This window comes from Anomaloglossus baeobatrachus, chromosome 12, assembly GCF_048569485.1.
Source record: "Anomaloglossus baeobatrachus isolate aAnoBae1 chromosome 12, aAnoBae1.hap1, whole genome shotgun sequence".
Taxonomy (NCBI): domain Eukaryota; kingdom Metazoa; phylum Chordata; class Amphibia; order Anura; family Aromobatidae; genus Anomaloglossus; species Anomaloglossus baeobatrachus.
The window spans coordinates 137155709-137299887 of record NC_134364.1 but is presented as its reverse complement, the minus strand read 5'-3'; the positions used below and the strand labels follow the sequence as shown (position 1 = coordinate 137299887).

At 53.9% G+C, this 144179-nt stretch overlaps 1 protein-coding gene across 1 annotated transcript; it reads right to left on the bottom strand.

Annotated features, from left to right (window-relative positions):
* Window positions 1-38683: 38683 nt before the first annotated feature.
* On the bottom strand, window positions 38684-130509 carry THBS3 (thrombospondin 3). The gene is made up of 23 exons (XM_075330637.1): window positions 130390-130509; window positions 124805-125011; window positions 120559-120815; window positions 120138-120240; window positions 120035-120061; window positions 118534-118616; window positions 117228-117279; window positions 115949-116097; window positions 115734-115874; window positions 115571-115648; window positions 115347-115499; window positions 115128-115238; window positions 113125-113232; window positions 112879-113038; window positions 86676-86794; window positions 49767-49819; window positions 49502-49695; window positions 44358-44536; window positions 44217-44265; window positions 43950-44146; window positions 41831-42003; window positions 40157-40296; window positions 38684-38950 (listed from the first exon to the last, which is right to left on the bottom strand). Exons 1-23 carry the CDS (start codon window positions 130475-130477, stop codon window positions 38892-38894), a joined length of 2880 nt encoding a protein of 959 aa, XP_075186752.1. The 5' UTR covers window positions 130478-130509; the 3' UTR covers window positions 38684-38891.
* Between the last annotated feature and the right edge of the window lie 13670 nt (window positions 130510-144179).

The window sequence follows — 144179 nt, the reverse complement described above, 5'->3', positions numbered from 1 at the left end:
GTCTTCTCCTTCCAGATGATGCGCCCTCTGTGGCTGGGGAGGATTTCCTCCTCCAGATGATGGGCCCTCTGTGGCTGGGGAGGGTCTTCTCCTTCCAGATGATGCGCCCTCTGTGGCTGGGGAGGATCTCCTCCTCCAGATAATGAGCCTTCTGTGGCTGGGGAGGAACTCCTCCTCCAGATGATGGGCCCTCTGTGGCTGGGGAGGATCTCCTCCTCCAGATGATGAGCCCTCTTTGGCTAGGGAAGGTCTTCTCCTTCCAGATGATGTGTCCTCTGTGGCTGGGGTGGGTCGCCTCCTTACAGTTGATGGGCCCTCTGTGGCTGGGGAGGGTCGCCTGCTTCCAGATGATGCGCCCTCTGTGGCTAGGGAGGGTCGCCTCCTTCCAGATGATGGGCCCTCGGTGGCTGGGGAGGGTCTCTTCCTCCAGATGATGGGCCTTCTGTGACTGGGGAGGGTCTCCTCCTTCCAGATGATGGGCCCTCTGTGGCTGGGGAGGATCTCCTCTTTCAGATGATGCACCCTTTGTGGCTGGGGAGGATCTCCTCCTCCAGATGATGGGCCCAATGTGGCTGGGGAGGGTCTCCTCCTTCCAAATGATGGGCCCTCTGTGGCTGGGGAGGATCTCCTCCTCCAGATGATGGGCCCTCTGTGGCTGGGGAGGATCTCCTCCTCCAGATGATGAGCCCTCTGTGGCTGGGGAAGGTCTCCTCCTCCAGATGATGGGCCCTCTGTGGCTGGGGAGGGTGTTCTCCTTCCAGATGATGGGCCCTCTGTGGCTGGGGAGGATCTCCTCCTCCAGATGATGAACCCTCTGTGGCTGGGGAGGATCTCCTCCTCCAGATCATGGGTCCGCTGTGGCTGGGTATGGTCGCCTCCTTCCAGATGATGGGCCCTCTGTGACTGGGGAGGGTCTTCTCCTTCCAGATGATGCGCCCTCTGTGGCTGGGGAGGATCTCCTCCTCCAGATGATGAGCCTTCTGTGGCTGGGGAGGAACTCCTCCTCCAGATGATGGGCCCTCTGTGGCTGGGGAGGATCTCCTCCTCCAGATGATGCGCCCTCTGTGGCTGGGGTGGGTCGCCTCCTTACAGTTGATGGGCCCTCTGTGGCTGGGGAGGGTCGCCTGCTTCCAGATGATGCGCCCTCTGTGGCTGGGGAGGGTCGCCTCTTTCCAGATGATGGGCCCTCGGTGGCTGGGGAGGGTCTCTTCCTCCAGATGATGGGCCTTCTGTGACTGGGGAGGGTCTCCTCCTTCCAGATGATGGGCCCTCTGTGGCTGGGGAGGATCGCCTCCTTCCATATAATGTGCCCTCTGTGCCTGGAGACGGTTGTCTCCTCCAGATGATGCACACTCTGTGGCTGCGGAGGATCTCCTCCTTCACATGATGAGCCGACTGTGGCTGGGGAAAATATCCTCCTCCAAATGATGAGCCCTCTGTGGCTGGGGAGGGTCTTCTCCTTCCAGATGATGCACCCTCTGTGGCTGGGGAGGATCTCCTCCTCCAGATGATGGGCCCAATGTGGCTGGGGAGGGTCTTCTCCTTCCAGATGATGGGCCCTCTGTGGCTGGGGAGGATCTCCTCCTCCAGATGATGAGCCCTCTGTGGCTGGGGAGGATCTCCTCCTTCAGATGATGCACCCTCTGTGGCTGGGGAGGATCTCTTCCTCCAGATCATGGGTCCTCTGTGGCTGGGGAGGGTCTTCTCCTTCCAGATGATGCGCCCTCTGTGGCTGGGGAGGATTTCCTCCTCCAGATGATGGGCCCTCTGTGGCTGGGGAGGGTCTTCTCCTTCCAGATGATGCGCCCTCTGTGGCTGGGGAGGATCTCCTCCTCCAGATAATGAGCCTTCTGTGGCTGGGGTGGAACTCCTCCTCCAGATGATGGGCCCTCTGTGGCTAGGGAAGGTCTTCTCCTTCCAGATGATGTGCCCTCTGTGGCTGGGGTGGGTCGCCTCCTTACAGTTGATGGGCCCTCTGTGGCTGGGGAGGGTCGCCTGCTTCCAGATGATGCGCCCTCTGTGGCTAGGGAGGGTCGCCTCCTTCCAGATGATGGGCCCTCGGTGGCTGGGGAGGGTCTCTTCCTCCAGATGATGGGCCTTCTGTGACTGGGGAGGGTCTCCTCCTTCCAGATGATGGGCCCTCTGTGGCTGGGGAGGATCTCCTCTTTCAGATGATGCACCCTCTGTGGCTGGGGAGGATCTCCTCCTCCAGATGATGCACCCTCTGTGGCTGGGGAGGATCTCCTCCTCCAGATGATGCACCCTCTGTGGCTGGGGAGGATCTCCTCCTCCAGATGATGAGCCCTCTGTGGCTGGGGAGGATCGCCTCCTTCCATATAATGTGCCCTCTGTGCCTGGAGATGGTCGTCTCCTCCAGATGATGCACACTCTGTGGCTGGGTATGGTCGCCTCCTTCCAAATGATGGGCCCTCTGTGGCTGGGGAGGGGCTTCTCCTTCCAGATGATGCGCCCTCTGTGGCTGGGGAGGATCTCCTCCTCCAGATGATGGGCCCTCTGTGGCTGGGGAGGATCTCCTCCTCCAGATGATGCACCCTCTGTGGCTGGGGAGGATCTCTTCCTCCAGATGATGCACCCTCTGTGGCTGGGGAGGATCTCTTCCTCCAGATGATGTGCCCTCTGTGGCTGGGGAGGATCGCCTCCTTCCATATAATGTGCTCTCTGTGGCTGGGGAGGAATTCCTCCTCCAGATGATGAGCCCTCTTTAGCTAGGGAAGGTCTTCTCCTTCCAGATGATGCGCCCTCCTTGGCTGGGTAGGGTCGCCTCCTTCGAGATGATGCGCCCTCTGTGGCTGGGGAGGGTCGCCTCCTTCCAGATGATGGGCCCTCTGTGGCTGGGGAGGGTCGCCTCCTTCCAGATGATGCGCCCTCTGTGGCTGGGGTGGGTCGCCTCCTTCCAGATGATGGGCCCTCTGTGGCTGGGGAGGATCTCCTCTTTCAGATGATGCACCCTCAGTGGCTGGGGAGGATCTCCTCCTCCAGATGATGGGCCCAATGTGGCTGGGGAGGGTCTCCTCCTTCCAGATGATGGGCCCTCTGTGGCTGGGGAGGATCTTTTCCTCCAGATGATGAGCCCTCTGTGGCTGGGGAGGATCTCCTCCTCCAGATGATGGGCCCAATGTGGCTGGGGAGGGTCTCCTCCTTCCAGACGATGGGCCCTCTGTGGCTGGGCAGGATCTCTTCCTCCAGATGATGTGCCCTCTGTGGCTGGGGAGGAACTCCTCCTCCAGATGATGGGCCCTCTTTGGCTGGGGAGGATCTCCTCCTCCAGATGATGAGCCCTCTTTGGCTAGGGAAGTTCTTCTCCTTCCAGATGATGCGCCCTCTGTGGCTGGGGAGGTTCGCCTCCTTCCAGATGATGCGCCCTCTGTGGCTGGGGTGGGTCTCCTCCTTCCAGTTGATGGGCCCTCTGTGGCTGGGGAGGGTCTCTTCCTCCAGATGATGGGCCTTCTGTGACTGGGGAGGGTCTCCTTCCAGATGATGGGCCCTCTGTGGCTGGGGAGGATCTCCTCCTCCAGATGATGAGCCCTCTGTGGCTGGGGAGGATCTCCTCCTCCAGATCATGGGTCCGCTGTGGCTGGGTATGGTCGCCTCCTTCCAGATGATGGGCCCTCTGTCGCTGGGGAGGATTTCCTCCTCCAGATGATGAGCCTTCTGTGGCTGGGGAGGGTCTTCTCCTTCCAGATAATGCGCCCTCTGTGGCTGGGGAGGATCTCCTCCTCCAGATGATGAGCCTTCTGTGTCTGGGGAGGATCTCCTTCTCCAGATGATGCACCCTCTGTGGCTGGCGAGGATCTCCTCCTCCAGAGGATGAGCCTTCTGTGGCTGGGGAGGGTCTTCTCCTTCCAGATAATGCGCCCTTTGTGGCTGGGGAGGATCTCCTCCTCCAGATGATGAGCCTTCTGTGGCTGGGGAGGAACTCCTCCTCCAGATGATGAGCCCTCTTTGGCTAGGGAAGGTCTTCTCCTTCCAGATGATGCGCCCTCCTTGGCTGGGTAGGGTCGCCTCCTTCCAGATGATGCGCCCTCTGTGGCTGGGGAGGGTCGCCTCCTTCCAGATGATGGGCCCTCTGTGGCTGGGGAGGGTCGCCTCCTTCCAGATGATGCGCCCTCTGTGGCTGGGGAGGGTCGCCTCCTTCCAGATGATGCACCCTCTGTGGCTGGGAAGGGTCTCCTCCTTCCAGATGATGCACCCTCTGTGGCTGGGGAGGATCTCCTCCTCCAGATGATGGGCCCAATGTGGCTGGGGAGGGTCTCCTCCTTCCAGATGATGGGCTCTCTGTGGCTGGGCAGGATCTCTTCCTCCAGATGATGAGCCCTCTGTGGCTGGGGAGGATCTCCTCCTCCAGATGATGCACTCTCTGTGGCTGGGGAGGATCTCCTTCTCCAGATGATGGGCCCTCTGTGGCTGAGGAGGGTCTTCTTCCAGATGATGCGCCCTCTGTGGCTGGGGAGGATCTCCTCCTCCAGATGATGAGCCCTCTGTGTCTGGGGAGGATCTCCTTCTCCAGATGATGCACCCTCTGTGGCTGGCAAGGATCTCCTCCTCCAGAGGATGAGTCTTCTGTGGCTGGGGAGGGTCTTCTCCTTCCAGATAATGCGCCCTCTGTGGCTGGGGAGGATCTTTTCCTCCAGATGATGAGCCTTCTGTGGCTGGGGAGGAACTCCTCCTCCAGATGATGAGCCCTCTTTGGCTAGGGAAGGTCTTCTCCTTCCAGATGATGCGCCCTCCTTGGCTGGGTAGGGTCGCCTCCTTCCAGATGATGCGCCCTCTGTAGCTGGGGAGGGTCGTCTCCTTCCAGATGATGGGCCCTCTGTGGCTGGGAAGGGTCGCCTCCTTCCAGATGATGCGCCCTCTGTGGCTGGGAAGGGTCTCCTCCTTCCAGATGATGTGCCCTCTGTGGCTGGGAAGGGTCGCCTCCTTCCAGATGATGAGCCCTCTGTGGCTAGGGAGGATCTCCTCCTCCAGATGATGGGTCCTCGGTGGCTGGGGAGGGTCTCCTCCTTCCAGATGATGCAGCTTCTGTGGCTGGGGAGGGTCTCCTCCTTCCAGATGGTGCACCTTCTGTGGCTGAGGAGGGTGTCCTCCTCCAGACGATGGGTCCTTTGTCGCTGGGGAGGGTCTCCTCCTTCCACATGATGGGTCCTCTGTGGCTGGGGAAGGTCTCCTCCTTCCAGATGATGCGCCCCCTGTGGCTGGGGAGGGTCTCCTCTTTCCAGATCATGGGCCCTCTGTGGCTGCGGAGAGTCTCCTCCTTCCAGATGTTGTGCCCTCTCTGGCTGGGAGCGTCTCCTCCTTCCAGATAATGTGCCCTCTCTGGCTGGGAGGATCTCCTCCTTCTAGATAATGCGCCCACTTTGGCTGGGGAGGGTTTCCTCGCTTGAATGGATCTGGGGGATTTGACCCCTCCATCATGGGCAGAGGAGGCGGATCCACCTCACATGGAGCCTCATTGTGCTGCAGCCAAAGAAATCCTCTCGTCTCACAAGTCCCCGAGCAGAGGACGCAGCGGAGACCATGAGGTAAGACCCTTCATTTATAGTCCAGCAGGGAGAGGGGCCCGGCCAGTGTGGGCACAGGCTCCGAGGGTAGACAAGAGATGGTGGTATGTGACTATGGGCTAAGGGGGCACTTATCACTTCATGTAGTAGTCAGAGGGCTGGAGGAAAGTACCACTCACCCAATGCACAGATCTGAGCCCACAAGTCCTCGCTATAAGCCCATCAACCTGAGTCTGAGGCCAAAAGTCCTCACTATAAACCCATCATCATTCGTCTGAGCCCAAAAGTCCTCATTATAAGCCCAGCATTCCTGGTCTGAACCGACTTGTCTTCACTATAAACCCATCATTCAAGGACTGAGTCCAAAAGTCCTCATTATAAACCCATCATCAGAGGTCTGAGCCCAAAAGTCCTCACCATAAGCTCATCATCTGGGCTGTGAGCCCATGAGTCCTCACTAAACACCCCTCATTCTGATTCTAAACCTACGTGTCCTCTCTATAAACCTAATCATCCAGGCTCTGAGACCACGTTTCCTCACTATAAGCCCATCATCCTGGTTGTGAGTCCATGTGTCATCACTATAAGCCCATCATCCTGGGGTTGAAGCCCCGTGTCCTCACTATAAGGCCATAATTCGGGGTCTGAGCCCACAAGTCCCCTCTATAAGCCCATCATCCCGAGTCTGAGCCCAGGTGTCCTCATAATAAGCCTATCATCCCGGCTCTGAGCCCACGTGTCCTCACTATAAGCCCATCATCCCGGCTCTGAGTTCACGTGTCCTGTTTATAAGCTCATCATCTCAGGTCTGAGCCCACGTGTCCTCACTATAAGCCCACCATGCCTGGTCTAAAGTCCCTGTCACACACAAAGATAAATCTGCGGCAGATCTGTGGTTGCAGTGAAATTGTGGACAATCAGTGCCAGGTTTGTGGCTGTGTACAAATGGAACAATATGTCCATGATTTCACTGCAACCACAGATCTGCCAAAGATTTATCTCTGTGTGTGACGGGGCCTTAAGCCCACGTATCCTCATGATAAGCCCATCATCTCGGGTCTGAGCCCACAAGTCCTCACTATAAGCCCATCAACCCAGGGTTGAGCCCACATGTCCTCACTATAGGCCTATCATCCTGGCTCTGAGCCCATGTGCCATCACTATAAGCCCATCATTCCGGGTCTGAGCCCACGTGTCCTCACTCTAAGCCCATAATCACATGTCTGAGACTACAAGTCTTCTCTATAAGCCCATCATGAGTCCTCAGAATAAACCCATCATCCCAGGTCTGAACCCACGTGTCCTCCCTATAAGCTGATCATCTCGGGTTTCAGCCAAGTTCTCACTATAAGCCCATTATCTGATGTCTGAGCCCACGTGTCCTCACTATAAGCCCATCATCCCGAGGCTGAGCCCATGTGTACTCACTATAAGACCATCATCAGAGGTCTGAGTCCAAATGTCCTCATTATAAGCCCATCATCTAGGCTCTGAGCCCATGTGTCCTCACTAAAGGCCCATAATCCCGGGTCTGAGCCCATGAGTCCTCTCTATAAGCCCTTCATGCCTGGTCTGAGCCCATGTGTCGTCTCTATAAGCCCATCATCCAGGTTCTGAGCCCAAGAGTCCTCTCTACAAGCCCATCATCCCGAGACAGAGCCCATGAGTCCTCAATATAAGTCCATCATCAGGGGGTCACATATCCTCCCTATAAGCCGATCATCTCCGGTCTGAGCCAAAAAGTACTCACTATGAGCACATCATCTGGGGTCTGAGCTCACAACTCATCACTATAAGAACATCACCCCAGGTCTGAGCCCAAAAGTTCTCACTATAAGCCCATTATCTGGGGTCTGAGCCCACTAGCCTTTCCTATAAACCCATCATCCTGGTTCTGAGGATGTGTCCTCACTATAAGCCCATCATCTGGGGTGTGAGCCCACGAGTCCTCACTATAAGCCCATCATCTGGGGTCTGAGGCCATGAGTCCTTACTATAAGCCCATCATCCAGGCTCTGAGCTCACAAGTCCTCACTATAAACCCATCATCTGGGGTGTGAGCCCACGAGTCCTCACTATAAGCCCATCATTTGGGGTCTGAGGCCACGTGTCCTCACTATAAGCCCATCATCTGGGGTCTGAGTCCAAGAGTCCTCACTATAAGCCCATCATCCAGGCTCGGAGCTCACAAGTCCTCACTATAAGCCCATCATCCAGGCTCTGAGCTCACAAGTCCTCACTTTAAACCCATCATCTGGGGTGTGAGCCCAAGAGTCCTCTCTATAAGCCCATCATCCTGGGTGTGAGCCCACGAGTCCTCACTATAAGCCCATCATCCTGGGTGTGAGCCCACGAGTCCTCACTATAAGCCCATCAGCCTGGGTGTGAGCCCACATGTCCTCACTATAAGCCCATCATCCTGGGTGTGAGCCCACGAGTCCTCACTATAAGCCCATCATCCTGGGTGTGAGCCCACGAGTCCTCACTATAAGCCCATCATCCTGGGTGTGAGCCCATGAGTCCTCACTATAAGCCCATCATCCTGGGTGTGAGCCCACATGTCCTCACTATAAGCCCATCATCCTGGGTGTGAGCCCACATGTCCTCACTATAAGCCCATCATCCTGGGTGTGAGCCCACATGTCTTCACTGCTCCCTAGCTTCTCTGTTCAGCAGAGGTGCTGTTGCAGTGTATCAGTGCAGGACTCGTGTATACCAGGGGCTTCTCTCCTGTCCTTGGGGGCATTTTCTCCCAGCATACAGTGACGGCTCGGTGACTGGGACTTTGTTGGCCACATTCCGGGTCCGTTGCCGGGCTCTGGTTGCCATGGCGGTCACTAGCGCCTCTTACAGACTCAATATTCAAAGAGGAACTAAAGTCTAAACATAAGAAGCCGTGAGAAGGCGAGAACCAGCCCACCAGGGCAGACGAGGGGCCGCGGCATCCTCAGGGAGTCCACCATGTGGTAATCCGGGGAAGATGTAGCAAAGCTGAGTATATTACCTATGTTCTGGGTGTGATGTAGCAGAGCTGTACTTGTATTACATATAATCCGGGTGCGATGTAGCAGAGATGTATGTTATATACAATCCGGGTGCGATGTAGCAGAGCTGTGCCTGTATTACCAATAACCCGGGGGAAATGTAGCAGAGCTGTGCCTGTATTACCAATAACCCGGGGGAAATGTAGCAGAGCTGTGCCTGTATTACCAATAACCCGGGGGAAATGTAGCAGAGCTGTGCCTGTATTACCAATAACCCGGGGGAAATGTAGCAGAGCTGTGCCTGTATTACCAATAACCCGGGGGAAATGTAGCAGAGCTGTGCCTGTATTACCAATAACCCGGGGGAAATGTAGCAGAGCTGTGCCTGTATTACCAATAACCCGGGGGAAATGTAGCAGAGCTGTGCCTGTATTACCAATAACCCGGGGGAAATGTAGCAGAGCTGTGCCTGTATTACCAATAACCCGGGGGAAATGTAGCAGAGCTGTGCCTGTATTACCAATAACCCGGGGGAAATGTAGCAGAGCTGTGCCTGTATTACCAATAACCCGGGGGAAATGTAGCAGAGCTGTGCCTGTATTACCAATAACCCGGGGGAAATGTAGCAGAGCTGTGCCTGTATTACCAATAACCCGGGGGAAATGTAGCAGAGCTGTGCCTGTATTACCAATAACCCGGGGGAAATGTAGCAGAGCTGTTCCTGTATTACCAATAACCCGGGGGAAATGTAGCAGAGCTGTGCCTGTATTACCAATAACCCGGGGGAAATGTAGCAGAGCTGTGCCTGTATTACCAATAACCCGGGGGAAATGTAGCAGAGCTGTGCCTGTATTACCAATAACCCGGGGGAAATGTAGCAGAGCTGTGCGTCTTATATATAATCCGGGTGTGATGTATTAGAGCTGAGTATATTACCTATAACCTAGGGGAGATGCAAAACAGGTGTGCGTGTTACATATAAACCGGGGGTGATATAGCAGAGCTGTGCGTGTTACATATAACCCGGGGGTGATATAGCAGAGCTGTGCGTGTTACATATAACCCGGGGGTGATATAGCAGAGCTGTGCGTGTTACATATAACCCGGGGGTGATATAGCAGAGCTGTGCGTGTTACATATAACCCGGGGGTGATATAGCAGAGCTGTGCGTGTTACATATAACCCGGGGGTGATATAGCAGAGCTGTGCGTGTTACATATAACCCGGGGGTGATATAGCAGAGCTGTGCGTGTTACATATAACCCGGGGGTGATATAGCAGAGCTGTGCGTGTTACATATAACCCGGGGGTGATATAGCAGAGCTGTGCGTGTTACATATAACCCGGGGGTGATATAGCAGAGCTGTGCGTGTTACATATAACCCGGGGGTGATATAGCAGAGCTGTGCGTGTTACATATAAACCGGGGGTGATATAGCAGAGCTGTGCGTGTTACATATAACCCGGGGGTGATTGAGCAGAGCTGTGCGTGTTACATATAACCCGGGGGTGATTGAGCAGAGCTGTGCGTGTTACATATAAACCGGGGGTGATTGAGCAGAGCTGTGCGTGTTACATATAATCCGGGGGTGATATAGCAGAGCTGTGCGTGTTACATATAATCCGGGGGTGATATAGCAGAGCTGTGCGTGTTACATATAATCCGGGGGTGATATAGCAGAGCTGTGCGTGTTACATATAATCCGGGGGTGATATAGCAGAGCTGTGCGTGTTACATATAACCCGGGGGTGATATAGCAGAGCTGTGCGTGTTACATATAACCCGGGGGTGATATAGCAGAGCTGTGCGTGTTACATATAACCCGGGGGTGATATAGCAGAGCTGTGCGTGTTACATATAACCCGGGGGTGATATAGCAGAGCTGTGCGTGTTACATATAACCCGGGGGTGATATAGCAGAGCTGTGCGTGTTACTTATAACCCGGGGGTGATATAGCAGAGCTGTGCGTGTTACATATAACCCGGGGGTGATATAGCAGAGCTGTGCGTGTTACATATAACCCGGGGGTGATATAGCAGAGCTGTGCGTGTTACATATAACCCGGGGGTGATATAGCAGAGCTGTGCGTGTTACATATAACCCGGGGGTGATATAGCAGAGCTGTGCGTGTTACATATAACCCGGGGGTGATATAGCAGAGCTGTGCGTGTTACATATAACCCGGGGGTGATATAGCAGAGCTGTGCGTGTTACATATAACCCGGGGGTGATATAGCAGAGCTGTGCGTGTTACATATAACCCGGGGGTGATATAGCAGAGCTGTGCGTGTTACATATAAACCGGGGGTGATATAGCAGAGCTGTGCGTGTTACATATAAACCGGGGGTGATATAGCAGAGCTGTGCGTGTTACATATAACCCGGGGGTGATATAGCAGAGCTGTGCGTGTTACATATAACCCGGGGGTGATATAGCAGAGCTGTGCGTGTTACATATAACCCGGGGGTGATTGAGCAGAGCTGTGCGTGTTACATATAACCCGGGGGTGATTGAGCAGAGCTGTGCGTGTTACATATAACCCGGGGGTGATTGAGCAGAGCTGTGCGTGTTACATATAAACCGGGGGTGATTGAGCAGAGCTGTGCGTGTTTCATATAATCCGGGGGTGATATAGCAGAGCTGTGCGTGTTACATATAATCCGGGGGTGATATAGCAGAGCTGTGCGTGTTACATATAATCCGGGGGTGATATAGCAGAGCTGTGCGTGTTACATATAACCCGGGGGTGATATAGCAGAGCTGTGCGTGTTACATATAACCCGGGGGTGATATAGCAGAGCTGTGCGTGTTACATATAATCCGGGGGTGATATAGCAGAGCTGTGCGTGTTACATATAACCCGGGGGTGATATAGCAGAGCTGTGCGTGTTACATATAACCCGGGGGTGATATAGCAGAGCTGTGCGTGTTACATATAACCCGGGGGTGATATAGCAGAGCTGTGCGTGTTACATATAACCCGGGGGTGATATAGCAGAGCTGTGCGTGTTACATATAACCCGGGGGTGATATAGCAGAGCTGTGCGTGTTACATATAACCCGGGGGTGATATAGCAGAGCTGTGCGTGTTACATATAACCCGGGGGTGATATAGCAGAGCTGTGCGTGTTACATATAACCCGGGGGTGATATAGCAGAGCTGTGCGTGTTACATATAACCCGGGGGTGATATAGCAGAGCTGTGCGTGTTACATATAACCCGGGGGTGATATAGCAGAGCTGTGCGTGTTACATATAACCCGGGGGTGATATAGCAGAGCTGTGCGCGTTACATATAACCCGGGGGTGATTGAGCAGAGCTGTGCGCGTTACATATAACCCGGGGGTGATATAGCAGAGCTGTGCGTGTTACATATAACCCGGGGGAGATATAGCAGAGCTGTGCGTGTTACATATAACCCGGGGGAGATATAGCAGAGCTGTGCGTGTTACATATAACCCGGGGGTGATATAGCAGAGCTGTGCGTGTTACATATAACCCGGGGGTGATATAGCAGAGCTGTGCGTGTTACATATAACCCGGGGGTGATTGAGCAGAGCTGTGCGCGTTACATATAACCCGGGGGTGATATAGCAGAGCTGTGCGTGTTACATATAACCCGGGGGAGATATAGCAGAGCTGTGCGTGTTACATATAACCCGGGGGAGATATAGCAGAGCTGTGCGTGTTACATATAACCCGGGGGTGATATAGCAGAGCTGTGCGTGTTACATATAAACCGGGGGAGATATAGCAGAGCTGTGCGTGTTACATATAATCCAGGGGAGATATAGCAGAGCTGTGCGTGTTACATATAAACCGGGGGTGATATAGCAGAGCTGTGCGTGTTACATATAAACCGGGGGTGATATAGCAGAGCTGTGCGTGTTACATATAAACCGGGGGTGATATAGCAGAGCTGTGCGTGTTACATATAAACCGGGGGTGATATAGCAGAGCTGTGCGTGTTACATATAAACCGGGGGTGATATAGCAGAGCTGTGCGTGTTACATATAAACCGGGGGTGATATAGCAGAGCTGTGCGTGTTACATATAACCCGGGGGTGATATAGCAGAGCTGTGCGTGTTACATATAACCCGGGGGTGATTGAGCAGAGCTGTGCGTGTTACATATAAACCGGGGGTGATTGAGCAGAGCTGTGCATGTTACATATAATCCAGGGGTGATTGAGCAGAGCTGTGCGTGTTACATATAATCCAGGGGTGATTGAGCAGAGCTGTGCGTGTTACATATAACCCGGGGGTGATATAGCAGAGCTGTGCGTGTTACATATAACCCTGGGGGTGATATAGCAGAGCTGTGCGTGTTACATATAACCCGGGGGTGATATAGCAGAGCTGTGCATGTTACATATAACCCGGGGGTGATATAGCAGAGCTGTGCGTGTTACATATAATCCAGGTATGATTGAGCAGAGCTGTGCGTGTTACATATAATCCGGGTGTGATATAGCAGAGCCGAGTAATCCGGGTGTGAAGTAGCAGAGCTGTGCCTCTATTACCTATAATCCGTGCGATTTAGCAAAGCTGTGCCTGTATTACTTATAATCCGGGTGCGATGTAGCAGAGCTGAGTGTATTACCTATAATTCGGGGAAGATGTAGCAGAGCTGTGCCTGTATTACCTACGATCTGTGTGCATTCTAGCAGAGCTAAGTGTATTACCTTTGATCCAGGTGCGATGTAGCAGAGCTAAGTGTATTACCTTTGATCCAGGTGCGATGTAGCAGAGCTAAGTGTATTACCTTTGATCCAGGTGCGATGTAGCAGAGCTGTAATTGTATTACCTATAATCCGGGTGCGATGTAGAAAAGCTGTGACTGTCTTACATATGATTCGGGTGCGATGTAGCAAAGCTGTGACTGTATTACATATGATTCGGGTGAGATGTAGCAGAGCTGAGTATATTACCGATAATTCAGGTGCATGTAGCAGAGCTGTGACTGTATCACCTATAATCTGGGTGTGATGTGGCAGAGCTGAGTGTATTACCTATGCTCCGGGTGCTATGTAGCAGAGCTGAGTATATTACCTAAGATTCGGGTGCTATGTAGCAGAGCTGAGTATAATACCTATAACCTGGGTGGGACGTAGCAGAGCTGAGTGTTACATAAAACTCGGGTGCGGTGTAGCAGAGCTGAGTATATTACCTATAATTTGGGGGAGATGTAGCAGTGCTGTGACTGTATTACCTATGATCCGTGTGCATTCTAGCAAAGCTGTAACTGTATTGCATATGATCAGGGTGTGATGTAGCAGAGCTGTGACTGTATTGCATATGATCCGGGTGTGATGTATCAGAGCTGTGACTGTATTACCTATGATCCGGGTGCGATGTAGCAGAGCTGTGCGTGTTACATATAATCCGGGTGCGGTGATGTAGCAGAGCTGTACGTGTTACATATAATTCGGGTGTGGTGATGTAGCAGAGCTGTGCGTGTTACATATAATCCGGGTGCGGTGATGTAGCAGAGCTGTGCGTGTTACATATAATCCGGGTGCGTTGATGTAGCAGAGCTGTGCGTGTTACATATGATCTGGGTGAGGTGATGTAGCAGAGCTGTGTGTGTTACATATAATCTGGGTGCGGTGATGTAGCAGAGCAGTGACAATCCGGGTGCGGTGATGTAGCAGAGCTGTGCGTGTTACATGTAATCCGGGTGCGGTGATGTAGCAGAGCTGTGCGTGTTACATATAATCCGGTTGTGGTGATGTAGCAGAGCTGTGCGTGTTACATATAATCCGGGTGCAGTGATGTAGCAGAGCTGTGCGTGTTACATATAATCCGGGTGCGGTGATTTAGCAGAGCTGTGCGTGTTACATGTAATCCGGGTGCGGTGATGTAGCAGAGCTGTGCGTGTTACATGTAATCCGGGTGCGGTGATGTAGCAGAGCTCCTGAGGTCTCTAGGGATGCAGAAGGATTGGGAAGGTGTGCAGTGTTGTGCTCTTCCTTCCAATATTGCACTCGTCCCGGCCTCCTGCGTTGCTGGGCGGCTCGTCTGTGGATGTGACACTGTAACAGAGCTCCTGCTGTGCGCGGCAGCAGAAAGGATTCTCCCATCATCCCCAGGAACATGGGCAACTAAGCCCGGATTCAGACCACTCAGCGCACCTCTCCCACACCGGACCCCAGCCCACACTCCTCTGCAGGAGTCCTGCAGAGAACCCCCCCGTCACACTGCAGAGCATCCCCCTGCCCCCCCGTCACACTGCAGAGCATCCCCCCTCCTCCCCCGTCACACTGCAGAGCATCCCCCCTTCCCCCCCGTCACACTGCAGAGCATCCCCCCTCCTCCCCCGTCACACTGCAGAGCATCCCCCCTCCTCCCCCGTCACACTGCAGAGCATCCCCCCTCCCCCCCCGTCACACTGCAGAGCATCCCCCCTCCTCCCCCGTCACACTGCAGAGCATCCCCCCTCCCCCCCCCGTCACACTGCAGAGCATCCCCCCTCCTCCCCCGTCACACTGCAGAGCATCCCCCCTCCTCCCCCGTCACACTGCAGAGCATCCCCCCTCCTCCTCCGTCACACTGCAGAGCATCCCCCCTCCATCACACTGCCCCCCACCCAGTCACACTGCAGAGCATCCCCCCTGCCCCCCACCCCGTCACACTGCAGAGCATCCCCCCTGCCCCCCACCCCGTCACACTGCAGAGCATCACCCCTGCCCCCACGTCACACTGCAGAGCATCCCCCCTGCCCCCACCCCGTCACACTGCAGAGCATCCCCCCTGCCCCCCAACCCGTCACACTGCAGAGCATCCCCCCTGCCCCCCAACCCGTCACACTGCAGAGCATCCCCCCTGCCCCCCAACCCGTCACACTGCAGAGCATCCCCCCTGCCCCCCAACCCGTCACACTGCAGAGCATCCCCCCTGCCCCCCAACCCGTCACACTGCAGAGCATCCCCCCTGCCCCCCACGTCACACTGCAGAGCATCCCCCCTGCCCCCCACGTCACACTGCAGAGCATCCCCCCTGCCCCCACGTCACACTGCAGAGCATCCCCCTGCCCCCCACCCCGTCACACTGCAGAGCATCCCCCTGCCCCCCACCCCGTCACACTGCAGAGCATCCCCCTGCCCCCCACCCCGTCACACTGCAGAGCATCCCCCTGCCCCCCCCCCCGTCACACTGCAGAGCATCCCCCTGCCCCCCCACCCTGTCACACTGCAGAGCATCCCCCCTGCCCCCCCACCCTGTCACACTGCAGAGCATCCCCCCTGCCCCCACGTCACACTGCAGAGCATTCCCCCTGCCCCACCACCCTGTCACACTGCAGAGCATCCCCCCTGCCCCCCCGTCACACTGCAGAGCATCCCCCCTGCCCCCACGTCACACTGCAGTGCATCCCCCTGCCCCCCACCCCGTCACACTGCAGAGCATCCCCCTGCCCCCCCACCCTGTCACACTGCAGAGCATCCCCCTGCCACCGTCACACTGCAGAGCATCCCCCTGCCCCCCGTCACACTGCAGAGCATCCCCCTGCCCCCCCCGTCACACTGCAGAGCATCCCCCCTGCACCCACCGTCACACTGCAGAGGATTGCACTAGCCCTGCTGACTTGCACAGGGTGACACTGCCCACCATCTGAATCCAGAGCAGTCGTGGACGGGTCAGCAGCTCCTCAACCTCATATAAAGCTGCGATGCTCTGCGTGTCCTGACTCCTTTCTATCGTAGCTGCGATGCTCTGCGTGTCCTGACTCCTTTCTATCGTAGCTGCGATGCTCTGCGTGTCCCGACTCCTTTCTATCGTAGCTGCGATGCTCTGCGTGTCCCGACTCCTTTCTATCGTAGCTGCGATGCTCTGCGTGTCCCGACTCCTTTCTATCGTAGCTGCGATGCTCTGAGTGTCCTGACTCCTTTCTATCGTAGCTGCGATGCTCTGCGGGTCCTGACTCCTTTCTATCGTAGCTGCGATGCTCTGCGTGTCCTGACTCCTTTCTATCGTAGCTGCGATGCTCTGCGTGTCCTGACTCCTTTCTATCGTAGCTGCGATGCTCTGCGGGTCCTGACGCCTTTCTATCGTAGCTGCGATGCTCTGCGGGTCCTGACGCCTTTCTATCGTAGCTGCGATGCTCTGCATTTCCTGACTCCTTTCTATCGTAGCTGCGATGCTCTGCATTTCCTGACTCCTATCGTAGCTGCGATGCTCTGCATTTCCTGACTCCTTTCTATCGTAGCTGCGATGCTCTGCATTTCCTGACTCCTTTCTATCGTAGCTGCGATGCTCTGCATTTCCTGACTCCTTTCTATCGTAGCTGCGATGCTCTGCATTTCCTGACTCCTTTCTATCGTAGCTGCGATGCTCTGCATTTCCTGACTCCTTTCTATCGTAGCTGCGATGCTCTGCATTTCCTGACTCCTTTCTATCGTAGCTGCGATGCTCTGCATTTCCTAACTCCTTTCTATCGTAGCTGCGATGCTCTGCGGGTCCTGACTCCTTTCTATCATAGCTGCGATGCTCTGCGGGTCCTGATGAAGCCGCTGTGCTCAGTGACAGGTGTAGGCTCTTCTCTGCCTCCACCCCTGGTGTAATTGGCTCCTCCTGCAGTCGCTTGTGCCTCTGAGTTTCCTTCCCTGGCGCTCGCAGCCTCTCATCATTTGGCGTGAGCGCTGTTGCGGGCGCAGCATTATCTGGCGCTGGGCGCAGCATTATCAGGCGCTGGGCGCAGCACTATCTGGCGCTGGGCGCAGCACTATCTGGCGCTGGGCGCAGCACTATCAGGCGCTGGGCGCAGCACTATCAGGCGCTGGGCGCAGCACTATCTGGCGCTGGGCGCAGCATTATCTGGCGCTGGGCGCAGCATTATCAGGCGCTGGGCGCAGCATTATCAGGCGCTGGGCGCAGCATTATCTGGCGCTGGGCGCAGCATTATCAGGCGCTGGGCGCAGCATTATCAGGCGCTGGGCGCAGCATTATCAGGCGCTGGGCGCAGCATTATCTGGCGCTGGGCGCAGCATTATCTGGCGCTGGGCGCAGCATTATCAGGCGCTGGGCGCAGCATTATCAGGCGCTGGGCGCAGCATTATCTGGCGCTGGGCGCAGCATTATCTGGCGCTGGGCGCAGCAGGTACTATTTGTATTATTCCTCTCTACCGCACCATAGAGCAGGAGCCCCCAAACCTTTTACACAGGGGCCACTTCACTGTCCCTCAGGCCGCTGGAGGGCCGGACTATAAAAAACCGCACACCTCCTCCGTTACTTGCAGCAAGCTGGGCTGCAGTGTGTACACCGCCCGTACTCCAGCAGGATACAGCCAAACCCCCATAATGTGAAGCGTCACAGGTGCAGGAGGAGCAGAGCACACACACCTGCATGGAATGGAGGGGGCGAATGCTGGATGACAGGGCCTGTTGGGCCTTGCATTGTAGAGTGTCTGTCCGTGCATGATACACAGTGGGGTACGGCTTGGCTCCCCGCCTGATCTAATAGTATGGGCATTACCTAATAGGCTGCGGGTTTGTGACTGTGTTATCTGCATGTGAACAGCGCTCTATGCAAGCCACTAGTGTGCAGTTTTATCATCTAGCAATCGCCTCCTCCAGTCGATGCAGGTGTGTGTGTGCTCTGCTCCTCCTGCAGCTGTGACGCTTCCACATCAGTGGGGGTTTGGCTGTATCCTGCTGGAGTACGGGCGATGTACACACTGCAGCCCAACTTGCTGTAATACTTAATTTTTGGAGGATATTTTCCTCTTTTTGTTGCTATGTTTACACGTCTTACGTTACAGTAAAAAAACAGGAAGAAATAGAATACAGCGTGTCCCCCCATCTCCTGTATACACCGCACCTATATACAGCGTGTCCCCCCATCTCCTGTATACACCGCACCTATATACAGCGTGTCCCCCATCTCCTGTATACACCGCACCTATATACAGCGTGTCCCCCCATCTCCTGTATACACCGCACCTATATACAGCGTGTCCCCCCATCTCCTGTATACACCGCACCTATATACAGCGTGTCCCCCCATCTCCTGTATACACCGCACCTATATACAGCGTGTCCCCCCATCTCCTGTATACACCGCACCTATATACAGCGTGTCCCCCCATCTCCTGTATACACCGCACCTATATACAGCGTGTCCCCCCATCTCCTGTATACACCGCACCTATATACAGCGTGTCCCCCCATCTCCTGTATACACCGCACCTATATACAGCGTGTCCCCCCAATCTCCTGTATACACCGCACCTATATACAGCGTGTCCACCAATCTCCTGTATACACCGCACCTATATACAGCGTGTCCACCAATCTCTTGTATACACCGCACCAATATACAGCGTGTCCCCCCATCTCCTGTATACACCGCACCTATATACAGCGTGTCCCCCCATCTCCTGTATACACCGCACCTATAAACAGCGTGTCCCCCCATCTCCTGTATACACCGCACCAATATACAGCGTGTCCCCCCATCTCCTGTATACACCGCACCTATATACAGCGTGTCCCCCCATCTCCTGTATACACCGCACCTATATACAGCGTGTCCCCCCATCTCCTGTATACACCGCACCTATAAACAGCGTGTCCCCCCATCTCCTGTATACACCGCACCTATAAACAGCGTGTCCCCCCATCTCCTGTATACACCGCACCTATATACAGTGTGTACCCCCATCTCCTGTATACACCGCACCTATAAACAGCGTGTCCCCCATCTCCTGTATACACCGCACCTATAAACAGCGTGTCCCCCCATCTCCTGTATACACCGCACCTATATACAGCGTGTCCCCCCATCTCCTGTATACACCGCACCTATATACAGCGTGCCCTCCCATCTCCTGTATACACCGCACCTATATACAGCGTGTCCCCCCATCTCCTGTATACACCACACCTATATAGAGCGTGTCCCCACATCTCCTGTATACACCGCACCTATATACAGTGTCCCCCCATATCCTGTATACACCGCACCTATATAGTGTGTCCAACCATATCCTGTATACACCGCACCTATATACAGTGTGTCCACCCATATCCTGTATACACCGCACCTATATACAGTGTGTCCACCCATATCCTGTATACACCGCACCTATATACAGTGTGTCCACCCATATCCTGTATACACCGCACCTATATACAGAGAGTCCACCCATATCCTGTATACACCGCACCTATATACAGTGTGTCCAACCATATCCTGTATACACCACACCTATATACAGCGTGTCCCCCATCTCCTGTATACACCGCACCTATATACAGCGTGTCCCCCCATCTCCTGTATACACCGCACCTATAAACAGCGTGTCCCCCCATCTCCTGTATACACCGCACCTATATACAGTATGTCCCCCCATCTCCTGTATACACCGCACCTATATACAGCGTGTCTCCCCATCTCCTGTATACACCGCCAGTAAGTTGAGAACGGCGGCAGCTATAGGCATAGAAGTGCTGTCTAGGTATAGTAAAGTATCCATGCGCTATGCAATGAAACCACCTATAGCGCCACCTGCTGGAAAACAACGGAGTTAACATTTTTATCTTGAAAATGGAACGAGAGAGAGAAAAAAAGTGAGTTATAAAGTTTTGGGCATCATCAATTCAATACGAGTCCACACCTTGCACAGAAATGCTGAGATTAGAAGGTGTAACACTCACAAGGCTGTGGACGTGAAGCGACACCTCATGGAGACCTCCTACAAGTCATTGGGTATGGAGCTGTGTGGCCTCCGCTCTCCTGACCTGACCCCATTGCACTTCTTTCTGTGAGGTCACATCACACAGCAGCGACCCCTCCCCCAACATTGCAGGACCTACCACCACGTATCACAGATGCTTGTGCAAACATGTCACCTGCCATATTGCACAACGTGCAGCAAGATACAGTATGCTGTGCAGAGGCCAGATGTGCATTGCAGCCAGATACAGTATGCTGTGCAGAGGCCAGATGTGCATTGCAGCCAGATACAGTATGCTGTGCAGAGGCCAGATGTGCATTGCAGCAAGATACAGTATGCTGTGCAGAGGCCAGATGTGCATTGCAGCCAGATACAGTATGCTGTGCAGAGGCCAGATGTGCATTGCAGCCAGATACCGTATGCTGTGCAGAGGCCAGATGTGCATTGCAGCAAGATACAGTATGCTGTGCAGAGGCCAGATGTGCATTGCAGCCAGATACAGTATGCTGTGCAGAGGCCAGATGTGCATTGCAGCCAGATACAGTATGCTGTGCAGAGGCCAGATGTGCATTGCAGCAAGATACAGTATGCTGTGCAGAGGCCAGATGTGCATTGCAGCCAGATACAGTATGCTGTGCAGAGGCCAGATGTGCATTGCAGCAAGATACAGTATGCTGTGCAGAGGCCTGATGTGCATTGCAGCCAGATACAGTATGCTGTGCAGAGGCCAGATGTGCATTGCAGCAAGATACAGTATGCTGTGCAGAGGCCAGATGTGCATTGCAGCCAGATACAGTATGCTGTGCAGAGTGCAGATGTGCATTGCAGCCAGATACAGTATGCTGTGCAGAGGCCAGATGTGCATTGCAGCAAGATACAGTATGCTGTGCAGAGGCCTGATGTGCATTGCAGCCAGATACAGTATGCTGTGCAGAGGCCAGATGTGCATTGCAGCCAGATACAGTATGCTGTGCAGAGGCCAGATGTGCATTGCAGCCAGATACAGTATGCTGTGCAGAGGCCAGATGTGCATTGCAGCAAGATACAGTATGCTGTGCAGAGGCCTGATGTGCATTGCAGCCAGATACAGTATGCTGTGCAGAGGCCAGATGTGCATTGCAGCAAGATACAGTATGCTGTGCAGAGGCCAGATGTGCATTACAGCAAGATACAGTATGCTGTGCAGAGGCCAGATGTGCATTGCAGCCAGATACCGTATGCTGTGCAGAGGCCAGATGTGCATTGCAGCAAGATACAGTATGCTGTGCAGAGGCCAGATGTGCATTGCAGCCAGATACAGTATGCTGTGCAGAGGCCAGATGTGCATTGCAGCAAGATACAGTATGCTGTGCAGAGTCCAGATGTGCATTGCAGCAAGATACAGTATGCTGTGCAGAGCCCAGATGTGCATTGCAGCAAGATACAGTATGCTGTGCAGAGTCCAGATGTGCATTGCAGCCAGATACAGTATGCTGTGCAGAGCCCAGATGTGCATTGCAGCCAGATACAGTATGCTGTGCAGAGCCCAGATGTGCATTGCAGCTGACGGGGGCCACTAATGAGCGCCATAGGCGTGACCAGCATTCAATGTTTTGCGGGGGTCATGGGTTTCATATCATAGCATTTCTGTGTAAGGTGTGGATTCGTATTGAATTGATGATGCCCAAAACTTTGTAATTCACCTTTTTTCTCTATCTTGTTCCGTTTTTGAGATAAAAATGCTAACTCCGTTGTTTTCCACCAGGTGGAGCTATAGGTGGTTTCCTTGCGTAGCGCATGGCTTCTTTACTATACCTAGACACCACTTCTATGCCTATAGCTGCTGCCGCTCTCAAGTTAATGGCGGTGGACAGGATATGGGTGGACACACTGTATATAGGTGCGGTGTATACAGGATATGGGTGGACACACTGTATATAGGTGCGGTGTATACAGGATATGGAATAAAGAACAAGAGAATATAAATCAACAAACTGACCAGTATTTCAATGGGAACTATGGGCCTGCCCCCTATGCTCCCCTTATCCATACTGATCCCCCTATGCTCCCCTTATCCATACTGATCCTCCTATGCTCCCCTTATCCATACTGATCCTCCTATGCTCCCCTTATCCATACTGATCCCCCTATGCTCCCCTTATCCATACTGATCCCCCTATGCTCCCCTTATCCATACTGATCCTCCTATGCTCCCCTTATCCATACTGATCCCCCTATGCTCCCCTTATCTATACTGATCCCCCTATGCTCCCCTTATCCATACTGATCCTCCTATGCTCCCACTTATCCATACTGATCCCCCTATGCTCCCACTTATCCATACTGATCCTCCTATGCTCCCCTTATCCATACTGATCCCCCTATGCTCCCCTTATCCATACTGATCCCCCTATGCTCCCCTTATCCATACTGATCCTCCTATGCTCCCCTTATCCATACTGACCCCCCTATGCTCCCCTTATCCATACTGATCCCCCTATGCTCCCCTTATCCATACTGATCCCCCTATGCTCCCCTTATCCATACTGATCCTCCTATGCTCCCACTTATCCATACTGATCCTCCTATGCTCCCCTTATCCATACTGATCCCTCTATGCTCCTCTTATCCATACTGATCCCCCTATGCTCCCCTTATCCATACTGATCCCCCTATGCTCCCCTTATCCATACTGATCCCCCTATACTCCCCTTATCCATACTGATCCCCCTATGCTCCCACCTATCCATAATGATCCCTCTATGCTTCCCTTATCCATACTGATCCCCCTATGCTCCCACTTATCCATACTGATCCCCCTATGCTCCCACTTATCCATAATGATCCCTCTATGCTTCCCTTATCCATACTGATCCCCCTATGCTCCCACTTATCCATACTGATCCCCCTATGCTCCCACCTATCCATAATGATCCCTCTATGCTTCCCTTATCCATACTGATCCCCCTATGCTCCCACTTATCCATAATGATCCTCCTATGTTCCCACTTATCCATACTGATCCCCCTATGCTCCCCTTATCTATACTGATCCCCTATGCTCCCCTTATCCATACTGATCCCCCTATGCTCCCCTTATCCATATTGATCCCCCTATGTTCCCACTTATCCATACTGATCCCCCTATGCTCCCCTTATCCATACTGATCCCCCTATGCTCCCACTTACCCATAATGATCCCTCTATGCTCCCCTTATCCATACTGATCCTCCTATGCTCCCACTTATCCATACTGATTCTCCTATGCTCCCCTTATCCATACTGATCCCCCTATGCTCCCCTTATCCATACTGATCCCCCTATGCTCCCCTTATCCATACTGATCCCCCTATGCTCCCCTTATCTATAATGATCCCCCTATGCTCCCCTTATCCATACCGATTCCCCTATGCTCCCCTTATCCATACTGATCCCTTATGCTCCCCTTATCCATACTGATCCCCCTATGCTCCCACTTATCCATACTGATCCCCCTATGCTCCCCTTATCCATACTGATCCCCCTATGCTCCCACTTATCCATACTGATCCCCCTATGCTCCCACTTATCCATACTGATCCCCCTATGCTCCCCTTATCCATACTGATCCCCTATGCTCCCCTTATCCATACTGATCCCTTATGCTCCCCTTATCTATACTGATCCCCTATGCTCCCCTTATCCATACTGATCCCCCTATGCTCCCCTTATCTATACCGATCCCACTATGCTCCCCTTATCCATACTGATCCCTTATGCTCCCATTATCTATACTGATCCCCTATGCTCCCCTTATCCATACTGATCCTCCTATGCTCCCACTTATCCATAATGATCCATCTATGCTTCCCTTATCCATACTGATCCCCCTATGCTCCCCTTATCCATACTGATCCCCCTATGCTCCCACTTATCCATAATGATCCCTCTATGCTCCCCTTATCCATACTAATCCCCCTATGCTCCCCTTATCCATACTGATCCCCCTATGCTCCCACTTATCCATACTGATCCCCCTATGCTCCCACTTATCCATAATGATCCCTCTATGCTTCCCTTATCCATACTGATCCCTCTATGCTTCCCTTATCCATACTGATCCCCCTATGCTCCCACCTATCCATAATGATCCTCCTATGTTCCCACTTATCCATACTGATCCCCCTATGCTCCCCTTATCCATACTGATCCCCCTATGCTTCCCTTATCCATATTGATCCCCCTATGTTCCCACTTATCCATACTGATCCCCCTATGCTCCCCTTATCTATACTGATCCCCCTATGCTCCCCTTATCCATACTGATCCCCCTATGCTCCCCTTATCCATACTGATCCTCCCATGCTCCCACTTATCCATACTGATTCTCCTATGCTCCCACTTATCCATACTGATCCCCCTATGCTCCCCTTATCTATACCGATCCCCCTATGCTCCCCTTATCTATACTGATCCCCCTATGCTCCCCTTATCCATACTGATTCCCCTATGCTCCCCTTATCTATACTGATCCCCTATGCTCCCCTTATCCATACTGATCCCCCTATGCTCCCACTTATCCATACTGATCCCCCTATGCTCCCCCTTATCCATACTGATCCCTTATGCTCCCCTTATCTATACTGATCCCCTATGCTCCCCTTATCCATACTGATCCCCCTATGCTCCCCTTATCTATACCGATCCCACTATGCTCCCCTTATCCATACCGATCCCCCTATGCTCCCCTTATCCATACTGATCCCCCTATGCTCCCCTTATCCATACTGATCCTCCTATGCTCCCCTTATCCATACTGATCCCCCTATGCTCCCACTTATCCATACTGATCCTCCTATGCTCCCCTTATCTATACTGATCCCCTATGCTCCCCTTATCTATACTGATCCCCTATGCTCTCCTTATCTATACTGATCCTCCTATGCTCCCCTTATCTAGCCTGCCCCCCTATGCTCCCCTTATCCATACTGATCCCCCTATGCTCCCCTTATCTATACTGATCCTCCTATGCTCCCACTTATCTATACTGATCCTCCTATGCTCCCCTTATCCATACGGATCCTCCTATGCTCCCCTTATCTAGCCTGCCCCCCTATGCTCCCCTTATCCATACTGATCCCCCTATGCTCCCCTTATCTATACTGATCCCCCTATGCTCCCACTTATCCATACTGATCCCCCTATGCTCCCCTTATCCATACTGATCCTCCTATGCTCCCCTTATCCATACTGATCCTCCTATGCTCCCACTTATCCATACTGATCCTCCTATGCTCCCCTTATCCATACTGATCCTCCTATGCTCCCCTTATCTATACTGATCCCCCTATGCTCCCCTTATCCATACTGATCCTCCTATGCTCCCCTTATCCGTACTGATCCTCCTATGCTCCACTTATCCGTACTGATCCTCCTATGCTCCACTTATCCGTACTGATCCTCCTATGCTCCACTTATCCATACTGATCCTCCTATGCTCCCACGTATCCATACTGATTCCCCTATGCTCCCCTTATCCATACTGATCCTCCTATGCTCCCCTTATCCATACTGATCCCCCTATGCTCCCCTTATCCATACTGATCCTCCTATGCTCCCCTTATCCATACTGATCCTCCTATGCTCCCACTTATCTATACTGATCCTCCTATGCTCCCCTTATCCATACTGATCCTCCTATGCTCCCCTTATCCATACTGATCCTCCTATGCTCCCCTTATCCATACTGATCCCCCTATGCTCCCCTTATCCATACTGATCCTCCTATGCTCCCCTTATCCATACTGATCCTCCTATGCTCCCCTTATCCATACTGATCCTCCTATGCTCCCCTTATCCATACTGATCCTCCTATGCTCCCACTTATCTATACTGATCCCCTATGCTCCCACTTATCTATACTGATCCTCCTATGCTCCCCTTATCCATACTGATCCCCCTATGCTCCCCTTATCCATACTGATCCCCCTATGCTCCCCTTACCCATACTGATCCCCCTATGCTCCCCTTATCCATACTGATCCCCTATGCTCCCCTTATCCATACTGATCCTCCTATGCTCCCCTTATCCATACTGATCCTCCTATGCTCCCCTTATCCATACTGATCCCCCTATGCTCCCCTTATCCATACTGATCCCCCTATGCTCCCCTTATCCATACTGATCCCTCTATGCTCCCCTTATCCATACTGATCCCTCTATGCTCCCCTTATCCATACTGATCCTCCTATGCTCCCCTTATCCATACTGATCCCCCTATGCTCCCACTTATCCATACTGATCCTCCTATACTCCCCTTATCTATACTGATCCTCCTATGCTCCCCTTATCCATACTGATCCTCCTATGCTCCCCTTATCTATACTGATCCTCCTATGCTCCCCTTATCCATACTGATCCCTCTATGCTCCCCTTATCTATACTGATCCTCCTATGCTCCCCTTATCCATACTGATCCCTCTATGCTCCCCTTATCCATACTGATCCTCCTATGCTCCCCTTATCCATACTGATCCCCCTATGCTCCCACTTATCCATACTGATCCTCCTATGCTCCCCTTATCTATACTGATCCCCTATGCTCCCACATATCCATACTGATCCTCCTATGCTCCACTTATCCATACTGATCCTCCTGTGCTCCACTTATCCATACTGATCCTCCTATGCTCCCCTTATCCATACTGATCCTCCTGTGCTCCACTTATCCATACTGATCCTCCTGTGCTCCACTTATCCATACTGATCCTCCTGTGCTCCACTTATCCATACTGATCCTCCTGTGCTCCACTTATCCATACTGATCCCCCTATGCTCCCACTTATCCATACTGATCCTCCTATGCTCCCCTTATCTATACTGATCCCCTATGCTCCCACATATCCATACTGATCCTCCTATGCTCCACTTATCCATACTGATCCTCCTGTGCTCCACTTATCCATACTGATCCCCCTATGCTCCCACTTATCCATACTGATCCTCCTATGCTCCCCTTATCTATACTGATCCCCTATGCTCCCACATATCCATACTGATCCTCCTATGCTCCACTTATCCATACTGATCCCCCTATGCTCCCCTTATCCATACTGATCCCTCTATGCTCCCCTTATCTATACTGATCCTCCTATGCTCCCCTTATCCATACTGATCCTCCTATGCTCCCACATATCCATACTGATCCCCCTATGCTCCCCTTATCCATACTGATCCCCCTATGCTCCCCTTATCCATACTGATCCCCCTATGCTCCCCTTATCCATACTGATCCCCCTATGCTCCCACTTATCCATACTGATCCTCCTATGCTCCCCTTATCCATACTGATCCTCCTATGCTCCCCTTATCCATACTGATCCTCCTATGCTCCACTTATCCATACTGATCCCCCTATGCTCCACTTATCCATACTGATCCCCCTATGCTCCCCTTATCCATACTGATCCTCCTATGCTTCCCTTATCCATACTGATCCCCCTATGCTCCCCTTATCCATACTGATCCCCCTATGCTCCACTTATCCATACTGATCCTCCTATGCTCCCCTTATCTATACTGATCCCCCTATGCTCCCCTTATCCATACTGATCCTCCTATGCTCCCCTTATCCATACTGATCCTCCTATGCTCCACTTATCCGTACTGATCCTCCTATGCTCCACTTATCCGTACTGATCCTCCTATGCTCCCCTTATCCATACTGATCCTCCTATGCTCCCCTTATCCATACTGATCCCCCTATGCTCCCCTTATCCATACTGATCCTCCTATGCTCCCCTTATCCATACTGATCCTCCTATGCTCCACTTATCCATACTGATCCCCCTATGCTCCACTTATCCATACTGATCCCCCTATGCTCCCCTTATCCATACTGATCCTCCTATGCTTCCCTTATCCATACTGATCCCCCTATGCTCCCCTTATCCATACTGATCCCCCTATGCTCCACTTATCCATACTGATCCTCCTATGCTCCCCTTATCTATACTGATCCCCCTATGCTCCCCTTATCCATACTGATCCTCCTATGCTCCCCTTATCCATACTGATCCTCCTATGCTCCACTTATCCGTACTGATCCTCCTATGCTCCACTTATCTATACTGATCCTCCTATGCTCCCCTTATCCATACTGATCCTCCTATGCTCCCCTTATCCATACTGATCCCCCTATGCTCCCCTTATCCATACTGATCCTCCTATGCTCCCCTTATCCATACTGATCCCCCTATGCTCCACTTATCCATACTGATCCCCCTATGCTCCACTTATCCATACTGATCCCCCTATGCTCCCCTTATCCATACTGTTACCTCTCCATACTGTTCCTTCACTTCTTATCACTGTGACCCCCATTATTTTCCCTGCGGTCCCCCCATGCTGCTCTGTCACACGGCCCCTCAGTGTGCACTCAGTCTCTGCAGTGTGACGCTGAGGTGAGTGGAGCCTCCGCAGCACAGCGGTTTGCAGTGATGGCCATGGCTGCTCTGCACTGCGCATTGGTAACAGTTCCAGGCACATAGTGTAATGGCCGCCGGCCTATCAGAGGCCACTTGCAAACATACGCGACCTCTGATAGGCCGGTGGCCATTAAATGTCACTGCTACGCACTGCATGCTGACGTCAGTGCTCGGTGCATAGCAGTGACGTCTGTTGGCCCATAGGCTCGTTCAAACAACCGCGGTTACCGGCGGCGGACCCCTCTATATGAAGTACAGGGGTCTCGCCAAGAACCTGGAGCCCACGCTGTTTAGCCAGCCCAGTCAGACCCTGTTTGTAATGGGCCCCCTCCCCTCTGGGCCCCTGTGCAGCCGCATCGGCTATATGTCCGCCAATGAAAGAGGTACCCCTTCCAGAAGTGCGGCGGGGGCCAGAAAAATGGCCTCAGGGGGCCGTAGTTTAGGGACCCTCTTGGTGGATTTCTGCACCCATCATGATGCTATGGCGGTGATTACTATCATGAAGCTGCCGTCTCTCGGCTCCTCCTGGCTTTGTCATTCCTCATTACTCATGTTCCCTTCTTTACAAATCACACGGCTGATTGTGGCCGGCGCTCCACTGTGGACGTCATCTAGGGGCGGGGGCTGGGGGCGGGCGCAGGTGCTCCACTGTGGACGTCATCCAGGGGTGGGGGCTGGCGCTCCACTATGGACGTCATCCAGGGGCGGGGGCTGGGGGCGGGGGCAGGTGCTCCACTGTGGACGTCATCCAGGGGTGGGGGCTGGCGCTCCACTATGGACGTCATCCAGGGGCGGGGGCTGGGGGCGGGGGCAGGTGCTCCACTGTGGACGTCATCCAGGGGCAGGGGCTGGGGGCGGGGGCAGGCGCTCCACTGTGGACGTCATCCAGGGGCGGGGGCTGGGGGCGGGGGCAGGTGCTCCACTGTGGACGTCATCCAGGGGCAGGGGCTGGGGGCAGGTGCTCCACTGTGGACGTCATCCAGGGGCGGGGGCTGGCGCTCCACTGTGGACGTCATCCAGGGGCGGGGGCTGGCGCTCCACTGTGGACGTCATCCAGGGGCGGGAGCTGGCGCTCCACTGTGGACGTCATCGGGGGGGGGCTGGGGGTGGGGGCAGGCGCTCCACTGTGGACGTCATCCAGGGGCGGGGGCTGGGGCAGGCGCTCCACTGTGGACGTCATCCAGGGGCGGGGGCTGGGGCTGGCGCTCCACTGTGGACGTCATCCAGGGGCTGGGGCAGGGGCTCCACTGTGGACGTCATCCAGGTGCGGGGGCAGGGGCTGGCGCTCCACTGTGGACGTCATCCAGGGGCGGGGGCAGGGGCTGGGGGCGGGGGCTGGCGCTCCACTGTGGACGTCATCCAGGGGCGGGGGCTGGGGCAGGCGCTCCACTGTGGACGTCATCCAGGGGCGGGGGCTGGCGCTCCACTGTGGACGTCATCCAGGGGCGGGGGCTGGCGCTCCACTGTGGACGTCATCCAGGGGCGGGGGCTGGGGGCAGGGGCTCCACTGTGGACGTCATCCAGGGGCGGGGGCAGGGGCTCCACTGTGGACGTCATCCAGGGGCGGTGGCAGGGGCGGGGGCTGAGGCGGGGGCAGGCGCTCCACTGTGGACGTCATCCAGGGGCAGGAGCTGGGGGCAGGGGCAGGCGCTCCACTGTGGACGTCATCCAGGGGCAGGGGCAGGCGCTCCACTGTGGACGTCATCCAGGGGCAGGGGCTGGGGGCGGGGGCAGGCGCTCCACTGTGGACGTCATCCAGGGGCAGGGGCTGGGGCGGGGGCAGGCGCTCCACTGTGGACGTCATCCAGGGGCAGGGGCTGGGGGCTGGGGTAGGTGCTCCACTGTGGACGTCATCCAGGGGCAGGGGCAGGCGCTCCACTGTGGACGTCATCCAGGGGCAGGGGCTGGGGGCGGGGGCAGGCGCTCCACTGTGGACGTCATCCAGGGGCAGGGGCTGGGGGCGGGGGCAGGCGCTCCACTGTGGACGTCATCCAGGGGCAGGGGCTGGGGCAGGTGCTCCACTGTGGACGTCATCCAGGGGCAGGGGCTGGGGGCGGGGGCAGGCGCTCCACTGTGGACGTCATCCAGGGGCGGGGGCTGGGGCAGGTGCTCCACTGTGGACGTCATCCAGGGGCAGGGGCTGGGGGCTGGGGTAGGTGCTCCACTGTGGACGTCATCCAGGGGCGGGGGCTGGGGGCTGGGGCAGGTGCTCCACTGTGGACGTCATCCAGGGGCAGGGGCTGGGGGCTGGGGTAGGTGCTCCACTGTGGACGTCATCCAGGGGCGGGGGCTGGCGCTCCACTGTGGACGTCATCGGGGGGGGGGGCTGGGGGTGGGGGCAGGCGCTCCACTGTGGACGTCATCCAGGGGCAGGGGCTGGGGGCTGGGGCAGGTGCTCCACTGTGGACGTCATCCAGGGGCGGGGGCAGGGGCAGGGGCGAGGGCTGGGGGCTACTTTATATGTTATTGTTGTGCTTGGCATTTATTGTAATAAAATGTTTTTGATATTAAATATGTAAAATGATTGTCTATATTTATTCTCGGTGTGCACGTGTTCATGCAGAGCTTTATGTGGTGTCCTGACTCCTTTCTCTCACAGCTGCGATGCTCTGCGGACCCCCCTGTCACAGCTGCGATGCTCTGCGGCCCCCCTGTCACAGCTGCGATGCTCTGCGGACCCCCCTGTCACAGCTGCGATGCTCTGCGGCCCCCCTGTCACAGCTGTGATGTTCTGCGGACCCCCCTGTCACAGCTATGATGCTCTGCAGACCCCCTGTCAGTTACGATGCTCTGCAGACCCCCCTGTCACAGCTGAGATGCTCTGCAATCCCCTCCATCACAGCTGCGATGCTCTGCGGACCCCCGTCACAGCTGCGATGCTCTGCAATCCCCTCCATCACAGGTGCGATGCTCTGCGGACCCCCGTCACAGCTGCGATGCTCTGCAATCCCCTCTATCACAGCTGCGATGCTCTGCAGACCCCGTCACAGCTGCGATGCTCTGCGGACCCCCCTGTCACAGCTGCGATGCTCTGCGGACCCCCCTGTCACAGCTGCAATGCTCTGCGGACCCCCCTGTCACAGCTGCGATGCTCTGCGGACCCCCTGTCACAGCTGCGATGCTCTGCGGACCCCCTGTCACAGCTGCGATGTTCTGTGGAACCCCCTGTCACAGCTGCGATGCTCTGCAATCCCATCCATCACAGCTGCGATGCTCTGCGGACCCCCGTCACAGCTGTGATGCTCTGCAATCCCCTCTATCACAGCTGTGATGCTCTGCAGACCCTGTCACAGCTGCGATGCTCTGCGGACCCCCGTCACAGCTGCGATGCTCTGCGGACCCCCCTGTCACAGCTGCGATTGCTCTGCGGACCCCCCTGTCACAGCTGCGATGCTCTGCGGACCCCCTGTCACAGCTGCGATGTTCTGGGGAACCCCCTCTCACAGCTGCGATGCTCTGCGGACCCCCGTCACAGCTGCGATGCTCTGTGGACCCCTGTCACAGCTGCGATGCTCTGCAATTCCATCTATCACAGCTGCGATGCTCTGCGGACCCCCCTGTCACAGCTACGATGCTCTGCGGACCCCCCTGTCACAGCTGCGATGCTCTACGGACCCCCCTGTCACAGCTGCGATGCTCTGCAGACCCCCCTGTCACAGCTGCGATGCTCTGCGGACCCCCCCGTCACAGCTGTGATGCTCTACAATCCCCTCTATCACAGCTGTGATGCTCTGCAGACCCTGTCACAGCTGTGATGCTCTGCGGTACCCCGTCACAGCTGCGATGCTCTGCGGACCCCCTGTCACAGCTGCGATTGCTCTGCGGACTCCCCTGTCACAGCTGCGATCCTCTGCAGACCCCCTGTCACAGCTGCGATGTTCTGGGGAACCCCCTCTCACAGCTGCGATGCTCTGCAATCCCCTCCATCACAGCTGCGATGCTCTGCGGACCCCATTCACAGCTGCGATGCTCTGTGGACCCCCTGTCACAGCTGCGATGCTCTGCAATCCCATCTATCACAGCAGCGATGCTCTGCGGATCCCCCTGTCACAGCTACGATGCTCTGCAATCCCCTCCATCACAGCTGCGATGCTCTGCAATCCCCTCCATCACAGCTGCGATGCTCTGCGGACCCCGTCACAGCTGCGATGCTCTGCAATCCCCTCTATCACAGCTGCGATGCTCTGCAGACCCCGTCACAGCTGCGATGCTCTGCGGACCCCCGTCACAGCTGCGATGCTCTGCAATCCCCTCTCTCAGCTGCGATGCTCTGCGGACCCCGTCACAGCTGCGATGCTCTGCAATCCCCTCTATCACAGCTGTGATGCTCTGCAGACCCCGTCACAGCTGCGATGCTCTGCGGACCCCCTGTCACAGCTGCGATGCTCTGCGGACCCCCCTGTCACAGCTGCGATGCTCTGCGGACCCCCCTGCCACAGCTGCGATGCTCTGCGGACCCCCTGTCACAGCTGCGATGCTCTGCGGACCCCCGTCACAGCTGCGATGCTCTGCGGACCCCCTGTCACAGCTGTGATGCTCTGCAATCCCCTCTATCACAGCTGTGATGCTCTGCAGACCCTGTCACAGCTGCGATGCTCTGCGGACCCCCGTCACAGCTGCGATGCTCTGCGGACCCCCCTGTCACAGCTGCGATTGCTCTGCGGACCCCCCTGTCACAGCTGCGATGCTCTGCGGACCCCCTGTCACAGCTGCGATGTTCTGGGGAACCCCCTCTCACAGCTGCGATGCTCAGCAATCCCCTCCTGTCACAGCTGCGATGCTCTGCGGACCCAGTCACAGCTGCGATGCTCTGCAGACCCCGTCACAGCTGCGATGCTCTGCGGACCCCCTGTCACAGCTGCGATGCTCTGCAATCCCCCCTGTCACAGCTGCGATGCTCTGCGGACCCCTGTCACAGCTGCGATGCTCTGCGGACCCCCTGTCACAGCTGCGATGCTCTGCGGACCCCCCTGCCACAGCTGCGATGCTATGCGGACCCCCCTGTCACAGCTGTGATGCTCTGCGGACCCCCTGTCACAGCTGCAATGCTCTGCGGACCCCCCTGTCACAGCTGCGATGCTCTGCGGAACCCCCTGTCACAGCTGCGATGTTCTGCGGAACCCCCTGTCACAGCTGCGATGCTCTGCAATCCCCTCCATCACAGCTGCGATGCTCTGCGGACCCCCGTCACAGCTGTGATGCTCTGCAATCCCCTCTATCACAGCTGTGATGCTCTGCAGACCCTGTCACAGCTGCGATGCTCTGCGGACCCCGTCACAGCTGCGATGCTCTGCGGAACCCCCTGTCACAGCTGCGATTGCTCTGCGGACCCCCCTGTCACAGCTGCGATGCTCTGCGGACCCCCTGTCACAGCTGCGATGTTCTGGGGAACCCCCTCTCACAGCTGCGATGCTCTGCAATCTTCTCCATCACAGCTGCGATGCTCTGCGGACCCCCGTCACAGCTGCGATGCTCTGTGGACCCCCCTGTCACAGCTGCGATGCTCTGCGGACCCCCGTCACAGCTGCGATGCTCTGCGGACCCCCTGTCACAGCTGTGATGCTCTGAGGACACCCTGTCACAGCTGCGATGCTCTGCGGACCCCCTGTCACAGCTGCGATGCTCTGCAATCCCCTCTCTCAGCTGCGATGCTCTGCGGACCCCCCTGTCACAGCTGCGATGCTCTGCAGACCCCCTGTCACAGCTGCGATGCTCTGCGGACCCCCCTGTCACAGCTGCGATGCTCTGCGGACCCCCCTGTCACAGCTGCGATGCTCTGCGGACCCCCCCTGTCACAGCTGCGATGCTCTGCGGACCCCCTGTCACAGCTGCGATGTTCTGCGGAACCCCCTGTCACAGCTGCGATGCTCTGCAATCCCCTCCATCACAGCTGTGATGCTCTGCAGACCCTGTCACAGCTGCGATGCTCTGCGGACCCCCGTCACAGCTGCGATGCTCTGCGGACCCCCCTGTCACAGCTGCGATTGCTCTACGGACCCCCCTGTCACAGCTGCGATGCTCTGCGGACCCCCTGTCACAGCTGCGATGTTTTGGGGAACCCCCTCTCACAGCTGCGATGCTCTGCAATCCCCTCCATCACAGCTACGATGCTCTGCGCACCCCCGTCACAGCTGCGATGCTCTGCGGACCCCCGTCACAGCTACGATGCTCTGCAGACCCCCCTGTCACAGCTACGATGCTCTGCAATCCCCTCCATCACAGCTGCGATGCTCTGCGGACCCCCGTCACAGCTGCGATGCTCTGCAGACCCCGTCACAGCTGCGATGCTCTGCAGACCCCCCGTCACAGCTGCGATGCTCTGCGGACCCCCCTGTCACAGCTGCGATGCTCTGCGGACCCCCCTGTCACAGCTGCGATGCTCTGCGGACCCCGTCACAGCTGCGATGCTCTGCGGACCCCCTGTCACAGCTGCGATGCTCTGCGGACCCCCTGTCACAGCTGGGATGCTCTGCGGACCCCCTGTCACAGCTGCGATGCTCTGCGGACCCCCTGTCACAGCTGCGATGCTCTGCGGACCCCCTGTCACAGCTGCGATGCTCTGCGGACCCCCTGTCACAGCTGCGATGCTCTGCGGACCCCCTGTCACAGCTGCGATGCTCTGCGGACCCCCTGTCACAGCTGCGATGCTCTGCGGACCCCCTGTCACAGCTGCGATGCTCTGCGGAACCCGTCACAGCTGCGATGCTCCGCGGACCCCCCTGTCACAGCTGCGATGCTCTGCAATCCCCTCCATCACAGCTGTGATGCTCTGCGGATCCCCGTCACAGCTGTGATGCTCTGCAATCCCCTCTATCACAGCTGTGATGCTCTGCAGACCCTGTCACAGCTGCGATGCTCTGCGGACCCCCGTCACAGCTGCGATGCTCTGCGGACCCCCCTGTCACAGCTGCGATTGCTCTGCGGACCCCCCTGTCACAGTTGCGATTGCTCTGCGGATCCCCCTGTCACAGCTGCGATGCTCTGCGGACCCCCCTGTCACAGCTGCGATGCTCTGCAATCCCCTCCATCACAGCTGTGATGCTCTGCGGACCCCCCGTCACAGCTGCGATGCTCTGCAATCCCATCTATCACAGCTGCGATGCTCTGCGGACCCCCCTGTCACAGCTGCGATGCTCTGCGGACCCCCTGTCACAGCTGCGATGCTCTGCGGACCCCCTGTCACAGCTGCGATGCTCTGCGGACCCCCTGTCACAGCTGCGATGCTCTGCAATCCCCTCTATCACAGCTGTGATGCTCTGCGGACCCCGTCACAGCTGCGATGCTCTGCAATCCCCTCTATCACAGCTGCGATGCTCTGCGGACCCCCCTGTCACAGCTGCGATGCTCTGCAATCCCCTCTATCACAGCTGCGATGCTCTGCGGACCCCCGTCACAGCTGCGATGCTCTGCGGACCCCCCTGTCACAGCTGCGATGCTCTGCGGACCCCCCTGTCACAGCTGCGATGCTCTGCGGACCCCGTCACAGCTTCGATGCTCTGCAATCCCCTCCATCACAGCTGCGATGATCTGCGGACCCCCGTCACAGCTGCGATGCTCTGCAATCCCCTCTATCACAGCTGTGATGCTCTGCAGACCCAGTCACAGCTGCGATGCTCTGCAATCCCCTCTAACACAGCTGCGATGCTCTGCGGACCCCCTGTCACAGCTGCGATGCTCTGCGGACCCCCCTGTCACAGCTGCGATGCTCTGCGGACCCCCCTGTCACAGCTGCGATGCTCTGCGGACCCCCTGTCACAGCTGCGATGCTCTGCGGACCCCCTGTCACAGCTGCGATGCTCTACGGACCCCCCTGTCACAGCTGCGATGCTCTGCGGACCCCCCTGTCACAGCTGCGATGCTCTGCGGACCCCCCCTGTCACAGCTGCGATGCTCTGCGGACCCCCCTGTCACAGCTGCGATGCTCTGCGGACCCCCCTGTCACAGCTGCGATGCTCTGCGGACCCCCTGTCACAGCTGCGATGCTCTGCGGACCCCCCTGTCACAGCTGCGATGCTCTGCGGACCCCCCTGTCACAGCTGCGATGCTCTGCAATCCCCTGTCACAGCTGCGATGCTCTGCGGACCCCCGTCACAGCTGCGATGCTGTGCAGACCCCCCTGTCACAGCTGTGATGCACTGCAGACCCCCTTGTCACAGCTGCGATGCTCTGCGGACCCAGTCAGCTGTGATGCTCTGCAGACCCCCTTGTCACAGCTGCGATGCTCTGCGGATCCCCCTGTCACAGCTGCGATGCTCTGCGGATCCCCCTGTCAGAGCTGCGATGCTCTGCGGACCCCGTCACAGCTGCGATGCTCTGCGGACCCCGTCACAGCTGCGATGCTCTGCGGACCCCGTCACAGCTGCGATGCTCTGCGGACCCCGTCACAGCTGCGATGCTCTGCGGACCCGTCACAGCTGCGATGCTCTGCGGACCCCCCTGTCACAGCTGCGATGCTCTGCGGACCCCCCTGTCACAGCTGCGATGCTCTGCGGACCCCCCTGTCACAGCTGCGATGCTCTGCGGACCCCCCTGTCACAGCTGCGATGCTCTGCGGACCCCCCTGTCACAGCTGCGATGCTCTGCGGACCCCCTGTCACAGCTGCGATGCTCTGCGGACCCCCTGTCACAGCTGCGATGCTCTACGGACCCCCTGTCACAGCTGCGATGCTCTGCGGACCCCCCTGTCACAGCTGCGATGCTCTGCGGAGCCCCTGTCACAGCTGCGATGCTCTGCGGACCCCCCTGTCACAGCTGCGATGCTCTGCGGACCCCCCTGTCACAGCTGCGATGCTCTGCGGACCCCCTGTCACAGCTGCGATGCTCTGCGGACCCCCCTGTCACAGCTGCGATGCTCTGCGGACCCCCCTGTCACAGCTGCGATGCTCTGCGGACCCCCTGTCACAGCTGCGATGCTCTGCGGACCCCCTGTCACAGCTGCGATGCTCTGCAATCCCGTCACAGCTGCGATGCTCTGCGGACCCCCGTCACAGCTGCGATGCTGTGCAGACCCCCCTGTCACAGCTGTGATGCACTGCAGACCCCCTTGTCACAGCTGCGATGCTCTGCGGACCCAGTCAGCTGTGATGCTCTGCAGACCCCCTTGTCACAGCTGCGATGCTCTGCGGATCCCCCTGTCACAGCTGCGATGCTCTGCGGATCCCCCTGTCAGAGCTGCGATGCTCTGCGGATCCCCCTGTCACAGCTGCGATGCTCTGCGGACCCCGTCACAGCTGCGATGCTCTGCGGACCCCGTCACAGCTGCGATGCTCTGCGGACCCCGTCACAGCTGCGATGCTCTGCGGACCCCGTCACAGCTGCGATGCTCTGCGGACCCCGTCACAGCTGCGATGCTCTGCGGACCCTGTCACAGCTGCGATGCTCTGCGGACCCCCGTCACAGCTGCGATGCTCTGCAGACCCACTTGTCACAGCTGCGATGCTCTGCGGACCCCCTGTCACAGCTGTGATGCTCTGCGGACCCCCCTGTCACAGCTGTGATGCTCTGCAGACCCCGTCAGCTGTGATGCTCTGCAGACCCCGTCAGCTGTGATGCTCTGCAGACCCCCTTGTCACAGCTGTGATGCTCTGCGGATCCCCCTGTCACAGCTGCAATGCTCTGCGGACCCCGTCACAGCTGCGATGCTCTGCGGACCCCCGTCACAGCTGCGATGCTCTGCAGACCCACTTGTCACAGCTGCGATGCTCTGCGGACCCCCCTGGCACAGCTGCGATGCTCTGCGGACCCCCTGTCACAGCTGCGATGCTCCGCGGACCCCCCTGTCACAGCTGTGATGCTCTGCAGACCCACTTGTCACAGCTGCGATGCTCTGCGGACCCCCCTGTCACAGCTGTGATGCTCTGCAGACCCCCTTGTCACAGCTGCGATGCTCTGCGGACCCCCCTGTCACAGCTGCGATGCTCTGCGGACCCCCCCTGTCACAGCTGCGATGCTCTGCGGACCCCCCTGTCACAGCTGCGATGCTCTGCGGACCCCCCTGTCACAGCTGCGATGCTCTGCGTGTCCTAAGAGTGAGATGAAGCACACAGCAGACGGGGGTTATAAATCCTCCAGCCATTTATGGTGGGTGCGGGGCGTCACACGGGGCGCAGGGCCTCTCACCCTCCTGCTGACGGGGCAGCTCCAGTCTCATGTCCACATGTCCGGCCTCCCCTTTCTCGCACATCAGCGACTCCTGACAGAGGGGTCCTCTCCACACATGGAATGTGCGGACCCCCGGGCGCGGCGCTGAAGCACAGAGTGGGGCCTATTCCCGTCCTTCCAACACAATCCTTCTGTATGGCTCAAAGTCCTCTGGAATGGTGTCTGCGAGAGAGGAAACCGTGAGAGTGGTGAGACCGCCGATAGCCCCTGCCCCGCCCGGCACCGCCACGTTACAGGGTCCAACTACCCAAAACTTACACCCCTCCCAGCACCATCCTCCTGGACAGCATCCGTCCCACTGCTGGACGGTGCGATGGTGTGCGCCTCGCTGCTGGACGGTGTGACGTCCAGCAGCACGCCGCCCACCCTCCAGCACCACGCCGCCCACCCTCCAGCACCACGCCGCCCACCCTCCAGCACCACGCCGCCCACCCTCCAGCACCACGCCGCCCACCCTCCAGCACCACGCCGCCCACCCTCCAGCACCACGCCGCCCACCCTCCAGCACCACGCCGCCCACCCTCCAGCAGCACGCCGTACACCCTCCAGCAGCACGCCGCCCACCCTCCAGAACTACGCCGCACACCCTCCAGCAGCACGCCGCCCACCCTCCAGCAGCACGCCGCCCACCCTCCAGCAGCACGCCGCCCACCCTCCAGGACTACGCCGCCCACTCTCCAGCAGCACGCCGCCCACCCTCCAGCAGCACGCCGCCCACCCTCCAGCAGCACGCCGCCCACCCTCCAGCAGCACGCCGCCCACCCTCCAGCACTACGCCGTACACCCTCCAGCAGCACGTTGTACACCCTCCAGCACTACGCCGTACACCCTCCAGCACTACGCCGTACACCCTCCAGCACTACGCCGTACACCCTCCAGAACTACGCCGTACACCCTCCAGAACTACGCCGTACACCCTCCAGCAGCACGCCGCCCACCCTCCAGCAGCACGCCGCCCACCCTCCAGCACTACGCCGCGCACCCTCCAGCACTACGCCGCGCATCCTCCAGCAGCACGCCGCCCACCCTCCAGCAGCACGCCGCCCACCCTCCAGCACTACGCCGCCCACCCTCCAGCACTACGCCGCACACCCTCCAGCACTACGCCGTACACCCTCCAGCAGCACGCCGCCCACCCTCCAGCAGCACGCCGCCCACCCTCCAGCAGCACGCCGCACACCCTCCAGCACTACGCCACACACCCTGCAGCACTACGCCACACACCCTCCAGCACTACGCCACACACTGTCGCACCATCCAGCATCGCACCGTATTGCACTGTCCAGCAGCACGCCGCACTGCACAGTGTCGCACCGTTCAGCAGCATGCGCACATCTCCTAGCAGCACACACCGTCACCTGCACTCACCGTTACACCTGTACTGCAGGTTGGACCAGATGATGTTCTCCTGGGAGAAGCAGAACGCCCCTAGTCGGCCTCCGCGCATGGTGGTGTCTATGATGACCCCGGAGTCGGCCACCAGGTCCACGCCCTCGTACAGCTTCACCCTAGAGGAGGCAGAGCGTGAGCATCCACACCAGGCTGCTTAGTCTGCCTGCGCACGTCGCTCGGCCGCGCTCCCATCCCATGACCTCAGCGCTGGCAGCCCTGGCGGTGGGCTGGCGGTGGGCCGGCACTGGGGTCACCTCTAAGGGTCCAGCACAAAGCCGTTCCCAGAAGACCAGCATTGTCCAGCGCGTTTCCATATGAATGGCCGCTCGCTGCCGTCCTGCCAGGCATTCCTGACAGGGATTGTGTTACCGGGGAGATGCCCAAAAGGACTGTCAGCCCCGCACCCCGCTGATATCATCCCCTCCGGAGAGAAGAGAGGGGATATCTGCCCCCACAGGAACCATTAACCCCCTAATGTCACAGAGGGAGGCCTGGAAACAAACAGGAGCGGATACAAGAAGGGCAACAAGCAACCCCCAACAGTAACTAAGGGGTCCCCAACACCATCCAAAAGGACCAATACAGATATAGACCCCCGGGGCAGGTGCCGATACAGATATAGACCCCCGGGGCAGGTGCAGATACAGATATAGACACCCGGGGCAGGTGCCGATACAGATATAGACCCCCCCGGGGCAGGTGCTGATACAGATATAGACCCCCGGGGCAGGTGCAGATACAGATATAGACACCCGGGGCAGGTGCCGATACAGATATAGACCCCCGGGGCAGGTGCCGATACAGATATAGGCCCCCGGGGCAGGTGCCGATACAGATATAGACCCCCGGGGCAGGTGCCGATACAGATATAGACCCCCGGGGCAGGTGCCGATACAGATATAGACCCCCGGGGCAGGTGCCGATACAGATATAGGCCCCCGGGGCAGGTGCCGATACAGATATAGGCCCCCGGGGCAGGTGCCGATACAGATATAGGCCCACGCGGGGCAGGTGCCGATACAGATATAGGCCCCCCGGGGCAGGTGCCGATACAGATATAGACCCTCGGGGCAGGTACTGATACAGATATAGACCCCCGGGGCAGGTACTGATACAGATATAGACCCCCGGGGCAGGTGCAGATACAGATATAGACCCCCGGGGCAGGTGCTGATACAGATATAGACCCCCGGGGCAGGTACTGATACAGATATAGACCCCCGGGGCAGGTGCTGATACAGATATAAACCCCCCGGGGCAGGTACTGATACAGATATAGACCCCCGGGGCAGGTACTGATACAGATATAGACCCCCGGGGCAGGTGCCGATACAGATATAGACCCCCGGGGCAGGTGCCGATACAGATATAGACCCCCGGGGCAGGTACTGATACAGATATAGACCCCCGGGGCAGGTGCTGATACAGATATAGACCCCCGGGGCAGGTGCCGATACAGATATAGACCCCCGGGGCAGGTGCTGATACAGATATAGACCCCCGGGGCAGGTGCTGATACAGATATAGACCCCCCGGGGCAGGTGCTGATACAGATATAGACCCCCCGGGGCAGGTGCTGATACAGATATAGACCCCCCGGGGCAGGTGCCGATACAGATATAGACCCCTGGGTCAGGGGCACTGACTGACCTGATATAGCCCACCTGGGGCCGGTGTATGAGTTGCCAGCGGTAAGAGGTCTTGTCCTTCCAGCCGACATTTCGGGGGTCCTTCCACAGGAGGCGCACCTGGTCGGCTGTGTGTCCCGTGTGCCACAAGGCGTTCCGCAAATATTCCCCGGGACCCGTCTTTGATTTCACTGCCTGGATAAGAAGTCAGTATATTATAAAGCTGAAGGCAGAGGCGCGGCGTATGGAGCGGGGCCCCTCCGCCTCACAGGGACAGGGGCCCCCCACCCCTCCGCCTCACAGGGACAGGGGCCCCCCCCCCTCCGCCTCACAGGGACAGGGACCCCCCCCCCCTCCGCCTCACACACAGGGACAGGGGCCCCCCCTTCCGCCTCACAGGGACAGGGGCCCCCCCCCCTTCCGCCTCACAGGGACAGGGGGCCCCCCCCCCTTCCGCCTCACAGGGACAGGGGGCCCCCCCCCCCTCCGCCTCACAGGGACAGGGGCCCCCCCCCCCTCCGCCTCACAGGGACAGGGGGCCCCCCCCCCCTCCGCCTCACAGGGACGGGGGCCCCCCCCCTCCGCCTCACAGGGACAGGGGCCCCCCCCCTCCGCCTCACAGGGACAGGGGCCCCCCCCCTCCGCCTCACAGGGACAGGGCCCCCCCCCCTCCGCCTCACAGGGACAGGGCCCCCCCCCCCTCCGCCTCACAGGGACAGGGCCCCCCCCCCTCCGCCTCACAGGGACAGGGGCCCCCCCCCCTCCGCCTCACAGGGACAGGGCCCCCCCCCCCTCACAGGGACAGGGGCCCCCCCCCTCACAGGGACAGGGCCCCCCCCCCCCTCCGCCTCACAGGGACAGGGGCCCCCCCCCCTCCGCCTCACAGGGACAGGGGCCCCCCCCCTCCGCCTCACAGGGACAGGGGCCCCCCCCCCCTCCGCCTCACAGGGACAGGGGCCCCCCCCCCCTCCGCCTCACAGGGACAGGGGCCCCCCCCCTCCGCCTCACAGGGACAGGGCCCCCCCCCCCTCACAGGGACAGGGGCCCCCCCCCCTCACAGGGACAGGGCCCCCCCCCCCTCCGCCTCACAGGGACAGGGGCCCCCCCCCCTCCGCCTCACAGGGACAGGGGCCCCCCCCCCTCCGCCTCACAGGGACAGGGGCCCCCCCCCTCCGCCTCACAGGGACAGGGGCCCCCCCCCTCCGCCTCACAGGGACAGGGGCCCCCCCCCTCCGCCTCACAGGGACAGGGGCCCCCCCCCCTCCGCCTCACAGGGACAGGGGCCCCCCCCCCTCCGCCTCACAGGGTCAGGGGCCCCCCCCCCTCCGCCTCACAGGGACAGGGCCCCCCCCCCCCCTCCGCCTCACAGGGACAGGGCCCCCCCCCCCTCTGCCTCACAGGGACAGGGGCCCCCCCCCCCTCCGCCTCACAGGGACAGGGGCCCCCCCCCCCTCCGCCTCACAGGGACAGGGGCCCCCCCCCCCTCCGCCTCACAGGGACAGGGGCCCCCCCCCTCCGCCTCACAGGGACAGGGGCCCCCCCCCTCCGCCTCACAGGGACAGGGGCCCCCCCCCTCCGCCTCACAGGGACAGGGGCCCCCCCCCTCCGCCTCACAGGGACAGGGGCCCCCCCCCCCCTCCGCCTCACAGGGACAGGGCCCCCCCCCCCCTCCGCCTCACAGGGACAGGGGCCCCCCCCCCTCCGCCTCACAGGGACAGGGGCCCCCCCCTCCGCCTCACAGGGACAGGGGCCCCCCCCCCTCCGCCTCACAGGGACAGGGGCCCCCCCCCCCTCCGCCTCACAGGGACAGGGGCCCCCCCTTCCGCCTCACAGGGACAGGGGCCCCCCCTTCCGCCTCACAGGGACAGGACCCCCCCCTTCCGCCTCACAGGGACAGGGGCCCCCCCTTCCGCCTCACAGGGACAGGGGCCCCCCCTTCCGCCTCACAGGGACAGGGGCCCCCCCTTCCGCCTCACAGGGACAGGGGCCCCCCCTTCCGCCTCACAGGGACAGGGGCCCCCCCTTCCGCCTCACAGGGACAGGGGCCCGCTCATCTATAATGCAGGGGGTGGATGAGGTTTGCAGTCCCGATATCTGTACAGGAGCCTCTGCTGGGCCTTGTAGTGCCCCGGGTTCCTCACCTTCAGCTGCAGGCCCGGCTCTGCGACGGCTCTGAACGGCGTTGCCTGCCAGTACGACTGCTCCGTCTGCTTCCACATGACGACGTAGAAACTGGCGCTGTCCTGGTAGCTGAATATGAAGCCGGCGTAGTCGTCATCCGTCACCGTGTTCACGTGGAACGTCCCCTCAAAGTCCACACCATTGAAGGCGGTGTACCCTGCGAGGGAGGGGAGATGAGTGCTGATGATGGCTGTGGTCAGTCATTGCTCCCATGCTGTGTCCCTTACCCACTGCCAGGCCCGGATCGCTGTTCATGGTCTGCACAATCTCCATTCCCTGCGGACAAGACACAAAGGAGAGGCTGACACCAGAGAGAAATAGCTGACTGACAGTAATGCTCATCAGCATGGGGCGGCCGCAGCCATTACCTGGTTCAGCACCACCCAATTGGGGTCTATCTGGGCATCCCCCTCGGGGTCCAGGATGACGGTCTGGTAGGCCCTGAAGTCGGTGAGGGTGACCTCCGCACTCTCGGGGCACACGTCGTATGAGTCCGCCACAGAGTCATTATCAAAGTCGATCTCACACACGTCTCCGATGCCGTCCCCTGCGGGCACAGAGCGAGTTACCTATATTATCCCCATCCCCTGCGGGCACAGAGCGAGTTACCTATATTATCCCCGTCCCCTGCGGGCACAGAGCGAGTTACCTATATTATCCCCGTCCCCTGCGGGCACAGAGCGAGTTACCTATATTATCCCCGTCCCCTGCGGGCACAGAGCGAGTTACCTATATTATCCCCGTCCCCTGCGGGCACAGAGCGAGTTACCTATATTATCCCCGTCCCCTGCGGGCACAGAGCGAGTTACCTATATTATCCCCGTCCCCTGCGGGCACAGAGCGAGTTACCTATATTATCCCCGTCCCCTGCGGGCACAGAGCGAGTTACCTATATTATCCCCGTCCCCTGCGGGCACAGAGCGAGTTACCTATATTAGCCCCGTCCCCTGCGGGCACAGAGCGAGTTACCTATATTAGCCCCGTCCCCTGCGGGCACAGAGCGAGTTACCTAAATTATCCCCGTCCCCTGCGGGCACAGAGCGAGTTACCTATATTAGTCCCGTCCCCTACGGGCACAGAGCGAGTTACCTATATTAGCCCCCGTCCCCTGCGGGCACAGAGAGAGTTACCTATATTATCCCCGTCCCCTGCGGGCACAGAGAGAGTTACCTATATTATCCCCGTCCCCTGCGGGCACAGAGCGAGTTACCTATATTAGCCCCCGTCCCCTGCGGGCACAGAGCGAGTTACCTATATTAGTCCCGTCCTCTGCGGGCACAGAGCGAGTTACCTATATTATCCCCGTCCCCTGCGGGCACAGAGCGAGTTACCTATATTAGTCCCGTCCCCTACGGGCACAGAGCGAGTTACCTATATTAGCCCCCGTCCCCTGCGGGCACAGAGCGAGTTACCTATATTATCCCCGTCCCCTGCGGGCACAGAGCGAGTTACCTATATTATCCCCGTCCCCTGCGGGCACAGAGCGAGTTACCTATATTATCCCCGTCCCCTGCGGGCACAGAGCGAGTTACCTATATTATCCCCGTCCCCTGCGGGCACAGAGCGAGTTACCTATATTAGCCCCGTCCCCTGCGGGCACAGAGCGAGTTACCTATATTAGCCCCCGTCCGCTGCGGGCACAGAGCGAGTTACCTATATATTTTCCCCCGTCCCCTGCGGGCACAGAGCGAGTTACCTATATTAGCCCCCGTCCCCTGCGGGCACAGAGCGAGTTACCTACATTATCCCCGTCCCCTGCGGGCACAGAGCGAGTTACCTATATTATCCCCGTCCCCTGCGGGCACAGAGCGAGTTACCTATATTATCCCCATCCCCTGCGGGCACAGAGCGAGTTACCTATATTATCCCCGTCCCCTGCGGGCACAGAGCGAGTTACCTATATTAACCCCGTCCCCTGCGGGCACAGAGCGAGTTACCTACATTATCCCCGTCCCCTGCGGGCACAGAGCGAGTTACCTATATTATCCCCATCCCCTGCGGGCACAGAACGAGTTACCTATATTAGCCCCCGTCCCCTGCGGGCACAGAGCGAGTTACCTATATTATCCCCGTCCCCTGCGGGCACAGAGCGAGTTACCTATATTATCCCCGTCCCCTGCGGGCACAGAGCGAGTTACCTATATTAGCCCCGTCCCCTGCGGGCACAGAGCGAGTTACCTATATTAGCCCCCGTCCCCTGCGGGCACAGAGCGAGTTACCTATATTATCCCCATCCCCTGCGGGCACAGAGCGAGTTACCTATATTAGTCCCGTCCCCTGCGGGCACAGAGCGAGTTACCTATATTAGCCCCGTCCCCTGCGGGCACAGAGCGAGTTACCTATATTAGTCCCGTCCCCTGCGGGCACAGAGCGAGTTACCTATATTAGCCCCCGTCCCCTGCGGGCACAGAGCGAGTTACCTATATTAGTCCCGTCCCCTGCGGGCACAGAGCGAGTTACCTATATTATCCCCGTCCCCTGCGGGCACAGAGCGAGTTACCTATATTATCCCCGTCCCCTGCGGGCACAGAGCGAGTTACCTATATTATCCCCGTCCCCTGCGGGCACAGAGCGAGTTACCTATATTAGCCCCGTCCCCTGCGGGCACAGAGCGAGTTACCTATATTAGCCCCCGTCCCCTGCGGGCACAGAGCGAGTTACCTATATTAGCCCCCGTCCCCTGCGGGCACAGAGCGAGTTACCTACATTATCCCCATCCCCTGCGGGCACAGAGCGAGTTACCTACATTATCCCCATCCCCTGCGGGCACAGAGCGAGTTACCTATATTAGCCCCCGTCCCCTGCGGGCACAGAGCGAGTTACCTATATTAGCCCCGTCCCCTGCGGGCACAGAGCGAGTTACCTATATTATCCCCGTCCCCTGCGGGCACAGAGCGAGTTACCTATATTATCCCCGTCCCCTGCGGGCACAGAGCGAGTTACCTATATTATCCCCGTCCCCTGCGGGCACAGAGCGAGTTACCTATATTAGCCCCGTCCCCTGCGGGCACAGAGCGAGTTACCTATATTAGCCCCGTCCCCTGCGGGCACAGAGCGAGTTACCTATATTAGCCCCGTCCGCTGCGGGAACAGAGCGAGTTACCTATATTATCCCCGTCCCCTGCGGGCACAGAGCGAGTTACCTACATTATCCCCATCCCCTGCGGGCACAGAGCGAGTTACCTATATTATCCCCGTCCCCTGCGGGCACAGAGCGAGTTACCTATATTAGCCCCGTCCGCTGCGGGAACAGAGCGAGTTACCTATATTATCCCCGTCCCCTGCGGGCACAGAGCGAGTTACCTATATTATCCCCATCCCCTGCGGGCACAGAGCGAGTTACCTATATTATCCCCGTCCCCTGCGGGCACAGAGCGAGTTACCTATATTAGTCCCGTCCCCTGCGGGCACAGAGCGAGTTACCTATATTAGCCCCCGTCCCCTGCGGGCACAGAGCGAGTTACCTATATATTTTCCCCCGTCCCCTGCGGGCACAGAGCGAGTTACCTATATATTTTCCCCCGTCCCCTGCGGGCACAGAGCGAGTTACCTATATTAGTCCCGTCCCCTGCGGGCACAGAGCGAGTTACCTATATTAGTCCCGTCCCCTGCGGGCACAGAGCGAGTTACCTATATTAGCCCCCGTCCCCTGCGGGCACAGAGCGAGTTACCTATATTAGCCCCCGTCCCCTGCGGGCACAGAGCGAGTTACCTATATTAGCCCCGTCCCCTGCGGGCACAGAGCGAGTTACCTATATTATCCCCCGTCCCCTGCGGGCACAGAGCGAGTTACCTATATTAGTCCCGTCCCCTGCGGGCACAGAGCGAGTTACCTATATTATCCCCGTCCCCTGCGGGCACAGAGCGAGTTACCTATATTAGTCCCGTCCCCTGCGGGCACAGAGCGAGTTACCTATATTAGCCCCCGTCCCCTGCGGGCACAGAGCGAGTTACCTATATTAGCCCCGTCCCCTGCGGGCACAGAGCGAGTTACCTATATTAGCCCCCGTCCCCTGCGGGCACAGAGCGAGTTACCTACATTATCCCCATCCCCTGCGGGCACAGAGCGAGTTACCTATATTATCCCCGTCCCCTGCGGGCACAGAGCGAGTTACCTATATTATCCCCGTCCCCTGCGGGCACAGAGCGAGTTACCTATATTAGCCCCGTCCCCTGCGGGCACAGAGCGAGTTACCTATATTAGCCCCCGTCCCCTGCGGGCACAGAGCGAGTTACCTATATTATCCCCGTCCCCTGCGGGCACAGAGCGAGTTACCTATATTAGCCCCCGTCCCCTGCGGGCACAGAGCGAGTTACCTATATTATCCCCGTCCCCTGCGGGCACAGAGCGAGTTACCTATATTATCCCCGTCCCCTGCGGGCACAGAGCGAGTTACCTATATTAGCCCCCGTCCCCTGCGGGCACAGAGCGAGTTACCTATATTAGCCCTGTCCCCTGCGGGCACAGAGCCAGTTACCTATATTAGCCCCGTCCCCTGCGGGCACAGAGCGAGTTACCTATATTAGCCCCGTCCCCTGCGGGCACAGAGCGAGTTACCTATATTAGCCCCCGTCCCCTGCGGGCACAGAGCGAGTTACCTATATTAGCCCCCGTCCCCTGCGGGCACAGAGCGAGTTACCTATATTAGCCCCGTCCCCTGCGGGCACAGAGCGAGTTACCTATATTAGCCCCGTCCCCTGCGGGCACAGAGCGAGTTACCTATATTATCCCCGTCCCCTGCGGGCACAGAGCGAGTTACCTATATTAGCCCCGTCCCCTGCGGGCACAGAGCGAGTTACCTATATTAGCCCCCGTCCCCTGCGGGCACAGAGCGAGTTACCTATATTAGTCCCCGTCCCCTGCGGGCACAGAGCGAGTTACCTACATTATCCCCATCCCCTGCGGGCACAGAGCGAGTTACCTATATTAGCCCCCGTCCCCTGCGGGCACAGAGCGAGTTACCTATATTAGCGCCGTCCCCTGCGGGCACAGAGCGAGTTACCTATATTACCCCCGTCCCCTGCGGGCACAGAGCGGATTACCTCCATTAGTCCCCATCCCCCGCGTGGCACAGAGCGGATTACCTCCATTAGTCCCCGTCCCCCGCGTGGCACAGAGCGGATTACCTCCATTAGCCCCCGTCCCCTGCGGGCACAGAGCGGATTACCTCCATTAGTCCCCATCCCCCGCGTGGCACAGAGCGGATTACCTCCATTAGCCCCCGTCCCCCGCGTGGCACAGAGCGGATTACCTCCATTAGTCCCCGTCCCCCGCGTGGCACAGAGCAGATTACCTCCATTAGTCCCCATCCCCCGCGTGGCACAGAGCGGATTACCTCCATTAGCCCCCGTCCCCCGCGTGGCACAGAGCGGATTACCTCCATTAGTCCCCGTCCCCCGCGTGGCACAGAGCGGATTACCTCCATTAGTCCCCGTCCCCCGCGTGGCACAGAGCAGATTACCTCCATTAGTCCCCATCCCCCGCACCTCCCAACCGCTGCCCTCCACTCACCATCACTGTCTTTTTGATTGGGGTTGTGGATGAGTCGGCAGTTGTCCGGTCCCGGGGGGATGTAGTCGGGGACCCCATCATTATCGTCGTCTTGGTCACACTCATCCCCAACCCCATCATTATCGGAGTCCAGCTGGGAGCTGTTGGGAACGTCCGGACAGTTGTCCTTAGAGTCCTGATGACCATCACCGTCCCTGAAGAGTTATAGAAGGCGTCAGCATAGGTACAAGGGGCACAAATACACCCCCCAATCTACAGGACTCACCTATCCTGATTGGTGTCACACATGTCACCCACCAGATCGCTGTCTGCATCCGACTGCAGGAAGAAATGGAGGATACAGTGCAAGATACAGCTACAGAGGAGAGGGTATATACTACACACACAGATGTAGAGGGCAGAATACAGCTACTCACACTCCGTTCCTGGGGCCGTTCACCACATGCACACATTTGCCCGCACTCCCTTACTGGGGCCGTTCACCACATGCACACATTTGCCCGCACTCCCTTCCTGGGGCCGACCACCACATGCACGTATTTGCCCGCACTCCCTTCCTGGGGCCGACCACCACATGCCCGTATTTGGCCGCACTCCCTTCCTGGGGCCGGTCACCACATGCACACATTTGCCCGCACTCCCTTCCTGGGGCCGACCACCACATGCACGTATTTGGCCGCACTCCCTTCCTGGGGCCGACCACCACATGCACACATTTGCCAGCACTCCCTTCCTGGGGCCGGTCACCACTTGCACGTATTTGCCCACACTCCCTTCCTGGGGCCGGTCACCTGAGCTTATAACAAGGCTTGTGTTCCCGCCATAGAAGAAGGAAGGGGAGAAGCTGAGTTCTGAGGTAAATTTAGACACTGGCAGTTGCAGTCGGTGTGAAGTGAAGTGAGGAGGTGACATGGAGACGTCCTGTCCTGAGGTAACTGGTGAAACCTCTGGAGGGACAGCTGCACATTGGCAGGTATCAGTCCCTAGGCCACCAGGACTTCCAAGGTCAGTGGTAAACTTTGAGACTGTTATTAGGCTTATTATAAGAAGCAGTGAATTTCCAGGGAGCACAGTGACACATTTGAGTCTGGAAACATCTAGAAGAACAGTAAGTTTTCCTTCAGGATTCGAGTCGCTGCTCGCTGGAAGGGATTAAAGATCCAGAGTTTTCTTGTCTTGAAAATCTCAGGCTTTGAAGACACTTTCTCCCTGGTAGTGAAGTAGCGGCAGGAGGACATGAGCACCAACAGCAGGGGAGCCAAACTCTCACTGGGGCAGGAAAAACCACCATCATTGTGAAGGCTGTAAGGAATGTTCCGGACCGTTCTGCTGAGCTCCAATAACAGGTGACAGCTCCTGCCCTGTCTGTGGCGGATTATTCTCTGCTGCGTCATCCCCACCTCACAATCCCCAGTAACCAGCCCTAGTGCGGGCAGGGGACAACCCTCTGACTGTGCATCACCACCTCCAGCAGTGCCGGCCATTACAAGGCCAAACATCCCAACTGGTGGCACAAACTCTTATTTTTCTCTCCCACTTTTTAATATTTTTAACCCCCCAAAAACCCTATCATAAAAGCCTGTTGCTCGCGCCCAGTACGGCCACATCAGAGGCCTACCGGGGGCGGCGGCACAGTACAGCTTTTTCCTGGCATCACCAACAGGATCCTGTGTACCAAAAAGACCAGCAGCGGCTGGAGCGGTGAGTCACACCCTGCAGGGGTTAACAAGTGTGGAAATGTCTAATCCCAGTAACCCTCAGGGGCCCGCAGCTGTGGCTCCCATATTGCCCACACATTAAGCGATGTCAAGGAGAAGCTGCGCAGTCCAAGATGTCCCTCGGTTACCATAGTGGTCCGCTCGGTGCCGCAGCCCAGAGGGGGGTGCTGAGAAGACTGAATGGCAGATTGGATAAGCCTGCAGCTACTTGTCACACACAGACTGCCTCAGAATGGATAAACCTGCAGCTACTTGTCACACACGTACTGCCTCAGAATGGATAAACCTACAGCTACTTGTCACACACATACTGCCTCAGAATGGATAAACCTGCAGCTACTTGTCACACACATACTGCCTCAGAATGGATAAACCTGCAGCTACTTGTCACACACGTACTGCCTCAGAATGGATAAACCTGCAGCTACTTGTCACACACGTACTGCCTCAGAATGGATAAACCTACAGCTACTTGTCACACACATACTGCCTCAGAATGGATAAACCTGCAGCTACTTGTCACACACGTACTGCCTCAGATTGGAGAAACCTGCAGCTACTTGTCACACACGTACTGCCTCAGAATGGATAAACCTGCAGCTACTTGTCACACACATACTGCCTCAGATTGGATAAACCTACAGCTACTTGTCACACACATACTGCCTCAGATTGGATAAACCTGCAGCTACTTGTCACACACATACTGCCTCAGATTGGGTAAACCTGCAGCTACTTGTCACACACATACTGCCTCAGATTGGGTAAACCTGCAGCTACTTGTCACACACATACTGCCTCAGAATGGATAAACCTGCAGCTACTTGTCACACACAGACTGCCTCAGATTGGATAAACCTACAGCTACTTGTCACACACATACTGCCTCAGAATGGATAAACCTGCAGCTACTTGTCACACACGTACTGCCTCAGATTGGAGAAACCTGCAGCTACTTGTCACACACGTACTGCCTCAGAATGGATAAACCTGCAGCTACTTGTCACACACATACTGCCTCAGAATGGATAAACCTACAGCTACTTGTCACACACATACTGCCTCAGAATGGATAAACCTACAGCTACTTGTCACACACAGACTGCCTCAGATTGGATAAACCTGCAGCTACTTGTCACACACATACTGCCTCAGAATGGATAAACCTGCAGCTACTTGTCACACACATACTGCCTCAGAATGGATAAACATGCAGCTACTTGTCACACACGTACTGCCTCAGAATGGATAAACCTGCAGCTACTTGTCACACACATACTGCCTCAGATTGGATAAACCTACAGCTACTTGTCACACACATACTGCCTCAGAATGGATAAACCTACAGCTACTTGTCACACACATACTGCCTCAGATTGGGTAAACCTGCAGCTACTTGTCACACACATACTGCCTCAGAATGGATAAACCTGCAGCTACTTGTCACACACAGACTGCCTCAGAATGGATAAACCTGCAGCTACTTGTCACACACGTACTGCCTCAGATTGGGTAAACCTGCAGCTACTTGTCACACACATACTGCCTCAGAATGGATAAACCTGCAGCTACTTGTCACACACGTACTGCCTCAGATTGGGTAAACCTGCAGCTACTTGTCACACACATACTGCCTCAGAATGGATAAACCTGCAGCTACTTGTCACACACATACTGCCTCAGAATGGATAAACCTGCAGCTACTTGTCACACACATACTGCCTCAGATTGGATAAACCTACAGCTACTTGTCACACACATACTGCCTCAGAATGGATAAACCTACAGCTACTTGTCACACACATACTGCCTCAGATTGGATAAACCTGCAGCTACTTGTCACACACAGACTGCCTCAGAATGGATAAACCTGCAGCTACTTGTCACACACGTACTGCCTCAGATTGGGTAAACCTGCAGCTACTTGTCACACACATACTGCCTCAGAATGGATAAACCTGCAGCTACTTGTCACACACGTACTGCCTCAGAATGGATAAACCTGCAGCTACTTGTCACACACATACTGCCTCAGATTGGGTAAACCTGCAGCTACTTGTCACACACGTACTGCCTCAGATTGGGTAAACCTGCAGCTACTTGTCACACACGTACTGCCTCAGATTGGGTAAACCTGCAGCTACTTGTCACACACGTACTGCCTCAGATTGGGTAAACCTGCAGCTACTTGTCACACACGTACTGCCTCAGATTGGATAAACCTGCAGCTACTTGTCACACACAGACTGCCTCAGATTGGATAAACCTGCAGCTACTTGTCACACACATACTGCCTCAGAATGGATAAACCTGCAGCTACTTGTCACACACGTACTGCCTCAGATTGGATAAACCTGCAGCTACTTGTCACACACGTACTGCCTCAGATTGGGTAAACCTGCAGCTACTTGTCACACACGTACTGCCTCAGATTGGGTAAACCTGCAGCTACTTGTCACACACGTACTGCCTCAGATTGGGTAAACCTGCAGCTACTTGTCACACACGTACTGCCTCAGATTGGGTAAACCTGCAGCTACTTGTCACACACATACTGCCTCAGATTGGATAAACCTGCAGCTACTTGTCACACACATACTGCCTCAGATTGGATAAACCTGCAGCTACTTGTCACACACATACTGCCTCAGATTGGATAAACCTGCAGCTACTTGTCACACACGTACTGCCTCAGATTGGATAAACCTGCAGCTACTTGTCACACACGTACTGCCTCAGATTGGATAAACCTGCAGCTACTTGTCACACACGTACTGCCTCAGATTGGATAAACCTGCATCTACTTGTCACACACGTACTGCCTCAGAATGGATAAACCTGCAGCTACTTGTCACACACGTACTGCCTCAGAATGGATAAACCTGCAGCTACTTGTCACACACATACTGCCTCAGAATGGATAAACCTGCAGCTACTTGTCACACACGTACTGCTTCAGATTGGATAAGCCTGCAGCTACTTGTCACACACAGACTGCCTCAGATTGGATAAACCTGCAGCTACTTGTCACACACGTACTGCCTCAGAATGGATAAACCTACAGCTACTTGTCACACACGTACTGCCTCAGAATGGATAAACCTGCAGCTACTTGTCACACACGTACTGCTTCAGATTGGATAAACCTGCAGCTACTTGTCACACACGTACTGCCTCAGATTGGATAAACCTGCAGCTACTTGTCACACACGTACTGCCTCAGAATGGATAAACCTGCAGCTACTTGTCACACACATACTGCCTCAGATTGGATAAACCTGCAGATACTTGTCACACACGTACTGCCTCAGAATTGATAAACCTACAGCTACTTGTCACACACGTACTGCCTCAGAATGGATAAACCTACAGCTACTTGTCACACACGTACTGCCTCAGAATGGATAAACCTGCAGCTACTTGTCACACACGTACTGCCTCAGATTGGGTAAACCTGCAGCTACTTGTCACACACGTACTGCCTCAGATTGGGTAAACCTGCAGCTACTTGTCACACACGTACTGCCTCAGATTGGGTAAACCTGCAGCTACTTGTCACACACGTACTGCCTCAGATTGGATAAACCTGCAGCTACTTGTCACACACAGACTGCCTCAGATTGGATAAACCTGCAGCTACTTGTCACACACATACTGCCTCAGAATGGATAAACCTGCAGCTACTTGTCACACACGTACTGCCTCAGATTGGATAAACCTGCAGCTACTTGTCACACACGTACTGCCTCAGATTGGGTAAACCTGCAGCTACTTGTCACACACGTACTGCCTCAGATTGGGTAAACCTGCAGCTACTTGTCACACACGTACTGCCTCAGATTGGGTAAACCTGCAGCTACTTGTCACACACGTACTGCCTCAGATTGGGTAAACCTGCAGCTACTTGTCACACACATACTGCCTCAGATTGGATAAACCTGCAGCTACTTGTCACACACATACTGCCTCAGATTGGATAAACCTGCAGCTACTTGTCACACACATACTGCCTCAGATTGGATAAACCTGCAGCTACTTGTCACACACGTACTGCCTCAGATTGGATAAACCTGCAGCTACTTGTCACACACGTACTGCCTCAGATTGGATAAACCTGCAGCTACTTGTCACACACGTACTGCCTCAGATTGGATAAACCTGCATCTACTTGTCACACACGTACTGCCTCAGAATGGATAAACCTGCAGCTACTTGTCACACACGTACTGCCTCAGAATGGATAAACCTGCAGCTACTTGTCACACACATACTGCCTCAGAATGGATAAACCTGCAGCTACTTGTCACACACGTACTGCTTCAGATTGGATAAGCCTGCAGCTACTTGTCACACACGTACTGCCTCAGAATGGATAAACCTACAGCTACTTGTCACACACGTACTGCCTCAGAATGGATAAACCTGCAGCTACTTGTCACACACGTACTGCTTCAGATTGGATAAACCTGCAGCTACTTGTCACACACGTACTGCCTCAGATTGGATAAACCTGCAGCTACTTGTCACACACGTACTGCCTCAGAATGGATAAACCTGCAGCTACTTGTCACACACATACTGCCTCAGATTGGATAAACCTGCAGATACTTGTCACACACGTACTGCCTCAGAATTGATAAACCTACAGCTACTTGTCACACACGTACTGCCTCAGAATGGATAAACCTACAGCTACTTGTCACACACGTACTGCCTCAGAATGGATAAACCTGCAGCTACTTGTCACACACATACTGCCTCAGAATGGATAAACCTGCAGCTACTTGTCACACACGTACTGCCTCAGAATGGATAAACCTGCAGCTACTTGTCACACACATACTGCCTCAGATTGGATAAACCTGCAGCTACTTGTCACACACATACTGCCTCAGATTGGATAAACCTGCAGCTACTTGTCACACACATACTGCCTCAGATTGGATAAACCTGCAGCTACTTGTCACACACGTACTGCCTCAGAATGGATAAACCTGCAGCTACTTGTCACACACGTACTGCCTCAGAATGGATAAACCTGCAGCTACTTGTCACACACGTACTGCCTCAGAATGGATAAACCTGCAGCTACTTGTCACACACGTACTGCCTCAGATTGGATAAACCTGCAGCTACTTGTCACACACATACTGCCTCAGAATGGATAAACCTGCAGCTACTTGTCACACACTTACTGCCTCAGAATGGATAAACATGCAGCTACTTGTCACACACATACTGCCTCAGATTGGATAAACCTGCAGCTACTTGTCACACACGTACTGCCTCAGATTGGATAAACCTGCAGCTACTTGTCACACACGTACTGCTTCAGATTGGATAAACCTGCAGCTACTTGTCACACACGTACTGCCTCAGAATGGATAAACCTACAGCTACTTGTCACACACGTACTGCTTCAGATTGGATAAACCTGCAGCTACTTGTCACACACATACTGCCTCAGAATGGATAAACCTGCAGCTACTTGTCACACACAGACTGCCTCAGATTGGATAAACCTGCAGCTACTTGTCACACACGTACTGCCTCAGAATGGATAAACCTACAGCTACTTGTCACACACGTACTGCCTCAGAATGGATAAACCTACAGCTACTTGTCACACACGTACTGCCTCAGAATGGATAAACCTGCAGCTACTTGTCACACACGTACTGCTTCAGATTGGATAAGCCTGCAGCTACTTGTCACACACGTACTGCCTCAGATTGGATAAACCTGCAGCTACTTGTCACACACAGACTGCCTCAGATTGGATAAACCTGCAGCTACTTGTCACACACAGACTGCCTCAGATTGGATAAACCTGCAGATACTTGTCACACACAGACTGCCTCAGATTGGATAAACCTGCAGATACTTGTCACACACGTACTGCCTCAGAATGGATAAACCTACAGCTACTTGTCACACACGTACTGCCTCAGAATGGATAAACCTGCAGCTACTTGTCACACACGTACTGCCTCAGAATGGATAAACCTGCAGCTACTTGTCACACACGTACTGCCTCAGATTGGGTAAACCTGCAGCTACTTGTCACACACGTACTACCTCAGATTGGGTAAACCTGCAGCTACTTGTCACACACATACTGCCTCAGATTGGATAAACCTGCAGATACTTGTCACACACGTACTGCCTCAGAATGGATAAACCTACAGCTACTTGTCACACACGTACTGCCTCAGAATGGATAAACCTGCAGCTACTTGTCACACACAGACTGCCTCAGATTGGATAAACCTGCAGCTACTTGTCACACACATACTGCCTCAGAATGGATAAACCTGCAGCTACTTGTCACACACGTACTGCCTCAGAATGGATAAACCTGCAGCTACTTGTCACACACATACTGCCTCAGATTGGATAAACCTGCAGCTACTTGTCACACACATACTGCCTCAGATTGGATAAACCTGCAGCTACTTGTCACACACATACTGCCTCAGATTGGATAAACCTGCAGCTACTTGTCACACACATACTGCCTCAGATTGGATAAACCTGCAGCTACTTGTCACACACGTACTGCCTCAGAATGGATAAACCTGCAGCTACTTGTCACACACGTACTGCCTCAGAATGGATAAACCTGCAGCTACTTGTCACACACATACTGCCTCAGATTGGATAAACCTGCAGCTACTTGTCACACACATACTGCCTCAGAATGGATAAACCTGCAGCTACTTGTCACACACTTACTGCCTCAGAATGGATAAACATGCAGCTACTTGTCACACACATACTGCCTCAGATTGGATAAACCTGCAGCTACTTGTCACACACGTACTGCCTCAGATTGGATAAACCTGCAGCTACTTGTCACACACATACTGCCTCAGAATGGATAAACCTGCAGCTACTTGTCACACACATACTGCCTCAGATTGGATAAACCTGCAGCTACTTGTCACACACATACTGCCTCAGAATGGATAAACCTGCAGCTACTTGTCACACACAGACTGCCTCAGATTGGATAAACCTGCAGCTACTTGTCACACACAGACTGCCTCAGATTGGATAAACCTACAGCTACTTGTCACACGTACTGCCTCAGAATGGATAAACCTGCAGCTACTTGTCACACACAGACTGCCTCAGATTGGATAAACCTGCAGCTACTTGTCACACACATACTGCCTCAGAATGGATAAACCTGCAGCTACTTGTCACACACGTACTGCCTCAGAATGGATAAACCTACAGCTACTTGTCACACACAGACTGCCTCAGATTGGGTAAACCTGCAGCTACTTGTCACACACATACTGCCTCAGAATGGATAAACCTGCAGCTACTTGTCACACACATACTGCCTCAGAATGGATAAACCTGCAGCTACTTGTCACACACATACTGCCTCAGATTGGATAAACATGCAGCTACTTGTCACACACATACTGCCTCAGAATGGATAAACCTGCAGCTACTTGTCACACACGTACTGCTTCAGATTGGATAAACCTGCAGCTACTTGTCACACACATACTGCCTCAGATTGGATAAACCTGCAGCTACTTGTCACACACATACTGCCTCAGAATGGATAAACCTGCAGCTACTTGTCACACACATACTGCCTCAGATTGGATAAACCTACAGCTACTTGTCACACACGTACTGCCTCAGATTGGATAAACCTGCAGCTACTTGTCACACACGTACTGCCTCAGAATGGATAAACCTGCAGCTACTTGTCACACACATACTGCCTCAGATTGGATAAACCTGCAGCTACTTGTCACACACATACTGCCTCAGATTGGATAAACCTGCAGCTACTTGTCACACACATACTGCCTCAGAATGGATAAACCTGCAGCTACTTGTCACACACATACTGCCTCAGAATGGATAAACCTGCAGCTACTTGTCACACACGTACTGCCTCAGAATGGATAAACCTGCAGCTACTTGTCACACACATACTGCCTCAGAATGGATAAACCTGCAGCTACTTGTCACACACATACTGCCTCAGATTGGATAAACCTGCAGCTACTTGTCACACACATACTGCCTCAGATTGGATAAACCTACAGCTACTTGTCACACACAAACTGCCTCAGATTGGATAAACCTACAGCTACTTGTCACACACAGACTGCCTCAGATTGGATAAACCTGCAGCTACTTGTCACACACATACTGCCTCAGAATGGATAAACCTGCAGCTACTTGTCACACACATACTGCCTCAGAATGGATAAACCTACAGCTACTTGTCACACACATACTGCCTCAGATTGGATAAACATGCAGCTACTTGTCACACACGTACTGCCTCAGATTGGATAAACCTGCAGCTACTTGTCACACACGTACTGCCTCAGAATGGATAAACCTGCAGCTACTTGTCACACACATACTGCCTCAGATTGGATAAACCTGCAGCTACTTGTCACACACGTACTGCCTCAGATTGGATAAACCTGCAGCTACTTGTCACACACGTACTGCCTCAGAATGGATAAACCTGCAGCTACTCGTCACACACATACTGCCTCAGAATGGATAAACCTGCAGCTACTTGTCACACACATACTGCCTCAGAATGGATAAACCTGCAGCTACTTGTCACACACATACTGCCTCAGATTGGATAAACCTGCAGCTACTTGTCACACACATACTGCCTCAGATTGGATAAACCTGCAGCTACTTGTCACACACGTACTGCCTCAGAATGGATAAACCTGCAGCTACTTGTCACACACGTACTGCCTCAGATTGGATAAACCTGCAGCTACTTGTCACACACGTACTGCCTCAGATTGGATAAACCTGCAGCTACTTGTCACACACGTACTGCCTCAGAATGGATAAACCTGCAGCTACTTGTCACACACATACTGCCTCAGAATGGATAAACCTGCAGCTACTTGTCACACACATACTGCCTCAGAATGGATAAACCTGCAGCTACTTGTCACACACATACTGCCTCAGATTGGATAAACCTGCAGCTACTTGTCACACACATACTGCCTCAGATTGGATAAACCTACAGCTACTTGTCACACACAGACTGCCTCAGATTGGGTAAACCTGCAGCTACTTGTCACACACATACTGCCTCAGAATGGATAAACCTGCAGCTACTTGTCACACACATACTGCCTCAGATTGGATAAACCTGCAGCTACTTGTCACACACGTACTGCCTCAGATTGGATAAACCTGCAGCTACTTGTCACACACGTACTGCCTCAGAATGGATAAACCTGCAGCTACTTGTCACACACATACTGCCTCAGAATGGATAAACCTGCAGCTACTTGTCACACACATACTGCCTCAGATTGGATAAACCTGCAGCTACTTGTCACACACATACTGCCTCAGAATGGATAAACCTGCAGCTACTTGTCACACACGTACTGCCTCAGAATGGATAAACCTGCAGCTACTTGTCACACACGTACTGCCTCAGAATGGATAAACCTGCAGCTACTTGTCACACACGTACTGCCTCAGATTGGATAAACCTGCAGCTACTTGTCACACACATACTGCCTCAGATTGGATAAACCTGCAGCTACTTGTCACACACGTACTGCCTCAGAATGGATAAACCTGCAGCTACTTGTCACACACATACTGCCTCAGATTGGATAAACCTGCAGCTACTTGTCACACACATACTGCCTCAGATTGGATAAACCTACAGCTACTTGTCACACACAGACTGCCTCAGATTGGATAAACCTGCAGCTACTTGTCACACACATACTGCCTCAGAATGGATAAACCTGCAGCTACTTGTCACACACATACTGCCTCAGATTGGATAAACCTGCAGCTACTTGTCACACACGTACTGCCTCAGAATGGATAAACCTGCAGCTACTTGTCACACACATACTGCCTCAGATTGGATAAACCTGCAGCTACTTGTCACACATACTGCCTCAGATTGGATAAACCTGCAGCTACTTGTCACACACATACTGCCTCAGATTGGATAAACCTGCAGCTACTTGTCACACACATACTGCCTCAGAATGGATAAACCTGCAGCTACTTGTCACACACGTACTGCCTCAGAATGGATAAACCTGCAGCTACTTGTCACACACATACTGCCTCAGATTGGATAAACCTACAGCTACTTGTCACACACAGACTGCCTCAGAATGGATAAACCTGCAGCTACTTGTCACACACATACTGCCTCAGATTGGATAAACCTACAGCTACTTGTCACACACATACTGCCTCAGAATGGATAAACCTGCAGCTACTTGTCACACACATACTGCCTCAGATTGGATAAACCTACAGCTACTTGTCACACACAGACTGCCTCAGATTGGATAAACCTGCAGCTACTTGTCACACACATACTGCCTCAGAATGGATAAACCTGCAGCTACTTGTCACACACATACTGCCTCAGAATGGATAAACCTACAGCTACTTGTCACACACATACTGCCTCAGAATGGATAAACCTGCAGCTACTTGTCACACACATACTGCCTCAGATTGGATAAACATGCAGCTACTTGTCACACACGTACTGCCTCAGATTGGATAAACCTGCAGCTACTTTTCACACACATACTGCCTCAGATTGGATAAACCTGCAGCTACTTGTCACACACATACTGCCTCAGAATGGATAAACCTGCAGCTACTTGTCACACACATACTGCCTCAGATTGGATAAACCTGCAGCTACTTGTCACACACATACTGCCTCAGAATGGATAAACCTGCAGCTACTTGTCACACACATACTGCCTCAGATTGGATAAACATGCAGCTACTTGTCACACACGTACTGCCTCAGATTGGATAAACCTGCAGCTACTTGTCACACACATACTGCCTCAGAATGGATAAACCTGCAGCTACTTGTCACACACATACTGCCTCAGATTGGATAAACCTGCAGCTACTTGTCACACACGTACTGCCTCAGATTGGATAAACCTGCAGCTACTTGTCACACACATACTGCCTCAGAATGGATAAACATGCAGCTACTTGTCACACACATACTGCCTCAGAATGGATAAACATACAGCTACTTGTCACACACAGACTGCCTCAGATTGGATAAACCTGCAGCTACTTGTCACACACATACTGCCTCAGATTGGATAAACCTGCAGCTACTTGTCACACACAGACTGCCTCAGATTGGATAAACCTGCAGCTACTTGTCACACACGTACTGCCTCAGATTGGATAAACCTGCAGCTACTTGTCACACACATACTGCCTCAGAATGGATAAACATGCAGCTACTTGTCACACACATACTGCCTCAGATTGGATAAACCTGCAGCTACTTGTCACACACAGACTGCCTCAGATTGGATAAACCTGCAGCTACTTGTCACACACATACTGCCTCAGAATGGATAAACCTGCAGCTACTTGTCACACACGTACTGCCTCAGATTGGATAAACCTGCAGCTACTTGTCACACACATACTGCCTCAGATTGGATAAACCTGCAGCTACTTGTCACACACATACTGCCTCAGATTGGATAAACCAGCAGCTACTTGTCACACACATACTGCCTCAGAATGGATAAACCTGCAGCTACTTGTCACACACATACTGCCTCAGAATGGATAAACCTGCAGCTACTTGTCACACACATACTGCCTCAGAATGGATAAACCTGCAGCTACTTGTCACACACATACTGCCTCAGAATGGATAAACCTGCAGCTACTTGTCACACAGATACTGCTTCAGAATGGATAAACCTGCAGCTACTTGTCACACACAGACTGCCTCAGATTGGATAAACCTGCAGCTACTTGTCACACACAGACTGCCTCAGAATGGATAAACCTGCAGCTACTTGTCACACACAGACTGCCTCAGATTGGATAAACCTGCAGCTACTTGTCACACACGTACTGCCTCAGAATGGATAAACCTGCAGCTACTTGTCACACACGTACTGCCTCAGAATGGATAAACCTGCAGCTACTTGTCACACACGTACTGCCTCAGATTGGATAAACCTGCAGCTACTTGTCACACACATACTGCCTCAGAATGGATAAACCTGCAGCTACTTGTCACACACATACTGCCTCAGAATGGATAAACCTGCAGCTACTTGTCACACACATACTGCCTCAGAATGGATAAACCTGCAGCTACTTGTCACACACATACTGCCTCAGAATGGATAAACCTGCAGCTACTTGTCACACACGTACTGCCTCAGATTGGATAAACCTGCAGCTACTTGTCACACACAGACTGCCTCAGAATGGATAAACCTGCAGCTACTTGTCACACACAGACTGCCTCAGATTGGATAAACCTGCAGCTACTTGTCACACACATACTGCCTCAGATTGGATAAACCTGCAGCTACTTGTCACACACATACTGCCTCAGATTGGATAAACCTGCAGCTACTTGTCACACACAGACTGCCTCAGAATGGATAAACCTGCAGCTACTTGTCACACACATACTGCCTCAGATTGGATAAACCTGCAGCTACTTGTCACACACATACTGCCTCAGATTGGATAAACATGCAGCTACTTGTCACACACATACTGCCTCAGATTGGATAAACATGCAGCTACTTGTCACACACGTACTGCCTCAGATTGGATAAACCTACAGCTACTTGTCACACACGTACTGCCTCAGAATGGATAAACCTGCAGCTACTTGTCACACACAGACTGCCTCAGATTGGATAAACCTGCAGCTACTTGTCACACACATACTGCCTCAGAATGGATAAACCTGCAGCTACTTGTCACACACATACTGCCTCAGAATGGATAAACCTGCAGCTACTTGTCACACACAGACTGCCTCAGAATGGATAAACCTGCAGCTACTTGTCACACACGTACTGCCTCAGAATGGATAAACCTGCAGCTACTTGACACACGTACTGCCTCAGAATGGATAAACCTGCAGCTACTTGTCACACACGTACTGCCTCAGAATGGATAAACCTGCAGCTACTTGTCACACACGTACTGCCTCAGATTGGAGAAACCTGCAGCTACTTGTCACACACGTACTGCCTCAGATTGGATAAACCTGCAGCTACTTGTCACACACATACTGCCTCAGATTGGATAAACCTGCAGCTACTTGTCACACACATACTGCCTCAGAATGGATAAACCTGCAGCTACTTGTCACACACATACTGCCTCAGATTGGATAAACCTGCAGCTACTTGTCACACACGTACTGCCTCAGAATGGATAAACCTGCAGCTACTTGTCACACACGTACTGCCTCAGAATGGATAAACCTGCAGCTACTTGTCACACACGTACTGCCTCAGAATGGATAAACCTACAGCTACTTGTCACACACGTACTGCCTCAGAATGGATAAACCTGCATCTACTTGTCACACACATACTGCCTCAGATTGGATAAACCTACAGCTACTTGTCACACACATACTGCCTCAGATTGGATAAACCTGCAGCTACTTGTCACACACATACTGCCTCAGATTGGATAAACCTACAGCTACTTGTCACACACATACTGCCTCAGATTGGATAAACCTGCAGCTACTTGTCACACACAGACTGCCTCAGAATGGATAAACCTGCAGCTACTTGTCACACACATACTGCCTCAGATTGGATAAACCTGCAGCTACTTGTCACACACATACTGCCTCAGATTGGATAAACCTGCAGCTACTTGTCACACACATACTGCCTCAGAATGGATAAACCTGCAGCTACTTGTCACACACATACTGCCTCAGAATGGATAAACCTGCAGCTACTTGTCACACACATACTGCCTCAGAATGGATAAACCTGCAGCTACTTGTCACACACATACTGCCTCAGATTGGATAAACCTGCAGCTACTTGTCACACACGTACTGCCTCAGAATGGATAAACCTGCAGCTACTTGTCACACACATACTGCCTCAGATTGGATAAACCTGCAGCTACTTGTCACACACGTACTGCCTCAGAATGGATAAACCTGCAGCTACTTGTCACACACATACTGCCTCAGATTGGATAAACCTGCAGCTACTTGTCACACACGTACTGCCTCAGAATGGATAAACCTGCAGCTACTTGTCACACACGTACTGCCTCAGATTGGATAAACCTGCAGCTACTTGTCACACACGTACTGCCTCAGAATGGATAAACCTGCAGCTACTTGTCACACACGTACTGCCTCAGATTGGATAAACCTACAGCTACTTGTCACACACAGACTGCCTCAGATTGGATAAACCTGCAGCTACTTGTCACACACATACTGCCTCAGAATGGATAAACCTGCAGCTACTTGTCACACACGTACTGCCTCAGAATGGATAAACCTGCAGCTACTTGTCACACACAGACTGCCTCAGAATGGATAAACCTGCAGCTACTTGTCACACACATACTGCCTCAGAATGGATAAACCTGCAGCTACTTGTCACACACATACTGCCTCAGAATGGATAAACCTGCAGCTACTTGTCACACACATACTGCCTCAGATTGGATAAACCTGCAGCTACTTGTCACACACATACTGCCTCAGAATGGATAAACCTGCAGCTACTTGTCACACACAGACTGCCTCAGATTGGATAAACCTGCAGCTACTTGTCACACACATACTGCCTCAGATTGGATAAACCTGCAGCTACTTGTCACACACATACTGCCTCAGATTGGATAAACCTACAGCTACTTGTCACACACATACTGCCTCAGAATGGATAAACCTGCAGCTACTTGTCACACACATACTGCCTCAGATTGGATAAACCTGCAGCTACTTGTCACACACGTACTGCCTCAGATTGGATAAACCTGCAGCTACTTGTCACACACATACTGCCTCAGATTGGATAAACCTGCAGCTACTTGTCACACACATACTGCCTCAGATTGGATAAACCTGCAGCTACTTGTCACACACAGACTGCCTCAGATTGGATAAACCTGCAGCTACTTGTCACACACGTACTGCCTCAGATTGGATAAACCTGCAGCTACTTGTCACACACATACTGCCTCAGAATGGATAAACATGCAGCTACTTGTCACACACATACTGCCTCAGATTGGATAAACCTGCAGCTACTTGTCACACACAGACTGCCTCAGATTGGATAAACCTGCAGCTACTTGTCACACACAGACTGCCTCAGATTGGATAAACCTGCAGCTACTTGTCACACACGTACTGCCTCAGAATGGATAAACCTGCAGCTACTTGTCACACACGTACTGCCTCAGAATGGATAAACCTGCAGCTACTTGTCACACAGACTGCCTCAGAATGGATAAACCTGCAGCTACTTGTCACACACATACTGCCTCAGAATGGATAAACCTGCAGCTACTTGTCACACACGTACTGCCTCAGAATGGATAAACCTGCAGCTACTTGTCACACACAGACTGCCTCAGAATGGATAAACCTGCAGCTACTTGTCACACACAGACTGCCTCAGATTGGATAAACCTGCAGCTACTTGTCACACACAGACTGCCTCAGAATGGATAAACCTGCAGCTACTTGTCACACACATACTGCCTCAGATTGGATAAACCTGCAGCTACTTGTCACACACATACTGCCTCAGAATGGATAAACCTGCAGCTACTTGTCACACACATACTGCCTCAGAATGGATAAACCTGCAGCTACTTGTCACACACGTACTGCCTCAGAATGGATAAACCTGCAGCTACTTGTCACACACATACTGCCTCAGAATGGATAAACCTACAGCTACTTGTCACACACGTACTGCCTCATATTGGATAAACCTGCAGCTACTTGTCACACACGTACTGCCTCAGATTGGATAAACCTGCAGCTACTTGTCACACACGTACTGCCTCAGAATGGATAAACCTGCAGCTACTTGTCACACACAGACTGCCTCAGAATGGATAAACCTGCAGCTACTTGTCACACACAGACTTCCTCAGAATGGATAAACCTACAGCTACTTGTCACACACATACTGCCTCAGATTGGATAAACCTGCAGCTACTTGTCACACACAGACTGCCTCAGATTGGATAAACCTGCAGCTACTTGTCACACACGTACTGCCTCAGAATGGATAAACCTGCAGCTACTTGTCACACACAGACTGCCTCAGAATGGATAAACCTGCAGCTACTTGTCACACACGTACTTCCTCAGAATGGATAAACCTACAGCTACTTGTCACACACGTACTGCCTCAGAATGGATAAACATGCAGCTACTTGTCACACACATACTGCCTCAGAATGGATAAACCTGCAGCTACTTGTCACACACATACTGCCTCAGAATGGATAAACATGCAGCTACTTGTCACACACAGACTGCCTCAGAATGGATAAACCTGCAGCTACTTGTCACACACGTACTTCCTCAGAATGGATAAACCTACAGCTACTTGTCACACACGTACTGCCTCAGAATGGATAAACATGCAGCTACTTGTCACACACATACTGCCTCAGAATGGATAAACATGCAGCTACTTGTCACACACAGACTGCCTCAGAATGGATAAACCTGCAGCTACTTGTCACACACGTACTGCCTCAGATTGGATAAACCTGCAGCTACTTGTCACACACAGACTGCCTCAGAATGGATAAACCTGCAGCTACTTGTCACACACGTACTTCCTCAGAATGGATAAACCTACAGCTACTTGTCACACACGTACTGCCTCAGAATGGATAAACATGCAGCTACTTGTCACACACATACTGCCTCAGATTGGATAAACCTGCAGCTACTTGTCACACACATACTGCCTCAGATTGGATAAACCTGCAGCTACTTGTCACACACATACTGCCTCAGAATGGATAAACCTGCAGCTACTTGTCACACACATACTGCCTCAGATTGGATAAACCTGCAGCTACTTGTCACACACAGACTGCCTCAGAATGGATAAACCTGCAGCTACTTGTCACACACATACTGCCTCAGAATGGATAAACCTGCAGCTACTTGTCACACACAGACTGCCTCAGATTGGATAAACCTGCAGCTACTTGTCACACACAGACTGCCTCAGATTGGATAAACCTGCAGCTACTTGTCACACACATACTGCCTCAGAATGGATAAACCTGCAGCTACTTGTCACACACAGACTGCCTCAGATTGGATAAACCTGCAGCTACTTGTCACACACATACTGCCTCAGAATGGATAAACCTGCAGCTACTTGTCACACACGTACTGCCTCAGAATGGATAAACCTGCAGCTACTTGTCACACACGTACTGCCTCAGAATGGATAAACCTGCAGCTACTTGTCACACACATACTGCCTCAGAATGGATAAACCTGCAGCTACTTGTCACACACATACTGCCTCAGATTGGATAAACCTGCAGCTACTTGTCACACACAGACTGCCTCAGAATGGATAAACCTGCAGCTACTTGTCACACACGTACTGCCTCAGATTGGATAAACCTGCAGCTACTTGTCACACACGTACTGCCTCAGAATGGATAAACATGCAGCTACTTGTCACACACGTACTGCCTCAGAATGGATAAACATGCAGCTACTTGTCACACACATACTGCCTCAGAATGGATAAACCTGCAGCTACTTGTCACACACGTACTGCCTCAGATTGGATAAACCTGCAGCTACTTGTCACACACGTACTGCCTCAGAATGGATAAACATGCAGCTACTTGTCACACACGTACTGCCTCAGAATGGATAAACATGCAGCTACTTGTCACACACATACTGCCTCAGATTGGATAAACCTGCAGCTACTTGTCACACACATACTGCCTCAGATTGGATAAACCTGCAGCTACTTGTCACACACATACTGCCTCAGAATGGATAAACCTGCAGCTACTTGTCACACACATACTGCCTCAGATTGGATAAACCTGCAGCTACTTGTCACACACAGACTGCCTCAGAATGGATAAACCTGCAGCTACTTGTCACACACATACTGCCTCAGATTGGATAAACCTGCAGCTACTTGTCACACACAGACTGCCTCAGAATGGATAAACCTGCAGCTACTTGTCACACACATACTGCCTCAGAATGGATAAACCTGCAGCTACTTGTCACACACAGACTGCCTCAGATTGGATAAACCTGCAGCTACTTGTCACACACATACTGCCTCAGAATGGATAAACCTGCAGCTACTTGTCACACACATACTGCCTCAGAATGGATAAACCTGCAGCTACTTGTCACACACATACTGCCTCAGAATGGATAAACCTACAGCTACTTGTCACACACGTACTGCCTCAGATTGGATAAACCTACAGCTACTTGTCACACACAGACTGCCTCAGAATGGATAAACCTGCAGCTACTTGTCACACACATACTGCCTCAGAACGGATAAACCTGCAGCTACTTGTCACACACATACTGCCTCAGATTGGATAAACCTGCAGCTACTTGTCACACACATACTGCCTCAGAATGGATAAACCTGCAGCTACTTGTCACACACATACTGCCTCAGATTGGATAAACCTGCAGCTACTTTTCACACACTTACTGCCTTAGGCTCTGTGCGCACTGGGAAATGGAATTTTCTTAAGAAAATTCCGCATGTCCTCAAAGATTACCGCACCCGCGGTAAAAAACCGCGGGAAACCGCATCCGAAAACCGCATGCGGTTTGCTGCGGTTTTACCGCGGTATTATTAGCGGTATTGCCGCGTTTTTGCCGCGTGCGGGTTGGGATGTGCTTTATTGCATTCAATGCAATAAAGCACATTGAAGAAAAAAAAAAAAAAAGTCATTTAATCCTGAGATAGTAGATAGACAGAAGAATAGATAGAGGGATAGATAGAAGGATAGATAGAGGGATAGATAGATAGACAGAGGGATAGATAGAGGGATAGATAGAGAGGTAGATGACAGATCGCTGCATTTCCCACGGTCGGCAGTGAGTTCACATTACCGGCCGTGGGAAATGACCGGTAATTACCTCTGCTGTCTGCTGCATTCAGCCTGTGTCTGTGACAGTCGCGGCTGGATGTCAGCAGTGCAGGACGCCGGAGCCGGAGCGGTGGATTACGCCAGAGCTTTGCTTGGGGAGGGGTTAATAAAATGGTGAACGAGGCTTGTTGGTTTTATTTAAAATAAAGGATTTTTCGGTGTCTGTTTTTCTTCACTTTACTTACGGGTTGATCATGTCAGCTGTCACATAGACGCTGCCATGATCAAGCCTAGGGTTAATGGCGGTGATCCACTGCCATTAACCCCTTGTTATATTACCCTGACCGCCACTGCTACACGGCCGCAGGAAGAGCCGGGGACACTCCCGGTGCTGCCGCATAATGTATGCGACAGTGCCGGGGCAGCTGCGGCTGATATTGTCGGCTGCGGGATGGGGAGTGAGGCGGGGGACATTACCCTGCCCCTCTTCCTCCCCAGCCTGAGAATACCGGGCCGCCGCTGTGTGCTTACTTCGGCTGGAAGGTAAATATACAGCGGAGCCCACGTTCTTTTTTTTCTATATTTCCGTTTTCTTTCTATGTGTGTTCTATGTGTCTGTTTCTATGTGTTCTATGTCTGTGATCTGTTCTGTGTCTGTGATCTGTGTGTGTGTGATCTGTGTGTTTGTGTTTACTCTCCTCCGCTTCCTCTTCCTGTAATGACATCACTTCCCTGCAAAACCGCAGACAAGTGATGCACATTACCGGAGGTAAACTGCGAAATACCGCAGGGAATAACGCAGGAAAACGCAGTGAACCGCACAGAATTTGCTGCCTGCGTTATTCCCTGCGGGATTTCACGATTAACATTGAGTCAATGGAGTGAAATCCCGCAGCGATGTGCGGAAAAGAAGTGACATGCACTTGTTTTTCAGCTGTCAAATTCCGCCCAGTGCGCACAGGATTTTTTTTCTCCATAGGATTTGCTGGTGATTCACTGCAGAGATGTTATGAACATTTTCTGCAGCGAAACATGCAGCAAATCCGCGGAAAATCCGCGGCAAAATCCGGTAAGTGCGCACATAGCCTTAGAAATAAGCATGCGATTTTAAAGCTGCAGAAAGCACAAGACACTACAGGAGGCGCTATGGGCCATCAAACTGACCCAGACCGTGTAACTGATGAGGACAAAGTGCTGAAGAGCAGTTCACTGAGGGTCTCCAGTCAGGTCCGGCTCCACAGGAGGGCTCGGCTAAACCCGATATGGATTTCACTCAGTTCAAGGACAGAGCAATCCTCATACTGCGAGAATCCATCTATGTCTGCACCGAGCCTGGTAATCACCCGGCAGTTATGTACCACCAGGGGGCAGTGTCCTCATCCCAAGTGCCTGTAGCACCGTGCACCCAGACTCACACCGATGATTCTTCTTTACGGCAACAAGTGCAGGAACTAAGGCCATGTGCCCACGGGAGCTTTTTGCTGCAGAGTTTGCCGCGGAAAACCTGCAGATTTTTCTGGATTTTCCAGATAAATCCGCAGGTTCTAGCATGTACAGGCACTCCCCATGTTACCCTATGGGACATGGGGAGTGTCTGTGTCCACGCTGCGGAAAGTGCGGCATCTCCTGCGGAGATCCCTCAACCGCACCTAACTGCATGTCAATTATTCATGCGGATTTACTTGCGGAGATCCCGGCCCTCCGCTATGGAGATAGAGGCCGGGACGTCTGCAGGAGAATCGTGTGAAACTCCGCATGTTTCCCGCAGCTATTCCGCTGGAAACTCGCAGCTAAAAATAGCTGCGGATGCCGGCGGGCAGCTGCAGGAAACATGCGGCCGTACCTGCGAATATATCCACAGGTACGAGCGCCCGTGGGCACATGGCCTATGAGTGTGGCTGCTTTATGTAAAACGGTTTAGACTCTCCAGACATGTTCCCCCACAGAGAGGATCCAGTTAGCCTCAAGCCCAAATGATCTTCCATGGCAACAGCAGAAGAGGACACCACCATGGTAGCGATGGACGACCCGCACTGGTAGGAGATCTACTAATCAATTTGATCCCACAGGACGACCCATCTGCAGAAGATGCGACAAGGTTGGTCACATTGAGCGTGTCCTTTAAATGGGCGACCCTTGGGGGGTGCGGACCAACCCCTGGGAGTAGAGCGGGCTCTACACGCTACGATATATCTAAACGATGTGTCGGTGGGGTCACGTCATAAGTGACGCACATCCGGCATGTGGTTAGTGATATCGTAGCGTGTGACAGCTACGTGCGACGGAGAACGAGCAGAAATATTCACCTTCTCGTTCATCGCTGACACGTCGCTCCTTTTTAAACAATCGAACGTCCGGTTGTTCATCGTACCCGAGGCAGCACACATCGCACCATGTGACACCCCGGGAACGATGAACACAGCTTACCTGCGTCACGCCGGCAATGCGGAAGGAAGGAGGTGGGCGGGATGTTTACGTCCCGCTAATCTCCGCCCCTCCACTTCTATTGGCCGGCGGCTGTGTGACATCGCTGTGACGCTGAACGTCCCTCCCCCTTCAGGAAGTGGATGTTCGCCGCCCACATCGAGGTTGTTTGGAAGGTAAGTGCGTGTGACGGGGGTTACAGCATTGTGCCACATGGGCAAGAAATTGCCTGTGCCGCACAAACGATGGGGCCGGGTGCGATCGCAAATGTGATCACACGAGAAATCGACACATGTAAAGCAGCCTTAAGACAGTCTGGTCCAACTAACTGGAGAAGCAAGTATGTCAGAGGACGTCCATTTGTGCCCGTTGTAATTGATGGCATCCTCTTCACCGCCACACTGGTTCACAGGTAACCACAATGCCACACACACCGTACCAGAGAGATTGGGCTGGCACTGATTTCACCGCCGACTAAATGGAGACAAGTAATAATCAGCCATTGACACACGTGGGGTACAAAGATTGTTATTAAGGGGGGGAGGGTGGAACTTAAAATCTCAAGGCAGTAGATGTGGAAAAAGAAAAATATAATTCTACCAGAACCCTGGGCACAAATATGATTGAAAATTGTTTATGCAAGGTCATCGCCATTTTGCAGGACATAACAGAGCCCCTTGGTAAGAGAAGTGCACCCTCTATAAAGAAATCAGGGCCTACTGCAGCAGGTTGAAATACCGTGTTTTTCCAAAAATAAGACACTGTCTTATACTTTTTTGCCACCCCCCCCCCCCCCCACCCCAGGCTTATTTTTGGAAAAACATGGTTGGGGGAAAGTTCCCCCCCCCCCCCAAAAAAAAGCAGACCCCCCCACTTCCCAGGAGACTCATACTCACCAGACCCGGACGTCTGTGTGGCTCCCAGGTCCTCCCTGTGAGGTGGGTACTGTACAATGTCCTCTCCTGCTTCTGGCTGACACACACACACACACACACACACACACACACACACACACTACATCCAGCGTTACAGAATGCTTCCGGCTGCAGGGAATAATTGGAGGAGGTCACGTGTCCGGCCCATAGGTCCTATAAGGAAGCATTACGGCAGGTCCTTGCGCTCCACTGCACAGTCTCCCAGGATTCTGCCAGCCAGAAGAAATCGGTGTCGCTGATGTAGTGAGTATGTGTGTGTGCGATGTATGTGTGGGATGTGTGTGCGCGCGATCTGATTGTGTGCGCGCGATCTGATTGTGTGCAGGTGTGCGATCAGTGCAGGTCCTCTGCTCGGTGTCTGGGGAGTGTGATTGCGGGGTGTCTGCTGTCTATAATGAAGTGTCCTGCAGTATCTGTAACTTTTTTAGCTGAAAGGACACTATATTATTGAACCGCGACTAGGGCTTATTTTCAGGGGAGGGCTTATATTTAAGCCTTGCTCCGAAAATGCTGAAAATCCCTTCTAGGGCTTATTTTTTGGAGAGGTCTTATTTTTGGAAAAACACAGTAACAGGTGGAGAGATTGGTAGCGTAAGGTGAGTGATCCCAACTCCATTACACTTCCCCCCAGGAGTGAGACTCATCTGGTGCAGAGCAGCCATAGGCGTCAGAAGCCGGGATTACCAGGCTCTGCTGGAACCAGTGTATTCAGATAACAGACAGCCAGGGGGACTGCTGATGTCAAAATGGACAGGGTATCGGTAAGGCTCCTGAACTGTGGGGAGGAGGGCGCTTGCTTGCCCCGTTATGCCACTGTAGCCAAACCAACAATGATATTCAGGCTGCAGGACCCTTGACTTCGTCAGAGTTGAGGCCGACAAAGGATAGACGGCTTTCACCACTGCCATTGGTCTACATGAATTTAACTGCATGCCGTTCGGATTGAGCAATGCACCTGGAACCTTCCAAAGGCTTATGGAGTCTTGCCTTCGACAAAAGAACTGTGAGAATGTGCTATTGTATCTGGACGATGTTATTGTATATGCCAGGACCTATGAAGAGCATCTGCAACACCTGTCAGGTCTTTGAGGCACATCCAACTTCGGCTTAAAGGTAAAACCATCTAAATGTCATCTACTGAAGCCCAAACTACAGTACTTAGGTCATGTCATGAGTACAGGTGGAGTGGCACCAGACCCAGACAAAGTGACTGTCATCAGAAACTGGCAAGCGCCCACCAACATCCGAGAAGTCCAACAATTCCTGGGACTGGTGGGCTACTATAGACGCTAAACCAAACTGGCAGCCTCTCTTCAAGACATCCTAGTGGGCCAGAACAAAAAGGCCAAACGTAAAGCCTGCTTTACACGGGACGACCAATTGTGCGATTTCATAATCGATCGCACCCGCCCCCGTCGTTTGTGAGTCACAGGCAAATCGCTGCCCGTGTCGCACAAAGTCGTGAAACCTCCATCACACGTACTTACCTGCTGAGCGACTTCGCTGTGGGCGGCGAACGTCCACTTCCTGAATGGGGAGGGACGTTCGGCGTCACAGCGACGTCACACAGCCGCTGGCCAATAGAAGCGGAGGGGCGGAGATGAGCGCGATGTAAACATCCCGCCCACCTCCTTCCTTCCGCATAGCCGCCGGAGCCGTGGAACACAAGTAAGCTGTGTTCATCGCTCCCGTGGTGTCACACGGAGTGACGTGAGCTGCCACGGGAACGATGAACAACCGTGCCGTAAAGTAAAAATAAACGATATTATGAAACTGAGCTACGAGTACACGACTCACGATTTGTGAGTGATACTGCGTCGCTCAGAGGTTTCACACGAGACGACGTCGTGTATGATGCCGGATGTGCGTCACGAAAACCGTGACCCCGACGATGCATCGCACGATCCGTCGTCTCGTGTAAAGCACCCTTAAGAGTCTACCGATAGACTGGATGAGTCCTTCAAAAACCTCAAGCAAGCGCTCACCGGAGAAGAGATCTTGGCTTATCCAGAATATGATCGGTCAATTATCCTTCACACCGATGCAAGCAACATTGGGCTAGGAGCAGTCCAATCTCAAGAACAACAGGGTAAGGAGAAAGTCATCACTCACGGAAGCTTCGCCCTACTGAGAGGAACTCTACCAATTACAGCTCCTTCAAGTTAGAATTCTTGGCTATCGTATGGCAGTGATCGAGAGGTTCAAATACTACCTGGCTTCTACCAAATTTACAATCTACAAGGACAACAATCCTTTGACGTATCTGGACACTGCTAGGCTCAGCGCCTTGGAACAGAAGTGGATAGCTCGGTTATCCAACTATAAGATAGATATTAAATACCGAGCTGGTACCAAGAATGCAAACGCAGACGCCTTGTCCCTCAAGCCGAATCCTCCTGATCCAGAAGAAGATCTGGAAGGCCTGGAAGAGCTAGAGATGCCGGCATTCCACGGCCTGGGTGTATCCTCAGACTCTAACCGTGTGACAGGAAGGAGTTTAGCCATTCAAGAGGTCTCCCTTAATCTACTACCCCACTATGGTTGTGCAGAGGCATAGAACAGTGATCCGGCTATATGCCTTGTCAAAGAACCTCTTGGTGAAGCAAATTCATCTCCGGCTCCTGATGCACCTGCAGATGTCCAACAGTTGTGGAAAGAGAAAAAGAAGCTTTTCACCTTTGAAGGCAAGTTGGTTCGGAGAGCTATCAACCCACGTACGCATGAACTGGTATGGCAGATCGTGGACGAAACATGCCCATTGTCCTCGAAGCTTACCACAATCAAGCAGGACACTTTGGGTGGAAAAAGCTAGAACTTGTAATTCGCAACTGCTTCTTCTGGACAGGCATGAGACTGCCCATTGAACAGTGGTGTGGAGAGTGTGGTCCATGTAATCTTAGAAGAAAGAACTCCAACAATCAAAGGCCCCCTTGCAGCCCATTGTCACCTAGCAACCTCTGGAGCTCGTGGCCTTAGACCAAGTGCAACGCTCTCCAAGCCGATCGGGTGTAACTATGTTCTAACCACAGTGGATCACTATTCCCGCTTCTTGGTGGTCATTCCAGTGACAAATCAAACTGCAAGAACAGCTGCAAAGGCATTCCAGGAGTATTTCTGTAGACCACATGGAAACCCAGATCAAGTGCTGACAAGAGGTCCGGCCTTCAAACCAGAAGTCTTCCAGGAATTTTGCTCCATATATGGATGTAAAAAGATCAGACCACCACCATACCACCCACAAGGCAATGGTTTTTACAATAAAAATGAACCATCTGGTTATCAACTTATTGCAGACCCTACCATTGGAAGAAAGGAACCAATGGCCTGTGAAATTGCCTGGTTTGATCGAAATGTACAACCATATCCTAACCAGTTCGACAGGGTATAATCCAGCTTACTTGATGTGAGCACGGCCAGGAAAACTCCCCATTGACCTGGAGATGGGAGTCATAACCCCTGAAACCATATCCAGCCAGTCAGACACAGATTGGAACACAAATAGACAACTGCAGTATTAGGCCCCATGCGCACCAAAAAATGGAATTTTCTTAAGAAAATTCTGCCCCCTGAAAGATTACCGCACCCGCATTCAAACAAAAAAAAAAAGCATCAAACCGCACCTGAAATCCGCATGCGGTTTTACTGCGGTTTGCTGTGGATTTGCTGCGGTTTATCCCTGCATTATTTTGATAGCACAGGGAGATACTCACCTGTCCCCGCTCCTGCTGTCCATGGGGCTGAAGTCTCCTGCGATGCTGTGTCCCGTGCGGCTGTCTCCGGAGCTCTGCTACTTACGGGTCGGCTGTGCAGTGCATAACTGCATATGCATGAGCCAGTGCCGGCTTGGAAGCAGCAGAGCAGTGTCTGGAGGCAGCCTCGCTGGAGAAGGTGAGTATAAGATCAGCGGTGACTTCAGTCAGCTGAGGTGCAGTGAACACGGGAGTCCTCCACTTGGAGTCCTCCACCTGTCACCGCAAAGCACATGAGTGAAGTCACTGCTGATCCCGCGTGGCTCACTTCACTTGCGTCCTAACCCTCACAGTGAGCAATCATGGTCTATGTCGCTCGCTGTGAGTGCCAGGTGTAGCAGAGCGGAAAACGTCATGGGACATCGTGTGGATTACGCCGACCTGGAGGGCTGTTATTGGTGGGGTTAATAAAGTGGTGAAAGAGGGAGCTTTATTGTCTTTTATTTCAAATAAAGGATTTTTGGGGTGTTTGTGTTTATTTACTTTCACTTACAGATTAGTGATGGGGGGTGTCTCAAACACTGCCATCACTAAACTAGGACTTAGTGGCAGCTATGGGCTGCTGCCATTAACTCCTTATTACCCAGATTGCCACCGCAAAAGGTTAATTCAGGATGTGCGGGAAAAGTCCCAAGGCTGTCGCATCTAATGGATGCGGCAATTCCGGGCGGCTGCTGGCTAATACTTTTAGGCTGTGGGGCTCCCCATAACATGGGGCTCTCCAGCCTGAGAATACCAGCACCCTGCTGTGAGGCTTTATCTTGGTTGGTTATCAAAATTGGGGGGGGGCGCACGCCGTTTTTTTTAAATTATTTATTTTACTGTACGCTATAGACCCGCTTACCAGAATTTGTGATTGGTTTCAGTCAGAAAGCTGTCACTCAGCGTGGGGGTGGGTCTGACTGCAACCAATCACAGCCACCAGTGAGCAGGGAAGGCGTGACTATGTTAGACTAATGAACGATGGCTCTGGAACATGAAAGAGCTGCCGCGGGAGCAGTAGGACAGCCGCCCGGTGATCGGTGAGTATGAAGCGCTTGCTCCTACCCCTTTCCGCCAGATTTTGTTCCCCATATGGGGATCAGCATCTAGCCAGATACCGGGGATCAATCCTCCGCCGACCCTGAGTCAGCGGGTGATTGATCTGCCAGCCCTCCAAACCGCAGGGACCTGCGGAAAAGAAGTAACATGCACATTAATTCCGCAGCAAAAATTCCGCAGGAAAACCTGTTGGTGAAAAAAAACGCAGTGTGCGCCCCGCATTTTTTTTTTACCGTATGTTTTGCAAGGTTATGAACATTTTCTGCTGCAAAACCGCAGCAAATCCGCAGTAAAAAAAACACAGTGTGCGCACAGGGCCTAAGAAGGTTCAACAATGTGTGGAACAAAGTCTGAATCAAACTAGGCAAAAACAAGAAAGACTTCAATAGAAACGCTGCCCTTATCACCAGGAGAACAAGTGCGGAAGAAAGAGAAGAAACACAAGTTGGATGACCAAAGGGAGGCCCAGCCTTACACTGTACAACCATCTACCCATGACAACAGCAAAGTGTGCACCATCTGAAAAGACGGAGGAAATGCATGTACTACTGTATCCAGAGACAATCTGAAAGTATGTCCAGACCAATTGCTCGAAAAAGTGGAAACGAGAGAAGTCCATCCACCAGTGGAGGAAGTGGACAAGACAATTCGCACCATCTTAGGTGAATTCCACAGTTCGTAGCTGCAAGTAGACAACGCAGTAGTAGTCCCAGTAATGCTGTTTCCACCACCAGAAAATTGCCTCCTGCTCTCAGTGAGCCTGCCGTACTTGGGAAGTTTAAGAAGTGGTAGAGGTTTGCCTAGCATTCCCATTTTGCGCACATCACAGCGTAGTACTCCGGGACAAACCCCTTATCACTATACAGTGTGTCCACCCGTATCCTGTCCACCGCCATTAACTTGAGAACGGCGGCAGCTATAGGCATAGAAGTGGTGTCTACGTATAGTAAAGTATCCATACGCTACGCAATGAAACCACCTATAGCGCCACCTGGTGGAAAACAACGGAGTTAGCATTTTTATCTCAAAAACGGAACAAGATAGAGAGAAAAAAAAAGTGAATTACAAAGTTTTGGGCATCATCAATTCAATACGAATCGACACCTTACACAGAAATGCTCTGATTAGAAGGTGTAAACCTCACAAGGCTGCGGACGTGAAGCGATACCTCATGGAGACCTTCCTACAAGTCATTGGGTATGGAGCTGTGTGGAGTGGCCTCCGCTCACCTGACCTGACCCCATTGGACTTCTTTCTGTGAGGTCACATCAAACAGCAGGTGTATGCGACCCCCCCACCAACATTGCAGGACCTACGACCACGTATCACAGATGCTTGTGCAAACGTGTCACCTGCCATATTGCACAACGTGCAGCAAGATAAGGATGCTGTGCAGAGGCCAGATGTGCATTGCAGCAAGATACAGTATGCTGTGCAGAGGCCAGATGTGCATTGCAGCAAGATACAGTATGCTGTGCAGAGGCCAGATGTGCATTACAGCAAGATACAGTATGCTGTGCAGAGGCCAGATGTGCATTGCAGCCAGATACAGTATGCTGTGCAGAGGCCAGATGTGCATTGCAGCCAGATACAGTATGCTGTGCAGAGTGCAGATGTGCATTGCAGCAAGATACAGTATGCTGTGCAGAGGCCAGATGTGCATTGCAGCCAGATACAGTATGCTGTGCAGAGGCCAGATGTGCATTGCAGCCAGATACAGTATGCTGTGCAGAGGCCAGATGTGCATTGCAGCCAGATACAGTATGCTGTGCAGAGGCCAGATGTGCATTGCAGCAAGATACAGTATGCTGTGCAGAGCCCAGATGTGCATTGCAGCTGACGAGGGCCACTAATGAGCGCCATAGGCGTGACCAGCATTCAATGTTTGGGGGGGGGGGGGGTCATGGGTTTCAGATCATAGCATTTCTGTATGCAAGGTGTTGATTCGTATTGAATTGATGATGCCCTACAACTTTGTAATTCACTTTTTTTCCTCTATCTCGTTTCGTTTGAGATAAAAATGCTAACTCCGTTGTTTTCCACCAGGTGGCGCTATAGGTGGTTTCATTGCTTAGCGCATGGCTACTTTACTATACCTAGACAACACTTCTATGCCTATAGCTGCCGCCGTTCTCAAGTTAATGGCGGTGGACAGGATATGGGTGGACACACTGTAGAATTGATTTATAGAGTATGAAACTTAGTAAATGTATTGGATTTGTATTATTGTTGACTTATGCCTCATGTAAGGTTTGTGAAAACAATTGATAAAGTTGTGTCCACATGGACTAATGAGATGTTAGCAACCATTACGCTTTCCCCACTACAAGAACTCTTGTAAGGACTTGCAAACCAAAAAGGAATAATTCACCGAGTATGGATACTGAGTAATTCTAACTATAGCTCACAGAAATTATCAAAAAAACAAAAAATACCTTCATTAGTAAATTTTAAAATGAAGAACAATACAAGTGTGCATCAATATAATAAACAAAATAACAATGGCACTAATATTGGTACCAAATAAGGAACCTGGTGAAAAAAGAAGGGGAAAAAAGGGGGAGTCTACTCAATTAGGAAGAAATACCCAAATAACTTGTGTTACCTTATAATGCTCTTTACGGTACACAAGAGCAAAAGAAGCAAAGTGTGGTTCCTATAAACCCCTAATACATAAGCAGCTACACAAATTATTACATACTGTCAAATGAGTATATAAAGGGCCATATAGTCCAGTCAATGTCGTCTGTCTTATTTGTGTTAGATCATATGGTCAAACTTTCCAAGTTTTTGATAATTTCTGTGAGCAAACCAAAAAGGAATTAGTTTCATTGTGCCTTATCAAGGAACCAATCGAAAACAGCAAGTGCAGTGAATTCTACGATATGGTCTGTGTGCCCCCCAGCTGCACGCGAGGACGATCAAAAGTGGTTTGGACTGTAATCCACAACCAAGTTGATACAAAAGTTATTTTGTTCTATTATGAACTGGAGTTCGATTAAGTAGTCCGAGGACGTACTATGCTCAGCTAGGGGGGAATGTGGCGCCCTGTGCCTAGTGGCCACAAATAATAGCTGCATCTGTATTTCAATATGTATAACATTGTGACGGGGTATGCGACAGAGCAGTAAGGGACACCAGGCCAATGAACAATCCAAGAAGATTTAATGAGACAGGGAGCATAAAACATCCAATAATAAAATGGTTCTTTAGAGTCCACACAAAGGAAAAAGATCCAGGGAAATCTGACGCCAAGGAAAATGCAACAACAGTCCTTAGATGTGTTCCTTAAATCCGATAGCGTGGCTGAGACAACACAATCCCATGTGGCCACTTGATCTCCAGTCTGCAACAGTCCATACACATTCTCTATGATCCAGCCTCAGCCATAGGTACTCATCCTTCTCCAGCCGATATCCAACTAACTGAACTAACATGTTCTTCTCTCCTGGGATCAGCCCCTTAGGTGGGCACACCTCCCCCTGGCCATTTGATGATTGAATGGTCTTTAGACTGCTGGCTCTGTTCTGTTTACCAAGTTGTAGATTGAAGAAGTCCCATGCTGAGAAGAACAATATATATATGCAACCCCCACCAAATCAATAACAATAGCTACTGCTGAAGCCTGATTGCAATATGATACAGGCTGGGGGAAGGTATGGTCACTTACATCCCAAGACATAGTACTACAGCAAATACAGAGAGAAGGTAAAATACATCACGTGGCATCTTATACAAAAATATGGGATGGAGAAAACTACATACATCATGACAATTCCTTCCCCTCCCAACTTGTGTACGTACTAGGGACCTCTACAGGTCGCTGGTTAAGTACACGCAGGCATGGCTGACAGGACTCAAGGCTCCTCTTGCCTGGACAGTCCATCTGAATTTTGGGTGTTGGCTCCGGGTTCTTTAGTGTATGGTGAAGATGGAGGGTTGAATGTTCGGCTCCAGTTTATATCCTCCTTCACTTAAACTCTGCTTCCTGCACCCACAAATCGGCATTGTATATCTCCCACATCATTGCCTAGGAGAATGTCTGCAGGAAGGCCGCTCATAATAATAATAATTAATAATTTTATTCATTTATATAGCGCTATTAATTCCACATCGCTTTACATACATTGGCAACACTGTCCCCATTGGGGCTCACAATCTAGGTTCCCTATCTGTATGTCTTTGGAGTGTGGGAGGAAACCGGAGTACCCGGAGGAAACCCACGCAAACACGGGGAGAACATACAAACTCCTTGCAGATAGTGTCCTTGGTGGGATTTGAACCCAGGACCCCAGCGCTGCAAGACTGCAGTGCTAACCACTGAGCCACCGTGCCGCTCATCACACCGATTATGCATTGTTTTGCCCCAAAGCCATAATCCAGGGTTACACTCGCTCTTGGAATGTATCTTTGAGTACCTCCAGCCAATGGCAATTCCTGGTCCCTGTTGAATTGCTTCTGGTTGAATTACTCGGGGATCTGCGATGGTGAGAAAAGCCCCAGTGTCACGAAAGCCAACAACTTTTTGGCCATCCAGCACGACCTTCTGTAGATGTTTATGCTGAAGATCATAAGAACGCGTGGCTGTTGCTCGCACTCCATAGACTCCTGGTAGGGAAGTCAACATATCAGAGTCACTTGGCAAATCATCAGGGCCTGAATCCAGCTCTTCCCCTGCTGAGGGTGTCTGTAGATAATGGACAGGCAAAGGTGGTCTGCAGCTGTTCTGCCTCTGAACACCTGGACAGTGAGCTTACAGATGCCCAGGATGCCCACAACCATAACATCTGCGCTGCGTCTCACTCCTTCCAGTTTGCCTTCTGGAGAAGTAGGTAGGAGACCTTGGTGACTGATAGGGAGGTGCAGGTGCTGGAGGTGGTTGTCGATTTGAAGGATGACTCCACGGGATAGATGGGCATGTGGCCCGCAGATGCCCGGGATGCCCACAGCTATAACATCTTCGCTCTTCTACTTTCTCTCCTCGTCGCATTCCAGAAAATGTGGTCGAAGCAACTGGAGGCACGTACACACGGGTATCCACATGAGGTGGTTATCTAGGAGGTTGAGGAACATTGGGCACTGAAGGACAAGGAACCTCTGGAGTTGAGGTGCTGGTCATTTTTGCTCCCTCTGCTAGCAGCTTCTTCCATTGAGGCTTGATGGTGAGCACCTCATCAGCTAGAGCAGCAGCTTGTTCCACTGTCTCTGGTCTCCTCTCACGCACCCATTCCTGGATCTCAGTAGGGCACTTGGCATAAAACTGTTCTTTTAGGATGACCTGGAGGAAGGTCTGCCAAGTTAAGGCCCCCTCTCCCTCCAGCCAGCGATGGCATACTTGTTTCAGTCTGTGGGCAAACATTTTGAAACACACTTCCCCATCATAGGCTAACGTACGAAACCGAGTCCTGTAAGTGTCTGGCGTTACAGCATAATGTTCTAGAGTAGTCTGTTTAATATCCGCATACTCACAGTTCCACAGCTCTATAGGCTGCAGCAGCTCCACCCTCTAAGAGCCCAACCAGATGCCGGACGCACTCCCTTTCTGGGACTTCCATTAATCGACACTGATGCTCAAAGTCCTGGAAGAAGCCCTCAATGTCACCAGCAGCCTCATTAAACTGCTTGAAGTCTTTGCGGGACACCCTGGGAAGTTCCCTCATGATGGGTGCTGGGGTTACAGTCTGTCTGGAACCTCTCGCGGCTTCCACAGCGAGCTGCTTATCCAGCAGTGCCATCTCCTCCATCCTGCGCTCCTTCTCTTTAGCTCCACGCATAACCTCCATCTTATATTCTATGGTGGTCTCCTCTCCCAGCAAGGCCATCTCCTCCTCGTACCACACAACCCATTGACTTTTTTGGGTATTCACCTCCAGCTCCCGTCTTTGCTCCCCTTGCTGTGGAAATTGTTCCTCGGTGCCATCTTGCAGGCAAGCGTTTTCCAATGCCTCAATTAGTTGCTCCTTAGAGAGACCTTTGTAGCCGACACCTAATTCACGGGCCTTTGTTTGTAGGCTCACCACAGTCCAGTTCCTGTATCCTGAGGTTCTGGTTTCAGACGTTGATTGGCCGTTGTCCTCCATTTCTTCTGCTCTGATCCCGCCGCTGCCACCAGTTTGTGACGGGGTATGCGACGGAGCAGTAAGGGACACCAGACAGAAGAACAATCCAAGAAGATTTAATGAGACAGGGAGCATAAAACATCCAATAATAAAATGGTTCTTTAGAGTCCACACAAAGGAAAAAGATCCAGGGAAATCTGACGCCAAGGAAAATGCAACAACAGTCCTTAGATGTGTTCCTTAAATCCGATAGCATGGCTGAGACAACACAATCCCATGTGGCCACTTGATCTCCAGTCTGCAACAGTCCATACACATTCTCTATGATCCAGCCTCAGCCATAGGTACTCATCCTTCTCCAGCCGATATCCAACTAACTGAACTAACATGTTCTTCTCTCCTGGGATCAGCCCCTTAGGTGGGCACACCTCCCCCTGGCCATTTGATGCATGAATGGACTTTAGACTGCTGGCTCTGTTCTGTTTACCAAGTTGTAGATTGGAGAAGTCCCATGCTGAGAAGAATATATATATGAAACCCCCACCAAATCAATGACAATAGCTACTGCTGAAGCCTGATTGCAATATGATACAGGCTGGGGGAAGGTATGGTCACTTACATCCCAAGACATAGTACTACAGCAAATACAGAGAGAAGGTAAAATACATCACATGGCATCTTATACAAAAATATGGGATGGAGAAAACTACATACATCATGACAAACATGTATTATTAGTTTTGATGAGATTCAGTTTTCTCTGATGTTAACTACAAACACACATTTACCGACACTCCCTTACTGGGGCTGTTCACTTGGGATAAAACCAAAGCTTGAGTGTGGGCCCGAGAAGATGAGGGAGGAGCTGAGGTCTGAGGTAATTTCAGTCAGTGTGAGGTGAAGTGAGGAGTGTAACATGGAGACGGTCCTGTCCTGAGGTGACTGCTAAAACCTTTGGAGGGACCAGCTACACATTGGCAAGGCATCAGTCCCTAGGCCACCAGGACTTCCAATATCAGTTTTAAACTGAGAGACTGCTATTAGCTTTTTTATAAGGAGCAGTGAATTGCCTGGGAGCTCAGCGACATGATTGGGTCTGGAAACTTCAGGAAGGATACACTACCACCAGACAGCAGAGAAACCAACTCTCATCAAGAACCACCATCATTGTGAAGGTTGTACGGAATGTTCCGGACTGTTCTGCAGAGCCCCAGTAAAAGGTAAAAGCTCCCTGTCCTGTCTCTGGCAGAATTATTCTCTGCTGCATTATCCCTACCAAAACATCCCAGGAACCAGCCCTAGTTGAAGGAAGGGAACAACGCTCTGGCACTGCCCATCACCACCTAACTCCTGGGACCCCCAGCAGTGCACAGCCATACCAAAGCCGAATATTCCAACTGGCAGCACAAACGCTTCACTTATTTTATTTTTCTCTCCCCCTTTTTAATATTTTTAAACCCAATCACAAAAGCCTGTCGTACTCTCCCGGTACCGCCACATCTCCACTCGGACCCACCACCATAACATCAGAGGTCTACCGGGGCGGCACATATACCACACACACACGGCTATATAGGGCATAATACAGCTACAGAGGAGAGGGTATATACCACATACAAGGGGGTACATGGTACAATACAGCCATGGAGAAGAGGGTATATACCACACACATGGGTGGGCAGGGCAGGATACAGCTACAGAGGAGAGGGTGTATACCACACAAACGGGTGTATAGGGCAGAATACAGCTACAGAGGAGAGGGTATATACCACATACAAGGGGGTACATGGTACAATAGAGCTATGGAGACGAGGGTATATACCACACACATGGGTGGGCAGGGCAGGATACAGCTACAGAGGAGAGGGTGTATACCACACAAACGGGTGTATAGGGCAGAATACAGCTACAGAGGAGAGGGTATATACCACATACAAGGGGGTACACGGTACAACACAGCTATGGAGAAGAGGGTATATACCACACACATGGGTGGACAGGGCAGGATACAGCTACAGATGAGAGGGTATATACCACACACACACACACACACACACACACACACACACACACACACACACACACAGTACAGGGCAGAATACAGCTACAGGTGAGAGGGTATATACCACATATAAGGGGGTACATGGTAGAATACATCTACCAAGGAGAGGGTATATACCACACACACACATAATGGAGAATAATGGACATAATGGAGAATACAGCTACAGAGGAGAGGGTATACACCACACATACAGTGTACAGGGCAGGGTTACATACAGTGTACAGGGCAGGGTTACCTGGGTGGGGTTGCTGGTCTCTGGGCAGCTGTCGCAGGCGTCTCCCACTCCATCCAGATCACGGTCACTCTGCAGGGGGTTCGGCACCCTCCCACAATTATCCAAAGTATTTGGAATTCCTGCACAGGAGCAGAGATCAAATATATTTAGGAGCAGAGATACAGTATATCAACACACATGGATATATGATATATCATATTATATTAATATATATAATTTTGATATAATATATATATTTTACACACACACAGAAAACAGTGTTCTACGCACACAGGAAAACAAGTGGCAGAGTGTAATGCGATATTCACAGCAACAGAGCAGAGGAGGGATAAAATTATTGTTTCTGCAAGGAAAGTCTGCGACGGATATTCATGCTGATATGTCGCAGACATTGGGGGATCCACAGGTAAGAACTGGGTTGCCAAATTTAAGACTGGCCACTTCAGCCCCAATGATGAGGAACGTCCTGGACGCCCAAGAGTGGTTGTTGTTCCAGAGATCATCAATGCTGTGTGTGGAGACACGGGGCTCAGTGGGTGCTCTCGTCCGCTAAAACCGGCCGCCTTTAGAAAGACAGCGTGGCTCAGGGCTCATCCCAACTGAACGCCGGCCTCCTTAACCGTGGGCGTAACACTACTCAGACAACACAGGGCGAGGGAACCACAATAATTAGGCTATGTGCGCACTAGAAAAGTGATTTTTCTCAAGAAAATTTCTTGAGAAACTTCTGGGAGTTGAAGATTTCCGCACCTGCGGAAAAATCCGCGGGAAAAACGCATGCGGATTTGCCGCGGATTTACCGCGGAATTACCGCAGGTTGCTCCCTGCGGTTTTGCAATAAATAACATAGATAATCGATAGACAGATAGTGGATAGAGTGAAAGATGGATAGATGAATAGATTGATAGGCCCCTTTCACACGTCAGTGATTCTGGTAAGTTTGTGCTTTTTTTTCTACGTACCAGAATCACTGACATACGCAGACACATTATAATGAATGGGTATGCTCACACGTCAGTGATTTTTCACTGCACGTGTCTCCGTGCGGCGTACCCGCGTGTGCGTGATTGCCGCACGGAGACATGTCCATTTTTTTCTGGCATCACTGATGTCGTGGTCCGTGAAACACGTGCCAGAAAAAAACGTGCTTTTAAAATAAAAAACATTTTTACTCACCCGGCTTCAGCGGCGCTCTCTGCAGCCCGTGCAGCCTGCTGCTTCTGAGCAAGCTCATTATTGTCGCGCATATTTATGATGCACGACACAGCCGACCCGGAAGCAGCTGCTGCGGGGGTCAGCACTGGCTGGATGCTGCACCGCGGGAGCGATCAGCACCATGGAGAGCGGGAGCGGGCGCAGGTGAGTTGATTTCTAAGTGCAATCACGGACCACGGAGAACGGAGCCCGGATTGCACTTAGACAACCCACGTGTGCCATAATTCACGGCACATGCAGGGACATGTGCGTGTTTTACACGCCAGTGAAAAACGTCAGTGTTTTTCACTGACGTGTGAAACGGACCATAGATAGATAGATGAGAAAGACCTATAGAATGTCCCACCTCCCTGCATTTTCTAAGCTGGCACCCTTTAGTGACTTTCATGTGGCACTAAGGCTATGTGCGCACGTTGCGTACAGTCACTGCAGAAATTTCTGCAGCGATCTGAAGAGCACATGTGCGCTTTAAATCGCTGCAGAAATGTCCGTAGTGAAAAAAAAAAAAGCAGATTCCATGCGCTCTGCCTGCAGCTCCTGCCATAGACAGAGCAGGAGCTGCCGGCAAAGCGCACGGAAGAAGTGACATGTCACTTCTTAGAACGCAGCGCTTCGGCAGAAGCCGAAGCGCTGCGCTCTAAAACGCCACGTGCGCACGGCCCCTGCACAATCTCCATAGACTGTGCAGGGGACGCAGGACGCATGCAGTTACGCTGCGCTACAAAGCGCAGCGTAACTGCATGTATTTACGCAACGTGCGCACATAGCCTAAAGGGTGCTTAGCCTTGTATTTAGCCATAAAATAAATAAATAATTAAAAAAAAAACGACGTGAGGTCCCCCCATCTTTTGTAGCCAGCTAGGGTAAAGCAGACGGCTGCAGCCTGCAAACCACAGCTGGCAGCTTCACCTTGGCTGGTAATCCAAAATAGAGGGCACCCCACGCTGTTATTTTACATTAAATAATTTAAAACAAAAAACGTGGGGTCCCCCCCAAATTGGATCACCAGCCAAGGTAAAGCGGACAGCTGTGGTCTGGTATTCTCAGACTAGGGAGGTCCACTGTTATTGGACACTCCCCAGCCTAAAAATAGCAGGCCGCAGCCGCCCCAGAAGTGGCGCATCCATTAGACGTGCCAATCCTGGCGCTTCGCCCCAGGTCATCCCGCGCCCTGGTGCGTTGGCAAACGAGGTAATATATGGGGTTGATGCCAGATGTGTAATGTCACCTGGCATCAAGCCCTGGGGTTGGTGAGGTCAGGCATCTATCAGATACCCGACATCACCAACCCAGTCAGTAAGAAATAAAAAATAGACAACAAAAAAAGTTTTATTTGAAAAAACACTCCCCAAAACATTCCCTCTTTAACCAATTTATTGAAAAGAACAATCAATTCCACGTCCGGCGTAATCCAATAAGGGGAGGGGGGGCACGGCGATCCATACCATAGTCGCTGTCCCAGTCAATGAAGAACAGAATGTTCCCCATTGGCTGGGAGAGCAATGCAGTGACCTGAGCTAACATCAATAGGTCAGCCCAGGTTACTGCAGGGGATGCCGAGCGCTGCCATCAGGAGCATAGATGAGATCATTACCTTCTGTGATCATCTCCTGTACTGCTGACGTCAGCGCTGTCACTGACTTCTATGCCCGCCACGTTGTCAGAAGTATCGCGAGAGCCCGTGACGTCACCGCTAGTGACAGTCTCGGGCCGCTCGCGAGACGGGCATAGACAGCAGTGACCGCGGTGACGTCAGGAGACAGGAGATCGTCACAGCAGGTAATGATCTCACCTCCTGACAGCAGCGATCGTCATCCCCGCGGCTCCCAGCACTGCAGGGTGTCAGTGTCTGCCTGCGCTGCCGCGTGACAGGCTGCTGACACTGCGGGCAGACACTGACACCCTGCAGTGCAGGCAGCCGCGGGGCTGGAGCAGGACACAGACTGCACGGGCACCTGGAGGTCGCACGGAAGTGCTTCTGTGCGGCGTCCAGGGAGTGTGAGGTGTGTGTTTACTCTGCTCCGCTTCCTCTTCCTGGCATAACGACATCACTCCCCTGCAAAACCGCAGGCAGCGATGAGCATTACCGCAGGTAAATCGTGGCTATACCGGGGGTATACCGCACATCATTTGCTACCTGCGGTATACCCCCGGAATTTCGCGATTACATTACAGTGAATGGAGTGAAATTCCGGGGGTATACCGCAGGTACCTGCGGAAAATAATGGACATGCTCATTTTCTCAAGAAAGTTTCTCAAGGAAATTTCTTGAGAAAAATCCGCACAGATATTTTTTTTTCTCATAGGATTTGCTGGGAAATGTCTGCACAAAGATTGCAAACATTTCTCAAGAAATTTCTGCAGCAAATCCGCGGGTAAATCCGCGGGCAAAACGGCCTAGTGCGCACAGAACCTTAGACTTTATTGATCCCCAAACAATTAACAGCACATAACACATAACCAGCAAAACACAAATGTAAAAGGCAACAGAGTCTCACCCTTCCGCTGGCTCACCAGGGATTTAGAATGTCCGTGCCTCAGAGCTTCCAGGGCTACTTACTCCAATCCAGCAGCACCCCGCTTTCGGCGGGCACCCACCGTGACTGCAGACCTCAGACAGCTTCCTAAATCTGGCGTTATTCCAAAGTCTGTAGCAAGGTGACTGAACTGTCCCAACCTGGGCTTCCTCCTTAAGTAGTCTCTGCTATGATGATATAATCCTGGCAGCCGGAGTCGTAATCCCTAGACTGTGGATATGGTCTCCAATCGGAACCGAAGTCCCTAGATTGAAGCCACAAGGTATCCTGATCCTCTAGCCAGCTCCTAAGAGCTTAGGCTGGATCATGCACATCCATCAACAACCACCTGGTGACTTTAAGAAATCCCTTTTATAGCCACAGCCTTCCACTTGGATACACTGCGTCCTCATCGGATTGGTTGGACAAGATTGCTTCTCTCATTGGATGAATTTCAAGCTGCATGGATAATGTTCATTTAAATGATGTGGGTAAGAAGACTGAGGATATCTACATGGAGTCTGCAAGTCACCGACTAGACAATGGCTACTAAGGTAATTACATTAGCAATACACAACTACATTACAATGATTACTGGAAGGGTCTGGAGAAACAATAGCTAAGCAAACATGAGTTAATACACAAAAGAACAATACGTCTGGCTGAATGAGAAACTTTAACCCATGAGAGTCCATGTCGTCACACTGTGCACAACCTCATACTGGAGAATCCACGAATTTCAGCTAAAGCAATAGCAGACATAATGGGGATTTCCCGTGAACGTGTTTGTGTCATTATTCATGAATATGTGGACATGAGGAAGCGATCTGCAAAGTGGGTCCCGAAATGTCTGACAACAGATCAGAGAAGCAGCGAGTGAAAACCTCTCGGTCCATTTGTCAGTGTTTCTGGATTAATAAGAACTTCCTGGAGCGACTGGTCACTATGGATGAGACCTGGATTTATTTGTATGACCATGAAAACAAGGAGGAGTCAAGAGAGGAGGAGCAGGGGTTCTCCTCGTCCAAAGAAGCTCAGGGTGCAAAAATCAGCCACTAAGGTGATGGCGTCTGTGTTCTGGGATAAGGAGGGCGTGCTGCTAGTGGACTACTTTCAAAAGGGTTCCACCATCAATGCAAGGTATTACATTGAACTTTTTGACTAATTGAAGGCAGCTCTGAAGGCCAAAAGGCGCGGCAAGCTATCCAAAGCAATCTTGTTCCTGCAAAAAAACGCCTCCGCTCACACTGCACAAGCCACCACAGCAAGACTGGCAGAGCCGGGCTTCCAGCTGGTGACCACCCACCTTATTCACCAGATCTAGCTCCCTACGACTATCATCTGTTTCCAAACCTGAAGAAACACCTCAAGGTACCAAATTTCACACCATTTCTGATGCCATGGCTGCCACGGATGCCTGGTTTGAGGCACAACCGAAATCCTTCTTTTAGCTAGGCTTACAGAACTTGTAATACCGATGTAAGAAGTGTGCGGTCATCAGTGGAGAGTGTGTAGAAGAAATGGAGAGTTTCATCATCATATCTCGTTTCTTTCTGAGTAAAGCCAAAGACTTATCAGCAGCCCCTTGTATATACACTGGAGATAAAAATAAGAGAACTATGTCTGATCACTTGATTTTCTCAGAAATACTGTAATCTTCATTGATGACCATGCTCTGGTTTGTGTAAGGGGTGCACCATGCCACTAGAACAGGATTTTACACAAGATCCAAAGTTTATCAACATAAACCCTTTATTTTGCCCAAAAGGTGATGCTGATAATTAGAGACCAGCCATGACTGTAGAGAGATGATCAGTGAATGTTCTGCAGGTAACAACAGTCACAATCAGTAGGACGTGCATCGGCGGTAGCTGTGAATGACTCCTGCACATCTGCGGCCACAGGACATCACTAGCCTCTCACACTGCTCTGGGGGGATTTTGGTCCACTCTTCTTCCAGTGTCTTCCACAATTCTTTGACTGTTGTGGGTTTCTTGGCTATAACTTTGTCACCAAGGATTTTCCAGAGGTTTTCTAATGGGTTTAGATCAGGACTGTGGCCATTTCATTGTTTAAAGGATCTGCTTTCCCTGTTTTGCTGTGTGACACGGGGCAATGTCCTGCATGAAAATTGCTGACTGATTGATGGCCGAGTGATGGACCCAAAGTGAGGAGCCACGTGTTGTTGGATAAGGTTCTGATCCACACTTGCATTCACTCTGCCATGTAGCTCTGAGAGGTCCAACTCCTGCCGCAGAAAACATTCCCCAAACCATGACACGTCCCCACCACCTGTCACTGACTGCTTAACATATTTTGGGTTCAGTTTTCCCCCAGTTTGGCGATGAACATAATGTGTTCCATCAAACCCAAATAAATTAAACTTGCTTTCATCACTAAAATGACCTGTGGCCACTTCTCCTCTGTCCACACAACATGCTCCTCACCAAAGGGGAGTCTAGCTTTGAGATTCTTTCTGCTAATGAGAGGCTTGGTCACTGCAGAGTGGGCTTTCAGTCCAAATGCTGTTAAACGTTGTGACACTGTATGACGAGACAGATTCTTACCCTGTTCAGTGCTGAGCTGCTGAGCAATTCCAGCTGCAGTATGAAAACAATTACCGTGGAGAGTCTCCACATTATCCTGTCCTCTTTTCTAGAGGATGACCAGCCTTCTTGGGGGACTTGAAAGCATTTGTGATATTATAAAGATGTAATATTGTCGAAATCACAGACTTGGAATGGACCAAGTTCTCTTGCTTTGGCCTTCATCCGGTCAACCTGCGGCCGGACGGTTTCAGTCACTTTTGAACAGCACACCATTTTTGCAAAGTCCAGGGAAAGCTGTAAAGTTAGGCTGCCAATTACATAGGGTTTGTCAGATAATTAAGGAAATTAGCACCAGGGCCCAGAATAACACCAAAAACATACAGGGATCTGAAAATGTTCTCTAATTTTGATCAGTGTCCCTTTTCATTTACCGTATTTTTCAGACTATAAGACGCACCCTGGTTTTAGAGAAGGAAAATGGGAAAATAAAATTTTAAGCAAAAATGTGGTCATGACACACTGTTATGGGGCGAGGATCTGCTTCTGACAATGTCCCCAAATTCTCTACTAAGGTACCCCATCCTGGTAATGATCCTACTGCCTTTTATATGATCCCCATCCTTGTATATATGTCCCTCATCCTGATAAATACCCCTATCCTGCTATATACCTCCATCTGGCTATATACCCCCAACCTGTTCATAATATACCCCCATCCTGATAAATACCCCCATCCTGGTATAGCCTCCTATCCTGTGATATACCCCCCATCCTGATAAATTCCCGTATCCTGCTATATACCTCCATCCTGCTAAAAACCCCCATCCTGCTCATAATATACCCCCATCCCGTTATATGGCCTGTAGCCTATGGCACAGAAAAAAAAATAACCGTTTATACTCCCCTTTCCTCACTCCTGCAGCATCGCTCGTCCTCCTGTCTGCCGGCTGATGTGTGTGGAGAGCGCGCACAGCGATGACATCACTGCTGTGCTCACCGCTCGCTACACAGATCAGCCGGCAGACAGGAGGAGATCGCGATGCTGCAGGGTACGGTGAGTATACTATACTTATTCACTGCCCTCGCGCTGATGATGATGGTGCACAGGGGGCAGTAAATACAGCCGCATACGATTACTCTAGACTGTAGTTGCCTGGGGTGATCACGGCCGGCTCTTCACTATGCGCGCACCCCCCGCCCATCATCCCGCCCACCTGTCAGCGCAGGCTTCCGCACTGAGAGATGATGGGCGGGAGGATGCATGCATATGTAATGAGCGGGCCCACGTGGTCACATCAGGCGCTGCTACAGCCTGCGCATGCTCTCGATGACCCGCTCCACCGCAGCACCCTCATTCCCCGCAGCACTACATTTAGACTATAAGACGCATCCACCACTTTCCTCCAACATTTGTGGGGGAAAAAAGTGCGTCTTATAGTCCGAAAAATACGGTATCTCATTTACATTTTTATTATGTGCCTTGTAATAAATTCAATTTATGAACTAAGCTTAAAGAAGGGAATTTTGTTACTTACCGTAAATTCCTTTTCTTCTAGCTCTTATTGGGAGACCCAGACGATTGGTATAGCTACTGCCCTCCGGAGGCCACACAAAGCACTACACTAAAAAGTGCAAGGCCCCTCCCCTTCTGGCTATACCCCCCCGTGGTATCACGGGTTCTCCAGTTTTAGTGCCAAAGCAAGAAGGAGGAAGCCAATAACTGGTTTAAACAAATTAACTCCGAATAAACGTCGGAGAACTGAAAAACCGTTCAACATGAACAACATGTGTACCCGCAAACAACCAAGAAATCCCGAAGGACAACAGGGCGGGTGCTGGGTCTCCCAATAAGAGCTAGAAGAAAAGGAATTTACGGTAAGTAACAAAATTCCCTTCTTCTTCAGCGCTCTATTGGGAGACCCAGACGATTGGGACGTCCAAAAGCTGTCCCTGGGTGGGTAAAGAGATACCTCATGTTAGAGCTGCAAAACAGCCCTCCCCTACGGGGATGTCACTGCCGCCTGCAGGACTCTTCTACCTAAGCTGGCATCCGCCGAAGCATAGGTATGCACCTGATAATGTTTGGTGAAAGTGTGCAGACTCGACCAGGTAGCTGCCTGGCACACCTGTTGAGCCGAAGCCTGGTGTCGTAGCGCCCAGGACGCACCCACGGCTCTGGTTGAATGGGCTTTCAGCCCTGAGAGAACCGGAAGCCCTGCAGAACGGTAGGCTTCCAGAATTGGTTCTTTGATCCATCGAGCCAGGGTGGCTTTAGAAGCCTGCAACCTCTTGCGCGTACCAGCGACAAGGGCATCGGAACGGCGTATGGGCGCCGTGCGGGAAATGTAGATTCTGAGTGCTCTCACCAGATCTAGCAAACGTAAACATTCTCATACCGGTGAACCGGATGAGTGCAAAAGGACGGTAAGGAGATATCCTGATTAAGATGAAACGAGGATACGACCTTAGGGAGAAACTCCGGAATTATGCGCAGCACTACCTTGTCCTGGTGAAAACACCAGGAAGGGAGCCTTGGATGACAGAGCTGCCAGCTCAGACACTCGCCGAAGCGATGTGATCGCAACGAGAAACGCCACCTTCTGTGACAGGCGAGAAAAGGAAACTTCCTTCAGAGGCTCGAAAGGCGGCTTCTGGAGAGCAACTAGAACCCTGTTCAGATCCCATGGATCTAACGGCCGCTTGTACGGGGGTACGATATGACAAACCCCCTGCGGGAACGTGCGCACCTTAGAAAGACGTGCTAGACGCTTCTGAAAAAACACGGATAGTGCTGAGACTTGCCCTTTGAGGGAGTCTAGCGACAAGCCCTTTTCTAACTCCTATTGTAGGAAGGAAAGAAAAGTAGGCAATGCAAATGGCCAGGGAGACACTCCCTGAGTAGAGCACCAGATTAAGAAAATCTTCCACGTTCTGTGGTAGATCTTAGCAGACGTGGGCTTCCTAGCCTGTCTCATGGTGGCAACGACCCCTTGGGATAATCCTGAAGACGCTAGGATCCAGGACACAAAGGCCACACAGTCAGGTTCAGGGCCGCAGAATTCCGATGGAGAAAACGGCCCTTGAGACAGTAAGTCTGGTCGGTCTGGTAGTGACCCCGGTCGGCCGACCGTGAGATGCCACAGATCCGGGTACCACGATCTCCTCGGCCAGTCTGGTGCGACGAGTATGACGCGGCTGCAATCGGATCTGATTTTTGCGCAGTACTCTGGGCAAGAGTGCCAGAGGTGGAAACACATATGTGAGCCGGAACTGCGACCAATCTTGCACTAAGGCGTCTGCCGCCAGAGCTCTGTGATCGCGCGATCGTGCCATAAATGCCGGGACCTTGTTGGTGTGCCGAGACGCCATTAGGTCGACGTCCGGCACCCCCCAGCGGCAACAGATTTCCTGAAACACGTCCGGGTGAAGGGACCATTCCCCCGCGTCCATGCCCTGGCGACTGAGGAAGTCTGCTTCCCAGTTTTCTACGCCCGGGATGTGAACTGCGGATATGGTGGATGCTGTGTCCTCCACCCACATGAGGATTCGCCGGACTTCCTGGAAGGCTGCTGACTGCGTGTCCCTCCTTGGTGGTTGATGTATGCCACCGCTGTGGAGATGTCCGACTGGATTCGGATCTGCTCTCTTTCTAGCCACTTCTGGAAAGCTAATAGGGTAAGATACCCTGCCCCGATTTCCAGAACATCGATCTGAAGGGTGGACTCCTGCTGAGTCCACGTCCCCTGAGCCATGTGGCGGAGACAAACTGCTCCCCACCCTGACAGACTCGTATCTGTCGTGACCACTGCCCAGGATGGGGGCTATGACAATGAGGTGGGAATAAGCCACTATTGCAGAGAGTCCTCGACCGTCAGGGAAAGGGAGACTTCCCGTCCAGGGAGGTTGACTGCCCATCCCATTGGCGGAGAATGTCCCATTGCCGTTGGCGCAGATGAAACTGAGCAAAGAGAACTGCCTCGATGGCTGCCACCATCTTCCTTAGGAAGTGCATGAGGCGCCTTAAGGGGTGCGACTGGCCTTGAAGGAGAGACTGCACCTCTGTCTGCATTGAACGCTGCTGGTTCAGCGGAAGCTTCACTATGGCTGATAGAGTATGAAACTCCATGCCGAGATACGTTAGTGATTGAGTCGGAGACAGATTTGACCTTGCCAAATTGATGATCCACCCGAAAGTCTGGAGAGTCTCCAGCGTAACATTCAGGCTGCGTTGGCATGCCTCGAGGGAGGGTGCTTTGACGAGTAGATCGTCCAAGTACGGGATCACCGGGTGTCCCTGAGAGTGCAAGACTGCTACCACTGCTGCCATGACCTTGGTGAACACCCGTGGGGCTGTCGCCAGACTGAATGGCAGAGCTACGAACTGAAGATGTTCGTCTCCTATCACAAAACGTAGAAAACGTTGGTGCTCCGTAGCAATTGGCACGTGGAGATAGGCATCTTTGATGTCTGTTGAGGCAAGGAAGTCTCCTCGAGACATTGAGGCAATGACGGATCGGAGGGATCCCATCCGGAACCGCCTGGCGTTCGCATGCTCGTTGAGCAGTTTCAGGACCAGAACAGGACGGAAGGAACCGTCCATTTTTGGAGCCACAAAGAGATTGGAGTACAAACCCTCGCCCTCGTTCCTGAGGGGGGACAGGGATCACCACTCCTTCTGCTCTTAGCGCGTCCACCGCCTGCAGCAGGGCATCTGCTCGGTGGAGAGGTGGGGCCGTTCTGAAGAATGGAGTCGGAGGACGAGAACAGAACACTGTCCTGTGCACGTGAGCACAATGTCCGTCACCCACCGGTCTGTGACCTGTGGCAGCTAAATGTCGCCAAAGACGGGGGAGTCTGCCATCAACCGCGGATGCGGAGAGAGAGAGAGAGAGAGAGCTGAGAGTCCTGAGGAGACCGCCCTGGTAGCGGTTCCTCCGACTGCCTTCCTTGGGCGAGATTGAGCCCGGCCGGAATCTGAGCCCGTCTGAGGTTTTGTAGCCCTTTTGCACGAGGACAATTGGGACCTGCCGGAGCTTGGGAAGGACCGAAACCTCGACTGTACTTTTAGGACAGTATTAACAGGGTAAGTCGCAGTGCAGACATTGCGGGGTTACGGACGCCTCTGCGGTACAGATGTCCCTGCTCAAGGTCAGCTGCGCAAGAACAGCTGAAAAGGTTAGGTTGCCAATACGGCTGTGGATGCCGGCGCAACCGACACGCCGATAGCCTCCTAGACAGATTTCAACCAGAGTCCATCTGTCTGTGAATGGCATCTTTAAGTGAAGCCCCATCTCCAGTGCAACTATGGCTCTATATGCAAGCCTGGAGATTGGAGAATCCACCTTTGGACCCTGGGTCCAGCGCTGACCACGTCAGGGGAAAAGGGATAACGTGTATCCTAAAAACGTTTGGAGAAGACGCTTATCTGGTAAGCGTGGTGTTCCTGGACTGCTTCTCTGAAGTCAGCGTGGCCAGAAAAAAAAAAAAAAAAAACTCAATATCTGCGTGAGATACTGAAAAGGAACTTCTCCTGTTCGTCTCCTATCTCCACTGGGGGAGCTGAGGGAGAAAGATCCAACCTTCCATTGATGGACGGTATAGGATCATTCCGTATGGCGTTACCACCCGGTGTATCCGGATTGAGAGCGATGTCAGTATCAAAGCTCTGAAGAGCTGCCTTTTGGTCAAGTAGATTGCCCATGGGTGCAAGTCTCTATATTATGACTACTCCGTCCCTGTCCATGGACAGGGTTGACAGGAGGTTTCTTTGGCCACAACTAGTAGAGCCCCGGCAGACGAAGTGCTAGAGACCCCGGCAGACGACGTGCTACAGGGGAGCATGCACACAATGGGACGGTGTCATGAACAGCATCCCATGTAGTAAAAACAGCACTGAAAATCTGTGTTGCTTTTTTGCCGCTGCCGACTAGCTATCTAGAAGTATATAGCCAAGATTGGTGACCGTACATTGCAATGTATAGCATACAGGCATAAAGTACAAAAGACCACTGCAGCACAAGCAATACAAGCAGCATAGAAGCCTGTGCCCTGGCACCCCTGCTCTTCTGCTGCTGTATACTAGTCATCTAGGGGAATATAGCCCAGAAGAGTGACCCTACAGTGCAATGTATAGCATACAAGCACAAGTACAAATGAACACTGCAGCACATGCAATACAAGCAGCATAGAAGCCTGTGCCCTGGCACCCCAGCTCTTCTGCTGCTGTAGACTAGTCCTCTCGGGGAATATGGCCCAGAAGAGTGACCATACAGTGCTATGTATAGCATACAAGCACAAGTACAAATGCACACTGCAGCCCATGCAATACAAGCAGCATAGAAAAAAACCTGTGCCCCAGCACCCTTGGTTCTCTGCTGCTGTAGTCTAGCCATTCCAGGAGAATATAGCTAAGACTAGCGACTGTACAGTGCAATGTATAGCATATAAGCATAAACACAAATGAACACCTCAGTCGTGCAATACAAGCAGCCTAGAAAGCCTGTGCCTTAGCACACCTGCTTTCCTGCTGCTGATGTGTCGCTCCCCAAGCGGGCATATAGCGACCTATGCAGTAAAAAACAACACATGTACACACTGCAGTTATATCGTGGTCAGCACTATGTGTGCCTCTTACCGCCCGCCTATAAGCGGGTGTATGATCGCCACCGTCCTGCCTTGGTGCCGAAAGTCCGAGCTCGGACTGCAGTAATGGCTGCCGGCTTCTTCCCCAGCTCATGTGAGGAGGGGCGGGCCGTGGGCGTGCCCCCAAGGCAGAGCGGGAATCCGGCGTCCGACAGTGTGCAGTGAGAGGGCTGGAGCATGTAAAAAGGCTCCAGCCCTCGGCGCTGCTGATTGCTCAGCGCCTGTCCCCTTCCCTGAGTGACAGGGAGGGGGCGGGAACGAAGCGGCACTAGGCCGCAGAAGCCGGGGACTGGATTTATAAGCGCCGCCGCCGTAAAAGCGCGGTCGGCGCCCAGTCCCCGGCGAACTACAAGTCCCAGCCGCGCCGCCGCTCCCGGAGCGTCCGGCGCGGTAGTTCCCAAAACACAAAGTCACTCAGCAAAGCTGCAGTGACTGTAACCCTTTACTGTCCCCGGCGCACTAGCACACCCAGCAAGTCTGGAGTGTGCTGTGCCTGTGTGTACGGGGACACAGAGTACCTGTAATGGTGCAGGGCCATGTCCCTGAACGGTACTCCAGCTCCGTATCCAGCAGGTTCAAATGGGTCTGTGGATGGAGCCCGGCGTCAGGGCTTTGAGGCCGGCAGGATCCCACTTCCTCAGAGCCCCTCAGGGGGATGTGGAAGGAAAGCAGCATGTGGGCTCCAGCCTCCGTACCAGCAATAGGTACCTCAACCTTACAACACCATCCACGGGTGAGAAGGGAGCATGCTGGGGGCCCTATATGGGCCCTCTTTTCTTCCATCCGAAATAGTCAGCAGCTACTGCTGACTAAAATCTGTGGAGCTATGCGTGGATGTCTGACCTCCTTCGCACAAAGCTTGAAAACTGGAGAACCCGTGATACCACGGGGGGGTATAGCCAGAAGGGGAGGGGCCTTGCACTTTTTAGTGTAGTGCTTTGTGTGGCCTCCGGAGGGCAGTAGCTATACCAATCGTCTGGGTCTCCCAATAGAGCGCTGAAGAAATCCTGAGTTTCTTCATGTTAGGATATAATCACACAGGACGACACAATGACCGTGACACTTAGGAAATTGTGTGTTATTCTCATTTTGAGTGTGTGTGTGTGTGTGTGTGTGTGATAATATATATATATATATATATATATATATATATATATATTATTATATTCACACACACACACACACACACACACACACACACACACATCTATATATATAATTGCCTTATTCTGTCTGTCTGTCTGTCTGTCATGCTCCAAAATTGTGTCCTTACGGTGACACAAAGCTGATTGGCCGCTGGGCTCGCCATGGCCCCGCCCCCCGCATGGATTGGCCGCTCGCCTTGCCTCGGCTCCTCCCCCGCATGGATTGGCCGCTCGCCTCGGATCCGACCCCCCCGCACGGATTGGCCGCGACTCACACTCAGACTCACACTCAGACTCACACTCAGACTCACACTCAGACGCAGACTCAGACGCAGACTCAGACGCAGACTCAGACGCAGACTCAACGCAGCAGACACACAACACCCAACACACAAACACCGCGGCACACACAAATATACGCACATACCGCACAACACACACATTGCACAAAACATACCTCCCCCCAAAACACACACACACACCCACACAAACCGCGCAACACACATACACAACGATACAGACACACAGCGCTCCACAAATAACGACACACAACGCAACACACAAACAACACCGCTCTCACCCCCCGCTACACCCAGACAACACCCAGAACATGTACAGCCCCTACACAAACACTTGGTAACTACACACAACAACATCTCTCTCTCTATATATATATATATATATAACAAAAATCATACATTAACTACACAATACGTAAATTCTAGAATACCCGATGCGTAGAATCGGGCCACCTTCTAGTATATATATATATATATATATATATATATATATATATATATATATATATATATATATATATATATATATATATATATATATATATATGCATACAGTGTGTCCACCCATATCCTGTCCACCGCCATTAACTTGAGAGCGGCGGCAGCTATAGGCATAGAAGTGGTGTCTAGGTATAGTAAAGTAGCCATGCGCTACGCAAGGAAACCACCTATAGCGCCACTTGATGGAGAACAATGGAGTCAGGGCTGTATTCTGCCTTCGTGCTGCCCTAGGCACTTTAAGTGGTCGCGCCCCTTAGTGACAACGTAAAACTGAGTTTTCGCACTCGACCTCTTTTTAAGGCAGATCTACTCTGTAAAACACTTTAAAAAGTATAAATGAGAAACAAAGGGCACTAACCCCCCCAATGGGGATCACCACGGGCACATCAAAACATAGCATGAGTATAAAATATTCCCACCACACCGTCCCCACTTATATACTGTGACTGTCACACTGCCCCTAATAAACACCACACTGCCCTCCCTTATAAATTATACCCACCACACCTTCCTCAATTATGAAATATGATCTGTACTGTCCTCACATCATGCTGCCCCCTCCTCACAATGTCCCATGCATGCTGCCCCCTCCTCACAATGTCCCATGCATGCTGCCCCCTCCTCACAGTGTCCCATGCATGCTGCCCCCTCCTCACAGTGTCCCATGCATGCTGCCCCCTCCTCACAGTGTCCCATGCATGCTGCCCCCTCCTCACAGTGTCCCATGCATGCTGCCCCCTCCTCACAGTGTCCCATGCATGCTGCTCCATCCTCACAATGTCCCATGCATGCTGCCCCCTCCTCACAATGTCCCATGCATGCTGCCCCCTCCTCACAGTGTACCATGCATGCTGCCCCCTCCTCACAGTGTCCCATGCATGCTGCCCCCTCCTCACAGTGTCCCATGCATGCTGCCCCCTCCTCACAGTGTCCCATGCATGCTGCCCCCTCCTCACAGGGTCCCATGCATGCTGCCCCCTCCTCACAGGGTCCCATGCATGCTGCCCCCTCCTCACAGGGTCCCATGCATGCTGCCCCCTCCTCACAGGGTCCCATGCATGCTGCCCCCTCCTCACAGGGTCCCATGCATGCTGCCCCCTCCTCACAGGGTCCCATGCATGCTGCCCCCTCCTCACAGTGTCCCATGCATGCTGCCCCCTCCTCACAGTGTCCCATGCATGCTGCCCCCTCCTCACAGTGTCCCATGCATGCTGCCCCCTCCTCACAGTGTCCCATGCATGCTGCTCCATCCTCACAGTGTCCCATGCATGCTGCTCCATCCTCACAGTGTCCCATGCATGCTGCTCCCTCCTCACAGTGTCCCATGCATGCTGCTCCCTCCTCACAATGTCCCATGCATGCTGCCCCCTCCTCACAGTGTCCCATGCATGCTGCCCCCTCCTCACAGTGTCCCATGCATGCTGCCCCCTCCTCACAGTGTCCCATGCATGCTGCCCCCTCCTCACAGTGTCCCATGCATGCTGCCCCCTCCTCACAGTGTCCCATGCATGCTGCTCCATCCTCACAATGTCCCATGCATGCTGCCCCCTCCTCACAGGGTCCCATGCATGCTGCTCCCTCCTCACAGGGTCCCATGCATGCTGCCCCCTCCTCACAGTGTCCCATGCATGCTGCCCCCTCCTCACAGTGTCCCATGCATGCTGCTCCATCCTCAGTGTCCCATGCATGCTGCCCCCTCCTCACAATGTCCTATGCATGCTGCCCCCTCCTCACAATGTCCCATGCATGCTGCCCCCTCCTCACAATGTCCTATGCATGCTGCCCCCTCCTCACAATGTCCTATGCATGCTGCCCCCTCCTCACAATGTCCTATGCATGCTGCCCCCTCCTCACAATGTCCCATGCATGCTGCCCCTCTCCATGAGCTCCTAATGCTGCCTTACTCTTTTCCATAATGACACCTCCATGCTGCCCCATTCATCATACTAAGACCACCACACTAACGCTTATGCTGAGACCCCACCCCCCCCACACACACACACACTACCCCACTCTTGATATTGACTCCCCTACATTGCTCCACTCCATACTGAGCCCACACATGCTGCCCCTTCTCCATAATGAGCTCCCAATGCTGCCCCCCTCTCATTCTGAGTCCTTACACTCCCCCCATCGATATTGTCATTGCTCTATCCCTCAACCCTTGTCATCTGTCTCTAGCATTAGCCCCTCTCTCCCATTCCCCCAGCAGCAGCCTCTCTCCCCCGCCTTCAGCATCAGCCTCTGTCCCCAGCCTCCCCCAGCCTCAGCCTCTCTCTCCCCCCAGCCTCCCCCCCAGCCTCAGCCTCTCTCCCCCCAGCCTCCCCCCCCAGCCTCAGCCTCTCTCATCCCCCAGCCTCCCCCCCCCAGCCTCAGCCTCCCTCCCCCCCCAGCCTCCCCCCCAGCCTCAGCCTCCCTCCCCCCCAGCCTCTCCCCCCAGCCTCAGCCTCCCTCCCCCCCAGCCTCTCCCCCCAGCCTCAGCCTCCCTCCCCCCCAGCCTCAGCCTCCCTCCCCCCCCAGCCTCTCCCCCCAGCCTCAGCCTCCCTCCCCCCCAGCCTCTCCCCCCAGCCTCAGCCTCCCTCCCCCCCCAGCCTCAGCCTCCCTCCCCCCCCAGCCTCTCCCCCCAGCCTCAGCCTCCCTCCCCCCCAGCCTCTCCCCCCAGCCTCAGCCTCTCTCCCCCCCAGCCTCTCTCCCCCCCAGCCTCCCCCTCTCTCCCCCCCAGCCTCTCCCCCCAGCCTCAGCCTCTCTCCCCCCCAGCCTCTCCCCCCAGCCTCAGCCTCTCTCCCCCCCCAGCCTCTCTCCCCCCAGCCTCCCCCTCTCTCCCCCCCAGCCTCCCCCTCTCTCTCCCCCCAGCCTCAGCCTCTCTCCCCCCAGCCTCCCCCCCAGCCTCAGCCTCTCTCCCCCCAGCCTCCCCCCCAGCCTCAGCCTCTCTCCCCCCAGCCTCCCCCCCAGCCTCAGCCTCTCTCCCCCCAGCCTCCCCCCCAGCCTCAGCCTCTCTCCCCCCAGCCTCCCCCCCAGCCTCAGCCTCTCTCCCCCCAGCCTCCCCCCCAGCCTCAGCCTCTCTCCCCCCCAGCCTCAGCCTCTCTCTCCCCCCAGCCTCCCCCCCAGCCTCAGCCTCTCTCCCCCCCCAGCCTCCCCCCCAGCCTCAGCCTCTCTCTAGCCTCAGCCTCTCCCCCCAGCCTCAGCCTCTCTCTTCCCAGCCTCCCCCCAGCCTCAGCCTCTCTCTTCCCAGCCTCCCCCCAGCCTCAGCCTCTCTCTTCCCAGCCTCCCCCCAGCCTCAGCCTCTCTCTTCCCAGCCTCCCCCCAGCCTCAGCCTCTCTCTTCCCAGCCTCCCCCCAGCCTCAGCCTCTCTTTTCCCAGCCTCCCCCCAGCCTCTCTCTTTTCCCAGCCTCCCCCCAGCCTCTCTCTTTTCCCAGCCTCCCCCCAGCCTCTCTCTTTTCCCAGCCTCCCCCCAGCCTCTCTCTTTTCCCAGCCTCCCCCCAGCCTCTCTCTTTTCCCAGCCTCCCCCCAGCCTCTCTCTTTTCCCAGCCTCCCCCCAGCCTCTCTCTTTTCCCAGCCTCCCCCCAGCCTCTCTCTTTTCCCAGCCTCCCCCCAGCCTCTCTTTTCCCAGCCTCCCCCCAGCCTCTCTCTTTTCCCAGCCTCCCCCCAGCCTCTCTCTTTTCCCAGCCTCCCCCCAGCCTCTCTCATCCCAGCCTCCCCCCCAGCCTCAGCCTCTCTCTTCCCAGCCTCCCCCCAGCCTCTCTTTTCCCAGCCTCCCCCCAGCCTCTCTCTTTTCCCAGCCTCCCCCCAGCCTCTCTCTCATCCCAGCCTCCCCCCAGCCTCAGCCTCTCTCTTCCCAGCCTCCCCCCAGCCTCTCTCTTTTCCCAGCCTCCCCCCAGCCTCTCTCTCTCTCTTCCCAGCCTCTCTCTTTTCCCAGCCTCCCCCCAGCCTCTCTCTTTTCCCAGCCTCCCCCCAGCCAAAAAGAGGCATCGCAACGATCATTAACTAACCTGTAAGGTGCCCATACATTCTAGGCTCTGCCTTACGCATACCTGCTCCGGTGCCTGCTGCCCTGCTCTGCTATTATCCTCTTCTGGCTGGCTCCAGCTCCAGTCGCGTCCTCCTCCGCGGCGTGTGTCAGCTGCAGAATTGGACGCTGCAGCACGGGGCAGTGAGCTGATTGGCGCGCCTCTGACCCGGAAGTGCAGGCGCTGGAACTTCCGGGGTTAATCAGCTCACTATGCCTGGCGCCCTCCGTGTATTTAAAGAGACAGAAGTGCGCCTTTCCTCTCCCTCTCAACCCCCCCCTCCCCCCCGAGAACACAGCGAAGTGCAATGGAGGGAGGGGCGGGGGGCGGGGATGTAAAAAAAAAAAATTTTTTTTTTTTTTTTTTTTTGCTGCCAGAAAGTGCCGCCCCCCCGCAACGTGCCGCCCTAGGCACGGGACCACAGGTGCCTAGTGGCAAATACGGCCCTGAATGGAGTTAGCATTTTTATCTCGAAAACGGAACGAGATAGAGAAAAAAAGTGAATTACAAAGTTGTAGGGCATCATCAACTCAATACGAATCGACACCTTGAACTCAGAAATGCTATGATATGAAACCCATGACCCCCCCCAAACATTGAATGCTGGTCACGCATATGGCGCTCATTAGTGGCCCCTGTCAGCTGCAATGCACATCTGGCCTCTGCACAGCATACTGTATCTGGCTGCAATGCACATCTGGCCTCTGCACAGCATACTGTATCTGGCTGCAATGCACATCTGGCCTCTGCACAGCATACTGTATCTGGCTGCAATGCACATCTGGCCTCTGCACAGCATACTGTATCTGGCTGCAATGCACATCTGGCCTCTGCACAGCATACTGTATCTGGCTGCAATGCACATCTGGCCTCTGCACAGCATACTGTATCTTGCTGCAATGCACATCTGGCCTCTGCACAGCATACTGTATCTGGCTGCAATGCACATCTGGCCTCTGCACAGCATACTGTATCTGGCTGCAATGCACATCTGGCCTCTGCACAGCATACGGTATCTGGCTGCAATGCACATCTGGCCTCTGCACAGCATACGGTATCTGGCTGCAATGCACATCTGGCCTCTGCACAGCATACGGTATCTGGCTGCAATGCACATCTGGCCTCTGCACAGCATACGGTATCTGGCTGCAATGCACATCTGGCCTCTGCACAGCATACTGTATCTTGCTGCAATGCACATCTGGCCTCTGCACAGCATACTGTATCTGGCTGCAATGCACATCTGCACTCTGCACAGCATACTGTATCTTGCTGCACGTTGTGCAATATGGCAGGTGACACGTTTGCACAAGCATCTGTGATACGTGGTCGTAGGTCCTGCAATGTTGGTGGAGGGGTCGCATACACCTGCTGTTTGATGTGACCTCACAGAAAGAAGTACAATGGGGTCAGGTCAGGAGAGCGGAGGCCACTCCACACAGCCACCATACCCAATGACTTTTAGGAGGCCTCCATGAGGTGCCGCTTCACGTCCGCAGCCTTGTGAGTGTTACACCTTCTAATCATAGCATTTCTGTGCAAGGTGTGGACTCGGATTGAATTGATGAGGCCCAAAACTTTATAACTCACTTTTTTTCTCTCTCTCGTTCCGTTTGAGATAAAAATGCTAACTCCGTTGTTTTCCACCAGGTGGCGCTATAGGTGGTTTCATTGCTTAGCGCATGGCTACTTTACTATACCTAGACACCACTTCTATGCCTATAGCTGTCGCCGCTCTCAAGTTAATGGCGGTGTATACAGGAGATGGGTGGACACATATATACATACACACACACACACACACACACACATATATATTATATATACATACACAAACTGTACATACATAGGGTGGGCCATTTATATATAAGGATACACCTAAATAAAATGGGAATAGTTGGCGATTTCAACTTCCTATTTCTGGCTCATTAGTATATGGGAGGGGGGAAACTTTTCAAGATGGGTGGTGGCCATTTTGAAGTCGGACATTTTGGATCCAACTTTATTTTTTCCAATGGGTAGAGGGTCATCTAACATATCAAACTTAACGTAACTTTATTTGTTCATTAGTTATTTACAATTTGATCACATTTTATAAGTGGTTGTAAAAGTGCTGCCCGTTGTGTTGGATTGTCAATGCAACCCTCTTCTCCCATTCTTGACACACTGATAGCAACAACGCAGAAGAAATGCTAGCACAGGCTTCCAGTATGCGCTGTTACAAGATGTGCAGCATCTGAATCTTCACAGCATAGACAATTGCCTTCAGATGACCCCAAACATAAAAGTCTAAGGGGATCAGATCGGGAGACCTTGATGGCCATTCAACTGGCCCACGATGACCAATCCACTTTCCAGGACACTGTTCATGTAGGAATGCTCGGACATGACACCCATAATGTGGAGGTGCAATGTGTAGTTTAATAATCCAAGGACCTTCCACATACCGCCCACCTATCGCGTGACCTATGACATGGCAGGACATGAGATGTGCCTTCAAGTTCCAGAGAATTATGAAATGGCAGCTTTCCCCACACGGAAGATATTACCATCATGTTTTCCATTATGATTTTATCTATCCATAAGCTAGGAAACATGATGCATCTATTGCCTTCCAGCAGCTAGTTATGAATTATGGGCTGATACGCATGTCCCACAATTAAGGCAAAATGTGTTATATGCGTCCCACTGCCCTGAGGCCAGAATTATGCCTACCATATTTGTGGGAGCTACGCACACTCCAATTTTATAATTTTTACCCAGGAGCCAGGCTGTCTCCAAGTTTCCCTTTGAAGCTTCTCTAAAATTAGCAATTGCCCGCCCACTTCCCTAGCTGAATTGTCACCAGGGGGTCTTGGTCAGGGCTTCTTCCTTCCTACAATTTGTTCCAGGATCTTGGTACAGTGGAACCTTTGTTAACAAGAACAATCCGTTCTGGGAGTTGCTTGTTAATCAAGTTACTCGTTCAGCAGAGCAAGATTTCCCATAGGAAATCATTGCAATGCAGACGATTCCTTCCACAATGTGTTAAATGTCCCATCCTGGTCCCCTATTGCGTCATTCCACACATGCACAAACGCACACAAACATGTACAAACACACACAAACTCACACAAGCACACACACATATTATGCTCACCTTACCTTCCGTTCCGTTCCAACGCCGGTCTCCTGGGACTTGCTGTTCTCTGGTGCGGGCCGTGTATCGGGTAACCATAACGACGAGGGCGGAACTTCTTGCCAGAGAGCTGACGTCAAAGTCAGAGCCGCGTGCCTCTGATTGGCCAGCGTGCTGCCTTTGAGTAGCGGTGACAGGAACCAGGAAGTTCCTGCTTTGTTGCTATGGATGCTGATGCCTGGAGTGGAGTGGAGTGGAGTGGAGCGGAGCAGCGCACTATAGGACCCAGGAGACCGGCGATGAAACGGAATGTACACATATTATATGCTCACCTTACCTTCCGTTCCACCACCGGCCTCATGGTACTTGTAGTTCGCCGCGATGTACCTGGGAACTACAAGAACCATGAGACCGGCGGTGGAACAGAAGGTAAGGTGAGCATAATACTGTATGTGTGTGTGTGCTTGTGCGTACATGTGTGTGTTTGTGTGGACTGCAAGTGCGGGTTAGAGCACGGTGGATGTGCGGAACCGGAAGTGTGTGCAGAGAGGATTTCGCTCGTACAGCAAAGCTTTCTCGTAAAGCGGGTTACAAATTTACAGAAAGCTTTGCTTGTTAAGCGAAATTCTCGTTAAGTGGGTTACTCGTTAAGCGAGGTTCCACTGTATTTGATTTCTATCCTGAATGGGGTGACATCTTGCTGCAGGTCAGGATGTGTGGAAATAAGTATGATTGGCATATATTGATATACCATGTTCCTCACACCTCGCCCCCTTAGAGGGCAAAAAAATTCTGTGTTCCCAACGAGTCTGTCCACAACCTCCTTCCTGGATCCCACAGGACTCTCTACCTCTCAGATTTGGAAACAGCCGCCTCCCTGAGGTCACTCAGCGCCTCAAGACTGGCACCTACTGGTAGGGCAGTCCGGAACCCCTAGCAAGAGGTAGCCAGAAGCAGCGTTAAAGCCCCACCTTCACAGGAACCCTCTGGGCCAGCACCGGGTTCAGTTATCCCTCTGGAAGATGAGGGCACAGAAGGCAGTGCGTTGTCTGCATTCTCGGTACTCAGCCTGCGGGTGACAGCAGCTATGTAGGCTGTCTCCCTTGGGAATAACGACACCTAAATAAAATAAAAAATAAATCTTTATTTTTATATAATGCTAACATACTCCACAGCGATTTACATACATCAGGAACACTGTCCTCAATCTAAATTCCCTATCTGTATGTCTTTTTTAGAGTGTGGGAGGAAACCGGAGTACCAGGAGGAAACGCAAGCAAACACGGGGAGAACATACAAACTCCTTGCAGATGTCCTTGGTGGGATTCAAACCCAGGACCCCAGCACTGCAAGACTGCAGTGATAACCACTGAGCCACTGTGCTGCACATAAGCCATCTTTCCATAAGCCCAACTGGCTGGGGACAGCACGTTCCTGTCAACCTGACAGGCTGGGCATACAGGTTTCCCACCACCCTGACAAGCTGTGGGCAACACCAATCCCTCATCTTGCAGGCTGTGGGAAATACTTCCTCACCGTTCTGACAGGTGACGGGTACTGCTGTCCCATCCTCCTGACATACAGTGGGGTCCAACTTTCCCATCCGGGCAGGCTATAGGTACCCCATTCCCCCCATCTTGACAGGTTATAGGGACCACTTTCCCTAACCAGTGACAACTGGTGGGTACACCCTTCCCATTATCCGGACAAATCATGGGTACAACTTCCCCATCACCCCGACCAGCTGTGGGAAAACCTTCCTCACTACATTGACAGGTTATGGGTGCAACTTTCCCATCACCTGGAGCCTGATGGTGCCACTGGCAGGTTCGCTCAAAGGCCAGCAAAAACAAATCCAAGTCTCCATCTTTCTCCAGCACTGGGAAGTCCTTGACACGGACCTTTGGAGGCTTGGTCTCTCGATTGTCTAGGGTGGGCAGCAGGGTCTGCAGCCGAGAAAGCTGCAGCTGGTGTTCTCGCTCTGCGGCCTCACGCTTTGCCACACGCTCCCGCTATGCCATTAGGATCCAGTAGACCTTTAGGTCTACAACCTCAAGATGGGACAGAGCAGTTTTAAAAAGGGCATCTGAGCCTTTCAGGTTGGAGGGAAGGGCAGGTGATGAGCTGTCCACTGAACAGCCAAGTGGTTAGCTGCCCCCTGCAGGACTGATGACCGGCTTCCTGAGGCCCCTAGGCTCTGCTCCTCCTCACTGCACATAATGCAGTATTTGTCCACAGCGTTGGCCATCTCCTTAGTTTGGCTCCTGATGCCATCGTCCATTCTTGCAGTCTTTTGTCACTGACACAGCTGCCACCTGATGCCTCCACACACCGTACAGCATCTGCACTCTGACACTAGAGCTCAGCTGCTCCTAAGACCCCAGAGGCAACGGCTGCTACTGGTAGTCTCTAGTGTATGGGAGTATGGGTCTCACACCCAAAACACTTATCCCGATCCCACCGCTGCCACCAATATGTGATGAAGAGGCGGGGGGGGGGGGGGTCTCCCGAACATCCCACCCCTGTTCATCAATCTGTGACGATACCGCACCTCGCAGCCCCATCCTGACATCTCTAATACGTTGGAGCCACGCGAGACGACCTTGTCACTTCCACCAACACGCGACGTTCCATGGCCCCAGGGGTAAGGTCAGCTTGGCGCTGTTTTACACCGACACCCTCTGTTCATGCAGGCACAGGGAGGCAGACAGAGCGGCCCACGCAAGGCGTGACATCCCACTCACTCACAAGCCTGACAGACAGACAGACCCCAGTAGTCTGCCACCAGCTCCTCGTTAGATATAGGCCTGGTCCGTTAGCAGAATTTTTATCGGGCCAGAAGCCAGCCACAGGTTGCATGTAATACTAAACCAAGCACACGGACATGGGATTTATAGATGGAGATAAAAGAACAACCCAGGATTAAATTATATATTTATTCGTCTTAAGGACACACTAGATAAAATGGTGTATACATGAGAAAGTTACAGATCATGGTCAGTAATGCAGATACAAGTAAGATATAGGTGGAAGCAGGTGTACATATGAATCAGTTACCCTTTTTCTTGTGACTAGGCCCGGTGCTGGCTTGGGACAGGGGAGGCGTTGTGGAGTGAATGGTTTCCTTGGGACTCCCCACACATTTACTGGATGTGACCTCTCTCGGAAGAACCCCTCCAAAATGTCCGCTTTGGTTTTTAATAACCCATGGACCACATACTGCGCATATAGTGACCTATGACAAGGCTGGACATGAGATGTGCCTTCAAGTTCCAGAGAATTATGAGATGGCAGCTTTCCTCATATTTCCGCTTCTGAGAGAGAGTCCCATGCGGAAGATATTACCATCATGTTTCCTATTATGATTTTATCTATCCATAGCTAGGAAACATGTTGTGTCTAATCTCTTCCAACGGCTCGTTATTAATTATGAGCTGATATGCACGTTCTATAATTAAGGCAAAATATGTGTTACGTGCGTCCTGCTGTCCTGAGGCCGAAAAAATGACTACCATATTTGAGGGAGCTACGTACACCATCATTTTATACATTTTACCTAGGAGCCAGGCTGTCTCCAAGTTTCCCTTTAAAGCTCCTCTGAAACTAGCAATCACCCGCCCACTTCCCTAGCTGAATTACTTTTGTCACCACGGGGCCTTGCTGTGGTCAGGGTTCCTTCCTTTCTATGATTAACCTTGTCACCTACCATTTGTTCCAGGATCTTGGTATTTGATTTCTATCCAGAATAGGGTGACCTCTTGTTGCAGGTAAGCATGTGTGGAAATATTTATGATTGGTTTGTAGCATATTCCTCACAATATATAGATATATAAGTGGTGTACATGCATAGCCGCACAGAGAGGTATAATGATCAGAGATATAACACCTGCCTACATTCTGACTGCACTGCCACACACTGTCCAGGTCTGGAAGGAGACGCGCAGACACCATCCCTCGTGTCACCGGGAGCATGTGTTGTCTACAGTGCCGACAGACACGGGACCACTCTCACCACCATGTACATGCACACAGGCGGCCATCACATATACAGGTACACAGATCAGGATTCATCACATAGGTATGATTCAGTGAGGACGGTCGCCCCCATCGCTTCCTCCCCCTGTCAGTAAGCTGTAATATTTCCCATGTGGATGTGAATGATCTCATGGTGGACACTGAAGATGCTGGGAGCAGTGCTGCCCGACACTCACCATCCCCATCCGTGTCGTTGTCGCAGGCATCCCCTTCTCCATTGGCATCTGTGTCCTTCTGGTCGTTGTTGGGCACATTGGGACAGTTGTCACAGGCGTCTCCGAACGAATCGGTGTCAGAGTTCTGCTGGTCCTTGTTAGGGACCAGTCTGCAGTTATCCTGGAAGAGGACAGTGGACTCAGAAGAGACCCCCAACAAGAAGAGCAATACCCGCCCTCCAAACATCCAGGGGGACCCTTGATTACCTCCACGTTTTTAATTCCATCACCATCGGCATCCTCATCACACTGATCCCCGATCCCGTCATTATCCGCATCCTCCTGCCCAGAGTTAGGGGTCAGTCTGCAGTTATCCTGCGAGGAAGGAGGAGATGAGATGTAATAGAAGTGTGGTGAGGCCTAGACAAAGGGGGGAGACCGGGGACACCAAGAGTCTATACAGCGGGGCCCACAGTGCGAGGGGACAGGACACAGGGCACGAGGAGACCCCCACACTCTATACAGCGGGACCCACAGTGCGAGGGGACAGGACACAGGGCACGAGGAGACCCCCAGAGTCTACACAGCAGGGGCCCAGACAGTGCGAGAAGACAGGGACACAGGGCACGAGGAGACCCCCAGAGTCTATACAGCGGGACCCACAGTGCGAGGAGACACAGGGACACAGGGCATGGGGAGACCCCCAGAGTCTATACAGCGGGACCCACAGTGCGAGGAGACACAGGGACACAGGGCACGAGGAGACCCCCAGAGTCTATACAGCGGGACCCACAGTGCGAGGAGACACAGGGACACAGGGCACGAGGAGACCCCCAGAGTCTATACAGCGGGACCCACAGTGCGAGGAGACACAGGGACACAGGGCACGAGGAGACCCCCAGAGTCTATACAGCGGGACCCACAGTCCGAGGAGACAGGACACAGGGCACGAGGAGACCCCCACACTCTATACAGCGGAGGCCCAGACAGTGCGAGGAGACAGGGACACAGGGCACGAGGAGACCCCCAGAGTCTATACAGCGGGACCCACAGTCCGAGGAGACAGGACACAGGGCACGAGGAGACCCCCACACTCTATACAGCGGAGGCCCAGACAGTGCGAGGAGACACAGGGCACGAGGAGACCCCCAGAGTCTATACAGCGGGACCCACAGTGCGAAGAGACAGGGACACAGGGCACGAGGAGACCCTGACACTCTATACAACGGGGGGCCCAGACAGTGCGAAGAGACACAGGGACACAGTGCACAAGGAGACCCCCAGAGTCTACACAGCGGGACCCACAGTGCGAAGAGACAGGGACACAGTGCACGAAGAGACCCCCAGAGTCTATACAGCGGGGGCCCAGACAGTGCGAGGAGACACAGGGCACGAGGAGACCCCCAGAGTCTACACAGCGGGACCCACAGCGCGAGGGGACAGGACACAGGGCACGAGGAGACCCCCACACTCTATACAGCGGAGGCCCAGACAGTGCGAGGAGACACAGGGACACAGGGCACGAGGAGACCCCCAGAGTCTACACAGCGGAGGCCAGACAGTGCGAGGAGACAGGGACACAGGGCACGAGGATACCCACAGAGTCTACACAGCGGGACCCACAGTGCGAAGAGAAAGGGACACAGGGCACGAGGAGACCCCCACAGTCTATACAGCGGGGCCCACAGTGCGAGGAGACCCCCAGAGTCTACACAGCGGAGGCCAGACAGTGCGAGGGGACACAGGGTACGAGGAGGCCCTCACAGTCTACACAGCGGAGGCCCAGACAGTGCGAGGGGACACAGAGACACAGGGCACGAGGAGACCCCCAGAATCTACACAGCGGAGGCCCAGACAGTGCGAGGAGACACAGGGCAGGAGGAGACCCCCAGAGTCTACACAGCGGGACCCACAGTGCGAGGAGACAGGGACACAGGGCACGAGGAGACCCCCAGAGCCTACACAGCGGGGGCCCAGACAGTCCGAGGAGACACAGGGCACGAGGAGACCCCCAGAGCCTACACAGCGGAACCCACAGTGCGAGAAGACACAGGGACACAGGGCACGAGGAGACCCCCAGAGTCTACACAGCGGAGGCCCAGACAGTGCGAGAAGACAGGGACACAGGGCACGAGGAGACCCCCCGAGTCTACACAGCGGGGGCCCAGACAGTGCGAGGACACAGGGCACGAGGAGACCCCCAGAGTCTACATAGCGGAGGCCCAGACAGTGCGAGGACACAGGGCAGGAGAGGACTCCCCGATTCCTACCTGGCGGCAGTGCTTGTTGTTGTCGATACAAGGCATGGGCTCATCGGGGTAGCCATCTATGTCCGTGTCGCGGCCGCACGTGTATCCGTTCCCAGCCCATCCAACATTGCACTGCAGGGAACGTAGAGGCAGGAGATGTTAGGTACAGAAGTATGCCGGAGGCTGGTGGGGTCAGGTTACGGGCTCATGATCCCCCGTATAGGAGTAGACCGCTCGTACCGCGCATGTGACGTCACCGTTCCTCTCGAACACACAGTGCGCGTTGACGTGGCAGGGATTAAAAGCGGGGCCTGCACATGATTTCTTCGGGACACATCCAAGAGACTGGTTCCCAACAAACCCCGGCTTACAGGGGCCACACTTGTAAGATCCCTGAAAGAGAAGACCCCCGGGTGAGTTTACGATGGTGACCTGAGGAGGTGGCTGGAGGTGCGGACACTTACCACCGTGTTGGTACAGATGGAGTTCGCAGCGCAGCCGCCATTATTCCCATCATTACATTCATCAATGTCTGTGCAAACCTAAAAACACGAAAGATGAGCGATGAAGACGACCCAGGACCCCGCACCGTGGACCCCGCACCGTGGAGGCGGACTTTGGCCTCACTTGTTTGCTGGCCTTCGCATAGTCGATGCCCACTCCAGAGACAGCGTTGCCCTTGTACCCGCGAGGACAAGCTTCACAGCGGAAACCAGGAAATGCGTTGATGCATTTGGAGCCAGTAAAACAAGGGTTGGCGTGAGAGCACTGTGGGCGACAGCACAGCATCAGGGTACAGCTCCCCCAGAAAGCCCCCGTACAACCGTCCCCCCAGGACACACCTCATCAACATCTGCACAGTGCGTGCCATTACCAAGGGAGCCCGGAGGGCAGGGGCCACAGCGATATCCGGGGTATTCGTACGTCTCCATACAGTCCACACCCTGGAAACACGGGCTGGGGTTACAGCGGGAGCGGTGCTCATGAAACCCTGGAGAAGGAAGGAACAGGGAGACTGTGACCAGAGCAAGGGGGAGGAAGGACGCAACCGCAGCAAGGTGGCATGGGAAAAAAGCTGACTGCGAGGATGAGGGGCCGTGACAAGTGCAAGGGGCGGGCGCCATGTCAAGTTCAAAGGGGCGGGGCCGTGCCAAGAGCGAGGGGGGCGGGGCCGTGCCAAGAGCGAGGGGGGCGGGGCCGTGCCAAGAGCGAGGGGGGCGGGGCCGTGCCAAGAGCGAGGGGGGCGGGGCCGTGCCAAGAGCGAGGGGGGCGGGGCCGTGCCAAGAGCGAGGGGGGCGGGACCGTGCCAAGAGCGAGGGGGGCGGGACCGTGCCAAGAGCGAGGGGGGCGGGACCGTGCCAAGTGCGAGGGGGGCGGGACCGTGCCAAGTGCGAGGGGGGCGGGACCGTGCCAAGTGCGAGGGGGGCGGGACCGTGCAAAGTGCGAGGGGGGCGGGACCGTGCAAAGTGCGAGGGGGGCGGGACCGTGCAAAGTGCGAGGGGGGCGGGACCGTGCAAAGTGCGAGGGGGGCGGGACCGTGCAAAGTGCGAGGGGGGCGGGACCGTGCAAAGTGCGAGGGGGGCGGGACCGTGCAAAGTGCGAGGGGGGCGGGACCGTGCAAAGTGCGAGGGGGGCGGGACCGTGCAAAGTGCGAGGGGGGCGGGACCGTGCAAAGTGCGAGGGGGGCGGGACCGTGCAAAGTGCGAGGGGGGCGGGACCGTGCAAAGTGCAAGGGGGGCGGGACCGTGCAAAGTGCGAGGGGGGCGGGACCGTGCAAAGTGCGAGGGGGGCGGGACCGTGCAAAGTGCGAGGGGGGGGACCGTGCAAAGTGCGAGGGGGGGGACCGTGCAAAGTGCGAGGGGGGGACCGTGCAAAGTGCGAGGGGGGGACCGTGCAAAGTGCGAGGGGGGGACCGTGCAAAGTGCGAGGGTGGGGGGGGGGGAGGGAAGAGAGAAGGAAGAAGGATGCAACAGCAAGGTGGAGTGGCAGAGAAACTGATGAGTGAGTAGTGGGGGGTGGGGGACGCAACGACAGCATGGTGGGGTGAGAAAAAAAAGAAGGATGCAGTGAATGTATATAGCGCTGCAGAGCATGCTGGGTAACTGCTCTAGAACTTCTTACCGCAAACCTGACATTCCATGATCGTGTTCCGGATGAGAGACATTTCCTTCACCTGAAGATACGAGACATCAAATGAGACACCCCAAAATCTGTATCCTCACCCCCCCTCCCCTGTACTAATATCTGTATCCTCACCCCCCTCCCCTGTACTAATATCTGTATCCTCACCCCCCTCCCCTGTACTAATATCTGTATCCTCACCCCCCTCCCCTGTACTAATATCTGTATCCTCACCCCCCTCCCCTGTACTAATATCTGTATCCTCACCCCCCTCCCCTGTACTAATATCTGTATCCTCACCCCCCTCCCCTGTACTAATATCTGTATCCTCACCCCCCTCCCCTGTACTAATATCTGTATCCTCACCCCCCTCCCCTGTACTAATATCTGTATCCTCACCCCCCTCCCCTGTACTAATATCTGTATCCTCACCCCCCTCCCCTGTACTAATAGCTGTATCCTCACCCCCCTCCCCTGTACTAATAGCTGTATCCTCACCCCCCTCCCCTGTACTAATATCTGTATCCTCACCCCCCTCCCCTGTACCAATATCTGTATCCTCACCCCCCTCCCCTGTACCAATATCTGTATCCTCACCCCCCTCCCCTGTACCAATATCTGTATCCTCACCCCCCTCCCCTGTACTAATATCTGTATCCTCACCCCCCTCCCCTGTACTAATATCTGTATCCTCACCCCCCTCCCCTGTACTAATATCTGTATCCTCACCCCCCTCCCCTGTACTAATATCTGTATCCTCACCCCCCTCCCCTGTACTAATATCTGTATCCTCACCCCCCTCCCCTGTACCAATATCTGTATCCTCACCCCCCTCCCCTGTACCAATATCTGTATCCTCACCCCCCTCCCCTGTACTAATATCTGTATCCTCACCCCCCTCCCCTGTACTAATATCTGTATCCTCACCCCCCTCCCCTGTACCAATATCTGTATCCTCACCCCCCTCCCCTGTACTAATATCTGTATCCTCACCCCCCTCCCCTGTACTAATATCTGTATCCTCACCCCCCTCCCCTGTACTAATATCTGTATCCTCACCCCCCTCCCCTGTACTAATATCTGTATCCTCACCCCCCTCCCCTGTACTAATATCTGTATCCTCACCCCCCTCCCCTGTACTAATATCTGTATCCTCACCCCCCTCCCCTGTACTAATATCTGTATCCTCACCCCCCTCCCCTGTACTAATATCTGTATCCTCACCCCCCTCCCCTGTACCAATATCTGTATCCTCACCCACCTCCCCTGTACTAATATCTGTATCCTCACCCTCTGCTGTCCTCACCTGGTCCCGGATATCCTCTCTCAGGTCGGCCAGCAGCTTATTAAACAGCGTCATTTGGGTGATTAGAGCCTTTGTGTGTTCCCCTGAAATGGCAGAAGAAATAGTGAGAACTGGTATAAGGACAAAATGTATGGTTAACCTCTTAACGATCGCAGGCAGTAAAGGTACGTCCTAGCGGTCACAGTGTTAATCTCCCCGGCTGCTGCAGGCGGTGATCCGCGCACATGTCAGCTGGTTTATACAACTGACATGTGTGCCTGCTAGGCACGAGTTGTATCGCTATCCACCCGTGCCTTATAAATGGCGCTGTCAAAATGTGACAGCGCCATATTACCGGTGATAGCGGTAGATCCGTACTCACCGCCCGATACCAGAAGTCACGTGACGTGATCATGTGGATATGGTGGTTGTCATGGTAGCACAGGGTCATGTGATGACTCTTGAGCTCACATGATTAAGGTCCTGTAAGAAACAGCTTATTACAAGAGACGATCATTTCTTCCGGTCTGAGCGATGCTGCTCTGATCGGGAGAAAAGAATGAGCGACGAAACCCTAAAAGTTCAAATCACCCCCCTTTCGCTCCATTGAAAATTAAAGAGTTAAAAATATAAAAAAAATACACATTTGGTATCGCTGCGTTCAGAAACGCCCGATCTATGAAAATATAAAATCAATTAATCTGATCGGTAAATGGCGCAGCGGCAAAAAAAATTCCTGACGCCAAAATTAATGTTTTTTTAGTTGCCACAAATTTTGCGCTAAATGCAATAAAAGGCGATCAAAACGTAGCATCTGCACATGAATGCCATTAAAACCGTCAGCTCGAGACGCAGAAAATAAGCCATCACCGAGCCCCAGATCCCGTAAAATAAAAACGCTATGGGTCGCGGAAAATGGCGCAAACCGTACGCCACTTTTTTCAGACAAAATTCAGATTTTGGGGCGTGCGTGCGGCAGAGCATTGGGTGGGGGGGACGGGCGCGCGGCAGAGCATTGGGTGGGGGGGGACGGGCGCGCGGCAGAGCATTGGGTGGGGGGGACGGGCGCGCGGCAGAGCATTGGGTGGGGGGACGGGCGCGCGGCAGAGCATTGGGTGGGGGGACGGGCGCGCGGCAGAGCATTGGGTGGGGGGACGGGCGCGCGGCAGAGCATTGGGTGGGGGGACGGGCGTCAGAGCATTGGGGGGGACCCGTGTGTGGCAGAGCATTGGGGGGGGGACGTGCGTGTGGCTGAGCATTGCTGGTACGGGGAGTGCAGAGTGCTATGTGGGGAACACTATCCCACTGTCCTTGGTGACACTTTAGACATTAGGATCACTTTGCGGTCACCAACAAAATGGCTCTACACTGTGACCCTAAACTTACCCTAAACAAATATTTAAACAAAACATTAAAACATTGATACTTTACATTTTTTCAGTTATTGAATTTTTTTTTTTTTGGACGACACCTTCCCTTTAAACAACGCGGGGCCTCCAGAAGGCGCGGGGAAGCCACTCACCTAGGATGGAGTTCACAACGCCGTTCACTGTCAGGAGGAGATAAAGCAGAGGCATGAATGAGGGGCGTCTACAGATCCCCCAGCCCACACCCCTTTTCACTACCTGTATTGTGAATGGATGCGTCATCCTGGAAGGGACACTCACTCAGGGGCCCCACACGACTCAGGGACCCCCCGAGAACCAACTTCATAGACTCCACTGAACCCTAGACAGAAGTTAAGAAGTGCCAGAGTAAGCGGGAAAGCATGAACATGAACCCCAAATCTATAGAAGTGACCACAGAAATAGGAGGCTTATGAGTCGATCCCGGAAGGGTAATGGGACCCTAGAGCCAAATATGCTAGAGCAAAACAGGGGGACAACCCCCCCCCCGATAAGAGAAGAAACATAACACTGGATCCCAGACCCAAACCACAAACAATGGGCCTATATAGGGGAGAGACATATCCCCAGATGTGCTGGACATGAACCTCACAGTCACCACCTACAGCTGCTGAATGTGGTGGTCCCTGTACCCAGATACCTGCATCCTCTGGTACGCCTTGTGCCCGCAGCGGATCTCTCCAGACTCCACCTCAAACTGTGGGATGATCATCATTTCGGGCAGCCCCAGGCTGGTGTCCACCTGCTTGCAGTCCACGTAGAGCTCAAGGGTTAGCGTGTCGCCCTGTAGGCCGCTCAGCCGCAGGATGATGGAGTGGGCATTCCCATCAGACAGGTTGGCATTCTGTAAGCTCACCGAGTGCACCCGTGAGTCCTCCCGCATATAGCGCACTAGGACTACAAGAAGAGAGCGGCTCATGTCCAGTCCTGAGCTCTAGCGTTCAGTTCCTTGCTGGGACAGCCCAGGCACTAGCTTCCCGGCAGGCCGGCCCCGGCCCCACCAGTCAGCTCCCAGTCCGGCCCCACCAGTCAGCTCCCAGTCCGGCCCCACCAGTCAGCTCCCAGTCAGCTCCCAGTCCGGCCCCACCAGTCAGCTCCCAGTCAGCTCCCAGTCCGGCCCCACCAGTCAGCTCCCAGTCAGCTCCCAGTCCGGCCCCACCAGTCAGCTCCCAGTCAGCTCCCAGTCCGGCCCCACCAGTCAGCTCCCAGTCAGCTCCCAGTCCGGCCCCACCAGTCAGCTCCCAGTCAGCTCCCAGTCCGGCCCCACCAGTCAGCTCCCAGTCAGCTCCCAGTCCGCCCCCACCAGTCAGCTCCCAGTCAGCTCCCAGTCCGCCCCCACCAGTCAGCTCCCAGTCCGCCCCCACCAGTCAGCTCCCAGTCCGCCCCCACCAGTCAGCTCCCAGTCCGCCCCCACCAGTCAGCTCCCAGTCCGCCCCCACCAGTCAGCTCCCAGTCCGCCCCCACCAGTCAGCTCCCAGTCCGCCCCCACCAGTCAGCTCCCAGTCCGCCCCCACCAGTCAGCTCCCAGTCAGCTCCCAGTCCGCCCCCACCAGTCAGCTCCCAGTCCGCCCCCACCAGTCAGCTCCCAGTCCGCCCCCACCAGTCAGCTCCCAGTCCGCCCCCACCAGTCAGCTCCCAGTCCGCCCCCACCAGTCAGCTCCCAGTCCGCCCCCACCAGTCAGCTCCCAGTCCGCCCCCACCAGTCAGCTCCCAGTCCGCCCCCACCAGTCAGCTCCCAGTCCGCCCCCACCAGTCAGCTCCCAGTCCGCCCCCACCAGTCAGCTCCCAGTCCGCCCCCACCAGTCAGCTCCCAGTCCGCCCCCACCAGTCAGCTCCCAGTCCGCCCCCACCAGTCAGCTCCCAGTCCGCCCCCACCAGTCAGCTCCCAGTCCGCCCCCACCAGTCAGCTCCCAGTCCGCCCCCACCAGTCAGCTCCCAGTCCGCCCCCACCAGTCAGCTCCCAGTCCGCCCCCACCAGTCAGCTCCCAGTCCGCCCCCACCAGTCAGCTCCCAGTCCGCCCCCACCAGTCAGCTCCCAGTCCGCCCCCACCAGTCAGCTCCCAGTCCGCCCCCACCAGTCAGCTCCCAGTCCGCCCCCACCAGTCAGCTCCCAGTCCGCCCCCACCAGTCAGCTCCCAGTCCGCCCCCACCAGTCAGCTCCCAGTCCGCCCCCACCAGTCAGCTCCCAGTCCGCCCCCACCAGTCAGCTCCCAGTCCGCCCCCACCAGTCAGCTCCCAGTCCGCCCCCACCAGTCAGCTCCCAGTCCGCCCCCACCAGTCAGCTCCCAGTCCGCCCCCACCAGTCAGCTCCCAGTCCGCCCCCACCAGTCAGCTCCCAGTCCGCCCCCACCAGTCAGCTCCCAGTCCGCCCCCACCAGTCAGCTCCCAGTCCGCCCCCACCAGTCAGCTCCCAGTCCGCCCCCACCAGTCAGCTCCCAGTCCGCCCCCACCAGTCAGCTCCCAGTCCGCCCCCACCAGTCAGCTCCCAGTCCGCCCCCACCAGTCAGCTCCCAGTCCGCCCCCACCAGTCAGCTCCCAGTCCGCCCCCACCAGTCAGCTCCCAGTCCGCCCCCACCAGTCAGCTCCCAGTCCGCCCCCACCAGTCAGCTCCCAGTCCGCCCCCACCAGTCAGCTCCCAGTCCGCCCCCACCAGTCAGCTCCCAGTCCGCCCCCACCAGTCAGCTCCCAGTCCGCCCCCACCAGTCAGCTCCCAGTCCGCCCCCACCAGTCAGCTCCCAGTCCGCCCCCACCAGTCAGCTCCCAGTCCGCCCCCACCAGTCAGCTCCCAGTCCGCCCCCACCAGTCAGCTCCCAGTCCGCCCCCACCAGTCAGCTCCCAGTCCGCCCCCACCAGTCAGCTCCCAGTCCGCCCCCACCAGTCAGCTCCCAGTCCGCCCCCACCAGTCAGCTCCCAGTCCGCCCCCACCAGTCAGCTCCCAGTCCGCCCCCACCAGTCAGCTCCCAGTCCGCCCCCACCAGTCAGCTCCCAGTCCGCCCCCACCAGTCAGCTCCCAGTCCGCCCCCACCAGTCAGCTCCCAGTCCGCCCCCACCAGTCAGCTCCCAGTCCGCCCCCACCAGTCAGCTCCCAGTCCGCCCCCACCAGTCAGCTCCCAGTCCGCCCCCACCAGTCAGCTCCCAGTCCGCCCCCACCAGTCAGCTCCCAGTCCGCCCAGTCCTGCCCCACCAGTCAGCTCCCAGTCCGCCCAGTCCTGCCCCACCAGTCAGCTCCCAGTCCGCCCAGTCCTGCCCCACCAGTCAGCTCCCAGTCCGCCCAGTCCTGCCCCACCAGTCAGCTCCCAGTCCGCCCAGTCCTGCCCCACCAGTCAGCTCCCAGTCCGCCCAGTCCTGCCCCACCAGTCAGCTCCCAGTCCGCCCAGTCCTGCCCCACCAGTCAGCTCCCAGTCCGCCCAGTCCTGCCCCACCAGTCAGCTCCCAGTCCGCCCAGTCCTGCCCCACCAGTCAGCTCCCAGTCCGCCCAGTCCTGCCCCACCAGTCAGCTCCCAGTCCGCCCAGTCCTGCCCCACCAGTCAGCTCCCAGTCCGCCCAGTCCTGCCCCACCAGTCAGCTCCCAGTCCGCCCAGTCCGGCCCCACCAGTCAGCTCCCAGTCTGCCCAGTCCGGCCCCACCAGTCAGCTCCCAGTCTGCCCAGTCCTGCCCACCAGTCAGCTCCCAGTCCTGCCCCACCAGTCAGCTCCCAGTCCGCCCAGTCCGGCCCCACCAGTCAGCTCCCAGTCCGCCCAGTCCGGCCCCACCAGTCAGCTCCCAGTCCGCCCAGTCCTGCCCCACCAGTCAGCTCCCAGTCTGCCCAGTCCGGCCCCACCAGTCAGCTCCCAGTCTGCCAGTCCGGCCCCACCAGTCAGCTCCCAGTCCGCCCAGTCCGGCCCCACCAGTCAGCTCCCAGTCCGCCCAGTCCGGCCCCACCAGTCAGCTCCCAGTCCGCCCAGTCCTGCCCCACCAGTCAGCTCCCAGTCTGCCCAGTCCGGCCCCACCAGTCAGCTCCCAGTCTGCCAGTCCTGCCCCACCAGTCAGCTCCCAGTCCTGCCCCACCAGTCAGCTCCCAGTCCGGCCCCACCAGTCAGCTCCCAGTCCGGCCCCACCAGTCAGCTCCCAGTCCGGCCCCACCAGTCAGCTCCCAGTCCGGCCCCACCAGTCAGCTCCCAGTCCGGCCCCACCAGTCAGCTCCCAGTCCGCCCAGTCCTGCCCCACCAGTCAGCTCCCAGTCCGGCCCCACCAGTCAGCTCCCAGTCTGCCCAGTCCAGCCCCACCAGTCAGCTCCCAGTCCTCCAACCCCAGCAGTCAGCTCCTTGACCAGTCTTCAGCCCCAGCAGTCAGAAACTTGTCCCCAGGCAAGTCGGCTCCTCGCAACACAACCCCAGATCCTCGACCCACAAGCCCAGCTCCTCGCCGGGCCCGAGGTCCGGCAGTAGGCTTCACGTCCCGAGCCCCAGAACCCCAGCTCCTCGCCAAGTCCCGAGCCCCAGAACCCCAGCTCCTCGCCCCGTCCCCAGCCCAGCCGGTCAGCTCCTCACCCCGTCCCCAGCCCAGCCGGTCAGCTCCTCGCCCCGTCCCCAGCCCAGCCGGTCAGCTCCTCGCCCCGTCCCCAGCCCAGCCGGTCAGCTCCTCGCCCCGTCCCCAGCCCAGCCGGTCAGCTCCTCGCCCCGTCCCCAGCCCAGCCGGTCAGCTCCTCGCCCCGTCCCCAGCCCAGCCGGTAAGCTCCTCGCCCCGTCCCCAGCCCAGCCGGTAAGCTCCTCGCCCCGTCCCCAGCCCAGCCGGTAAGCTCCTCGCCCCGTCCCCAGCTCAGACGGTCATGTCCTCGTCCTGTCCCCAGCCTCAGCTCCTCAACCTTTCTCCAGCCCCAGCAGTCAGCTCCTCAACCCTTGCCTTACCTCGGTTGACCTTCCCCACTATGGACACCTCCAGCCACTTCGTATTATCTTTTTTGGAGTAAATCCCGAAAAGGACGCCACCGCTTTTAGCAGGAAGACGGAGCGAAGATAGAAAGTAAATGTCATTAACGGTCAGCATCTCAGAGCGAATCTTCTCCACCGCGGTGCTCATGTGACGAGACTCACTGACCGTCATGAGGTCAACCACTGCAAGATGACATCAGAGGTAGTCACAGCCCCGCCTACAGTGACATCATCAATGCACACCAAGTACAGAGGAGAATATTACAGCATACAGTATATATTGGAGACCTGTACAGTATATACCGGGCACAGGCGGTAAATCGTGAGGAGTATACGGTATGTATCAGGCACAGGCAGTATATAGCGAGGGGTATAAGGTATATACCAGGCACAGGCATTACACAGTGAGGAGTACATGGTATATACCGGGCACAGGCATTACACAGTGAGGAGTATACGATATATCCTCACTGTATACCGCCTGTGCCCAGTATACACTACAGTTGAAAAGTTTGGGGTCCTCCAGACAATTTTGTCTTTTCCATGAATAATCCTCCTGTTATTTATCAGATGAGTTGTACAATGAATTTAGAATATCGTGCAGACAGTGACGAGGTCAGAAGTAATTTTCTCTTCACTCTTTCGGCACAGAGCGCTCCTTTGCACAATTCCAGCTTTGCAGACTTTGGCGTTCTAGCTGTTAATTTGCGGAGGTAATCTGGGGATATTTCCCCCCGTGCTTCTCCCCTCCCCCCACAAGTTGGATTGGCTTGATGGGCACTTTTTGGCACCATACGGTCACGCTGCCCCCACAACAGCTCTATAGGGTGAGATCTGGTGACTGGGCCCCTCCATTACAGATAGATACCAGCTGCCGGCTTCTTCCCTAAATAGTCCATGCATAATTTGGAGGTGGCTTTGGGTCATTGTCTTGTTGTAGGATGAAATTGGCTGCAGTCAAGCGCTGTCCACAGGGTATGGCATGGCGTTGTAAAATTATTCAAAATCCCTTTTACATTGTACAAATCTCCCACTTTACCAGCACCAAAGCAACCCCAGACCATCACATTACCTCCTCCATGCTTGACAGATGGCGTCAGGCAGTCTTCCAGCATCTTTTCAGTAGTTCTGCGTCTCACAAATGTTCTTCTGTGTGATCCAAACACCTCACACTTCGATTAGTCTGTCCATAACACTTTTTTCCAATCTTCCTCTGTCCAGTGTCTGTTCTTTTGCCCATATTAATCTTTTCCTGTTATTAGCCAGTCTCAGATATGGCTTTTTCTTTGCCCCTCTGTCCTGAAGGCCGGCATCCCGGAGTCGCCTCTTCACTGTAGACGGTGACACTGGTGTTTTGTGGGTACTATGTAATGAAGCTGCCAGGTGTGGACCTGTGAGGCGTGGATTTCTCACACTAGAGACTGTAATGTGCTTGTCTTGTGCTCAGTTGTGCAGCGCGGCCTCCACTTCTCTCTACTCTGGTTAGAGCCGGTTTGTGCTCTCCTCAGTTGTGCAGCGCGGCCTCCACTTCTCTCTACTCTGGTTAGAGCCTGTTTGTGCTCTCCTCAGTTGTGCAGCGCGGCCTCCACTTCTCTCTACTCTGGTTACATACAGCCTGTTTGTGCTCTCCTCTGAAGGGAGTAGTGCACACCGATGTAGGAAATCTTCAGTTTCTTGGCAATTTCTCGCATGGAATATCCTTCATTTCTAAGAACAAGAATAGTCTGTCGCGTTTCACAGGAAAGGTCTCTTTTTCTGGCCACTTTGAGAGTTTAATGGAACCAACAAATGTAATGCTCCAGATTCTCAACTAGCTCAAAGGAAGGTCAGGTTTAGAGCTTCTCTAATCAGCAAAACTGTTTTCACCTGTGCTAACATACTTGCACAAGGGATTTCTAAACATCAATTAGCCTTCTAACACAGTTAGCAAACACAATGTACCATTAGACACTGCAGTGGTGGTTGTTGGAAATGGGCCTCTATACACCTCTGTAGATATTGCATTAACAACCAGAGGTTTCAAGCTAGAATAGTCATTTACGGCATTACCAATGTATAGAGGGGATTTCTGTGTAATTTAATGTTGGCTTCATTGAAAAACAAATAAAGGAAATATCTAAGTGACCCCAAACTTTAAACTTTAGTGTACACCAGGGCTGTGGAGTCTGTAAACCAAACCTTCGATTCCGACTCCTACATATATTGCTTATAGTTAGGTGAAAAATGTATTGTAGGACATGAACATGTGTATGTGATCATCAGACATTTAATATTTATGATGCAATAATCAAGATATTTGGATAGAACATAAAATATATTTATTGGATACAATTTTAGAACACAAAAAACTGTAATAAATTATAAATATGTAATACACTATGTACTATACAGTAATTACATATATCTTGTGTGCATATATATATTACATATTGTATATCATATTTACAATTTATTAGTTCTTTGTGTTCTAAAGTTGTATCCAATAAATATATTTATGTTCTATCCAAATATCTTGATTATTGTATCTTAAAAATAATTAAAATGTCTGATGTTCACATTGTACAATACATTCTTCACTTAAATAGAAGCAATACACCAAATGTTATTATTTAGTAAAATATTCCGCACATTCTGCATTGCACTCCTGTCCCCAATTTATTATATATTCTAGGAGTCGGAATCTGTGGATTTTATACCGACTACACCAAAATGAGCTCCGACTCCAACTCCACAGCCCTGGTATATACCGTATGCGCCTCACTGTATACCGCCTGTGCCCGGTATATACCGTATACGCCACACTGTATACCGCCTGTGCCCGGTATATACCGTATACGCCACACTGTATACCGCCTGTGCCCGGTATATACCGTATACGCCCCACTGTATACCGCCTGTGCCCGGTATATACCGTATACGCCTCACTGTATACCGCCTGTGCCCGGTATATACCGTATACGCCACACTGTATACCGCCTGTGCCCGGTATATACCGTATACGCCTCACTGTATACCGCCTGTGCCCGGTATATACCGTATACGCCTCACTGTATACCGCCTGTGCCCGGTATATACCGTATACGCCTCACTGTATACCGCCTGTGCCCGGTATATACCGTATACGCCTCACTGTATACCGCCTGTGCCCGGTATATACCGTATACGCCTCACTGTATACCGCCTGTGCCCGGTATATACCATATACGCCTCACTGTATACCGCCTGACGAGTTACCGTATACTCGGCACCTCAGGCGGTATACAGTGGAGGCGTATATCGGTATATACCGGGCACAGGCGGTATACAGTGAGGCGTATACGGTATATACCGGGCACAGGCGGTATACAGTGAGGCGTATACGGTATATACCGGGCACAGGCGGTATACAGTGAGGCGTATACGGTATATACCGGGCACAGGCGGTATACAGTGAGGGCGATACGGTATATACCGGGCACAGGCGGTATACAGTGAGTATACGGTATATACCGGGCACAGGCGGTATACAGTGAGTATACGGTATATACGGGCACAGGCGGTATACAGTGGGGAGTATACGGTATATACCGGGCACAGGCGGTATACAGTGAGGAGTATACGGTATATACCGGGCACAGGCGGTATACAGTGAGGAGTATACGGTATATACCGGGCACAGGCGGTATACAGTGATGAGTATACGGTATATACCGGGCACAGGCGGTATACAGTGAGGAGTATACGGTATATACAGTGCACAGGCGGTATACAGTGAGGAGTATACGGTATATACAGTAGCACAGGCGGTATACAGTGAGGAGTATACAGTATATACCGGGCACAGGCGGTATACAGTGAGGAGTATACAGTATATACCGGGCACAGGCGGTATACAGTGAGGAGTATACGGTATATACCGGGCACAGGCGGTATACAGTGAGAGTATACGGTATATACCGGCACAGGCGGTATACAGTGAGTATACAGTATATACCGGGCACAGGCGGTATACAGTGAGTATACAGGTATATACCGGGCACAGGCGGTATACAGTGGGGAGTATACGGTATATACCGGGGCACAGGCGGTATACAGTGGGGAGTATACGGTATATACCGGGCACAGGCGGTTATACCAGTGGGGAGTATACGGTATATACCGGGCACAGGCGGTATACAGTGGGGGAGTATACGGTATATACCGGGCACAGGCGGTATACAGTGGGGAGTATACAGTATATACCGGGCACAGGCGGTATACAGTGGGGAGTATACAGTATATACCGGGCACAGGCAGGTATACAGTGGGGAGTATACAGTATATACCGGGCACCAGGCGGTATACAGTGAGGAGTATACGGTATATACCGGGCACAGGCGGTATACAGTGGGGAGTATACGGTATATACCGGGCACAGGCGGTATACAGTGGGGAGTATACAGTATATACCGGGCACAGGCGGTATACAGTGGGGAGTATCCGGTATATACCGGGCACAGGCGGTATACAGTGGGGAGTATACGGTATATAACCGGGCACAGGCGGTATACAGTGGGGAGTATACGTTTATATACCGGGCACAGGTGGGTATACAGTGGGGAGTATACAGTATATACCGGGCACAGGCGGTATACAGTGAGGAGTATACAGTATATACCGGGCACAGGCGGTATACAGTGGGGAGTATACGGTATATACCGGGCACAGGCGGTATACAGTGAGGAGTATACGGTATATACCGGGCACAGGCGGTATACAGTGGGGAGTATACAGTATATACCGGGCACAGGCGGTATACAGTGGGGAGTATACGGTATATACCGGGCACAGGCGGTATACAGTGGGGAGTATAACGGTATATACCGGGCACAGGCGGTATACAGTGGGGAGTATACGTTATATACCGGGCACAGGCGGTATACAGTGGGAGTATACAGTATATACCGGCACAGGCGGTATACAGTGAGGAGTATACGGTATATACCGGGCACAGGCGGTATACAGTGGGGAGTATACGGTATATACCGGGCACAGGCGGTATACAGTGAGTATACGGTAATATACCGGGCACAGGCGGTATACAGTGAGTATACGGTATATACCGGGCACAGGCAGGTATACAATGAGGAGTATACGGTATATACCGGGCACAGGTGGTATACAGTGGGGAGTATACAGTATATACCGGGCACAGGCGGTATACAGAGAGGAGTATACGGTATATACCGGGCACAGGCGGTATACAGTGGAGAGTATACAGTATATACCGGGCACAGGCGGTATACAGTGAGGAGTATACGGTATATACCGGGCACAGGCGGTATACAGTGAGGAGTATACGGTATATACCGGGCACAGGCGGTATACAGTGGGGAGTATACAGTATATACCGGGCACAGGCGGTATACAGAGAGGAGTATACGGTATATACCGGGCACAGGCGGTATACAGTGGGGAGTATACAGTATATACCGGGCACAGGCGGTATACAGTGGGGAGTATACGGTATATACCGGGCACAGGCGGTATACAGTGAGTTGTAGCGGTCCTGGCCCCACACCCCCGGTCTCTCCCCTCCTCACCGTACTGCTCGGTTCGAGCGGACTCCCCGGGGACGCTCAGGTACAAGACGAGGACGAGCACCGCGTACACCGGGAGCGGCTCCATCATGTGCAGGACACGGCGCTGACCGGGGAGACGCTGACCACGCCCCCAAACTTCAAAGCCCGCCCTCCCAAACTGCACACCCCGCCCCGCATTCCGTCTGTTAACCTTTCCGCTGCCGAAGAGATACACCTCACGTACTCCGCACCCCCTCATGTGTCCTGCACCCCTCCTCATATTCCGCACACCCCCTCCTCATATTCCGCACCCCCTCATATGTCCAGCACCCCCTCCTCATATTCCGCACCCCCTCCTCATATTCCGCACCCCCTCCTCATATTCTGCACCCCCTCCTCATATTCCGCACCCCCTCATATGTCCAGCACCCCCTCCTCATATTCCGCACCCCCTCATATGTCCAGCACCCCCTCCTCATATTCCGCACCCCCTCCTCATATTCCGCACCCCCTCCTCATATTCCACACCCCCCTCCTCATATTCTGCCCCCCTCATATGTCCAGCACCCCCTCCTCATATTCCGCACCCCCTCCTCATATTCTGCCCCCCTCATATATCCAGCACCCCCTCCTCATATTCCGCACCCCCTCATATGTCCAGCACCCCCTCCTCATATTCCGCACCCCCTCATATGTCCTGCACCCCCTCCTCATATTCCGCACCCCCTCCTCATATTCCGCATCCCCTCCTCATATTCCGCACCCCCTCCTCATATTCTGCACCCCCTCCTCATATTCCGCACACCCTCACGTATCCCGCACCCCCTCCTCATATTCCGCACCCCCTCATATGTCCAGCACCCCCTCCTCATATTCCACACCCCCTCCTCATATTCTGCCCCCCTCATATGTCCAGCACCCCCTCCTCATATCCCGCACCCCCTCATATGTCCAGCACCCCCTCCTCATATTCCACACCCCCTCCTCATATTCTGCCCCCCTCATATGTCCAGCACCCCCTCCTCATATCCCGCACCCCCTCATATGTCCAGCACCTCCTCCTCATATCCCGCACCCCCTCATATGTCCAGCACCCCCTCCTCATATTCCGCACCCCCTCATATGTCCAGCACCCCCTCCTCATATCCCGCACCCCCTCATATGTCCAGCACCTCCTCCTCATATCCCGCACCCCCTCATATGTCCAGCACCCCCTCCTCATATTCCGCACCCCCTCATATGTCCAGCACCCCTTCTTCATATTCTGCCCCCCCTCATATGTCCAGCACCCCCTCCTCATATTCCACACCCCCCTCCTCATATTCTGCCCTCCTCATATTCCACACCCCCTCCTCATATTCTGCCCCCCTCATATGTCCAGCACCCCCTCCTCATATCCCGCACCCCCTCATATGTCCAGCACCTCCTCCTCATATTCCGCACCCCCTCATATGTCCAGCACCCCCTCCTCATATCCCGCACCCCCTCATATGTCCAGCACCCCCTCCTCATATCCCGCACCCCCTCATATGTCCAGCACCTCCTCCTCATATTCCGCACCCCCTCATATGTCCAGCACCCCCTCCTCATATCCCGCACCCCCTCATATGTCCAGCACCCCCTCCTCATATTCCGCACCCCCTCATATGTCCAGCACCCCCTCCTCATATTCCGCACCCCCTCATATGTCCAGCACCCCCTCCTCATATCCCGCACCCCCTCATATGTCCAGCACCTCCTCCTCATATTCCGCACCCCCTCATATGTCCAGCACCCCCCTCCTCATATCCCGCACCCCCTCATATGTCCAGCACCTCCTCCTCATATCCCGCACCCCCTCATATGTCCAGCACCTCCTCCTCATATCCCGCACCCCCTCATATGTCCAGCACCTCCTCCTCATATCCCGCACCCCCTCATATGTCTGTGGCGCCCCTGAGGCTTCCGTCGCCACAGGTCATTGCACCCCATCTGCGGTGTGATGCCCTATTCTGGGAGAGGAAGAGAGTGAACTCCGGTCCCCTGGTAAATTCACACTACACCCATTGTTAGGGACACACAGGACCAGGGAAAGTGGCAGGCAACCCTCCCATGCTGCATGCTGAGAGGGGCTGTAAGACCCATCCCTGTTCCCATAGGCTGGTAGCCTAGCAACTGGGGAGGTGGGAGGAGCCATCTGAGAGTAGATAGAGAAGGGAAGGTCAAGTTTAGTTAGTTCGCTCAGGGAGTGGGAGAGTGAGGAGTGAGCATGTAGGACGAGAAGGAAGGAAAGGGTCGCAGGGCCGCGGGTAGTCCTGTAAGGTACCACGAGCAGTCCTTGTTGGGTACCGCTGCCGAGGGCCCAGAGGCGCTACGGGTTGCTGCAGGCTGCGGTGGCCCGTTCCACGGTGACATCGGTGGAGTGATTAGCTGCGACAGGGGACGGTCCCTAGAAACTGGAGGAGTGAAAAGACAGTCTCCAGACAGTAAAAACCGAGGCCCAGGGAATTGCAAGCTCCCAGGGCCAGAACCCAGAGCAGACCTTCAGAAAAGGGGTAATCAGCCGACAGGTGACCCCCCCCAGCCTGGAGGCTGTAATGGAGGCCAAGCCAAGTCCATCTACCTAAGGCAAGGCTAGTGAAGACAGCCGAGAAAGAGACACTAAGAGAGAGAGGGTACCGGATTTCACACTCAGAATCACCCAGAAGACGGAGGTCCCTGACAGCGGTCCCAGCAGTCCAAGGGTTCTGCCTGCCCTGACAAGAACTGTGAGTAAAAGATCTTGAACTGCACCTCTGAAGTTGCCTCAGTTATTTCATCTGCATAGACATTTACAAGCACCAACTGTGCCCCGGGCTTTGCTGTGGGGAGCAGTACTACCATTGCTGCCATAACATCATCCCGGTGGCCTCACACAGCAGCGGCGGATTAATAGCCGCATACCACAGGTGGCGTCACGAACACAACCATTAACAAACTTTAACTTAAGCCACATACTCTACTGACACCCACCAGGGCCACGGAGCCGGGCCCAGCCACCACTGACTACCACCGGACTAGTCCGGCCCGGCACCGGGTGTCCCATAGCCCTGGGGTGGGCGAGTCAATTTTGGCGTCACGAACAGGATTTCGTGCCCGGTCACACCGGGTACTGTGCGCCTGAAGAACTGTGTACTTTGCCGAGAAACCGCCGCCATTAGCGCTGCTGAAAGCGGGAAGAAGGGGGGCGTGCAAGAAGAAAGGGCGCGAAGAGAAGCCCCGCCCCCTTGTCCAAGAAAAGCGCGCGAAGCGGTGCCCGCCATAGAAAGCGGAAGAAAAGGAAGCGGCGACCAAATAAGCTGGCCGGCTGGCAGAAAAAGCTTAAACGCCCGACCAACAGATAAAGAACAAGAAAATGTACCTGATACTAAGTGGAGCGGTGCCGGCCGTGATGGGCTGGGCGCCAGTTGCTAGTACAGCCTCCGGCCCCGCCTCCGAGAAGGAAAAGGGAGCAGCCGAGTGGCGTGGTCGAGCACTCGAGCAGTGTCCCAGGCAGCCTTCTCCAGGACGGTAGCATGGCGGAGGAGCTGCAGCGGAGTGCACCAGGAGCCATGCCGAAGTGGGATCCTGACATCTATCCTAGAGAGTAAGGAAGATGAAGAGCTGCCAAACTGTACATAGCCCCCCATTCTTTTTGAAGAAGTCCCTTGTGTTTTGCCCTTGATTCTTTTCGAAGATGACACCCTTTCCTGCTGTGCTGCCCCTGATTCTTTGTGAAGACGTCACCCCCCCCATTTTATGTGCTACCGGGCCACTGAACTGGAATGTGGGCCCCGGTGAATGTTTAGGTGTCCTGTCATACCAAGCCACTTAGTGGCTGGTGTGTGGTGTATGTGTTTTATGTCCTACCAGGCCATTGGACTTAATGGCTGGTATGTTGTTGATCTGTCTGATGCAACCAGGCCATTGGACTTAATGGCTGGTCGAAGATGTTACTTTGTTTGTTTGAAACGAACTGACGGGCTACTGGACTTGTAGTAGCCAAAAATGTAATTAGTTGCACCCGTTGTGCCCCCTACCAGAATTATGGGGGATTTGCCTGAACCGTGCAATGGACTGTGTGAGGCAAATCCCGGGATATGAAGATGAATTATGACTCCAGTCATAATCCCTCATCACTCCCTGGCAGTGCCCCCTCCCTTCTTGTTCTCAGTGTTCCACTTACACCTCCATGGCCATGTCCTGTGATATGGAGATGAGGTGGTGTGGGAACAATGGACACAGGATGACTCCCTGCCGTCACCCTGTAACAAGAGTTGTATCTCATTAGCAAGGCTATGGAACTAGCAGACAGAACGACTCCAGTAAAAAATGGTTCATATCTCGCAAGCCATATTTCCGATAAATATGGCAACCATAAAAATGGTGTCCCCGCATGCGGACGATGCTGGCACACCCTTTTTATGGGAGCAGGACATCGGGAAATGCCCCAGGCGTGATATCAGCCAATGGGGAACTGGCAGACAGGTCATGAGTCCCCTCGTTCTGTAGCTAAATTCATAGCTGTCACAATGAGAGCATTGGCGTCTGCCTACGACGCTCCCAGGCAAAGTTATGGCCCATATTCCATGTTGGGGATTGTCCATAACTCAAGCCAGGGGTGGAGCAGTGCTTCCCTGTGAGGTCACTAAGGTAGGAGGGGACCTGGATCTGCCCAGGTTGATAACCCTACTTCGGCCATTTTCCAGCGTTCTTTCGCTGGGGGTCACGTGTAGGAAACATCTGTGGGAGTTCCTGGAAACCTGGTCTACAGCGCCCCCCTGTGGCCAGACGCAACAAGGTAACTGCTGGAACTGTGTATGCCTGTTTGTAACCCATGCTTTATCTGTAACTGTACTCTGACATATGTATATTCTGTAGATTCCCTATTGTATATATTGTAGTTTCTAGTGTGCTTTAGGCTGATTAAATTATATAATTAATCTTGGGCTGTTCTGTTATCTCGATCTTGAATCCCACGTCTGTGTGTTCGGCTAATAGTTACCGTGAAGCGGTTGGTGGCAGCGAGTTGTGCCAAGGATTATTGTGGGGAGGCCAGTGAGATTCAGGGAGGTTTTATATATTCCGCCCGCGGAGGTCGGGGGAATATATACCCTACTCTCACCGGGGACCCTTCAATAATCGGCATAAGTAGTATAGCGGCCTCCTTGCTTATTGTCGGGCAATTCCATAATTGGCCTGACTATAAGAGGGGCGCTAGAGAGCGCGTCACGTGCTCTGTCTGTCGGTCGGGAGGTATAAAGGAGGGGTGACCCCCACTTGTTACCCCCCGATTGTGACGTACTGGTAGCCAGCGCGGGGGATTTCTGAGTGACCCCCCCGGTGGTTTGTGACATATTGGTGGCAAGCGGTGGGATCGAGATAATAGTGTGTGTGAGTGTGAGACCCATACTCCCAGACACTAAAGACTGCCTGCAGCAGCTGTGGCTGCTGGGGTCTTCAGACTAGCTCAACACTAGAGTGTCAGAGTGCAGATACTGTAAGGTGTGTGGAGGCATCAGGTGTCAGTTCTGTGTCAGTGACCAAAAGTCTGCAAGAATGGCTGATGGCACCAGGAGCAGAGCTAGGCAACTGGCCAATGCTAAAGCAGGAGCCGAAGAGAGGGAGGACGGTGCTGTGGACAGTAATGAGGAGGTTGCCCACGAGTCCTCCAGGAGCTCGACGCCAGAAAACAGCTCTGCAGAGGACATTGCACAACCTGGCACTGCTGGACAAGATGAGGAGCAGCTCACCCAAGGGTCCTCAACGAGCCAGATGCCAGCCCTCCGCTCTGCAATGGACAGTGAAGCACCAGGCTCCGCAGCGGGCCGCAGATCACCACGTGCCATTCCACCGAGCCTGGGAGGCTCGGATAGCCTTCTTCAAATGGCTATGGCCCTTCTCCAGGCTGGAGACCAGGAGGGCTACAAGGAACTCCTGGCAGAGCGCAGGGCAGAGCGGCAGGCAGCGCGTGAAGAGCGCCAGGCAGAGCGTGAGGCTGCGGAGCGACGGCAACAGGCAGACCGTGACCACCAGCTGCAGCTAGCTCAGCTCCGGCCCTCATCAGCCACACGTGACCTTCAAGACACCAAACTTCCAAAGGTCCGTGTTGAGGACTTCCCAGTGCTGGAGAAGGATGGAGACTTGGACTCTTTCTTGACTGCTTTTGAACGGACTTGCTTGCAGCACCATCTGGACAAGGAGCAGTGGGCCAAATACCTGACCCCCCGTTTAAGGGGTAAGGCCCTGGATATCCTTGGGGACTTGCCTGCTGAGGCAGATCAGGGCTACGACACCATCAAGCGGGCCCTGATCCAACAGTACAACCTCACCCCAGAGTCCTACCGCAAGAAGTTCCGGAGCCTACAGAAGGGACCAAAGGACTCCTGGGCTGACCACAGGCGGGCACTTGCCCGAGCTGCCGACCACTGGACCCAAGGCCTGCAACTTTCCACCGGACCGGAGATCCTGGACTTGTTCATCACGGAGCAACTCTTGTGGAACTGCCCTGAGGATCTCCGCCAGTTCATCCGAGACCAGAAGCCAAAGGGGTCCACGGCTACAGCTGCCCTGGCCGATGACTACACCAACAATCGGGCTCCTGAAGCCAGGAGAGCAGCCACCAGCAGCACCTGGAGAGGGGGTAAGATGAATTCTGCGACTGCCCCACCTGCCCCTAGACTGCAGGGGGTGTCCCCCTCAACTCCCCTCTCCAGGCCCGTGGCGGAACCAAGACGGTGCCACCAGTGCAACCTACCTGGACACTTCAAGGCCATGTGCCCTCAGCGTCCCAAGGCCCCGGCTCCGTCCCCGTCCCAAGGGCCGCCCAAGGTGTATTGTGTGGGTGGGGGTGGTGGTAGGTCCCTGGACAGCTTCCAACCTGTCACCGTCGGCCGGTCTGTGACCATAGGACTGCGAGACAGCGCCTCGGAGGTGACTCTGGTGCGGCCTGAGATGGTGTCCCCCCAAGACTTGATCCCTGGGAAAACCCTCGCTGTCTCCGGGATTGGAGGCATTGACCCGGCGCTGCCTGTTGCTGACATTTATGTGGACTGGGGCGCAGGGCGAGGGGTGAGGGAGGTGGGGGTAACTGATCGGATCCCCGCAAACGTGCTACTTGGGACAGATTTGGGGCAGATAACCTCCCAGTTTGGGCCCCAACCAAGGGCTGAACCTTCAGCCAGTACTGACATGCCTCCGGACAATGTTAATGTGTTATCTATGAATGATGTAAGGGAGGAGGGAGTGAACTCTGATATTTCTGCTTGCATAGACACCATAGACACACACACAGCTGCAGCTGTGACAGGGGAGGGGGTCAGAGAAAGGTGTGACAATGCCTCTACAAGTAATCAGCCTGTGAGCTGGGATCTGTTGCCCTCTGCAGGGATAAGCAGAGAGCAGGGTGCTGCAGGGGGAGGACCAGTGTGTGGGGTGGGGGCTACCACAGCAAATGTGGGGTCCCCAGAGATTTCACAGCGGGGTTCTGTTGCTGCAGGAGGGGAACAGGCAGGTGAGATTGGGGCCGGTCCAGGAGCGGAAGTGCTCCCAGGTAAGATCTCGGTGCATGGTTCCCCCACAACCGGGGTGTCAGGAAGCCAGGTAGGTCTGCCTGAACCGGCGACTTGGTCAGGAACGGAGGAGGAGCAGGCACGACCCACGGTCGCAGCGGCTGTGGCCGCTGTCACCCGCAGTGGGAGTGCTGGAAGCCAAGGGGCCTCCCGGAGGTCCGATAGCTCTTCCCCTTCTGACCAAGTGGCAGCCGAGTCAGGTGGAGGCCAGGACACAGGTCCCGGGGTACTGACTGAAGATGTGACAGTCTCGTCGATTCTGGCCACATCTAGTCAGGGGTTTCAGGCAGCGTTAGAAGCTGACGACAGCCTGAAAGCTCTTAAGGAGCAGGCGGCACAGCCTCCCTCGGACTCGGACCCGGAGCGAGTGGTCTGGGACCAAGGACGGCTGTACCGGGCCACGGTCCAGCAGGGTTCACCGGAGGCGTGGCCCAGGGACCGACAGTTGGTGGTACCCTATCCGTTCCGGACGGAGTTGTTGCGGATCGCACATGAGATTCCGATGGCCGGACACCTAGGGATCGCTAAGACCAAGGCCAGGTTAAACCAGCATTTCTACTGGCCAAAAATGGGGGCCGATGTGGCTGCCTACTGCCGTTCGTGTGAAACCTGTCAGAGAGTGGGGAAGGCGGGGCCACGCCCCAAAGCCCCACTGGTATCTCTGCCCATCATCGATGAGCCTTTCAGGAGGGTGGCTGTGGATCTGGTCGGCCCGCTGGCCATCCCCAGCAGCTCCGGGAAACGCTTCATACTGATGGTAGTGGACTATGCCACCCGGTACCCAGAAGCAGTGGCCTTGTCGTCCATTCGGGCTGACAAGGTGGCCACCGCATTGCTGGAGATTTTCTCCCGAGTGGGTTTTCCCCAGGAGATGCTCACTGACCGGGGGACCCAATTCATGTCCCAGCTGATGGAGGCCCTCTGTAAGCAGGTCCAGGTGCGACATCTGGTGGCCAGCCCGTACCATCCACAGACTAATGGCCTGTGCGAGCGGTTCAATGGCACCTTAAAGCAGATGCTTAAGATGTTGGTCGACTCCCATGGGCGTGACTGGGAGCGGTATCTCCCACACCTGTTATTTGCTTACCGGGAGGTTCCACAGGCCTCAACAGGATCCTCACCGTTTGAGCTCCTGTACGGGCGACGTGTGCGGGGCCCCCTGGCTCTGGTGAAAGAGGCTTGGGAAGGGGATTTGGCCACCCCTGGAGTGTCGGTTATCGAGTATGTCATGCGCTTCCGGGACAAAATGCAGGCCTTGACGCAACTGGTACACGACAATATGGCTCAAGCCCAGGCCGATCAGAAGCGTTGGTACGACCAGAACGCTTGTGAGAGGACCTACCAAGTGGGTCAAAAGGTGTGGGTACTGGTCCCCGTACCACAGGACAAGCTTCAGGCAGCCTGGGAAGGCCCATACCTCGTGTACCAGCAGCTCAACCCTGTGACGTACCTGGTCACCCTGGACCCTGCCCATGGAAGGCGGAAGCCCTTCCATGTGAACATGATGAAGGCACATCATGAGCGGGAGGCATGTGCGCTCCCCGTGTGCAACCTGCCCGAGGAGGGAGAAGCGGAAACCCTCTTGGATATGCTAGCCCAGGTTAGGGCAGGCGGATCCATTGAGGATGTGGAGGTTGGCCACCAGCTCTTGGAGGACCAACGGTCCCAGCTGTGGGCCACCCTCCTCCCCTTCCGGGGGTTGTTTACCAACCAGCCCGGAAGGACTGACTTGGCTGTCCATCACGTGGACACTGGGGATCATCCCCCGATCCGGCGTTCAGCATATCGGGTCTCCCTGGAGGTGCAGCAACACATGCGCCAGGAGATTGACGAGATGCTGAAGCTGGGGGTGATCCAGGCATCCAACAGCGCTTGGGCCTCGCCTGTAGTCCTCGTCCCTAAGAAGGACCGAACCACTCGGTTCTGCGTGGACTACAGGGGGCTCAATGCTGTCACGGTCGCCGATGCGTACCCAATGCCACGCATCGATGACCTGCTCGATCAGTTGGCCGGGGCTCAGTACCTGACCATCATGGATCTGAGCCGGGGATATTGGCAGATCCCCCTGACTCGCAAGGCCAGGGAACGCTCTGCCTTTATTACCCCATTTGGACTGTACGAGTCCACGGTGATGCCATTCGGGATGAGGAATGCCCCTGCCACTTTCCAGCGGATGGTCAACACCCTGCTCAAGGGACTTGAAGGGTACGCGGCCGCGTACCTGGATGACATTGCCGTCTTCAGTCCCACCTGGGAGGACCACCTAGAGCATCTAGCACAGGTGCTCAGGCGGATCCACCGGGCAGGTTTGACCATCAAGCCGGGAAAGTGTCAGCTGGCCATGAGCGAGGTCCAGTACCTCGGTCACCGGGTAGGTGGGAGAACACTGAAGCCCGAGCCTGAGAAAGTGGAAGCCATCGCATCCTGGCCCACCCCCAGGACCAAGAAGCAGGTGATGTCCTTCTTGGGGACCGCTGGGTACTATAGGAGGTTTGTTCCATGCTATAGTAGCCTGGCAAAGCCCTTGACGGACCTCACCAAGAAGAAGCTGCCCTCTGCAGTCGATTGGACAATGGACTGCGAGACAGCCTTCCGGGCCCTAAAGGACGCCCTGTCCAGCCCGCCCGTGCTACAGGCAGCCGACTTCACGCGGCCGTTTGTAGTACAGACCGACGCCAGTGACTTCGGCCTCGGTGCGGTGCTCAGCCAGGTGGACTCTGCGAGCCAAGAGCACCCAGTCTTGTACCTGAGCAGGAAGCTGTTACCAAGGGAAGTTGCCTATTCCACGATGGAGAAGGAGTGCCTGGCCATAGTGTGGGCCCTGCAGCGTCTGCAACCCTATCTATACGGGCGCCACTTCATCGTGGAGACGGACCACAATCCCCTCAGCTGGTTGCACACCGTCTCTGGGACGAATGGGCGATTGTTGCGATGGAGCCTTGCGCTCCAGCAATACAACTTCACCATTCGCCACAAAAGGGGCCGTGACCACGGTAACGCAGACGGGCTGTCCCGACAAGGAGAGGTCGCGGACGGGCGCACGGGGGAACACCGGAGTGTGCTGCCCCCTAGCGCCCTCAAAAGGGGGGAGGTGTGAGGCAAATCCCGGGATATGAAGATGAATTATGACTCCAGTCATAATCCCTCATCACTCCCTGGCAGTGCCCCCTCCCTTCTTGTTCTCAGTGTTCCACTTACACCTCCATGGCCATGTCCTGTGATATGGAAATGAGGTGGTGTGGGAACAATGGACACAGGATGACTCCCTGCCGTCACCCTGTAACAAGAGTTGTATCTCATTAGCAAGGCTATGGAACTAGCAGACAGAACGACTCCAGTAAAAAATGGTTCATATCTCGCAAGCCATATTTCCGATAAATATGGCAACCATAAAAATGGTGTCCCCGCATGCGGACGATGCTGGCACACCCTTTTTATGGGAGCAGGACATCGGGAAATGCCCCAGGCGTGATATCAGCCAATGGGGAACTGGCAGACAGGTCATGAGTCCCCTCGTTCTGTAGCTAAATTCATAGCTGTCACAATGAGAGCATTGGCGTCCGCCTACGACGCTCCCAGGCAAAGTTATGGCCCATATTCCATGTTGGGGATTGTCCATAACTCAAGCCAGGGGTGGAGCAGTGCTTCCCTGTGAGGTCACTAAGGTAGGAGGGGACCTGGATCTGCCCAGGTTGATAACCCTACTTCGGCCATTTTCCAGCGTTCTTTCGCTGGGGGTCACGTGTAGGAAACATCTGTGGGAGTTCCTGGAAACCTGGTCTACAGCGCCCCCCTGTGGCCAGACGCAACAAGGTAACTGCTGGAACTGTGTATGCCTGTTTGTAACCCATGCTTTGATTGTAACTGTACTCTGACATATGTATATTCTGTAGATTCCCTATTGTATATATTGTAGTTTCTAGTGTGCTTTAGGCTGATTAAATTATATAATTAATCTTGGGCTGTTCTGTTATCTCGATCTTGAATCCCACGTCTGTGTGTTCGGCTAATAGTTACCGTGAAGCGGTTGGTGGCAGCGAGTTGTGCCAAGGATTATTGTGGGGAGGCCAGTGAGATTCAGGGAGGTTTTATATATTCCGCCCGCGGAGGTCGGGGGAATATATACCCTACTCTCACCGGGGACCCTTCAATAATCGGCATAAGTAGTATAGCGGCCTCCTTGCTTATTGTCGGGCAATTCCATAATTGGCCTGACTATAAGAGGGGCGCTAGAGAGCGCGTCACGTGCTCTGTCTGTCGGTCGGGAGGTATAAAGGAGGGGTGACCCCCACTTGTTACCCCCCGATTGTGACGTACTGGTAGCCAGCGCGGGGGATTTCTGAGTGACCCCCCCGGTGGTTTGTGACAGACTGGAAGTGCACACTTAGAGTTTTCTTTATAAGAAGTTTGCAACGTTCATGATATGTGCCTCCCATAAAGGGAAGAAATGTTTTGCTGTTTTATGTTATTGCATACCAAAAATGTTTTGCAGTTCTCCCATTTGTTTTTGTTGTTTTTCAGCCCGAGGACGTGCTGGGATTTGCTGTGGGGGAGTGTGGCGCCCCTGAGGCTTCCGTCGCCACAGGTCATTGCACCCCATCTGCGGTGTGATGCCCTATTCTGGGAGAGGAAGAGAGTGAACTCCGGTCCCCTGGTAAATTCACACTACACCCATTGTTAGGGACACACAGGACCAGGGAAAGTGGCAGGCAACCCTCCCATGCTGCATGCTGAGAGGGGCTGTAAGACCCATCCCTGTTCCCATAGGCTGGTAGCCTAGCAACTGGGGAGGTGGGAGGAGCCATCTGAGAGTAGATAGAGAAGGGAAGGTCAAGTTTAGTCAGTTCGCTCAGGGAGTGGGAGAGTGAGGAGTGAGCATGTAGGACGAGAAGGAAGGAAAGGGTCGCAGGGCCGCGGGTAGTCCTGTAAGGTACCACGAGCAGTCCTTGTTGGGTACCGCTGCCGAGGGCCCAGAGGCGCTACGGGTAGCTGCAGGCTGCGGTGGCCCGTTCCACGGTGACATCGGTGGAGTGATTAGCTGCGACAGGGGACGGTCCCTAGAAACTGGAGGAGTGAAAAGACAGTCTCCAGACAGTAAAAACCGAGGCCCAGGGAATTGCAAGCTCCCAGGGCCAGAACCCAGAGCAGACCTTCAGAAAAGGGGTAATCAGCCGACAGGTGACCCCCCAGCCTGGAGGCTGTAATGGAGGCCAAGCCAAGTCCATCTACCTAAGGCAAGGCTAGTGAAGACAGCCGAGAAAGAGACACTAAGAGAGAGAGGGTACCGGATTTCACACTCAGAATCACCCAGAAGACGGAGGTCCCTGACAGCGGTCCCAGCAGTCCAAGGGTTCTGCCTGCCCTGACAAGAACTGTGAGTAAAAGATCTTGAACTGCACCTCTGAAGTTGCCTCAGTTATTTCATCTGCATAGACATTTACAAGCACCAACTGTGCCCCGGGCTTTGCTCCACCTGTGGGGAGCAGTACCACCTTTGCTGCCATAACATCATCCTGGTGGCCTCACACAGCAGCGGCGGATTAATAGCCGCATACCACAGGTGGCGTCACGAACACAACCATTAACAAACTTTAACTTAAGCCACATACTCTACTGACACCCACCAGGGCCACGGAGCCGGGCCCAGCCACCACTGACTACCACCGGACTAGTCCGGCCCGGCACCGGGTGTCCCATAGCCCTGGGGTGGGCGAGTCATGTCCAGCACCTCCTCCTCATATTCCGCACCCCCTCATATGTCCAGCACCCCCTCCTCATATCCCGCACCCCCTCATATGTCCAGCACCCCCTCCTCATATCCCGCACCCCCTCATATGTCCAGCACCCCCTCCTCATATCCCGCACCCCCTCATATGTCCAGCACCTCCTCCTCATATTCCGCACCCCCTCATATGTCCAGCACCCCCTCCTCATATCCCGCACCCCCTCATATGTCCAGCACCTCCTCCTCATATCCCGCACCCCTCACGTATCCCGCACCCCGTTATTTCCCGCACTCCCTGATGTGTCCTGCACAGCGTCACTAAATGTACCAATCTGGAAACACCACAGAGTCTAAGCAGTCATATGCAAAATGGGAAAAGGTTTATTTGTACACACTTTAATACACAAAAAAGGAGGAGACTCAAAAAAAGAAGAGTCCCTGCACGATGCAGCGCATACACCAGGGGACCTCAGATGTCAGTATATAAAGCATGAGCAGGCTGACAAAGAGCATTGGTT

Excerpts from the sequence above, each read along its gene's own strand:
- THBS3 (XM_075330637.1), bottom strand. The coding sequence starts at position 130,477 with ATGATGGAGCCGCTCCCGGTGTACGCGGTGCTCGTCCTCGTCTTGTAC. Across the intron at positions 117,280-118,533 it reads GAGAGGATATCCGGGACCAG|GTGAAGGAAATGTCTCTCAT; the intron begins GTGAGGACAGCA and ends TCGTATCTTCAG. Across the intron at positions 113,039-113,124 it reads ATGGAATTAAAAACGTGGAG|GATAACTGCAGACTGGTCCC; the intron begins GTAATCAAGGGT and ends GTCCTCTTCCAG.